We start from the raw sequence: 137439 nt of genomic DNA, 5'->3' as shown, positions 1-137439 counted from the left end.
GCGTGGTGTTTTATTGAGAAAACAAAAATAATATAAAACCCGAAGAGGAGGGAGAAAGGGAAGGAAAAAAATAAAAACAGACAAAAAAAGTCTTAATTGCCCGCCTCCCCTACGATCTGCAGAGCCGGAGCCCACCAGCCCGGGGGGGTGAATTAGCAGGAATTACTCACTGATGCAGCAGCACTGTCCCGGGCGGCGTGGGATCCGGGGAGAGCCATCGCGCTGGGCGCCTTCCCCCTGCCTGACGGGGTGCGGAGGAGCAAAGCCGGAGGTGGGGGGCTGCGTGGGGGAGGCCAGCCCTCGGGGGGAGGGGAAATTGGGGGCGCGGTGTTGGCGGCAGCGTTGGCTCCGGCCCCGCAGCGGGCGGCGGCACTGGCGCGGCGCGGCGTGCGAGAGCCTTTTAAGCTCCGACGGCGCGGGCTGACTTCCGCCCGGCTGCGGGGGGCGACTGGGGGGCGGTGGCGGCGGGCAGGAAACATTCGCCCTCCACCCGCCCGACCTGCCTCCATCCGCCCGCATCCAGCCCCACCGATCCCCGGCCCCTACTACCCCCCACCCCCCCCCCCGCGATATTTTAATACCGGTTTTCGTTAGCGGGACCCCCCACCACTCTCTCCCTTGGGTTTGACGCGCTACCTCCCCGCGCGCCCTACTTTTTCGGTTTGAAATGCGAGCGGGGTTCCGGGGGCCGTTCTTTGAAAGCATCAGGGCGTTAATGCAGCTTTAAACATTAAGTCGCTCGATTAATTATTTTCTTACGGCCAGTCTACGGGCGACCGGCTTCTTCCCGCTCCGTCGCGGTCGCTGCCGGGGCAGCCGTGCCCGGGAGGGAGAGCCCCAGGTTTATTGCTCGCCGGGCCAGGCAGAGGTTTCCTCTCTTTCAAACTGCCGCGATGAAGTTAGCAAAAATTACCGGTGATGCCGTTTGCACTGCTCGCTGCGAGACCAAACCAAAATAAACCTGCAACAATTACGGTTTTTTAATGAACCCCTCGCAACCAGCGGCTGCTGGAAGGAAAGTTGCAGCTGCAGCACAAGTGAGTGGCCACCCTCGTTTTGGTGACGCTTGTGCGAGCAAGGGAGGACACATGGTATCTTACCCTCAACAAGAGAACTGGGGATGCTGAAACATTTTCAGAAGTGGACCTGGCTTAGGGATTGTAAAGCCAGGAAAAAATAGGAAAAGGAATAGAAGTATTAAAAGATATAGACAGTTTTGTGAATGAAACAATCTGTAAATAAGCAAAATAAACTCGAAAAAAATATAATATTAGGTAATGATAATAAATTTAAAGGAAACCCACAGAAAACAAAAAACAGGCTATTAAAAGACGTTGAATTATGTTCCTCCTCTGTTTAGGCCTTAGATATATAAATAACTAACCCTGTTTAGGCCTTACACACACAAATAACACTAATTTAAATCGTCTACTTAAAAAGGTCTTTTTTTTCATTTGCTGACAGGTACTAAAGGCAGCTATGAGCCATGCCTGTGAGGACTGCTCACCAAAAGCCCTTCAGAGAACTGAGAATCTCGGGAATGCTAATGCCCTTATGGGAGGCCAAGTGATGGGAAAATCGCTAATGGAGTCTGTGGGCAACAAACGTATGTTAAGTTGTAAACAATAATGAATATTTATTATGCATTTATATTATTTATATGATATTTATATTGTTTCTACTTATTTATTAAGCATTTATATTTGTTATGCCCGTCTAGTATATTCAGCTGAGAACTTGCCTTATGTATCGCTGAAGGATTGGGGTCTGTGTTCTTTATATGTTCACATTTGAGCATGCAGGTAAAACCCACCACAGCTTTGGCTAGCAGAGGTTAAAAAATCACTGAGCCTTGCCTGTGTTTGTCCTATGGTTGCCACAGATGATTATGATGCTGCAGAGCTTGTCCTTTTCCAGATGAAGCCTGTTAGTTAAGTAGTAACTTCCCGAACAACAAACGTGCAGTGGATCCATGTGGGTTTCCCAGATAACCCTTTCCACTAGCTCCCTACAGTAGGAACCATCATCTTGTGTGTTCAGAAATATTTTAATTGGGCAGAAATTCCCAGATGCACGTCTCCAGGCATCTGACACCCCTTGCCTTTCTCAGTGACAGCTGCTTGCTTTCCAGCTTCCTGGCTGAAGAGGGGAATTCTGCCCATCCATGCTTCAAATGGTTCTAAAGGGTTCACGAGACTACCTAGATGCTGTGGAAGGTCCATTTCGCTGACAGGATCCACTGTATTTGTGCCAAAGCTCCTGAAGCTTGTTTGCAGCTTCGATGCTCTGAGCTTGTAGAAGGGCATAAGCAATTCCCTGTCTCTGAACAGTGGGTCCTTATTCTTCAGTTGTCATCCTCGTACTTGAGTACTCTGTCTCTCTAAATCAAAGTCCTTTTCTTGTCCCTCCACCACTGTCAAAAGAACAAAATATTTTGAGGCTTCCTCTGATTATGGATGGCTTTTTGTCCTCATAAAAAATGCTGAAATAAAGCTAAAAGGAATACGCCAATATTATACTCCATTCTGAAATGTTAGCTGCTGGAGCGCTTGTGCACTCAACTACACAGCAGATAGCACTTTTGTGTGCATTTTTCTGCTTACTGCATTGACTGGATTTTTTTTATCCTATTAACTTGTTCTGCTATAAAAAAAGCCCTCAGCACTCCTCAGATAGAGCAAGGCATCAATATATTTCATTTGTTTTCTAAGCCAAAACACAGAGGGGTGAACAACAGTGCAAGTGCGACAGGTGAAGTACAAGAGGCTTCTGGTTCTGGTAGACAGCAGGATGAGAACTTATTTTTATGATTTTTCCCTGGGAAGCTGGTGCTTCATATTTACCCTTTTTGTTTCTTAAAAACAAAAGAACAATAGCTATCCTGGTTAGCGGGGCTATTGTCCCTCTGTGCCAAATACATGAAATCTTATTGCTTACGTGAGCGTCTGAGGTATTTCTCTGCATTCTGCTCATGCTCCTTTGTGTCGCTCTGCTGAGATTTCTTGCATTTATTCCCTTCTTTCCAGTATTTTTCACACCTGTTTCTCTCATCTTTCTTTTGCCCTCCATTCATATGTGGTTGATGGTCTGTTTTTGAAAGAGTGTAGTTTGTGCTAAAGGCAAACACATCATTTAAGCTGTGTTGAAAACATAACTGTGTCAAGATCACATTTGAACTGTGTTAAAACTTTAACCATTAAAACATTCTAACAGTGATAAAATCTTGGCATGATTGGCCAGATTTTCAGGAGACCTGAAGGAGCATCAAAATATCTCCGAAGGTATTTCCACCTAGGGAAAAACCTCTGTTTAGCAACACTTACCTGTCCTTGACTAACTGCCCAGCCACTGCAGCCAAAGTGTGCATTAAAAACGTGTTGTTGGGTTTTTTTTTGTCCCTTTCACCTTATAAGTGGAAAATAGGACACAGATTGGGGCAGAAGACTGCACCTGAGTCATTCTGTAGTATCTGCTTCCAGTGCCGGGATGTGCTTTCCACTGGCTGTACTTGGAAGCTTCTTTTGCTTGAAGGAAGGCATCTGCTTTCTGCCAGCAGCACTACAGGACAAACAGAATGGTGTTCCTGCCAAAAGCAATACAGCTGGAAAAGCCAGGGGTCTGGAGGTTAAAAGCTTTGTTAAATAGAACCAGGTACAGTAATTGTGGGTTTGGGGATATTTTGCTGTAATTTTAGAGGCAAACATTCACATAAAGAGCTCTCTCCTATACCACCTGTGTGAAATGGTCCAGCAGCCAGATACTGTTTGCCCTCCTGTGTTGAGCAGTAAGGCAGTGTGCAAGCTCAAAGCTCAGCAGGGCTTGTGAGCAGGAGATGCTGACTACCTGGTGCAAGTCCCTGAATGTGCACAGGTAATAATAAACATGTAGGACCATAGTTCTGTTGTCATTGTTGCTGTTTTGCACCTAAGGACCCAGAAAACATTTCAATCTCCAGTACTGCTACACCAAAGAGTGGACATAAAAAGTGAAGACTTTCTTCAAGTTCATTGCTTCAAGTTCTGCATAGTATTTTCCAGGGATTATAAAGACCTAAAACTCTCCTTGTCCTGATTCACCCAAGAATCCCTTTCCTTCTTTATTTGTTAACTGAGACAAGTGACACAGTGTTGCATCAAACTTGGATCTTTGCCTCGCCCGCTGAAGAATTGGCTAGTAAATCAATGAATGAAGGGAGCACTTCCAACAGGTCTATCCTAAGGGAAAAGCTTCAGCAAGACCTTGATGCTGGTGAAATCTTTGGGGATTTCACATTTGTCGGTGCCACATAAATGAAAGAGGAGCATTTTGCTGTTGTTGATTTTTAGCTCAGTTAGCAACTTTTTCATTGTACTGAGAGGAATAACCATCTTGTATTTTGGCTTTTATCATGCCTGTACTCCGTGGATAACTGTGCCACTTAAATCCAGTCACTTTGGCCCTGATTTGTGCTTTTTTTTTCCCCTTTCTTCATTTTTTCCTCTTGTGTGCACAAACTTCTAAATTTGCATCAGATTCCACATTTGCCATGCCTGCTATTGCATACTGACTCTTGCTCTACTGTATATCTGTCATTGGATCCATTAGTAAGTACAGTAGTAAGCTCAACTTTCTGCATGTGTTGCTCAGTTTCCTGTTTGGTATGCTGGGTCTTGAGCAGAGTGGAGGGCTGGGGAGCAAAGAAGTGTTGTCCCTATGGTATAAATCATTGGGAAGTGGCTTGCTCAGCATATTCATTCAAGCTCCTGACACCCCTTTCTCCAACAAACCATCTCCCCTATAGTAAGGTCACCTTGAGTTTAAAGATGTCCTTGTTAGGATGGGATGGGATCCAGAGGGGAACAGAGATAGCCTCCCCTGTACACATGTGCAAGTGAAATCTGTAGATCTTGTTGGTATGCATCTCTGCATCTCTATACCCTTCAAGCTTTGAGAAGCGAAGGTCTTGCACTCAAACAGCTGAGAAAACTTTTAACCGCAGAGACATGGCCTGATTTAGGGTTTAACCCTCTACTCTCCATTCCCAGATGATTCCCTACTGTTCTGCCTTACAGCACTGAACTTTGTGGGTAGCTGGTGCAAAGTGTCATTTTGGATGTGCTAAAGAAAGTTTTTTTCGCTTTTATTGATAGAGTGTCACAGAGCATGTTTATGGTTAAGCCTCATTCTAGCTCTCCTAATACTTGGTATACACCTGAGAGGAAACTGTATTACCTTTCCCCCATCCGCATTCTGATTCATTTCTTCTTCTTTTCAGAAATTCTGGCAGAAAATCCTGCAGTTCTAACAATGTGCTGGTATTTAGCATCACAAAGACTTTCAGCACCTTTACCTCCCAAGGACTGCATCTCTAAAACCATTTTCCTTTTCCAGACTTCTCAAATCTCTCTCTATTCACCATCTGTTCAATCTGATTTCTTGTTAGACTAAATACCTGTGTTTGCTTTAATCTTTGATGATGACAGCCCCCAGGATGGGCTCAGGGCCAGAAGATGCCAGTGCCTGTTCTTCTCACCGATGCTGTTCTAATGCTGTCAAAGCTTTCAAATGTGATGCCTGCCTTTAAGAATGATCTAAATGCAGGCTTTAGCCCACATTTCATTGACTGAATGTTGGACTTATGCAAAAAGTAATGCTGGAGTAGTATTAAAGACTCTCAAACTCACCTTCATTGAAGTGTTGCATCAGGTCTCTTTTCCCTTCAGGAAAAGCAGAACAGACATGTCCTGTAGACATGCTCTGCAGGTCAAGAAGTGCAGACTCTGAGCAGCTGGCGATAGAAAGCAGATGCCAACATTATGGGCTAATAATTACAAATGTTTTGCTATTAGCCTTCCATTTCCTGACACTGCTGCTGCTGCCCCGATACCCCACTTCACATTCATCCTCTCTACACAGTTAACTCGGCTTTAACACAGGAGTCCACCCTACCTTCCTTCTTGTTCACTTCCTAAAGATCCTTTTACTCAGCTGGGGGAGTGCTGTTAAGTGCAAGAGGTGGAATAGGCTAGCGCTTGAGGGAGAACAGCTTGTCAGCTGCTAACGCTTCCCCACAGCTGTGTAAACTCCGGTCACAGGCAGCTGTTCCCCTCCAAATCTGGCTGCAGGAGGGGGAAGCCTGGCACCCACAGCTATTCATTACCAGCCCCTGCACGGGGACGTGTGAGTGTCCCCTAACACGACCTTGTAGCCTGTTCAGAGGGACACTGGAATCTTCCATCTCCTCAGATGGTTGCAAAGAGACATCATCTACATCTTAAGGCTATCTGTGTCCAAGTGCTATCCATCCTCATCTCATCATTCCTGGGGACTTGGAGAGACCACTTTTCACTCAGGGCCAGGCAGTGTAATTCTGTGAGCATCAGTGAAGGGTGACCCTCAGAAAGCAGCATGTGCCCTCAGATGATTTTGTGTTGTGTGCAGCACTTATCCTGACCCACATTCATTTGTTGCTCTCTCCCACAGCTGCTCTAACCAAGGCAGGTTCAGAAGTATAAATTGAATGCTGAGAGAGAAGAGTGGAGGTATTTCTGCATTGTCCTTAGCAGGAAACAGGGTTTGAGCTACTCTGGACCTGCAATGTTTAGGGGTTTATGTGTTGAAACCAACACTGGTCAGAGATGCAAAGGTAATACGCTCCTTTACAAGAGCAAATGAACAAGCAAGCAGCCATACAGGGTGATAATCACAGTTTCTGGTTCATGTGGGTATTTATTGTGGCTCTAATTGTGTTCCCTGTAGGGGAAGCTGTAAGATGGACTCAGAGGAAGCTTTTGCTGCCTTGCATTATGCGATTCCTCCAGTCTCAGGTTACAGGATGATTGTTGTATGCTCGTGGGACATGCAAGAGGTTGGAGTCTTGGATCCCATCTCCTCTGCAAAGTCTCTGGTGACATAAACTAACCCATGAAAGGGCCTCTCACCTCCTTGATGCTCCTCTAGGGAACCGAGAAGGGAGAAGCTCTTGCCTGAGCAGCTGTCCCTGGCAGTGGGAGCAGGCGGCTGTCTCCTCTCCTATGTGGGACATTGATGGCATCCCTATGGTCCTTCATAAAACTGGGCTTACAAAAGCACCCAGTCACTCCCATCACAACCCAGAACCCCTCTAGCGTGACATTGGGAAAAAGGCAGCTGAGACCCTTTGGGTGAGAGCCTCTTCCCAGAGAATAAGCTCCAAGGAGCCACATGTTTCTTGGAGGTTACTAAATGTCCCTTTGCAGTGTGCCTTCTCTCTGTGTGCAAAAGGTCCTTGTGCCTGCTGGTGTAAATCCTTCCCAGGATACCTCCACCACGGGAGCTATAAATAGACTGGGGGATAAGAAAAAGGGAAGCTTTCTTAAAATGGAGGATACCACAGGTCCTGTTTGCAGGAGTGGAACTTTAAAGGGAAGGCAAGGATTTGGGAAACTTTTAAAGCTGTTGATCTGACTGAAGCTATAATTTTCAGAAAGGGCAATGCTATCACTCTGAAGATCTTTCCCCTTTTTTGCTTTACTAAAGCAGGGTGTTGTCTCTCAAATAAAACCCATGTACATTTATGATGACGGATGCCTGCTGGGAAGAGAAGTTTGTGTATCTTCTGTTTGCTAGCCGCAGAGCGGTGGAGTTGCGTTGAGCCTGACAGCCCCTTTTGCAAACTGCTGCCTGGCAGTACAGATGCTCATTTGTTTAAGTAAAAGCAGCCAAGGGGCTTGTGTGGTCTCTGCAGTGCAGACCCTACCCTTCCTCCGTGTTTCACAGCTACCGGCCTTTGGATGCTACTGCAAGCCAGAGAAGTAAAAATACGGAAGGAGGGAGTGAGCCTCAGGAAGCCAAATCAAATGGCGGTAGCAGCATCTCAGGAAACTCGCCCAAGGTGGTGGGGTGCAGGGCAGGTGAAGAAGATCAGAAGTGTAGGAAATCAGGGAAACAGATGTGGCCATGCCAGGCTTTGGAGAAGGAGCTCCCTAGATGCGGGGCCGGCATTCCCATGCATTCCCATCTGGCAGTGAAGGAAATTATGTAAAGTGGAGGGGCCAGGAGGCCCATTTCTTCTTTTTTTTTTTTTCTTCCAATTCTTTTCTCCTCTTACTTCCCATGATGCAATTAAACAGCCATTGCTGACATCATCATGTATGCATGCTGAATGCAGCCATTGTGTCTCGGCCGTGGTGCTGTACTATATATAGATTAGTTGCCAATCTCTGCTATGTATCAGCAGGGAAGACACCCAAGGAATTAAGTGAGCAGTTGCACTGTAGGACTCCTGGCTTTTGTCCTGTGGCCTAAAGACACTATGGACCACTAGAAATAATCAAAGATAAGTGATTTGGAGGCCGAGGTTGTGATGCATAGAACAGAAAGACAATTTGACCCACAAATGTTCCTTTTATGTAAAAATAAACGGTTAATTGGTAATCTTCCCTTGCCAATGTATACCAGGCAGCATTAGGTAGCTGCAGATACTGCTTCCTTAGCTTTAGGTAGATGGAGGAATAACCTCCATCTGGGAATTGTTGTGGTTTTGGCCTTCTGGGCATTTGAGTATAGAGTGAGTGATTTCCCCTCTGCCAGGGGGTCAATATACCATGCAATCAATTGTGCAAGACCAGCAGAGAAGCCTGTGCATGTCTTCGCATTGCTGATGGCATAAGAGGGTAAGTGCTCAGGAAGGCCTGGTGCTACCTCTGCAGCCAACATGTACCAGGGAACATCTCTTCCACACTGAGCCTGTCCAAGTGATCTTCCCAGCACTTCCCTAACTTCCCAGGTTAGGGAAATTTGGTCTTTTGCTTTTCCAGCGGCAGGGTATTCCTTTGCAGCAAGACAGCTCCATTTGCCCCTTCTCCCTCTCTCCCACCCAGCTGTTTGGCAGGAGGTGACAGGAGGTGACTGAGCCAGTCTAACAGCTCAACACTTCAGAAAGGGGCAAGTTCTGCTCCTTCCTTCTAGCTCCTGTGCTTTGCCACTCATCTCTGGACACCCGGGGCAGCTGACAGCAGGGGCTGCTGCATGTTCAAGTAGAGGAGGTGGTGGGACCACCGAGCTGGATGAGCTGGAGAGGCTTGGTGTCTGAGGACGTAAAGGAAGCTCTCCCTGTTCAGCAGCAAGCTGTTAGATTGACTCAGACAACAAACAATGTGACAGTGTAAATTGATCCTGAAAGGAAAGCTTTGATGTTAGAGGCTTTTTTTCTTTTTTGTTGACTTCACTCCAGGCCAAATTCCAACTAAACTGTGGCCACTAGCAGCTTTTTCAATCATTTCATGAAGTCCCATACCAAGGTGGTGAGACCAAGTGTTGCTGCAGCCCCAGGCGTGCACCTTCCTGCCCTTGGGCCAGTCACAACCTCTCTGTTTCTAAGAGATGTTTACGTCTTCACCCAGAAAATGGCACTTTTTGTTGCTCTGGCACCTACTAAACATTTAAGAACAAGCTGGGTAAAAACATTTGTTTCTTCTTGTCCCTGCAAGGGTGGCTGTTACATTGGTAGCAGGCAGACAAAATGGCTTTGAAAATCTTCAAGGATGGAGGTTCCCCAGCCTCTCTGTGGCCCTGCTCCCATGTCTGCCCCACCTCTCACAACAAAGAAGGGTTTTCCTTATGTCCAGGTAGGATTTTCCTTGCTACAATTAATGAGTGCTGCCTCTTGTGCTTCCGGTCTTCTCAGGCTAGATAAACCCTGTTCCCTTAGCTTTTCTTCACACATCATGCTCTAGCCCCCTAACCATCTTAGTGACACTCTGCTGTACTTGCTTCAGTATATTCATATCTTTCTGGCACTAGTAAGCCCAAACTGGACACAGTACCCCAGGTACAGTCTTGCTACTGCTGAAAATGGGAAAGATGATTTCCCTTGACCTGCTGGTTACGCACCTGCTGATCCAACCCAGTCTGGAGTTAGCCTTCATCCCTGTGGGAGCACACAGGCTTCTGTAAAAAAGTTCCTTGTAAAGGACTTGTAAAAAGTCCCTCTCCAGATTCCCTGTAGGCTCCCTTTAGGCACTGGGAGCTGCTCTGAGGTCTCCCTGGAGCCTTCTCTTGTCCTGTCTGAACAAGCCCAGCTCTCTCTTATACTTGTTAGTCCTTTTAATTACATGTATATTGGAGAGTGAGGCACAATTCTGGATGTGAAAACCTAGTACAGTTTAAGCCCTTCTGATGTGGCAATTTTCACCAGTGAAAACAAGGGCAGCATCAGAGCAGACAGAAAATATCATGGTATTTCCTGGATGCAAACAGTATTTCTACTTGGTAATAGCTATGCTGGAACTGATTGTCTTTCAGTCATTGTCTTTTTAAATCCCAGATACAGAAACTGTATATTTTTTAAGTTGATTTTGTATATTTTCTTGATATAGCACCCTAAAAACGTTCACCTAACTTGGTTATTATATTTGGGTTTTAAGAATAAAATGTTTTAAACTTCCCATAATGTTTAACAGCTCCCAAAGATTCTTCCGACATTGGCCCAAAGAATGGGTGAGGGTGGCTGACTATATGACTATCAAAACAAAACTCCCAGAGCACTGACCACCCCTATGAAACCAGGCATCCTGGGAGCAACAGCAGGAGCTGAGCATTGAGGCAGCATCTTCCCTGCCTTGATGTGGCACCTTGCCACGCTGGCCTTATCAGGTAGCTGCTCTGAACTGAATTCATGTATTTGTCTTTTAAGATGAAGCTTGTTAGACTCCTATTCTCTGACTGCACAGAGCTTGGAAAAAAAAACTGGTAACATATGTAGTTCCTCAGCAGCAAAACAGTGTGACCTCTTCAGAGCCTAAGTGATGATTCTGTCTGACATGGGTAGACCGATGGTGCCTCCAAAAATCCATAAATGGCTATCTGATCCCAGCAGTAGTGATTTGCAAAGCTATGAAGACATCTCTGCTTTTCAGGTTTCTTATGCAAGTGCTTTGTGTAATACCTCAGGCTTCCAGGTATAGGAACCGTAGACAGCCCATAAGGCTGAATGCATATCTTACCCACCTTGAGGCCAAAATAGCCTGACCTTTAGATGATCTTCAGAAGATGATGAATAATGTATTGCATCTCCCAGAAGGCTGATTTCTGCCCATGCAGTGACTGACAGTTTTCCTGACATCAACCAACTGCGTCAGCTTCTATCCTTTCAAAAAAGGTTCTGCGATATTGAAGGGAAAAGGCTGTAAGTTGGAGGAAGGGCTGCTTCAAAAAGAAGTAAAAAATATTGTAGCCATCAAATGGGAGTGACTCTTGGGACAGCCCTGTGCCAACAGTGCCTGCAATGTTGGGATTCTCCTGAGCACAATGAAATCTATCAAAGAAGAAATATCAGCAGGGCTGGAGAAAGACAGCAGGAAGCAGGCTAGGAGAGCACTTCTGAGAATTAATTAGTATTACATTGGTGTTTGTGGCTAAGCGGACCTGTGAGCAAGGGTATATATATTAATGAGATCATTTAGAAATTCCCAAAGAAGCTCTCTTCATTGGCAAACCACAGCACTGAGCCAGAGCTCACACACACACTAGCTGCTCTGAAAGACAATTTAGATGCCACTTGTTACAGAAGAGCCATTACAGGATGAAGTCCAAGTCCTTTGGTTCATAGAAACCTCCAGGACTGCGTCAGCCTGGCTGCCTGCCATCTCCAGCCATTTCCCACTGCGCTGGGGCTGTCCCCAGGAGCCCAGGGGTCCCCAGGACCAGTCTTGGCAAAAGCATCTCCATGGACCAGCACAATCCCATGCAAGGAAAGGCTTGTCTCCCTCTGCTCTCCCTTTTCACAGGATCGCCGTTATAAAGGCCCAGAAAGAGCAGATTGCTGTTGTGAGTCACCAAAATGACTTTTAAGCCCAAAGGGAATTTTTGAAGTGATGTAATGCTTAGAAGTTTACATCTGTTTGAGTCAGGTAAAGTTCCTAAGTGTGGCTTTGGCACTTTTAAAAATGCTGTGCCATGCCAATTATCTGCAGATGTATTTGCAGGGTAAGAATGGTGCTGCTTGAGTTTCCCCTGCTTTTCTGGGCTAGACTGTTTCTTGGGACCAAGCCTTGCAAAACCTTCCCTTATAGCATAGGAGGGACATTGTGGTGGAAGGAATAGGCTGCGCTTCTTTCTGGTGTGAGTTTTGGGCAGTGCAGTGCAGCCCTTTGACGCTCTGTTCTGCTCCCCTTGCCATCCTTTTTGGTGCTCTGCAGTGCTCCACTGGGCTGTCTGCCTGTTTGCACTAGTTGGATGCTTGCAGCAAGGTTGGGGTCATCTTAAATGCTTTTAATAGCAGGTTGTCCAATGTTACATGAAAATACACAACTTAAATGAAAACACATATTTAGGCATGGCAAATGCTTTTGCTAAAGGGGCTTTTGAGGAACTGCTAAGTTTCAGAGTACCACATTTGATGCCAGCGTAACCTCACTGGAGTCAGAACAACACCTCCTAAAATGCCAGTGTGCAGGGGATCATATCTATCAACAGGATTGGAACTACTTGGATTAAGAGCAGAGACTTCTTTAAAAACATAATAAAAAGAGTGCTTCTTTATGACTGATTACATAGTCGTTATGCCTAAGCTGACACTGCTTGTGTTTCTTATCTGCTTTGCTCACAATCTTAAGCACTTGTATGACTGTAAGCACCTGGAGAGCTGGGCTGACTTCACTGTATATTGTTTGTGCTTCATGTGATGCCAGGGTTATGTTGTAGATACATGCTACAGTCCAACCAGCTAAAATTACTGTTTTTGACTCAGGCATGTTTGGTCTTTTATTTTTGTTGGCGTTTTATCTTCTAAACTGGTTTTATAAACTAAGCATTGCTCCAAGGTCTTCTCCATGCCTTTGGAAGATAACATCCATCTTGTCTCGGGACTTGCTGCTTAAACTGTGTGGGAATGAAGGGCCATTTGACTTGCCAGCCTGCCTTAGGCCCGCTGCTGTCCTTTAGCAGCTTGGGTGACAAAGAAAGAGCTGTGGCTTCCAGGGCCTTTGCTGCTCTGCAAGGAAGCGTAATTCTTAACCATAGGAAAGCAGGGACAGGGGAGGTGAGAATTCAGTTTCTTGTCACCGTGGGCTGTGGGTAGGAGAACAGCTCCAGAAATAGGGCTCTGAGGATACTCACCAATTACAGGAGAAGATTGCCGAATATAGGTCCCTCTGACCAGTGGGTCTCACTTGCCCTGCTTGAGGTGAGCTCCCATTGCTTCCCTGCAGGCTACATCCACCTGGCTGAGCTGAGGCTGGAGCACAGGCTGGGGTGAGGTGGACATGAAACCTTTCTCAGCTGCTCTTCAGCCAGCATCTTTTACCACCAGGGAAGATGACAAATTGTTTGTTAAATTATTTAAGATATTACTGACTGGTTATTAATTATTAAAGTGTTTATTACTTACAAATGGTAAGTAATAAATGGATGGCAACTTGGCACAGAAAATCACAAGTCTTTCAAGAAACCTGAGGCTGTCCATGACTCGCCAGACATGCTGGGGACTTGGGGTAAGCCAAGGCAGTGGTTGCAGCAGCATCTGGTGTGAGAAAAGGCACAGCTGGAGCCTGGAGCATGTTGCAGCCTGTGCTGCTGCAGACGGCTTTGCCACTAGTGATGCAGCTTCACAGCCTCCTGCCACTCCTCCCGATGCTATTTCTGTTTAAAGTTTGTATGATGGCAGTACAAGACCCCTTTGTACCATGTGCCGTGTGAACTACCACAGAGACAATTTTTGTCCCAATGGGTTGTTCCATATTATTGTGATTTCCTTAGTAATTAAACTGTCTTCAGGTAGGAGAGGATACCCCTAAAGCAAGAATATGTTAATTCTTATCAGCAAACAAATTTGTTTTGTGGTTTTCCTCTGTTGAAGATATTTGATTTTTTTATCCTGGCCCTTTTTCTCTCCTTTCCAGTCTCCCCCATATTTGAGGTTTTTGTTTTCTGTTTTGGTTTTTCCATTCCTTGAAACTAGGACCATGTGCTGATCATTAGGACTTCTGTTCCAAGCATACTTATCCCTCATGGTCAACATTCAAGAGTCAGGGATTAGTGATCAAAGAAAGAGTGTACCTTATCTTTCAATGTTATTTTGAGAAAGACAAAGCAAGGAGATAAAAGTAGCCCATTTGAACAAGAAGCTCTGCTTAACAATAACTTTACATCAGTGTTGAGACAGTTAGGATTGGGTGTGTGGTTAAAATACAACTCGTTGGAGCGAAAAGTGAGCTAGTAAGCTCTGACTACATACCATGGCTGCTAAAAAAATGAGAAGAGGTTCACAATTACACTTCAGTCTGAGTGAGATGAGTCTGATTTGCAGGCCTTACACACATACACCACAGCATCCAGCGTCTGCAGGTTAGTCAGTGATCACTGGAAATCTCTGAAAGTGTTTGTGAGTGCAGCCAGCTGAATATATTTGTCCTTGAAATGCACTGTTTCTTATTTAGTATCATGTGTTCATTTTTCCTGCCTTGCAAACTTTTCAGTCATTCAGCCCAGGAACTGATTAAACCACCCAGTAAATACAGTACAGATGTCAAAGTGAAAAATTCACAAGCTATTCAAAATAAGCCATCTGCTGAAAAGAATTTTTTTAAAGTATTTGGGGGAAATTTATGAAGTAATTAAAATGCTCAGAGATATTTGGGAAGATTCTAATTACCAAAGTCCAGAGAAGGACTAATGATATGTTTTGGATACAACTGAAATCTTTACAGCTCGTTGCAGGATTTGGGGTAATAAATGCTCTTTGGCCTGCCATGCTAAGTTCTGAAGCATGAAAACCAGTTTCATGTTCATGATTCCCCTACAAGAAGGGGCAGCTTGGGGTTAGTCTGTAATTTTTCCATTCCCAGGGTGATAAATTGCCAGATTCCCACTCCAGCTATATCTGGACTACACTGAAAGTCAAACCTTCAGAAATTCAAACCACCCAAACAATAGCATGCAATTTTGTTCAAGAGAAGGCATATTTAGCCTTTAACAATTTTTTATTTGGGTAAATAATTGCTCCTGTGGCCATTCAAACTGTTTCTCTAGTGTTGTGTCCTGGTTTTCAGAGCTCCTGCTGAGTACCAGCCGTGGCTCCAGGAGCACATTTTTCCATTCTCTGTATCTCTTCCTCAGTTTACATGCTGGTGGTTTGACAGACACTTGAGCTGGCCAAAGTGTTTTCTTGTGTGTGAAATGCAGATTCTGGCCCCTGGGAGATGTATTTGCTGGTAGAGCTGAGATCTCACATTTAAACCACAGGCAATTTCCTGAAGAAGGCTTAAAGTGAAACAAGAAAGAAGAGAAAAAGATTAGCATCTTCAAGGGACATTTTCCAGCACATCACTTAAATCCTCCTCCCCAGCATACAGGCAAAGGTTAATCCTACAGCATATAAAACCCCATGCAATCCACACTCCCTTGATGTACACATTTCCAGGAGGAATTCCTCTGACTGAGCATGGTTGGCAGCCACACAGGAAGGTATCTCAGAGCTTAATGGCCGCAAATCAGTGGAGATCTAGATCCATCAGTCTCCAGTCGATATAAAAGTCACATAGGGACATTGCTGCTGTGTACATGAGGGATGGAAGCTTCCTTGGAGGGTGGAGGGCACCAAGAAGAAAGGCCTCTCTGAAAGTCCACATTGGGAGAGTTTTCGCTCTGGGATTAATGGGCCTGGGGTCAAACAAATAGGTAGGTATGTATGTAATGAATTTTTCAGAAGATGTTGCATCTGAAGTCTGTACTTACCAAGTCATTCCCATGTCCTGGTTTTTGTTTTCTTTGGGAACCATCAGTGTCAATATTCTAAATAGACTGAAATGTCCCTGATTGCTGAACTTCACCAGTGATGAGCACAGGAAAACTGTTTTGATGCTTGTGCTAATAACTTGCTTCCCAATTTTAAGTGACTTCTGATACTGAAGTCCTAATTACGTACTTTTAAATAGAGATGAGCCAATGCATTGTCCAGCTGCTCTTGCCACTGTCCTGTATTTGTTGACAGTTGCCCATCTGCGCTTTGCCAGCTTAAAAGCAAACATCCACAAATAATATGAAAAGATATTAATTTAGAGCATTATCCTGATGCTACACAATTCAGTGTTTCCATTCAATTAAAAAGAAGAAAACAACACAGTACCCACTGTTAGCAGAGGGGCAAAATGAACTCACTTTATGAAAACATGCTGTAAAATGTTGCTGCCAAATTAAGAGCTTCAAAACCTGTGTTATCCTACTTCTCTTGCTTTTTTGCCTTTTATTAGTGTAATCTAACACTCAGGTCCACAAAGTTCTTCGAGTATCAAACCCTCATTGAATCCAATGGGAGTAAAGCACCTAATGCTGTTATAAAAGCTTAGTCTGAGGGTCTTCAGCTTTGTATAGCGCACAACCGGCACACGTATTGTCTCCTCCTGGACAGCTTTGCCTAGTGCCACAGCCCATATTTCTGATGGGGAAGCTAAGGGACAACGGAGAGCACCGCCGGTCTTCGGGCAGAGCCGGCTGCGCCTTTCCCTGATGGCAATGGGGCTGAGACACCGCGGGCTCCATCCGCCTCGGCGCAGGTCAGCGGCTGCGGTACGCTCAGGCTTGTTCAGGAAGCAGCGATCGGACACGCGGACAGGAAACACAAATGCGGACCCCGCGATGCTCTCTCTAGCCGGACTCTTCGCTGTGTGTTGCGGGTGCGGCGGGTTCAGCCCCGCGGCAGCGGCTGCAGGTGGCCCCAGGCGCTTGGACCGGCCCCGGCGGAGTTCGGCAGGACAAGAGTGGCACCCAGTGGCTGGTGACTCCATCACAGGGATGCTCCCTGCCCTCTCCACGGCCAGGGGCTTCGCTGCCCCATCCCGGGAAGTGCTTGAAGCAGCCTGGTCTAGGGAAAGGTGTCCCTGCCCATGACAGGGGATTGGAACTAGATGATCACAACGGCCACAAAGGTGATCAAAGGTCTGGGAAGCCTGTCATATAAGGAAAGGTTGAGAGAGCTGCGTTTGTTCAGCCTAGAGAACAGAAGGTTCAGGGGAGACCTTATCATCATCATGTTTCACTATTTGGAAGGTGGCTACAAAGAAGATGGAGCCTCCCTTTTATAAGGAGGCACATGGAAAAGATATGGGGTCATGGACACAAGTTACTTCTGGGGACATTCTGACTGGACACAGGAAAAATTTTCACAATGACAACAACAAGCCACTGGAATAATCTCCCAAGGGAAGTGCTGGACTCCCCAACACTGGACACTGTTAAGATTTGGCTGGACAGGGTGATGGGACATCTGGTCTAGATCATACTTTGTCTAGAAAGGTTGGACTGGATGATCCTTGAGGTCCCTTCTAACTCAGTATTCTATGATTCTGTGACCTTTAAGGGGCCTTCCAATCCAGACCATTCTATGACTCTATGGGCTCCATGGCGAGCAGGACACCACCGGGGGTACCACCAGGCTGGAGATGTGGCTGTAGCCCAGGATCCCAGCCTTGGGAAGGGTTTGTAAACTGGTTTTGTTTGGGTTTTAAATAAAAAAACACACCCACAAAGGAGTGGGAGACTACTGAGGAAGCCAGAGATAAGATCTGGGCTTGATGCTGGGCTTGATGTGCCAGGGGCAGAGGAGAAAAGGGGATTACACGCTTTGAGACCTTTCTCTTGCTATTACAAGTATGAGAGTGGGGTTTCTGCATCCAGTTTTGATCTGAGATCATCCTTCCAAGAAGGCAACAGCAGTGCTCCAGGGCTGGTTTGCATGAGGCAAACCTCAACTCTTTCTGCCAACAAGAGAAATGGAAGAAAAGATGGAAATCTCTTAGCCTTTAATTCCAATCCCAGTCAGAAGCATTTAGGTGGAATTGCTGAGCTTGCCAGAGTGCCCAGGCTGGGAGTACGGTGATCGAGAACAGATTTTTGGCAAAAATAACTTAATCCACTACTTTAGAGTGACAAAGACCACATTAACCATGCCTAGCAAGTAAAGATATGTCTACATGCTTGTGTGAACCAGCCCATAGCAAGCACAGGTGTTGTCTGCTGCCAAGCAGCAATGGGAGCCATGGGCCACCAAGCCCATCCAGGAGAGAGCAAACCAGAGAGTTGGAGCCAGCCCCACCTGCCTCCTCTGGGTGTGTGCCAAAAAGCAGTTCCAACAGAGACAGTGCCAGGCTCTCCTGGTTTTATACTGACTGAACTAGGGCAAGCGGATCTTAACCCTACTCCAGTTTAGGGCAATGAAAATTACTGTCTTCGTAAGAAGAGACTGTTGATAAGGATGATCCAGCTGCGGTTTTGGAAATGTGATCAATAAATAGTGCTCTAATGGCTGTATTTCAATAGAAGTGGAGTTTAGTGGAAAAAAATATTTTAGAAAAAAAAAACTGTATTTGTTATTGGTTTTAATCTTTTTAGCATGATCACAGACCCAGCAGACAATCTACTTTTCTTGTGGTGTAAAAGAATCCTCCTAAATGAATAAAATATGGGATATGTTAGAGCTCAACTTAAAACCTAATAAAAAGAGAAAAGAAAAAAGCAGAGAGAACACAGGCAAGTCTCCATCTCAGCTCTCACTGCCATCTGAGAACTCGTGGTTGGGATCCTATGGAAGAATAATCCCTGGTGAGACAAGAATTAAAATTAGAAGAAGGAGGAAAAAAATAGTAAAAATACAAAGTGACCCATGAAACCTAGCCCAGAAAAAAGGAGGGTCACCAGAGGAAATGAAGTTAAGGATGTGTTTGGAGGGAGTTTGTTTTCTCAAAGCCTTCCGTTTCACTGCAGCTGATTTGAAACGAGGATTGTGTTTCAGCAGCTCAGTTGTAGGAGGGGAGCTGCTGCCTCACCCCCCGCTGGCAGGCTTCACATGGAGCTGTTTCTGGGACCAGACTCAAAAGAAAAGCTGCCCCTTTACTCCTGCAGCCCAAGTGATGCTGCACAGAGGCATGAAAGGCAGCCCTTAGCCTGGCTGCAGGGAAACATGCAGGTTTTTCCCTGCTTGCAGACATGGTCAGCAGTGGTACAGGCTGGTGCCTACCCACAACAGAGATTTGAGCAGTACAAGAGCTGAACCAGGGTTCATGTGCTGAGGAGCTAGTGATCTGCCATTAAACCCTTTCACATGCTTAACATGGAGTCTTCATTTTCTCATTAACAAAGCTTCTTCCCTCTTATATTAATGGCCTCATGAATATCATAGAATCATATAATGGTTTGGGTCAGAAAGGACATCTAGTTCCAACCCCCTTGCCATGCAAAAGGACATCATCCAGTGGACCATGTTACCCAAGACTCCTTCCAACCTGGGCTTGAACATCACTAGGGATGGAGCATTTACCACTTCTTTGGGCAACTGCCTTCATTAAAAAGACAGCAAATCACCAAACCTCCAATTTTTTTTCCAGGAGAATTTACCTACTCATCTCGCTTGAAAACATCTCTGGAGGACACCTGAGGAAGCCATCACAAAGATGAACCCTGAGACTTCATGCCCTAAAATTAACCCCAAGATGGTATTCCACACAGTGAATTCTCACAAGGAAATTAGGGATGGGTTGGGAGCACAGAAGGGGTTCACTCTGGAGGACATAGGTTACTGGGGCAGAAAGCCAAGCATGCTGTGCGGTGGTGGTGGTGGTGAGACAGCTCTACTACTGGTAGTAAATTCAGTGCAGTCAAGATTTCCATGTTATGGCTAAAGTAGTTTTTTTGTCATGGTCAGGTGTTTAAGCAATGTTCTGACTGCCTGTTGCCTGCCTCTGATAGACACACAGGGCAACAGGGAAGGACATCAAACCAGGCTCATAAATCACATTTCAGCAACTTTAGTCAAAGTTTCACTCCTTCTGCAAGTGTACCTGGTGAGGAGATGCACTCCATGCCCTCAGGCTGGCTGTTTTCTGGAACCTGGGAGTCACAGACTGATAACAGCAACACTCTTCATCTCAGAGTGCTTCTCCACATCTGGGCTGCCCTTCACCTCTGGGCATGATCTGGAAGACCGTGGAAGCTCCAGGAAGACCTGCTCTCCTCAGGGCAACCCCACTGCTCCTCCTTTTGTCTCTTTAAGCAGAAAACATTTACCTTCTCTCCCTCCATCAAGAAACTCAGTGAAGATGTGGCAAAAACAAATGACCCCCACAGATTTTGTAGCTCTTTGTTGGGTTAGGAGGCTTGGACTGAGAGATGTTCCTACAGCAGTGAGTAGAGGAAGGTGTGGTGGTACCTGCTGCTCTGTTCCCAGTTGATGGCAGGAGCAAACACCTTTGTTTCCTGATACCCCAGGCTCCAGACCTCCACAGGAATATGAAGGGGGTCCATGATTTCCAGTGATGTCCATGTGAGACTGGGGACACCATTAAGAAAACACATTTCAAAGGGTGGGTTGAATAATAGATAAATTATGAGGAAGTTTCTGCTTAGCAAGGGTCTTTACACTTGAAATACTGGTACTAACTGTGTCTGAAAATAGCAGTGTGGATGGGGAAAAATAAATTACACTGTCAAAAGCCAAGCTGAGTAAATGCTGCAGTGGAGATGTTTCAAGTTCATTAGCTCTTTACAAAGCCATACTTACACTGAATCAAATAGAAATATATTTCCATTGAAGGCATGCAATTCTGCCATGATGGTCCAGGCACCAAAAAGCCTGGTTGTCATTGCCATGGCACAGCCGCCTGGGTGCTGAGCCACACTTTGGAGCACAATGTCTGACTGCACATCATGGCTGAGAACACGGTATTGCTTTCTGTCAACACCATCACACTGAGCTAGGAAGTGAAATGTGCTTCTAGTGATGTGATCCCTCAGATGACATTTTAAATCAAGCTTCTGTCTGCGGGGAGGCACGAAAGATCCCATGACACCATTTTTATTTCAAGAAGAATAAAGACATAAATCTCTGCAACACTGGCTGGATCCACTGCCTTATCCCAATAGCGCATCTTCACATAAACTGCTGAATTAAACCGAACTCTGGAATACCAGTCAGGAGTAGAAAACTCAGGTCAGAAACTCAGGAACTAAATTTACTTATTCACTAAAACTATCTGTGTTTTATTGCTCTGAAGGAGAATAGCCACTGGTTTGTAGTATGGCTTCCAAATAATGGTACCTTTTTTCCCTGGACTCTAGAGTCGGTTTTATTTGAATGTGATGGCTGCTATTTATGTTTTCAAGCCCAGCTGTGGCCAGAAATGTGAGAAGAAATCAAAAGCAAGCTCCAACCCCTATTTGCAAGGAATCCAGCCAAGCTGTGGAGATCAAATTGCAGTTTGAAGCTTTAAAATGCAGTTTTAGATCTAAAAGAAGGAAGACCAAGACAGCCAAAAGACAAATAGTTATAACAGTTTTAATACTAGTGGGGACAGCTGATATGCATTAAGCCTTTTCTCTCAGGAGAGAGACAGCAGCCCGTATAAGTGCCACATCTCTGCCATGGTGGAGCTTGTCATGACCATTAATAGTCACCGCCCACCTGAGAGCCGTGTCAGCTTTGAAAATATTATCCCCATTTTACAGATGTGGGGTTCTGGTCCAGGACCTCCCTGAGGGCACTGAGCAATCCTGCAGCTGAGCCAGTTCTGAAACCTGTGGAAGTCACTCCCATTCCCTGCTCACCTTCCTTGACAGTGTCCTGCAAGGTGGATCTCAGCCCCTGCGCCTTGGGCTGAGAGCTCCTAGACAGATGTTCTTGCCCTGGTGAAGATTGGCCCAGATGCTTTGTGTGAGGGCAGTAGAACCAGAAAGCGTCTCTGGCTGGGTTTATTACACTCTCCAGGCAGCAGAAAATAAAGTTTAAAAAACCCCAAAACCAACAGTGTGAAGGGTAGAAAGCAAAGTCAATGAAGGATATAGGTATGTATACTCACTACTGTACTTAAGTAACATATTAAGGATTTTAGAAATACAATCTTGATCCTTTTATTTTAAAAGTGAGCATCACTTGTGAATATATATCTGGATGAGCTGCTAATTTGCTGTTATTTTTAATTCTTTGATTTGTTTAATTCTTTAATATCTTTGATTTGTTCATGCATTTTCAAAGTTTCTTCAGCATCAGTGGGTCTCACAACCCAAAAAGGAAGGGAAATGCAAAGCACTTGTATCTTTTCTTGTATCTTTTCTCCTTTTTAGGTTTTGCATCAGTCTGATGTTTTTTTCAGGACAGTTTATATTACTGCTACTTTGGATCTGGGTGTGTGTATCACCATGCTAGAAAGATCCAAAGCTGGAAAGCCACAATTCACAGATCATTGTTTTATAAGTCTACATTTTAAAACCACTTTGATTTTTTTTCATCTCACCTCTTCAGAGACTGAATGATCTCTCGTTGTTGGCAGCAACTGGGGATAAAATCTCTAGCTGAACTGCTTACAACATGATGCCTTATTCCTGCTATGGGATAAGACTTCCCTCCCTTCTCTCTGCCTGCCTTTTCAGTACAGTATCCATGTTTCTGCTGGCTTCAAGCAGATCAGACTACTGAGGTATAAGGGGAGAGCTCTGCTCCATGCAACCACTTCTCCCTCCTCCCAAGCAATGCTACTGGAGAGACACAGGGGTTTAGCATCTCCTAACTGGCACCAGAGATGTTTATGTGACACATCCCCTCTCCCTTTATCCATAAAGCTGTATCCCTCTCTCCCCAGGTCTGGGGTGACTCCTGAGGAGCAGAAATCCAACCCTGTATCATCCTGCAGACACGGTACCTTGCTGGAGACAAGCACAGCAGATGGCTGCAGTTGCTCAAGGCAACTGGGACGGCAGCTGCTGGCCCCCACGCACCAGCCCCATGGCTCAGGTGTCCTCAGGAAGGAGAGAATTAGTGAGGACTTTAATGCTGGATTATGCTGCACCAAGATTTCCCTTCTTCTCCTACTGCCAGCTCAGCCCATGGAAGCGGGTGGTCTCAGTGTGGGTTACAGCCTGGGACTGCCCCTTGTGGTGGCCATGTCCTCTCCTTGACCTGCTGCCTCTCTGAGCATCACAGGGTGGTCAATGACTTGGGGTGCACCCCAGGATTGATGCATGGGTAAAGACCCCTGCACAGACAAAATGTTCTCCCCTGTGTTTTTAGGCATTTTCTTACTTCACAAAAGCTTTGGGATATTCTACCAAGTTTCAGAGAAATCTGCAGCCATCCCAACAGACCTCAATGGCCCTTTAGCCCCAAGGGACTGCCCAACACAATGCTGTGGCCTTGCTTTCATACCTCAGAGGAGTACGCACCATTCCCCCTTTGGTCAGAGTCACAACTATTAATGTAACTACTAGGAAACTGGAGTTGAAGTGACTTGTTGAGTGGTATTTGGTAGGCTTCCTGGCTGGATTTAGACATCTTGGCAGGCTGCTGTTCCACAGTAGTCATGTGGAAAGCCACAAGGAATATCTGGCTATTGCGATAATGCCATCTTTCTGAAAAGCCTGTTCAGTAGCTGGATGAGCTCATGTGGGTGCAGGACAAAAATCCCATAGTCATGTATCACAGAAATAAGAATTAAAAGAGATCTCATATATGATTTTCCCCTGAGACTTACAGATCTGTTAACACCACTGCATACCAAAAGCCTGGAGGATGTATAAGGAGATCATTTTTGCATTTACCCTGTTTCTCGTCTTTCTTTAGACATCTGCTACTTGTTGCTAGGGGAGGTTTGAGATGAGGAGACACACCAGATCTGACCCACTGTCATAATTCTTTTACTTACTGCTATGTAATGTTCATTTTTTACCCCCAGTTGACTTTGAAGAGCTCAGCAACGCTCATCCACCACCCTCCTTGAGAGCCACTCAGCACCTTCTGCCAATATCCAGCTGAATTTTCCTCCTGATAATCCATCAGCATCTCCCAAAGGGAAATTAAAAGCTTTTGTTGAAATATATCAAGTCAGTCTTGTGGGTTGAACACTGCACAAGCACAACTGTGATGGTCTTTTGTTGAATGTGTTAGAGGCCCAAACACAGTTTTTATACTGCTGCGTTCCATGGGCATGTGCTTTGTGCACCAGAACTCACTACATGCTGCCATGTTTTGTTCCCCTGCCATGTACTCTGCAGCTCTGCTGCCTGTGGGTAAATACCTGAGGGTCTGGCCAAGGTCAGCCAAGGCTGTGGAAAAAGGCCTTGAGATAAACACCTGGAGCTTGGCTCACCAGCACGGCTCCCCATCTGCCTGGATAGGTCATACCACACATCACAGGGCTTGGGTCCAGCCTTCTTGGGTAGGTTTGGTGCCCCTGCTCAAGCTGCTCCAGGTGCTCAGCTAAGACAGACATAAAGACAAGTTTTCCTCACACCAGCAAGTCTTCTTATTATATTGATACATGACATTCTTCTGGGAAAAGTTTTTGTCAGCTTCCAGAAGGTGCAATCTTTTCCTCATACAAATTCATAGATTTTGTTTTGGGACCAGACGCAATGTTGATCTGTGGCTCCATCACTGGCACAAGCCTCACATACTTGAAGTCACAGGACTGACACGACACAGTTTAGTAGACGACCCCACTGACTCTGGCGGGAAAAGTGAGCCTGTAACACCCCCCCCAGCTTGGTAAGAGCAAGGTTTTGGCCCCCAAAATAGCATTCTTCACTCACCAGCAGTATGGGGCTGCTGTGCCAGGGGTGCACTAAGCCAGCACATGCAGTGCTTGAGAACATACAACCAATCATCAAAGTCTTCCAGGGGCTGCTCTCCCTTGGTGCCCAGGTTAGAAGATACCCATGGCCATGAACTTTCTCGTGCTCAGCCAGGAGCAGTAAGAGCTCATGTAACACCAGATGATGTCTCCAGGTACCACTTGGCACCACTGGCCAGGCTGAGACCATCTGCTACAGAAGGTTTGTCATCAGTTTGCCTGGCAAATCCCACCCAGAACAGGGAAAGTTCCTATTGTAAGGGCTCAGGTTTAATGCTTTTAAAGCAGCTCTTTGATTTCTTCACTGAGCTAATTTTTCTTTTTTTTTTTTTTTTTTTTTTTTTACTGATCCAGAAGCAAATCCTGCCTCAGATCCTGGAATTGCAAGTGGAGCAAATAACCAGTAAATAACACTCACCATGTTTTCCACACATTGTTACCAAGGGATCCACGTGCCCAGGATAAATTTAAAATGTACAGAAGCAGAGAAATGCACATTTTAAAGCAGAGAACATGCCTGTTTAGTAGATTTTTTTTCTTGTTTAAAGAAAAGGGGTATTATTCTGAATATGCCCTTTCAGAGTGATTTTCTAGCATTAACATTTTTGGATTTTAAAAAAAGAATCAGCTATATTGTTGATATATGACATATTTCTGTTGATATATTGATCTATTGTATCAATATGATAATAACATTTAATTGAAAAGCAGAACAAACCAATCCTGTGCTCATCAGCTGAAACTTCAGTTCTCACTTGTCAGTTTCTTCTCTGTTTTTAATAAGAATTAAAGAGAAGAATTAAAAATAATTAAAGTTTTCTACTGCCTCTTCTTGTATAAGTGTTTAATTTACTTATTTTCATTAGAAACTTATTCAGAACTTCATTCATTCAGCTTTAGCACAATGGTGGGAGAGGATGAGGGCAGCTGTGTAGGATGCAAGAGCAGAATCAAGGCTCTGGCAGAGGGAAAGGGGTTTGTGTGGGGCACAGTGCAGGAGCAGGAGCAGGAGCAAGCCAAAGGGGAAATTCAGTAATATGTTCGAACATCCTTCCAGGATATCAGCTGCTGGTAGGATGGCTTGTGCAAAGTGTGTGCACAGCTACTTGCTGCTCCTAGAAAAATCTTTATTTCTGTACACAGCCATCACCTCCCTCTGTGCCACAGTTATTTTGGGTAGGGTTGGGTGGACTGGTATGGAGATGACTGGCTTTGAAATCCTCTGCTGCACTTTAAAAGGAAGGATCCCAGGTATGCAGGAAGTGGGCTGAGGTGCAAGCAAGCGAGGGGGAAGCACTGGGAACACAGTGGCTGGAGCTTTTTAGGATAAAAGGAGGACAAGGACAAAGCAGTGAGACAGCAAAACACTAAAATGCTACAATGCTGAGTATTTCAAGTGGTTGGAGTTACCAGTCACACCTCAGGGACATCGAGGTTTATTTAATATGTCACTTTTTTTCCCTCTTGCCCATAGCTCTGGAGAGGAGGAAGCAGCAGTGCTTTGATGCCCAGCAGAGAGTGAGGGGCCTTCCTCCCATGCTGATGCTTCATGGCATCCCCAGAGACTCAGACCCCCCCTCCCCTCTGCAGAAGCGTGTTATCAGAGCTTTGCCTGCAGCAATCCTGCATTAGCAGCTCCTGCATCAGCAGGCAACAGCAGGATGTTGTGCAGATTTTGCCCCTGGGACACAGTGAGCTGAAACCACCCGAAGACTGGTTTTGCTGCTCAGCTACATTCTCTTGCTGCAAGAATAGTCAAAGCATTGAGTATAACGCTCCCAATAGAAAACACGAAGTTCTGCAGATGGAAAACACAGAAAAGGTTTTTGCTATCATGCCAGCCCTGCACACATTGCTAGATAGTGGAATATGGTGTCTTCAGCTCGACTTTCATAATTGCAGACTGCTGGGGCAGACTCGCTGATGGGTGAGACAGAAGACTGTCTAGATGTCTCTTTGGTTGGACCCAGATGGTGGGTTATGTGCTCCTCACTGCAACAAAAGGAAAGAGAAAGCAAAGCACAAATCCTGACTCACACTGCACAGAGCACATACCCACTAAAAACAATCATCCAACAGTTTCAGACGTTATTTGAGCAAGAAAAAAGCGAAGAAGGACAGCGGGATTTCTCACCAGCTGTGAGAAATGAGACTGTAGTTGCAAGGACACTATATCCTTTGCTTTCCCTGCGCTGGGTCTTGAGTTCCCAGCATGAAACACACCACATCATTACGAACAAAATCAGAGCAGCGTGGCCACATGGGCCAGCCATGGAAACCCAATGCTTGTAAGGCTTGAGAAGGGAAAACATTGGGTGTCTCCCAGATCCAACCTGGCACGGAGTGGGGCTCAGTGTGACTCCATGAGGAGCCCCATCTGAGTGGGTTATAGCCCCATGAGGCAACTGCAGCTAGGAGCTGGGAATGGAGTCTGGGTCTGGTGCTTTTCCCCAGGCAAAGAGGGAGCTGGTGACAGGCAGCAGGAGGGCAGACAGAGAGGAAGAACATCTCAACCAGAGGTCACAGCTGATGGCAGTGCCCACGGTGCGTGCCCCGGCTGCTCCTGGTCCGGAAACGCCAGCGGGAGGCCCAGGGAAGGAAAGCCATGGGGTAAGGAAAGCAGCCTCAGAGCATGTCTGAGGTCGTGACACTTGACCTGTTCATTTCTTTTCCTCTTTGAAACATGATTACATCTATTTTTAGGCCTATGCTTGGGGAAGAAGAGGGGGCAGGGGTGGCCTGACCCTGCCCAATAATGCTGCCCCCCCCCCCCCGCTGTTTGTGTGTCACAGCAATGGCCTCATGTGCCCATGCATGCTGTGTCACCAGGCAAGCCGCATTTGGTACTGGAGTGCTTTCACCATCCCAAATCCCCTGCAGACCAACATCCATCCACCTAGTGTGTGCGAGGAGAAGCAGCCCATGTTACCGCTAGCGTGGACAGGGATCAGTGCTTGGCCACGAGCAGCTTCAAAAGAGATCCACTTCGAGTGGTGGAGGGAAAGACAAGGTTTGGTGCAAAGGAGCATGGCAGTTGCCAGACGTTCTGTGTTGGGATAACCCTGCGTGCACAGGGACTGCCACAAAGGTGCCGGACTGGATGAGGAATTTGCCAGACTCTACTGGAGGCATAAACCAGAAATCATTGATTTAGAGACTGTTTATTGCAAACCAGCATGGGCCTTGGGGTTTTCCTCTTTCTGATGGGCAAATTCATGCTTAGAGAAGCAAGGGAAAGGCGGTGAAATAATCATGGGTTGTGATAGCAAAGCTGGCTTCCAGGACCCCCTTCACCAAGCATAATGCCTATTTTACCATTTTAACTTAGCTGAGCAGTAAGAAAATAACAACCTCTTCCCATAACCTTCTGTCAGATTGTTTTGCCAGGCTGACACTGTTTTTCTCCCACTCCAGCTACCTGACTACGAGGAGCACAAAGGGGGAAAGCTGGGACCTGAGCAGGACCTCTCAGCACGGGGGTGTCCCCAGGTGGGACTGGGCTCTCCCTTCCCTCCCAGCACTTGGTCAGTGGATGCTACTTCACTAGGCATGTGAAGGCACCCTGCATTTCCTACAGGAGCAGCACTGGTGGGAATGAGGGCTGGGGGCTCTCCTGTGCTTTGAGCTGGTTTGTGCGTTGGTGAAGGTTGGGAGAAGAGGAACTTGGATCCCCAGGAATTGGACCCCATGACCAAACATGCAACTTTTTAGGGAGGCGCAAGGCCATGCCCTAAAGGGACCATTTAAAGCCCAAGAAGGTGCTGCTTGGCCTTGCTGACATGGTACAGCCTCTCTCCCTTTCTACTTTATACCTCAAAGCCAAGGTTATCCTGTCTATTCAAGGCAGGACTTGTTTCACATCATCCAAATCATCTCCAAACAGTCTGAACAAAAATAACATTGGATCTCTGTATGCTAATATGCTATTTATACATTATTTCACATACCCCTAACACACACAGAGCTTGCTGCTCTGTTTTGTTTTTTCCTTAAAGGCCCAGGGTGTATGGTCAACCAACTCTCTTGGCTGCTTAGCAACAGGCAATTGTGCCTGCCTATCAATTCTCAGTTTATAATAACATGAGACAGATCTAGATTTTTGTTTTCCCTTGAGCTTTTGTCTTCCTTTCCCTCTATAATAAATACCAGAAACGTAGGGGCAGTGTGTGTCAGAAATTCCCCAGTGGAATATCTTTCATTGTGCTGGCAGGGCTGCTCCCCTGGCAGGACAGAGCTCCAGGTCTCTTCCCCTTTGTTAAAACATTTGAGAGATTCATTCTGCATTAGACCACCCCTTGCAATAAATTTACCTTTAAAAGAGACAAGCTAAAAATAGACATTTTCTATTTTGTATTAAAACCCAAAGAGTTCACCTGGATGGACAGAGAGAATGCAACCCTCAAGATGCACAAACACCCTCGATATTTCCGTCTTTGAATGTGCTATACAAAAAGATAGAATGTAATTCATTTTACCAGTTAATGGAGCCTGAAACAGTGCATCCTGAACTGCAGCTGGAGCAGAGGGGCCTGACCATGCTCCCCAGGGACGCAGCAGGGGCAGGGAGTGAATGTGTTGGCAGCACGGTGCATTGCAAGCATTAGGCAGCTGCTGCCCCATGTTTAAGGATGGCAGCACGTAGTGTTGATGGAGAGGCAGGGTATTTAGCCCACGCTGAAGGGTGCCTCACACAGTAAAGAAGTGTGGTGAGGTGTCTACAGCCAACAGTGCTGCTACAGCATGCATTTATCTTCCCTAGTGGCATCTTACAGATGCTCGTTGCTGACTATCACTGCCCTTACTCAGAGAGGAAAAGCAGCCTGTAAAAAGTGGAGCTAAGGCAAACCTATGGAGACAATGTGAGCAAACAGGGGGAGACTGCTCACCCTCCTCTGCTGCATGAGCAGCCCCATTTCCAGAGCTTGGGGCAGCCTCAGGCTGGTGAGGACTATGTGGTCTTTTCAGGTGTGGTCTCTCCATACCAGGGTTACAATTCTCACAGTCACCCCATACCAAAACTAAATATTTCCAGTATAAGAAGCATTTCCATGAGACTGACACTGCTTTCAGCTTCACCAGGACTGCAGCTCTCCCTCTATGCAGTCCTTGCCCCACTCCCCTGTAGCTTCCGGCTCTCCTGGCTGAAGTACCAAGAACAAGTTGTTTTCTCCCATGTGGGGAGCCTCGGCTCTGGGCAAGAGGTTTTGCACCAGCCAGCCCGTCACACCACCAGGATATACCTGCTCACTATAGGTCCCCATGTTGCCATGCTCCCCAGGCACTGCTGGCTCATCACCCTCAGCAACAGATATAACATCAGATGTAGCATCCCAATTGCAGACGTCTGATGTGACCAGCCTCACAGCCAGGTTGTCTGAAGTGGACCTGAAAACAAACCACTGCAGGGATGATTGTAACTCTCTCCTTTTGCTGAGGTCTCCAAAAGTCCTGCAGACAAACTCTGATCCTTACCTGTCTCCACTGTATGCACATCACAGAACCAAGTGCTATTTCTTCCCAGGGCTCATGACCTGAATGATGACCAGAAGCCATTGACAATGCCTTTGCTTTCTTGGTCTTTTTGTGCAGATTAAAAGGTCTTTCAGGTGCTGGTTCATGCTGTTCCCAGAGATGGCAATGATGATGGACACTGGTAAATCCAACATTATGCATCAATCTCCCCTCACAAGAACTAGATTGAAGGATCATCTAAACTTTCCCCTTGCAGTGAGAATGGAAGTGGTGCGAAGGAAGGAGGTCTGGAGGTCCACATAAGTCCCAGCACTGCCTGAGTACTCAACAGCCCCTTCCTCTGGCTTTGAACTGTTCTGAGATACTGTATCACTTAATACCATCACTCATTTTCTGTCTGCTGGAAACTCAGCAGAGGATCCAGCTATTTAAGAATCCAAAGGTCTGGAAACAAACTGTAGGCAGGGCAAATATGGGGACTGGCCTAGGTGTTCAATTAACCCAAGGATCCTGCTGTCCCACAGAGACTGATCAGCAGGTTTCTTCACCTTAAGTGATAGGAGCACACTGCATGCAGGCAGTGGCCCAGATACATAACTTTGTAAGGTGCGATTAGCAAATAAATACACACATACACATGCCTGGAGTATAAAGGCACATTTGAAATACATGTGTGACACAAAGCAGTACTTTGGATGCTCCACTTGGTCTAGAAAATGATGTTTTTATCTCAAAATGGGTTACTTGTGAATTAGTCACAGGTAAAGCAAGTATAGGAAGAATCATTAGGATGCTATGAAAGACAGCAAAAGCATGACTTCTACCATGCCAGGAGGTGGTAAGTGTACCTGTACAAAGTGCAGCAGCTTTTCTGAAGCTGGAAGAGACAGCATCTGGCCAGGAAGACTGAAAACTCTTTCCCAGTTTAAAAACATGCACATGGGAGGAGGTGGTGGTTGCCTTGCATCATACCAATGTAAAATATGAATCTAGCTTACCAAAGAAAAGAAGGGTACAGAAATCCAGAGAGCTTCTCCCAGCCAATCCACCTCAGCATGTTACCTAGGAACCACACGGGCATTACCAGTATGGCTCAAGGTCCCCCCTGGCTGCTGGGGGAGGCTGTACCCTGCCATTGACTCAATCCTCCTGCCTTGGCATCGATGAAGGATAGCAGGTGATCAGCTTGCCTCAAGCCTCCAATCAAGTGCAAACAGTGTCACCAGTCGCTCATACTCCAGCTCACACCCGTGCCACTGGGAAAGGAACAGGTGCTGGCATGTACCTGCAAGGCTGCAGCTTAGCTGGTTGTGGAGGTATCAGTAAGCAAATACCCAGAACAAACACAAAGAGCTGGGTTCAGTGTTTGGCTATGGCAAGCTCTTCTGTCAGAGAAGCAGCACACCCCTGGGAGTGTGGGAGGCCAGGACCTTTCTCCAAGACAAATCCTGTAGGAAAAGCAAATCTCTGCACAATGCAAATGCAGAGTGAAGTGGATGCCACAGTTTCCAAAAGCAGTGCCTACCTTTGCAGAGGGAGTTTGTGGTACAGTATTTTCTGAATCTCCTTACAGCAGGAGGGAGAAGACACATTGCTTTTTCCGACGTTGAGTTAGAATTGTGTTGAAAGTTGTATCAATCTACCTTCTTCCTCCACACCTCTCCCTGTGTTCTGCCTTCCTGATAGGGCAGTAAAACTATGGGAGAATGCAAGCTCTACCCTTCAAAATAAGGTATTAAGGAAAAAAATATTTTTCACAAAATCTGCATTTAACATGTTCATAGCAGGAATTAAAAAAACTACACAAAGAAATCCAGGGCACTTGGCACACTCTTACTTAAACAGCAATTTATGGATGCAAAGAATCCAACAGAGATTACAGAAACATCAAACTCCAACACAGTCCTTTAGGAATGGCGAAATATGTTAAAACACATCAGCTGATGTGTAAATTAGAAACAGCTTCACAGAGGCCATGCAAGAGCTTGTCATCATAAAAGCGATGGCATTATTAGTGCACATTCAACTTAAGAGTAACTCTGGTGTAGTTCTCTACTGGGAACTCTAACTTTTGGAAATGTTACCATACTTTTTAAAGTTTACTTAGTGTTAAGAATGTATGCTTAAAGAAATACAACAAAGCTGCAACACGTATCCACACAAGAGGCGACTCTATTTTAACCACCCTGAATTCAACTCTGGCTCTCAGACTGGTGATATTTTCCCACCCTTGTCATAGACCCCTGGACATTAGTGCAACTGTAAAGCTGGTGGACAGAGACCCTTTCCCACAGTGAGGATGCAGCTCCATAATTAAGCAGTTTCTTTCAGGAAAACAGGTTTGGTTTTGTAAAATAGAATTGGCAACAACTACGAAGTCCAAACCAGAATAACACTAAGGATAGAAGAAATGTAATCTGGAGTGCAAACTGCTGAGAGAACGGTTCTAGTATACAACCAAATTTGTCTCTTAAACTATTTACTATGCTCACACACATGGTGATATATTAAAATTCTTGTTGGCAAAATGCCCGTTACAAATTAAATGATGCTTCAGCCTCACCACCAGGATTTTTCTCATACCAAGTTATGTTTGTAATAAACTTTATTAAATGCAGTAAAATATAGCACAGTTCAAACAGAAAAACCCAGCAGGGAAATCATGTCCATTTCTGTTCAAGTAAGTAGCAGAGCTTTGTTGCTGGCATTAGAACAGCTTTGAGTTCCGCTAGAGATATGTTCTAGAAAATCCCAATAGTTCTTGATAAATAATTGAAGACAATGTATAATTGAGACGCTTGTTTGCTGCCTCCAGAGTTGGATCCTAGAGGACCATTAAATTAATTTTTAATAACGTATGCTATGGTTAAAGTTATGGGATCCAATTTCACTAAATATGCTCATTGTATAAAGAATAATCCCAAGCTTACAACGCAGGTAGTAGGAGGTTTACAGTGACTAATAAAACAGAAAGTGAAACACTAGGAGAGATTACAGCTACTTCAGTTTTGTTTTCATGTGTCATTTGTTTATGCCTCTTACCTAAAGACATATTCCATGTCTTAAAAAGTGCACCATGACAGTGATGATCAAATTCTCCTCACTTAAATGGTCACTTTTCCACCCCCTCCCAGAAGCTAGGAGCTGAGCAGGGCTTTCAAGTGTGCAGGGTGCATGCAAGACCCTATCCATTTTAGTTATTTATCCTATGCGGTCAGCGAAGAGGCAATTTCTGCTACTGCCTCAGGGTGATGCTGAAAACATTTTACAAATCCACTGTCCAAGAGAAATTCAATGTAATAAGTTGTCTGCAAAACAGATTTGTACAGAACAAAGCAATCCTTAGGAAATCCAGCCCATTTTAAGTAATTGCTAACTGCACCTAGTCTACCATTCATCACTGCATAATAGTGTTTCACTTAATACTAACTCTGTCCTCAAAAAAGGCTGGTTTATCTTTGGAATAAATGAACATAACAAAAGAGGGTAACAATGAAAGAATGACAAAACTAGCACAAACTTTAAACCAAAAAGGAACAGAAAGTTTACAAATTATCCCATGCCATGAATGACTTGGTATTTATATGCAATCTCTACAGCCCACTGCTGAGAAGAATAGCATACTAGAACGTATTTGAATGCAGGTGGAGTACATGTTCTAATGCTATGAAAGAGCATGAGGGTTTAAGAGACAGAGTGACGGCCTGCACCCAGCAAAGCTTTTATTTCATCAAAAGCAGAAAGTAGTTTTGGAAACTCTGGTTTGTAATTTCTTGACAAACTGTGTAACCATTGCAGCCAACTGGTCCATGTTTACTGAAGGTGGAGAAGCCTTTGCTCAAAAAATAGAGGAGAGGAATGAAGAAGACAGAGATGAACTCAACAACCAATTCCTTCGTGCTCTCTTTCTCACCCATTTTTTGAACACAGACATTTAGAAAAAAACAGTCTATCATTTGTACCTACCAAGAATAATCTGATGAAGGAGAAATTCAGGACACATACCTAGCCAGAATAGCAGTCCTTTTCTCTGACAGAAACTTCAAGTGCCAACCAGCTCTGCAGGCATACTACACTCAGTGCATAGCCTTGTACAGCTTTACTTGCATGAGAAAGTATCTTTTCACATCACAATTTATTTGAAAGCGCTTTTCAAATTAACATAGTGATGTTTCAAGGTTTCTAAGAAAGACCTTTGAGCTGAGCAGCTCTTTTAGGACTTGTTGAAGACATCTGAAGATACCTAAGAAGGCAGCAAGGTCTCCACGGCTTTCAAAGGGCTGCCACTTAGGAAGTAATATACTACTAAATTATACCTACAAATCTCAGCTGAAACCTGCTCTTAAGATTTGCCATTCAGTGCTGGCCATGACAAACTGCATTAGGAAGGGGGTGGGCAGATACTGTAGGTGCTAAGCTGCAGCAATCTTAAACCTTGTTGGTACTTCTCCCCATTTTTAGACCAGAGCATGAATTGTAGATGAAATGCAGTTCTTACCAGAAGATTACAGTTAATGGTTTTCATACCCAGAAAAGATGGAAAGAACCATACACTAGTGAGAAAGACATATACATACACACACACACATATATATATGTATATGTAATTTTTTTCCTTAGGTCCCGATCTCGGCCAGATGATGTTCAGACCTGCAGGGCCTTTTGTCCCACCCACTTTTCAGTGTCTCAAAATGAAGATAGGGGATATTGGAGCTCAGCACAGACTTCTGGCTAAAACCAGAACGCATATACATCCCCAGCTTACAGGATAGCTCGTTTTCCCTCCAAAGTTTGTCATATCAAGACAGCAAGGATCTGAGCAGTGAAAAAACATCTGCAACCATACAGGCTTTTAAATTCTGATTCATTAATTTGATTTTTTTTTTTTGGCTGGCTGGTAAAAGAATGCAAGAGACCCAGATATTCCAGACATCCTATACTGACAACATTCTCTGTTGTTAAAACCTTTGTGAACTGGTTAGTCACATTTAGATTAATGCTTTGTGACCTTTGGAGAAAGGTCTCACAAGCTCAAAGATTAAACAGAGAGGAATGCACATCTGATCATGCAATATACCAACAGCCCCCTGTTTAAATATCACCTGGCTAGAGGGATTGTCCATTTTGAAGGCAGCAGCATCATCCTCCAGGAACCTTTCCTTATTTGAAAAGTGCAAAACCGCACCAGAGAATTGGCTCATAACACCATGAACTATTACTTTCTCAACACTGCCACAAAAACAGGCAGCAGTTTCAGAAAAACCATTCCCCACTTTGGTTTTGGGTGTTTTATTTTGAGGTTGGTTGGTCTGGTTTTGGATGTATATGTTATTTTGTTTTTTTAAATGAGCAGGGTTCCTGAGGCCACGCCACCAGAGGCTGCAGTGACTGGATGACCCCCAGGGGCTGCGCAGGCAGTCCTGATGAAGACAGCATTGACTCACCCTTGGTAGCTCTCCCTCTCCAAGCCAACATCACCTTTGCAGGTACCTGGTAGGAGAGTGAGCCCCACATCATGCAGACTCTGTACAACACTGCCTTGGCTGCAACCTGGTGAGAGAAATCAAATTTAAGCTAGATGTAGTGTTCCTTAGTAACTACTTTCTACTAATTTTAATTAAATGTGAAACTGAGGGATTTGCATTGACTCTTGTTGTTTTTTTCTTTTTTTTTGAGTGTTGTCTGACTGTGTAGTACTAGCAGTTCTATCCTGATTGAGTGTCTGAAATCAACACAATCTGAAGACAGCTACCCATGCCCTTAGACTGTAACACAAGCAGAATTCAAAAACTCAGTCTACAGCTATGACTCAGTGAACTTGAAACACCCCATTAAAAAAAAACAACCCAGAACAACAGGTTTCCGGGAGCATGACAAAGTGATGGGTAAAACGTGTGGGCTGGACAAAGCACTATCAAGGAAACACCTTGATCTTGAACTGTGGCTGTGAGATCACAGAGCAGTCTTGAGGGAGGAGAACAGGTTCTCATCCTATTGCTGCTTTTAGTCAATGGTCCCAGAATATCCCATTACAAAGAGCAGGTGCATGCAGCTACCACAGGCATTAGCTGACTACTCAGCTATGCCCCTGCAACATCTAAAAATCAAATGACAAAGCAGATGATTAAAGAGGAACAATCACAAAGAGATTAAAGATGACTGGTACCTTAAGGTACATCAAATTGCCTCATGTTCTCCTAAGCAACTAGGTACAGATGCTGGAAATAAATCAAGAAGAAAATTATAACCCTGCTCTTTTATCTAACATTGCTGTTAAAGACCAGTTCATGTTGTCGCTGCACCTGATATATTTGGTAAGAATTTTGGCTCCTCTCACCCATCTGAAATCTTATTCCCTGTCAAAATCCAAGAGATTTGTACAAGAAGGTTAAGCAGCTCAGTTTAAGGCATGTTTGGTGGGGTGTGTAGTTAGCACAGTCCATAGCATAGATGGGGCTAACTTAAACCTCTATTCTTTCAACAAACATGTTAGGAAAAGCAAAAGAGTTTAAAAAACTTTTTAACTTACTAAAATATAGAGCCACACAATAGGCAAAAACTATGGAAATAGAAGAATACAGAAAAGACACTAGCAGAATATAAAAGCTGGCAACAAAATATTAAATTTCAACTCTACTAAATAAAATATCTTCAAAAGCTTTTTTGTTTTAAAGACATCACTGAGATCATCATCAATCAGTCTGTCTACTTGAACACACAGCCCCCCATTGGAGGATTCAGCAAAAAAGAAGCACTAAATTATCAACATTTAAGCAATTGTGTAAGGAATATGCAGCTGAAAAGGACAAACTGCAAACCAAGATTATTTTTCTGTTACTTCAGTATATGCTGTAGTTTTAATAGGGCCTAGCAGGGAGACAGCTGAACAATTTTTCAATTCACAGAATCAAGATTCCAGCTTTTAATCTCATATTTTTAAGTCAAATTATTCTAGTATTTACATGCAACAAAAAAAACCCATTATCTCCATCTCCGAACTTTTTAAATCAACTGTTTTACTGTATTTACAGCTATTCTCTTTCTCAGCTAGGCTCTTTTATTAATCTGTATAATTTTAAGCATATAAACAAATATTTATGTACTATACATACACAATACACACATGTTCAAGGAATCACAGGGATAACCCCATTCAGACAAATACTGTATACTCTCAGAAAGACAAGTTTAAATTAATAAGCTTTAAAATTTCAGTTTCCTCAGAAAGTTTGGGGATTTTTTTAGCTGTAATGTATGTGTGATGAGATTTCTCCAAGAAAGTTCTGGTGAATTTTGGATGTACTTTGATACATCAGCTCTAGCTTTACATAATATTTTCCCCTTTTAAGTCTTTCTCAAGATTTGTTATCAGCATTTTGAATGTCTTACAAAACATGAAGACAAGCCTATTAGTCCGAGACTATTATCACAGCAATTAATAGCCAAAAGAACAATGACAAAGGGCTTATTTCACATGAATTTATACAATTTTCATACACATATAAAAGTCACATATCGAGCTGTTCAAACACTGGCAGGAAGCCTGTAACACTAGAATTCATACAGAACTGATACTGTAAAACTTTACACTGGCACCTGACGAAATGGAAATTGTTCTTTGCCAGTGCATGCATCTCAAGGTCACAGCATTAAACAGTATCAAAATAACTTCAGGTGATAAATTTTGTCGGAAGTCCCCATCTCTTTTATTCTAGTATTGAATCTAGCATTGAATTTCCTTGTGACAGCTGCACTAAAATACTAAACCACTTTCAGAGGCTCAATGACACGATCTGGGCATCATGGACTATTAACTCATGACGGATGGCCAACATGGGTTTCAAGTCTTTGATCACTGACAAAGATTCATACTTATCTTTGCAATATTTGTGGCAAATTTCTACACAGGAGAAAACCTCAAATCTAAGCCAGACAACAGCATCCTAAGACATCAGCTCCACCTAATTTAATATTAGGATTTGGTTTTCATTTGGAAGACGATTTTGAAACTGCATAGCATGTTTCTGGTTGTTTGCTACAGAGCAAGCAGGAATTCTGTACTGAATAAAACTATAGTGGATGTCAATACTTACTCATACCTGTTTCCACAATGAGTGGATAGCACAGTCTTTAACAGAATTGGAGATATTCTGCATAGTTTAAAAATATTAAAACCAAATCATTGTCTGTTTCCACCCTGCTGCCATGACAAGAGGCTTTCAGGGTTCTAAACCTTTTATTTCATCTCATTAAAATGTCAGAAGCAAAATACAATTCTGACATTTAACCCATACACATCTACCTAAATGGGACAATCCTTTGTGGCTTTTGAGACCACCTTGAAAATAAGTAAAACTTGTCAAAGTAAGTACCTACAGCATCCACATTAAGTTTATCCTTTTGTTTTGGGGTTTCTTTTCACTGCTTTTCTAAGTATGTTAAAACGTGCTGGGAAGTCCATGTTTGTAAAGTTGACTAGACCAATCTGCAGTAAAATCAATTTAGAGGAAGGGAACCAGAAATGCTGAGATGCAGACTGTACCATGCTGAATTACTGACCTATACACAACCTTAATTTTGTGTGTTGCTCAACTTCTGAGCAGCTTTGGAAATTATGACATGCATCTCCTTCAGAACTCAGGAAAATAAAACCCCAAACCTAACAGAAAGGGGAAGGACTGCTCCAATGGCACCGGAGCTGATCCCCTCTCTGGTGAGACAGCAGCAGGACTGAACTACTCAGCTTAGTTCACAGACCCCTGGCTTGGAGGAAACCATCAGAAAAGCAGGCTGCCATGCCACCCTTGGAAAGCCAACACATTTTACCAGAGGATTTTGGCTACTTCCTCTTAGAACAAATGGTGAGAATCTTCAGATCTACCCCAGACTGATAATGCCTAACAGCAACAACTTTCACTGCTTCCACATTTAAACTCAGTCCCATTCCCTTTTGCCTGCTCTTGCTACTCTTGATGCCCATTCCAGGTCAGGATCTCCATCACCCCATTTTACTCACAGAAACATCCCATGCTCCACTTCAAAAAGGCTCTTTATGACTTATATCTCCTCCAGACAGTTCTAATCTTCTCTATGCTGCAAAGTGAAGGTTCCTAGGTGTAGGCACTGCTTTCTGTGACATTGGCATCAGTTCTCACAGAATCACATCAAGCTCTTGATCAAGTCTACTCACCTTCCCTCAGGCTTTTTGTGTTTTTAATCTCCTGCACAAACTGAACAGCTGCTTCTTGCCCGAAGATCTGCAAAGGGTCATTCGATTCAAGCAAGAAAACCATCACAACACAAAGCTGCCATGACAAAAGGTTTTCAGGGCTCTAAATCCTACTTTCAAAGGGCTGTAAGAGGGAATCTTGCCAGGCTACACCTGATGGGACTGGCTCACTTGCTTAGCACAACTGGGACATGAACAGTATCATGGATGCTAGATGGAGCAAGGGGAAGTAATGTGAAATGGAAGTTAACTACTTTGAAGAAACTATCAACTGATCTTCAGAACCTATACAGGAATTATTAGTGATTTGGCTGAATTTAAGACCCAAGGGAATCACAGCTTCTGTCTCAGTGTTTTAAAATTGACATGTTTGAGATCACAGGGGGGTGGGATGGGTTTTGTTTGAAGTCTGGCATCATAATAAGCAACTTGATGCTGAGCCTTTTAACAGGAAAACCACAACTTCCCTGCTCAATACAAATATAAATATAAGGCAATTAAGTCTTTAAGTTCAGAAATGTTAAACAGTTGGTTCTCCGCAAAGATATTTTACAAAGTAGTAACCCAAATACAAAATGCATCTTGGCATGTATTACAATGAAAAAGTGTTGACATACATTCACACTTTAGTTTTTTCAAGGAATAAAGTATTAGTGAAGAACCATGTGTTTGCCTTACTGCAGACTCCTTACTCTCACTGAGAGCTATTTACTCTTGCAGACAATCCCACACAAATCAATGCTTCCTTTCTTTAGATGTCACATTGAACTACCCAGGTTTTAAGTGTTGTGAATGAGATTTGCAATCTGTTCTAGTGTTAAGTAAAGAGAACTGTCTGTATTTATGAAGCAAATGCTGGAAAACAAGGGGAATGACATCTCCTATAAACTGCACACAGTTACAGGCAACAATATTAGACCAGCATATGAAACTAGAGACCAAGTTAACGTACAGCTTTCTTCTGCAAAGTAGATGTCTGTTCCCTTTCCTTTTTTAATTCAAGAATAGGTAGCAGTATGAAATGTCAACTTTTCCACCAGATAACTCACGTACCCAACTTCTGCATTCAATGAAACCTTAAGGTAACATGTAATGTCTGGTTTGAGATATCTTTATCTAAGATTACCTATCTGGGATATTGAAAAACACATACACATGTACATTTTGCAGACTTGCAATTTAATGTATTTTCATCATTCACTAGAAAACAGTTTCACAACTGCTACCATACACTGGGATTCCTACAGTAGTATGGAGAATGTACAACAAATGTCTTTCCAGAACTATCAATACTGAGCATTGTGCAAATTGTCCAGGACTCCAATTCTTTTTGAGCAGCAGTTCAAAGAAAATTTGTGGGTTGAATACTGATATCAAAATACATACTTAAATAATTTACTCTTAAAAACATTCATATTTATAGCCTCTTATGGAAAATAAGCAATTCCTCTGATTATCAGATATGTTCCTCAGTTTTTCCAGTTCCAAGGTATGCACAGGTCTCCATCCTGCAGCACAGAGTAGAAGTGAGAAATGCAAAGGTGCATGCCTTGTAGGTACGGCAGGGATTCTTCTAGCAACCGCTTACAGCAATCTATCATCTGTGCACTAGAAACACTGGGCTCCTTATACAGGCGATCCAGAGAAAATCTTTTAGTGGAAGTATCAATTAGCTCTCTCTCTGTAATCATCATCCTAGCAAACAAAGACAACATACAGTGACAAAATTAGAACTTAATCTCTTAAAAATACACCACCTGGAAATAAGTATATTTGTGGGTTATATGAATGTAAACAAAGGTGTCACTTCATGGACAGCTACATTACAGCTGAGATTTTTGTGCAGATTGATACCCATGTCTACCTCAAAAGCTTGACTGAACATGCTTCCACGACTATGGGCAACAGCATGCTCACAGAGTCACATCTGAAAGCCTGCAGCAAGACATTTCTTTGCTCCCCAGGAAAAATACTGAGATAAAAAAAACCTATGAGAATCTATTTTTAATGTAAGGGATGAAAGGACTTCAACAACCTTCAAAGTGTAAGCTTTAAGAATAAGATCACGTTAGTAACTGTCTTAACTCCAGTATTCTGCGTGTCATCAAAAGGAGATGACAGGTAAGGTCACCCGATGCATATTAAATGTGTTAGTAACTTACTAATTGCAGAAGTGTATGGATTCAATTGGACACAATGACCTTAAAGGTCTATTCCAACCTAAACAATTTTATGAATACTGAATTCATAACTTGCAGATGATTTTTTCCATTCACCCCAGACAAAGAGTGGTAAAACACCACATAGCAATCAGAGGCTACCTGAAAAAAAGTTAAAGTGCAGAATCAACACAGAGTCACTGTAACTAATCTAATGCAGAGACACTTCAGGTTGGTTAGCATATTCAGGTCAGTCTGCAAGCCTAGCTAGCTCAGGCACTGTGCCCCATTCACACAGCTGTAATTCCAGAGACAGCTTGGCTATAGAAACAGCACCATCACTGCCCTACAACGCAGACCCTGTGTGGAACAGGAGAAGCAGCATGTCTGTGGGGCCACTGGGATGTGAATCAGAACAAGCTAAGCACAGACACAGCTACCAAGACTGACTCGTGATAACATGACTGCAGGGGCTCAACACCACTCTTTCCAAAGCCTATGGATCTGATGTACTTGCATGGCACTGTACTCTGCTGAGGTTACAGTACAAGAGCCCAGTTCTGGCAGGCAGGGATGAACTGAGCCAGTGAGTTAATCTGAAGCAAGCCTGCCATCTGTACTGACTGTATCAGTGTCACCTTCCTGAACACTTTTCTAATATCTGAGCATGAAGCTTTCCTGTTCTGCGAAACCTAGGGCTCCCTTGAAGAATAAAGTTAGCTGCACATAGTGAGAACTGAGGGTTTATTTTCAATCTCCTCTACAAGGAGGCTTATACCTTTATCACAACATAAACCTGATGCTTCACAAAAGCAAGGGAAGGAGAAGCAAATTCATACTAAATCCTGCATTGTGAGAAGATTGACACTGTCCATACAAGATAATACCATTTTCTAGAGCAGCAGCATCTGAACTCCCCAGTGCATCAGGTCATACAGTAAACAGCACTGCACAGGTGGAATTCTGTACGTAAAACATTCATCTACGTGTGCAAATTAAACCCAGTACATCTTAAAATGTTTTATCTCAGGGCCCCTTGAACAATCACAGGAGGCTAAGGAAAATCAGAAGTACAGAATGGGGTCAGCTCAAGGAAGCATTAAGTGAAAAAGGAATTCAGCTTCAGAAAAAGACAACTAAGGGGAAAGATGAAATATCCACCAAAATAAAAAAGGAGAGGTGATACAGAATGACTGTTTTGTATTTCCTACAGCACAAGAACAAGATAATGAAAAATCAGGTTGTGGGTCTGTACAACCCAGAACACCTTTTACCTCCTTCATATATGTAAGCTATATGTAATTCAACTGTGCAATTGGTGCCACAGGTTATTTTGGAGCCACAAAGCATAAATATGCTCAAAAAATAGATAATTAAAGATGGAAGAAAAAGAAGACAGCTGATTAGTCTCTGAGAGGAGCCTCACATTTGTCCTGGATTAGTGTCTTTATAATGCGGGGTACTGTGAGATGTTCTGGTAAGTGAGTTACCCAGATGCAAATGTGTATGTTTGTTACAACATCCCTCCCAACCTCTAAAGACAATACTTTCCCAGCTGTCACATGTGTTCAGCTACATAGAGAGCTATTCAGAAGTTATATTGCAAAAATAATCTAACTTGATAGCTGGACTAGCATTATGGAAGAATTCTAACAAATCTCCATGTTTTACCAAAGTCCATCTCCAAAACATATCCTCCCAAGTAACAAGGTCTTAAAAGAGCTAGAACCATAAAGCCTTCAGTAAGACTCATGCCTAAAATAACCTTCACAGAAAAACATCTGGATCTATATACATCATGTATACACTCATGACAATGCGATATTTCAACAATTCAGTAAAAGATTTCCAAAGCAGAAAAGCCTGCAGTAACAATCTCTAAAACGTCAGTAACACCCAGTCACCTGTTACAGTATTTTACTAAAAATAAACACCGTATCTCTGCTTCATGCTTTTAGACATGCTATAAGACAACACCCACGATCAAGAACAAAATTTACAGTTCTGATGGATATTCCAAATCACAGAATCACAATCATTTAGATTACAAAAGACCTTTAAGATCATTGAGTACAACTGTAGTCTGTGGACTTTATTTATAGCACTTTGACTCAACTATTATCAACTGCCTCATCTCACTTCCATCTGTGAAAGAGCACCAAGGAGGTGTTCTCTCATCATTCTATCACAGATTTTTTTCTTTCCCTCATTAGGTGCTACCTGACCTTATTCCTTACCCAACTGACAAACAGCTAGGAATAATAATTCCCTAGTTAGTCTCAGTTATGTTTTTTTTTTTAATTTTACTGCTTTCTCATCACAATGTAAGTAGCATTAACAGAAGTTTGCTGCTTTCTGAGTCAATAAAAAACCCACCTCTCCTCTGGGGAGGTAACTGTAAACACATTCTGTAATTGTCTTCTAAGCAAAGATCTTGCATTTCTGAATAAAATCCAACTTTGCTACAAGGTGAAGGATGGGGATTTTCCAACAACTGTTTGTGTTCGCTGAACACTGAGATTTTTACTTAGTAAAGCTGCTGGGTAAAGCTCTATTTTTACAAACAGAAGGGTTTTTTCCTACCAGAGGAACATGAATACATTCTTCAAAGTTCTCCTCCTCCTCCAAATAAAATATATGATATGCAAAGATTTTAATGACCTAAATGTATTGAGTCATATGAACACTTACTCCTCCTTTCTTTTCAGATTCTCTCTTGCTTCCTGTGCTTTGGCAAAAATAAACCATTGAAGTGTTCCTGGATCACAGACCGTTGGGATCGTAAAGTGTCCAAATTCATGCAAGCTTGGTGCATATCTGTCACTAATGACACATGATGGAAATAAAAAAACAAGGTATAACTTTTAAAATGAAGTATTTACATTAATTACTTTCAGAATTAATTCTGAAGTTAAATATAAATCACAATAAGTGTTAAAGTAATCAAGTTTGGTTCATGAAAATACAGAAGCACTAAGCATAAAGCTTTTTTAAAATTACATTTCAAAAGCAGCTATCAACAATACTCCAAAAATATAAGCAGCAACACCATCACACAGAGCCAAGTGTTGACCTGATAGCACAAACCCTTCAATTTAACCTAGCACACTGTAAGATGAAGTGTTATTTGACTCTAACTTGTATGAAATTAGCAGGATTTTCTTCAGTCTGATTCCTTCTTAACCCATAAGAAGGCACTTAAAACCTTTAAAAACAAAGAAATGTTGACAAATTGAAAATCTGAGATTAGTTTTCTTCTTAGCAAGAGCAGTAATCAGTGTAAAAAAAACAAAAAAAGAGTAAAAGCTCTAAAAGGAAGAAACCTTCCCTGCAAATACCTACCTTTCCAGAATCATCTGCAAGCCTCGCAGACTGCGAGGATGAAAAGGTAGTCTACTGTCACGTAACTTATTATAGAAAGAGTCCAGAGTCTTGTAGTACTCTTCTAGAGTCAACAGGGGTTGCAATTCTTCAATATATATTACTTGTATGCCTCCCAGAAGCTGGCTTATCCGATCTTCCAACAACAGCAGCCTTTTTTGAAGTTTATAATAATTTGGCAATCTCTCAAAAATCTGTGCACACACACACAAACACACACTTCCTATGTTACAAAGTATAACACTTAAAATTAAGAAATGAAAATTTTAAAACAAGAAACTATAAAGAAAGAGACACTTAACAGTGTAAACAGGGAACCCAAGGGGAAGAAAAGAAATTAAAACAAAAAGATACAAAAAAAAAATCAAAAATATAAAGTACATACACTTTGAGGCAGGTATAGTGGAATAAGCTCCTAAGTATTTTTGCTATTTATACTGTAAAGGCACCAAAATGCCATAACAAGATTGATGGATGCACTCTTTTTCTATTAAAAAAAAAAAAAGGAAATGCAAGAAATAACAATTTGAGGCCTACATAAAATGTTTATCACCACGGTTACAATGGTACAGCTACTCCATATACAGTTAAAAGTGGTTTTGCCAGTCTAATTTATACAAATTCTCAAAAAAAGAGAAGTCTGTTGCTGCAACTAGTTCTTTCCAAGGGTCTAGATAACTTATCTTTGAGTCTGAAAGGAGAGGAGAAAGAAGGAAGGCACCAGATCTCTGATCTAAAAAAGCTATACCAGAAAAAGTTGAGAAGTGATCAGACTTCTGAGTCAAGACATGAGTGGTGTGATAGGGAGAGGGGCTGGAACAGTGAAAAGGGAAAGTGCAGTAGTAATCACTACTTACTATCTACCCAGTTGTTAGTATAACATAGTTTTCCATACAAAAAATTACTGCTGCTGGAACAAGTCAAGTGAATAATCTCTTTAGAAGCCCAAGGGAGTAGTATATTCAGGACAGCTTTTGGCACAATAAAATCCACTGGCTCAGCATTAGCATTTGTTACAGAGAAAAATCCCAAATTCTTCTAAATATTTTACTTCTGAATAAGCATTCTACATACTGACTTGGACATTATTCAACTGCTGCTTTTGCCTAATAATTAGTAACAACAGTAATAGCACTTAAGACTGCAGCCTAAAATGGTTTAGAATTAGACAAAAAATTCTTCTCTCTAAAAACCAAGCAGCTCACAAAGATTTTCACTGACTTTTACTATGTATCATATAACATGATAGTCAGTGCATTTTAAAATAAAAAGCCTTTGATTTCAGGTTGTCTTCTAAAGCAGATACCATCACCACAACTACACACATTGTCCCATCTGCAAAATACTTCGTTTGGAGATATGACCCCTTCAGAAAACCTGTGGGCAAAGGTTAGAAAGGGAAAGAATTTCTCTTTTCAAGGAAGACAGCATCCTGAATACAGAAACAGAATATTCTAACTGGGTGAAATTCCCAAATATGAGGTTCCAATTATGTCCCTTATAAAGAAATTTTTTTTATAGAACCATCAATATTTCAGCAACCAAGATTCAAGAAACTTTCCGTGATATGCTGATATCATATTTTATTTGTGCTCGTTCGCATACAATACTTTTATCATTTAGAATGCCTGAAAGCCTGTCAACATCCACATTATCTGCATAAAACAACAAAGTGGTTGACAGGGTTGGTTAGCAGCTACTGACTGAAATGATTACTTCACAAATCTGAATAAAATTCCTAAATTCTTCATAGGAATGAGCTCTTTATAAATCAGGAAATATTCTGCCAGTGCTCACCGCATAGATTGGAACACTAACAAATTAATTTTCTTTATATCTAATCAGGGTTACGACTGTTTTGTTAGTGAAAGCAGCAGTGAAGATATGATGAAGATTGTTGTTAGCATATCACAGGATTAAATTTAGAACACAATGTAGACAGTAATACTAAACACAGTAGCTATATGTTTGCTTTAGATTACTTACCTGTAGGATTTAATATTTTGGTTATAGTTTAAAAAGGGATGTCATAAAAAGAGGCATTATCATTTACTATAAAACCGCCTTACTTTGGTCCAGTGATGGTGAACATCCATGGTCCCCAGCATTATGTGGCCTGCTGCACTCATACCTGAACGATCTGTAAATACCACCGTGTGCCCTAAGGATTGAACAAACTTATTTACTAATCTGGCTATTGTAATTATTCCCACAATTATTTAAGGTTTAACTGTGCTACTAACATGTCACAAGCAACACATTTCTGCAGCCCAAACATGTACAAGTAGGTGTTTTCCTTATTCTCAAAATTTGACAGAATGATTCTTGAAAACTTTCTATTTTTTTCATACAAAACTTACCTAGCATTTGCCTTCTTCCTGCTTAAACTTGATACATTTTTAGTTAACTGGACCTTTCTTCTTATAAAGACTCTTTTTAAGATAAAATCTCAGCAGACAGAATATTCAAAGAATATGTACAAATCTTGTATACATGCCATATGCTTAAAGAATATGAAAGGTAAAAGTTGGTCAAAGCAGTATTAGTAGAGTCATTCAACACTACTTTCACAGAACAATCTGCAGTATGCAAGCTGTAAGAAACACTTGCACATTGGGTTTTTGCTCTTTTCTTAAAAAGAATAGAAGCAACTTAAAAGGATAATACTAGGTTGACTTTTGGGGTGATAAATCAGTTTTGAGTCTGAGTATGTATTTTTTAAGTGAAGTATACAGATCCTCAAGAATTTTTTAGGATAAAAGCACAGGCAACTATTTATCAAAATAAACATCCATAAAAGTCTTCAGTGTGATGTATTAATCTACAAGACAAGACTTAAACAGAAAGTCCTGCTCTCAGAAATCAGTTTTCAAAAATCCCCAAGAGCAACACTGACTTTAAGGAATCAAGTCCACACCTGAAGCCCAAGGCAAGATCAACTGTGCCTGTTTAATTACTGACAGGTATTTGTCCAGTGTGTTATTAAAGATCTTCAAAGATGGAGACTACAACAGCTTCACAAGATAGACTTCTTTACCTAAGCAAAGCTAGAGAAGTTGAAACCTGATACAATTTAGAACTACTATTTATTGTCACTCTATCTTTTGACAAAGCATTACGCGAACCCTCAGATGAAAGCCACTCAAAACTTACTATCTGCAGACAGGCATAAAACATGGAGTTATAATTACATGAAATAGCTACTGCCACAGGTCAAACAGCTGTACAAGAAGAATGGCACATCAGGTTTAGAGAATACATATATTACGTATTATATGTGTGTATATGTATCTTATATGTACGTAAAATACAGGTGATTTATTGAAAATGCATGGTAAGACAGTATGATTCTAAAGGTATTCTAGTAAGTCCTCCTTATACTGACTCTTTAGAGAGATACTCATGTTTTTGTCTTGAATACACCATCACTAATAATCTCTTGCTGCCTCCACCCTTTCAAGAGATTCAGTCTAGATTTTTTAATTTTTGTTTTTAGTACTAAGTCTAGTGCCTTCAACTCAGTTTGCATTTAAGCAGTAAAACAGAAGCTGAGTGTAGCAAAATACACTATAAGATGTTTTGGTTTAAACTGAGTCACTTGAAAAAATATCCAGCAGCTTAAAATGAAGCTCTCACCAGCTTTTCACTAAGACCGTCAGATTTGTTTTTACACTTATCAAAAGCATTTGTGAATAGAACTAGAGCTCCCTTGTCACAGAAGACTCATGAGCATCTTTGAGTCAACAGTATATTAGGATATATGAAACAAACAACAGAAAATACCTTTAACATTCTTTAACACTTCAGGTCTCTGCTGGACTAAGCGACCTAGACTATGTAGTTGGCTACAGCGATGAGCAACACCCCAGCTTCTCTGCCACCTGAATAAAAATATAATTGAAAGCATTTAATTTTCAATATTATTAAAATAAAACTCATATGTTGAGATACAGCTGAAAGCCTTCTAACACAAACAACTCAAAATAGCACTAATAGTAACAAAAGCAAGGGCAAAAAAAAGGGAAAAACCTTGTTTCATATACTATTTGAACAGATAAAAGCTAAATAACACTTCAGTCTTTCTTAAAGTGAGTAACAAAAAAAAAAACCAAACAAAAAAAAAACCCCCAAAATCCGCCCGTGGTAGACAGAACACAACTTGCAAATCTCTCCCCCAGTAAGAACTGGGTTAGTAAGTAAATAACTTACTGACAACCCAGTATTTGGTTCAGTCATGTGGCATGCAGTTTCTGTTTGTACACTGTGTAATGTTTACCTGGAAGAACAAGTACTTTACATAAGGATAGTTTCCTTTTAGCTCCTAGCACAAAACATTGTTAGGATTTCAGTGGTAAGTTGCTACATATATATATATATATTCATGTTTTACAACGGTGTAATAAAAAAAAAAAACCACAGGGGCCAGGTATTACATTGGCAACTTCAATACACGTAGCTTTAACATCTCATCCATCACACACAGATTAAATTCCTAACTTTCAAAAAGCATTTAAATCATAAAGTTGTCCCAGTTTATTGAAAAATTGCATCCTTTTACAAACTTCTAGTTCATACAAAACTCTAGATTGGCTAGAGTTAACTTTTTTTACAGCACCCCTGCATTTTGTATTTTTTACAAAACCAGTGTTGATAACGTACCACTGTTTTGGCTACTGTGCAGTTCTGGCACAGTGACCAGATTTTGCTTTTTCTTCCCACCCTGCCCACTCTCCATCAGCAAGTAAGCTGAGGTGAGTGAGAAGTTGGGAGGGAACACAGCCAGGACAAGTGACATTAACCGATCAGAGATACTCTGTATGTCGTGCTCAGTAATAAATGCTCAGAGAAAGAAGGAGGAAGGTGAGATCCTTGAGGTTATGGCATTCATCTTTCCAAGCAAGCATTACACATGCCAAGGCCTTGCTTTCCAGAAGGGGGTGAACATCTGCCTGCTGATTGGGAGTAGCAAATTCCTCCTTTTGCTTTGCTTGAATGTACAGCTTTGCTTCACTTCACCTAAACTTGTATCTTGATCCATGAGTTTTCTTGCTTTTGCTCTTCCTATTCTCTTCCTCCCATCCACAGCAAGCAGCTGTGTGGGTGCTTAGCTGCTGACTGGGGTCAACCCACATCATCTAATTTAGGAAAATCTAACAAATACTGCTTCGGATACAGAGAATAGTGCTATGCCAAAGGACTTCTGAGGCAATTTAATCTATTACAATAAAAGCCATTCTAGTAACTATTTACTGTTACCTAGCACTATTACTCTGCTTTCAGTAGCAACAAACACCAATGTGACCTGCAAGATCACAAGTAGTAGTTTCCTATTAAGATACTTGTTTGTCAAGTTTCTAACACTCACATTCTTTTCTGAATTACAACAATATAACTCTTGGAAAGTTAATAACTCTTCATGGAACAATAGTTTTATTGTAATTTAAGAACACAAACTACAAGAAAATTAAATATAAGCCACGAATAAACCCAAACCTACACATTTAATAAAGACTGTTTCAGAAACTTGAAAAACCTGATGATAACACAGTTACAGAGGATTAGAAATTATGATTAAAAAAAACAAACTGGCTTGAACTTAAAGGAAGCCACAGCCTTTTAGTGGGTAAAAGAACAAAAAGCATGATTTCGGAAGCACCAACTCTCCTGCTTAAAAGAACAACAGACTAGCCCTTGAAATAAACCCCCCAAGTTTATTTTTCCATTGTTAAATACCCTCATTGCCGTTTTCTCATCCTGAATACCTCACTTCAGAACATCCTTATTTGAAGGCACAAAATTAAAAAAAGGCATCAAACTGTTTTCTGAAACATATTCTAAAGAATTAAGATCACTACTACAACTTTCAACCCTTTCAAGCAAACAAATACACTCCTCCTCTAGAGCATGGGAAACAAGACACTAGAAAGAATGACATTTGTAATCAGCCTTCATAGCATGTCAGGATGTACCATCCAATCTCATTACTATTGCTAATCTAGGTACCTTTGTAGATACTGAAATCAGGAAAGGCAATTGTATCCAACAAAACACCCAGACTAATGCATATGCACAGGTCCTGTTTCAAGTGCTTCTGTGTTTGCTGCAATTAGAACCTGTGTTATTAGTTACAAATAATAGGTCTTTCTGAGCAGATTGTAATGGGAAACTTTTGTCCCAACAGAATTCTTCCAGAAGAACACTATTCAATGCAATAACACTTTTCCATATATGAAATGTATCTGTTTTGCAGAAATGAGCCTTTAAAGCTCATGGTGCATTATTACACACCACTTCCTTGCTCTGATCGTATTAATATAAGTCCAACTGATCTAATTTATTACCTGATATCTGAGAGCTGGAGTTGAAGAGAGAGTTCAAATTTTAAACGCTCTAGTTCTTTTCTAAGTGGCAAACTCTTTTTCAGCTTATTTACTGCACTTGCTTCGTTATCATCTAGCCAGGATCTGAAACAAGAGGAGGAAAAAGCCCCAGCGGTATGCTGTATTAGCCTTCTTGCAAACAGTACAACTAACCAAATTCTTACTGTTAATGTTTTATCTCAAGTCACTAGGTAAGAGGATTGCTCAAAAGTAGAGAACAGAACCTGAAACTGCTAAATGCTTAATTCTTAAGATACCTACAAACAAAAACCTAGTGCTTAATGTCTTTGGCAAGGGGATTAGAGAACCAAACTGAGCCAAGAGACACTGACAGCATTACAACTGTCTGTAAGACTTAAAGGTGTGAAGGGCGCAGAGCAGCGGATAAATGTGATTTAAGGTGGGGAGCTTCAGAGCTTAGTGCCTTAGTAACAGAAGTTCCCACACATGTGTTTTTTTAAAAAGAAAGCAACAAAACAAATCGATTAAATAGACTATTAAATAAGGGAGATAGTACTAAAGGGCTAAATTAGGTAACTCTCACATAGCTGGGATGAACAGAGATTAAACAGGTCAAAATTTTACAGTTTTTTTGTCAATAATCACAACCAGGCAAACATGACTCATGGAGTACATCTAACACTTTCAGTAAATAAATCATCCTATTTCTAGGAAAAAAGGTACTATTTTAAGAGATTCGTGCCTTTTTTTCCACAGCCTAAGCTTATTTTCATACTCTTTATTTTTACAAATACTTCCATTCTCGTACTATATTCTAAGCAAAAAGAAAAATCAAATCAAACTCAGAAGCAAACAGAGAAAGTCCAGTGCCAAACAGTTAGGTATTAAAATCAGACTGTAAATATGTAACTGCTCATTGAATTTCTTGTAAATGTGTAAAAGTAAGTAAAAATATTCTCTAGTACATTAAATCTCATAATCTGATAATGCAATACTAACAACAAAGTTAATAGCTATATAGTTCTGTGTTACAGGAGTCCTGTAAGAGGTAAGGAACTATCTGGAGCAAGTGGAACCTCTGCCTCCTTCTGAACTGCCACCAATATTCCACAAAACTGGAAAACTAGATCAACCAAAACTAGATTAACTGAACATGAATGTTGGGCAAAGAGACAAGAACGCCTCAGCTTTGCTGGCACTGTAGTTATCACAGCAGCTCACTTGAACTCTCTTTAATTCAAATTAAATTGTAAAAAGCATGACACAATTATATGTTAGACAAGGTTCTGTACTGTTCAGAATGTTTACTGACTGCCTCTCAAAAACTCAGCATTAGAGTAAGACCAATTTGGCTACAAATTATCAGTTAAATAAAAGTCTTACATACATTAAAGTTGTTTCCACTCTCTGGGCTTGTTCTAGTTCCTCCTCAGGATCCTTGAATCCAGTAAATGAATAGTAAGTCTTATCCCATTTGATAGGTCTGTTCACTGTGCTTTCTGCTTCCTTGTGGGGCTGAGAGTTCACACTCAAACTCTGAATATGCTCTGTAGATAAACTGCAGGAGTTGAGAATATCTAACACAGTGCTCAGGAGATCCCTGGTATGCAATGTGAAACTCACTGCTCGAAACCCTATAAAACACAAGTCCCACAAAATTAGTATTATTTAATTAAAATTATTAAAAATGCATACAAATTTCTCTCATCTTACAATAACCCAAACAAGGTGTGCACAGTTGGAAATTATTATAGTTATTTCAATACTCAGTGCAAAATTCATATGCAGTTTCATCTCTAAAACTGTTACAAGTCCAAAAACAGAGCTGTTGTGACTATCTGAACCATGACACACTGGAAACCTAGCTACAGATGTAGCATAACCCAAAAAATGATTCTTTTGCTTTAGCAATGGCAGTTTTGTCCAACAGCTCTACATAATTCATGTTATTATTGATAAACACTTTTGATATAATTTACTGTAGAAATGCAGCATTACAGCAGCTCTTCTCAGCCTATGAACAGGGGCTTCAGAACAAAACACTACACTTGCACACTAGCTTAAAACTAAATCACATCACTTAACTATCAGGCCTAACTGCCCCATTAGAATACAAGCAAGTATTAAGACTCCAAAGCAGAACACAGCTGCCAGTCTGTTACTTTAAGTAGACTGGATATAACACTACTATTTTCTTGAAAATACAGTATGATTTTGTTTTCTAGCACTAAGGTCCCTTCACAATTTGCTGAAGTGTTTTGACTAACAGGGTATTAAGGATAAAGCTCATCTATTATATAACGCATATTGGTACAACAGACACAAATACATAGAATGAAGTTAATCAAAACCAGTATTCCAAACTTTGCAATGCTTTCTGTAGTCTCAAAGCCAAGAGACTGTGGTAAATTGAAGCTTCAGATATTTATACAACCTCTGCTTATAAAATAAGCTCCTACTGATCCTACAAGCACCCTGACATTACATACTACAATTAAAACCAGGACTCAATTGTTAAACATGACAATGGTATTAAAAAGCAGAAAAATTATCATTTATATCAACCTACGTTTTTACATTCTCATACCGTAACATGAGATCAACTTTGTAATTTCTCATTCTGTCAATGCCTCTTAAAGCTTAAGATGTTTAACTACTTGGGACAGTCCTGCCTGTAAGACATTTTTATGGTTTGACAGGATTTTATTCACTTGAAAAGTGAAAAGACTGCACAAGGCTTAGCAATGGTCTGAAAGAATTCAAATACAGGAAGATATATTCTACACAATATAAAAGCACCTGAAGCACTGAAGGATTCTTGAACATTAGAAGAGTTTGGTTCTCTTTCTCTTACATAAAAAGTAAGTGGAGTTGGCTTAAAGGAGCAAAATCCTGGTTTCTGTAGGTTCTCCAAGTAACCATTTAACCTCTTCAGAGAGTTTTCATTTATTTCCTGCTTAAAAAAAAAAAAAGCCAAGGAAAAACAAATTACCGATTAAGAATTTGGCCATTTTTCATCTAAGCCTTTTTAATCTTATATGCAGATTTTTTATAAACTGACAGCTGCTCTTAACAAGTATTGATATTGTTCATTTTCTCAGCATGAGTAATTATCTTGCATGAATAAATTGTATGATGTATATATTCCCATTCTTGTACATTCCAAAACACCACTTCTAAGGCTTTCAAGCTTAAAGAAATTCAAGTATAATGCACAGCATTTTGAAGTCATAAAGCAAGTAATATGTATTAGAGATTCGTCAGGGAAGATTTGGTATTTTCTTTATAACAAGCAGAAAATATGACTAATAAAATAATGGATATTTAAAGGAGCTATTCTTGTTAAAAATAAAGAAAGTGCATCTTTTTATTCTCTGGTAACAACCATAATCCATTCTAATACTACTTTTGTTTGTCTGACAGCAGAAAAACTAGAAAATCTCCATCCTTGACACATGACACATTTACAAAGAAAGCATATTGAGAGATTTTTACCCTCTCTTTGGGATGCTGGCCAAAGAAATCTGGATGTACAGCAAAATAGAAAGGTCTGAGAGCATTGATGGCATCAGCTCCTGACAAACTTCTTGACTGAACGCCCTGTAGCAATATCTTCTCCAGACATAACCTAATAAAGTAATAAAATGTTTATGTATGATGCAAACAATCAAGTGACAAACTAACATAAATTATGTCAGAATGTGACAGAATAGAGCAAACATTCACAGTTGCAAGTATAATAATTTAAAACAGGTATCAGAAGCCTGTCTTCTGGATTTTTCCCCTTGGGGGTTTGAGGGATAGTGGATGCTAATGTCTGATTAAAGACAAGTAAATAAGTACACTAACCTTTCCCTCTACTTTCGCAAATCAGGCTCAAGTTAAAATTCCACAGTCATATAGTTCATATGATGAAGACTGGCTTTAGTGGTATTTTTTTGTAGATACTATTGAAGCTGCTCTTAAAAGCCAACCCTTACTTACTTTTGAACCTTCAAATTAAAAAGCCAAACCCAGTACTTTTCAAGCAGTGCCACAACAATAATAAGTTTTACCCAGGAATAATAATCACAATTCAATCAAAATGAGCTCTGCATTATACTGAGGTCTACATACTTGTGCTCATTTGAAAATAGTCTGCTTTCCCAAACATCCTCTTTTATAGAGGACATCAAATGAAAAAAAGACAGTGCTCTTTTTCCCTTTGATCTACACCGAAATAGAAAAAACCAAGAAATTTTAGGTGAAACGATATTCTTTTCCTACCACTAAGAGCAGAAGGCAAAGTTAAGCTGAAGAAGTTAGAGAAGTCTAGAAAGTAAAAAAGACTGAACACCTCCAATGATGCATAAATTAAACAAGAGTTCTGCAATCAACATGCTTGTGTAACAGAAGATTGAAATGGAGGGAAAACCAAGTTCAGAATCAAAGCAATAGCAACACAATGCTGTTTCACTCCCCGCATTATCATTCAAACTGCAAGCCTCAAACAACATATGGCAGATTGGAGGTAAAGCTGCTTCCAATTCACATAAAACTAGTAACTTCATTAATAATAGTAAACAAGATTGTTCAAAGAGTTATTTGTTCAGCATTCTAGACCTAATGATCATTGTGGATGCACAAACATGTGAGACAGCTTCTTGACAGCTTTTACTAATTCACAAAACCGAAACAACTAATCCAGAAAGTCTGAACATTTTTGCTGAGACAATCAGCAGTATTTTTCATGTTGGCAAATGGTAAATGATAACAGTTGAGTTGTCAAGCAGATGAAGTGACCCTTACTTTACCTTTTTTCTGTCAACCTTTCCAGCTCTTCAATTAAAAAACATGAAAGCAGTTAAAGCTAATGTTTTCTGCCTAAGAGGTGGGCAAATACTGAATCAGTAGGTCCTAAAAGTCAGCTTGCTGAAAACAGATGTTCCCATAGAAAAGTGGGATGGAAAACCTGTAATGCAGGATGACTGACGGAATTTCAAACCATTACGACTAAAACTGATTTTCATGCGTGTGAATTAAATGGAAGATTAAAATGATCAAGTACCACAGTAATATCAGGTTTTTATGGAGAACAAAAGCTCTTGGTGGCAAGAACGTGCCAGAGTTGCTCAGTGACACAGGAAAAGACCCGCTGATCTGACCTGGCAAGAAGGGAAGCACAGCACACTGGTCATATGCTTTACCATTTTGCATCCGGAAATACCAAAATAAATTGTCTTGCTGAGAAAGAAATAGCAGAAATTTTGTTAGTTTTGTGTGTGTGTGAACACGAAGTGGTAAAAGGGAAAAAAATTAACCTTTCCAACAAAGGGGAAAAAAAGTAAACCAACATGCTATCCCTCTGATAGCAGTTTTGACTAAGTTGCCATGCCCATGCAAGAAACCCCCACTTACCTAAGACTCAGCTGCTAGGAAGAAGTGAGGAGCTCAGCTCTCCCTTCACCTTATTTGTACACTATTTCCCACACCCACTCTCAAGCTACGCTGCGTGACATTGCCAGTAATCAGAAAAAATGTTCCACCATACCTGGAAACTATTAATCATACTTCCAAATTTATTAATCATAAAGTTCCATGTGGTATTCTACAAGGAAAATGGCCAAGTACAGTTAACTTTAGGTGCCGTGTTTTGTATCTAAACAACACTGTCATGCTAATAGGAAGGCTCAGGATTCCAGCCAGAAGTCTATTTTGAACTTGCTGAAAAGAGAAACTCTCAAAGGCCAAAATTAGTCTGTGTGACAGAAGGAAGAATCCATTCACTGAAGGTGAAAGACAGAACTCGGAGGCATCCTTCAAGTGAAGTGAAAAATAAGTGAATTAAAAGGAACTTAGAGAAAGAAAATGCAAGAAAGATGCTTATGGCTTAACTCACAAGGAACAAGGATTTTTCCAAGAGCCTCATTTAGATCTGAAGAGCAGAGAAAACATTTGTATTAAAATAAAGGTCATAACCACTTTGAGGATAGCTGTCCCCACTTCATGAAAGAAACAACCTCCACTAGAATACATTCTGCAATCATACTCTAGGACTGATTTAATTTACTGATTAAATAATTCCCTTCAGATTTCTTTCTGTTTTTCACATGTCTCTGAAGTTTAACTTTTTGGCTTATAGCTTTGGCACTGAAAAGCTTTGTTAGATTAAGCTCATTGTTACAGATACACATTCATTCATTTTTAAACACTGAGCTTTAATAACTCAATAATGCAGTAATATATTGGGTATTGTCATATTTAGACTACCACTTCCTCATAATTTAGCTATCTCAAATCCCTTTTTTTGAGAGCCTTTCTAATGTCTCACTCGAGGACAGGCATATGGCTTTTAGGGATTTTCAACTGTGTTGAAAGCTTCAAGCTGTAAAGACGAGAATGCCAATGAAAGCAATGAAAGCCAAATTTAACAAAAGTACCAAACCAGTTTTACATACATGCAAGTCATAAGCAAACACTTAAACATATGGTAAAGGTAAATTAGGTCAGCAACATCCCATACCTTCTCACGGCTCTCAAGCAGCAAAACATTGCAGCAACTCAATGGTGGAGCCAACTTTCAGCCATCCACTAACTCACTTGGAAAAAAAAAACAAACAAACAAAACCCCAACTGTTCAGTAATGGACATGAGTATTTCCCCCTGTTACTTATCAGTGCATTCTCTAAATCCTACCTGGTAATTTAAAAGTCACAGTGCAAATATTTTGTCTTGAAGTATAGAAACAAAAAAACCAGAAGCTTTCTTTAATCACTAACGCATTCAATGTACCTAAGTTCAAAATTTTCAAACAATTTACTTTAAAATTTATATACCATATATATATGATTTTATGGGGGCACAACAGAAAACCAATGGGAAATGCACTGTCATGAAACAGTGTCTGCAAATCTTTAATAGAAGTTTCCTGGCTTTCATAAATATGAATTAGCAATTTTTACTAGCAACTTCTGTAAATTCAACTGTAATTGAGAGCTTTCTAATAGGAGATAAACCACTTTGTGTATCAGTGTCAACACATACCTAATTATTAGGGATTATGAAGGCAGCTCCCTATTGCCAATGTTTTCTCATATATCTTCATGCACTTTTAATGTGTTCCCACTAACTGTGCCATTTAAAAGCACCTGGGACTAGTAGTAGTCAGAGAAATACCCTCCCTCTTCGATTCTACATGGTAGTTCTTATGACTATTTTGCAAAGCACTTGAAGTTTTGGAAGTGCATCTTACTAATACAAATATACTTAACTAATAGTATAAATTGTTTACCAAATATTTTACTAGAGGTGAGTAGGTGAGAAAAAGATATACTGAGTTAAAACATCCCCAAAATGCTTTATAATTGTTGTCTTCTGATTTTCAGCTAGGTGGGAGGACAGTAATAATTTCATATTTAGTGTCCTTAACAACAGTCCTAATCATAAACTAACTTTAATATATTAAGAAGCTCTCTGGTAATAAAACATATCTCTCTAATTTTAGCTTCAGGGATTTGCACAGAAGGTGGAAAAAATCCAACAATCTGACTAACCCGTGATGACACTTTGTATACCACACAAAAGTATCATTGCTTCTTATTTTAAATGCTCTATTAAGAGCTCAGAAATTGTTACATTCCTTAGTTAACAAATAGATCCTCCTAGTTTTGAGCCGGCTTCACCTGCACCTCACCTCATACGAAGCAAGACATTAATTATGCTGCACTAATTTTGCAAAAGCCTTTGAAAACACGACATTGCACGCTACTACCTCATTACTCCAACCGAGATTACCTAGTTCAGGTGTTTGCCTATGCCTGACCCTTAAAGGCAGCATGAAGAAAACAGTATGAAATACTAAAGGACAACAGCGTTCAGAAAACAAGCTCGGGTGAAACGGATACACTTGCCGCTAGAAGGGAAGCATACTGAAGTGACCCAAATCCCCCGTTTTAACTACTTAAACAGCACTCGCTTTAAAAAGAGCTGAAGGAGAGGGTTTTCTACAGCCGCTTAACTGCACACCAGTTAGCGACGTCTGTCGCGGCCCCCCCCCCCGCTATATTAAAAGGCTCGGAAGGAGCAGCCTCACCCGCTCGGAACAGCTCTCGGTCCGGGCCCGACGCCAAGTACATGGAGTCCCGGCAGGTGCCTCGGGACCTGACTACCTGACAACGACGCGCGGCCGCAGCGAGGCCCCGACACAGGAGCAGCCGCGCCAGGCCCTGGCCGACCACCTGCAGGGCTCGCACCGACAGCGGCCGGCCGTGCGTGCCGCCGCGCACGTACCGCTAAGCGCACTCCGACTGCGGACAGGCTCCGCCAGGGGGATAGCGGGCACAGTCCCTCGCCAGGCCCCCCGCACCCACCCCGCCGGAGGGGCTGGGGGAAGTGACAGAGCCCGGCCTGGTTTTAGCGCAGCCCCTGCGCCGCTCTCCACCCACCCCGGCTCGGCCTCCCATCGTCCTCCGGCCACCGAAGCTGGCGACGGACGAGACAGCCCCCCGAGTAAAAGAGCAGTGGGTCGCGTTGCTTCCCCTCTAGCCGGTGCCGCCCCTCAGGCAGAGCACCAAGGACCTCCAGCCTCTCTTACCGCCACGGCCGGACAGCACCCGCCAGCGCTCGACCCCCATCGCCTGGCACAGCCACCCCCACAGACACTAGGCGGTGGGAGGAGCCGGGCCGGTGGGGGAGCAATAACTCCCGCCAGAAGGCGACTCCTCCACCACTTCTCCCCCGCCTCCGGCGCTCACGTGGCCTCCGTGCGCCCCTCCCACCCCTCACCGCGCAGGCGCAGCCTCAGGGCCGCGGTGGTATGCTTATGGCTGCCGGAGTCCCTTCGGGCATGGGGTGGGATGATGGTGTTGTGGGTCGCGGTGGGTCTGGCCGCCAGTGCGAGTAGTGTTAGGTGTTGGGGGTTGCTTCTGGTAGTAGTCTGTCCACAGGGACTATGGAGGGGGAATCCCAGGCACAATAAATCGCCGCTCTTTTTTTTGTGTGGGTTCTCTGAATACTTAAGTGCGCTTTGCATTCTCTTTGTTCTGCAGAAGGAAAACACCAGAGGGGCTAAGAATCAATCGTGAGCAGCCCCTAGGGGAAAAACAAGAGCGATTGCTCTGTGATTAGTAACGCTCGATGCACAAATCTCTTTTTTCCCAAGGTAGGTGGTACCAAGAAGCAGCTAATGGGGACGTGCAGCCTCAGAATAAAAACGTCTACTGATCTGGCGAGTTTCCGAACAAACGGATTTTAACTCCAAGGGACTGGAGTTACTTGCATACAATCCATTGCACTTCCATGCAGAAAAGGTTAAAAAGCAAACTGACAAGGCTTAGGAACTACCTGTAGTTCAGTGAAACTTTAAATCAAGTTGATGGTTCACAACCCGTGGGGTATTTATGTGATTTCCATGATGTAAAGCATGGGGTTTGCTTTGATAAAAGCCATCAGATACGCAAGTACACTGGTTGCATAATTATAAAGATGGAAAAATAAATTTAATTGATTCAAAAGAAAGTATGATGCTCATTTCACCTGGGATTTAACTCTAAGGAGTAAATTGTGAGAGATCAGCGGTAGACACTATCACCAGAGCCGCTCCTGGCCCTCAGTTCAATGTGTTTTGAATACCTCATGTCCCCTAACAGAAGAATTTTAAGCATCACAAGTTGCTGCAAGTGGGCAACAGCCAATTCCTCTTTGCTCCTTTGTTACTGTTCTGCACTGTGGTCCGCAGATAAGCAGTTTCTCCAGTTCCATCACACAAAATAGCACAGAGACTCTGAGGCAAACAGTGTCAGCACTAATTTTTGGTACTACTCATCATACTAGTAATTTTAGAAAACGGTTTTGCAGAAGGGGTTAAGGCTGAAAAATGCAGACCTGGGATTTGCAAAAATAAAAACCCTGTGAAGATGTATCTGAAGACTGAGAAAGGACAAAAATGCGAACTACTAGTTGTTATTAATGTACCTGCACTTCACTGAGCTGAGAAGTATGGCATTAAGATTCTGGTAATTAGAAGTTTAATTACTGCACCAGGGACATACAAGTTTACTATTCTCCTCCTGTGAGACTCACTGACATCCATTAGAATTCTCCCATGAATGGAGCCCAGCCCACAGGCCTTGCTGTCACCTCGGCCTGAGTCTGTAGTTCAAACTGGAAGCTGGCCATGTCCACAGCTGGGAATTTCTGCCCAATTCATTCATCAGCATTTGCCAAATTATGTGCTATGATGTGGAGAAAAACTGCAGTCTGACTGATTTCACATGTTCTTAACCTCCTCATGCAGCATATCATAGCCTAGATTCCTGCAGGAGTTACACGATAATAAACTCTCCATGGCTGCTTTGCCATTTGCCTGTTCTCCTGTATACCCAAGCATATTAATTACAGGGATCTGAATGGAATTAAATAATTGAGTGACAATACTCACAGATATTGTGGATGCTTCACAGAATTAAAAAAATTTATTAACATCTTAACAACAACTGAAAAATTACCCCCACAATTGCTCTTTATAAAACACTGTGAAACTATCAAGCTGCTATTTCCAGCTTCTTACCTCTGTCCCTGATGAGGGTTAAGAAACACTCGAAACTATAAATGCTTTGAAATAAAACTGTGGTAAGTTTTCCAAACAAAATTACTCTGTTTTAGTTACAAGAATCTGTCCATTCCTAACAGAAGTTAATCTTTACAAGAGCATACCTTGTAATCAGTGAAAACTGAAGAAAGATTTTCACAAAGAGAACTTTCATGCATCTAACAACATACTTAAGGAGCACAGTGTTGTTTAGACCTAACTACTGAGAGCAGTACAGGAAAGTTTTCTGCACATTTTTCTCTCTCTCTACAGACAGGTAAATATTTTATCTCCTACATGAAAAACTAAACGTATCTTCTGAATGGCAGGGTCTGCAAAATTGCATTGTGTCTGTTGTACTTTACTTTTCAGAACGTATTTTTTCATCTTTCCAGGCTTATTTCCATTCCACATTGGAGTTTTGTCCTATTTATCACATGGAATTTCTGTCACCAAAACGGTACTGAGAAGGTTGCTTTGTGGCATTTTGATACAACATCAACATGACAAGATTTGTATGGTATTTCAAATGGACTCAGCACAAAAATGCAAAATATGGGACTTAACAGTACAGTTGTTTAAATTGCCTGCTGTTTTATCATGGTGATAGGGAGAACCACTATGTTGACAGAAACACCAGATGCATCAGTTGTAACAAAACATCTCAGCAACATTGTGGGGAGCTTGCTTTCCTTGTTAATATAACACAGACCTGAGACTGCATTCTATCAGCTGACGATGGTATGTGGGAGATGGAGTGAAAACATTGCACAAATTTTGGCAAGTCCAAGATAAGCTAGAAGATCAATGATTAACCCCTGTCTGAAAAATAAAGCAATACTTGTTTTTTTTGGTTTTTTTTTTTTTTTTTCTGGGGATGATATAAGTGAAAATTCAAGGTGGCTTATAATGGAGAAAATAAAGCTGTCTCTAGAACATCCCAGACTTTTAAGCCATACAGATGACTAAGAGAATTTTGCTTTTCTGAATTTCTCAAACACAGTGTTAGCCACATCTGATACTGAAGTGTGGGATTTAGCTGAAGTTTAGAAAGCTTCTGTCTAATTCCTTGGGAGATTAAGCTACAAAGGATTTTACAGAAATTAGCAAAAATGACAGTTTCTCACTGCTAGTTTTAGTTTGTCAAAATCTCTCAAAATCGCACTTGCCACTAATACTGGAGTGGCTGGAGGAACACTGGCTTAGATCCCTCCTCTGAAACCTCATCACTTCTTATCTAGTATTTCAGCTACTGGGAAACAAAAGCAGCAAAATACTGTTGAATTTGAGCAGGTGGCTAGCCTTGCAAATGGCAGAGTCATCCTGGCAAACACAAGTGGTTGAACCCAACATCTGCTTGAACTAGTGCCAACTGTTCTTCAAGAGAAATGCTGAGGTAAGGGGCTTTTAATAAATAAATGCTATCCCATTGTCAGAATTGAATCTTCCGTTTTTTTCAGAAGGAAAGCATGTGAGATCTCTACAGAGGAATGACAGCCTGTGAAAACACGAGAGCATTTTTCTGTACAGGTGGCACAGCAGGAAGGCAGTGATCATGGCAGCCATCATATTCAATCCTCTCTCTTCCAGTAGCGACTTCCAGACAGGATGAGCAGTGGTATCAAAAAGTGTCTGGATCTGACCATGAAGCCAACTGCTGATCAGGTTAATCAGATTAATGGCATGAACCTCAAGGCTAGAGTGGCAACCCCCCCAAACAAAAAAACCCCAAAACACTAACAACCCCATCCATGAAAACCCTCCATAAACATCCCAGTGCTAAGATCATAATGGCTTTCATGATTCAGAGGTGCGAAGGATGCTTGCAATAAATAATGCTGCTGGAACTGGGAAGAGACTCAGGCTGCCCCAAAAAAGCAAAAGATTTTTCACAGACTGTGAGCTTACACCACCATCTTGATCTCTCTTATGGATGGAACAGTTGTAAAAACCCCAAGAACTTCTATACCCAAGAGAGCAGAAATTTTTAGCACAAAAAGCTCCAAAGATGGAGGGCAGGACCAAAAGAGCTGTGTTATTGGCATGCTTGTGAAAGTTGGTACAGGAGATCTAAACCAACACTACAGAAGTGGGGAGCTCAGACAAGTATGAACATTGACAGAGGTCCCACTGATTTGCCACAAAAGTTTTCTGATGTGAAACATTTGCTTCTTTTTACACAGGCTGTAGATCAGTAGCTGAAGTGTGACTTAAGCAATTAATGCTCCAAATCTCATTCAGGATTTGCAGGTGGAAAAAAAAAATCCCTTAAAAACAACCTTGGTTGAAGCCTCCATCTCATCATGCAAATGTCAGAAACTCAACAAGTGGGCAAAAGCATGGCAAAAGCACTTCCCTCTAAGAGAACAATCAAAAGAGAAAGCAGGTTTTCCTTTTCAGTGGAAAAGGATGCATATATACAAATGGGAAGCCATATACTAGTTATTATCAAGATACGACTAAACCTTCAGGTGTGAGCAACTTATGTAGACTCTCAGTTCTGTGAAGGAAATATCCTAAATCAGGCATGTCTCAAGTGCTTTTGAGTTACTTTATTCTCAAGTGCTTTTTACTGGGTTTCTGGAGTAAGGAAAATAACCTCGAAAGGACACAGAGATGGGACAGTATACTGTGAAGAAGGCAAAAAAGAAACTCGGACAGCTTTTACAGAACATGAAGCAATGTGAAAAGAGTCTCAATCAAGAACAGTAGATACACTCAATCAATGCACTTACATACGCTATCACCTGATGGGAGAAGTGGATTCTCTGTAAAAGGATAGAGTGTAGGTTTTGAGGCTGCAGTTTCCTCATTATCTAATGATGCCATTACAAAACATCTATGTAGGTAAGTGTGACAATCTATATAGTCAGGGAAAAAAATACTGTTTCTGTGCTACTATCTGCATTATCATCAATGTAAGTATTTAAAAATACGACTTGGTTTCCAGCCTTGCTGTGAATCAGTAAGGCACAGTCTGAACACAGGGGAAACTGCCTTTATTAATTTGTGTTATTTGCAACAATGATCAATTTAACCATTAAAGCCCAAAAGTCTTGACTATTTAATAACTACTGAAACAGCCAGACCTTCCCAGCCCATTTCATATTCTCCTGAAGCCACTTTAGAGCAGATGTAAGCTCCAAGCTGTAAACTTCTTCCATATTAACATTCATTGTCATATGCTTAAGAAAAAGCTTTGGATCAGATAAACGAGCAGCCTGTATCAGTCTCTCCGCTGCTGCCTGGTAGTCACTGCTATTCTGAACTGTCTGATGTGCACATCTGTAAGTGAATTTTCACAAACACAAAGTTAGGTACCATACAGGACTTGTGTCACTTGCCTGATGCTTTATACTGGCAACAAGATTACAAAAACATTAAAATAATGTATAAGGTTCACTTCACTTAGAACAGACTATGTCTGTTTCTAGACAAATTTTAGCTGATTATTCTAAATAATTAAAAAGTTAGGAAAAGTGTATTTTAAACATATTCTACAATAATGAAAAGTAATGGGATTTAATGCTAGTGCAAAGTAGGTCTACAATAGCCACAGAATGTTTCATGAAGAAATGTTTGACTCTGGGCTGGAAAATTCAGTGAAGGAATGTGAACCATTTTATAAACTGGATATAGCAAGAATTCATGCACATGCTTGAATCCAAAAAGATTACTTATTTTTGGTGTGTAATCATGTTTGGAATAAGGATGTGCCCAAGTCACACGCCTACATTTTTGCAAAAGCAGAACTTACCGTTTAAACAAACAAGCAGAGGTACAATAGCATACACATGAACTTGAGGTAAAAAAAAATCTTGTTTATCAAAAGAAGAAAATAAAAAAAGAGATGTATTCTCTGGGAAGGAAGACAGGGTTCTCAAGTTTGAGATGCCCCTGCTCATTTCTTAACAAATGTAGCTTTTTTTATACAGTATCACATTTTGATGATGAGCCAGTCAATCTCAGAGAAAAAGGGCTCTTGAAAAAAAATAGTCTGGGTATAATCTAGTGACAATGGTTGGTGGTTTATGGACAAAAAGAAAAAGCAACATATTTTTATCTGAAGGTATGAAGTCTCACAGAAAGGGGAAAAAAACTAAAAAAATCAAGACATCCACTATAAAGAGAATCAAGTAAAATGGCTTCACCCACTTTCCAAAAAACAGCCAAGAAATTTCAAGAGTTGCTATCTGAAAGGAGTAATGTTTTGACAGTGCCCTTCTGCTGCACTGCTTAACCACAACACAACGATCTATATACCAAGATATCAAGCTATCCTGGTTTTGAAAATACAATATGCTCTTAGTGGGATAGACATACTCAGGGAACACAGGCCAGTATCACTCTGGAACAATTACTTTTCTGCTACACATATGTAAAAACTAATGACAATAATAACAACACCTCCCCATCCCCTTTACTGTTCTATAACTAGTTTAGAAACAAGGATTCAGACCAAGTTTAAACCCGAACATTGCCTTTCCCAGATAATGGAAAATAGCTCTCTCATTAATTACATGATCATATGGATAAATACCATCAAAATTACATATATCTGACAACAAACCTTTTCAGTATTATTTGAAGAGTCTGACTAGTAGCCATTGGACTTTGAATATCACTGGCATTTGAAACAAGAAATATTTCAATGGCCAACAGCATCTCCACCTCTGATAGGTAAGACGGAATCATCAGAAGTTTGTGATACAATTGTCCCTGCAGTGCTGCTGGGTAGCAACCCAATGATAAAGCACCTGAGAGTAAATGCAAAAATGCATGGAATTAGGATTACCAATACTGAATATAGATCTGTTTTCTTCAGTATGTGGCTAAGAATGTGGACACCCCCCCCCCCAACCTCATAATGGATTTTACTGTTTCACCTGTAAAACAGCCTGATTGAGAAGACAGCAAGTAGTATTCACTTATAATATTCACTGTGATAAAATGTTATTTTTATCAATTAATATTATCAGTGATGATTAAAAACCTCTGTCAGAAATATGGAGAGTCAAAGTGCATAATAATAATGCAAGTACAATTTAGGATAGGTCAGACAGAAGCTTTATTAACTATGATCACAGTGATAAAATGTTTGAACAGCATCTCCCCCTTTACTCCTGTCTTCTGCCAAGTGACTCCAGAGATGTAACCTATGCAGCGCTTCAGGAAAAAAAACAAACCCCAACCAACTGCCATCCCCAAAACCCCCAAAGAAAAGAAAAAGGAATAATTTCAATGTTAACAAAGCTAAGTATCCCAGGAGGGCTGGACTCCTTGAGCAGCCTTGCTAACCACCACAATTCCAAGGCAGAATGAAACAGTAAATAATGTGACAATATAGAGAGATGGCTCTTGGTGGACCCTATCAGAGTCGCACACCCAGTATAATCTTAGCACAGAAATGGAGAGTTGAAAACAATCACAGACTTTTACTGGAAAGGGATTTTCTTTTAGTTAGGATAATTTCTTTGCCAGACTTCCCAGATCATAAATAATTTTACCACCACAGCTCTAAAAAGAAGTATAAAGCAATCTGATTTGCCTAGATGACAAAGTGAAGATGATGCACTTTCTAACCATTTCAAGGTTCACTTTTTTATTTTTTAAATTCTGAAATGAAATGTAAAAAATTTAATTTTATCAGAATTACATTTATTTCATGCCAGGTAGTATACACTGATTTGTATTTTAACAGTTATTATTTCCCAATAAACATTTTAGTTACAAATAAATTCCTGATTGTAACACAGAAAGTACCTTTTTCGTATGAAGTATACTCTTGCCCATTTCCCCCCAACATACTGAGCAAAGGATATTGTTTAAGAAGCAACTTACTTTTGTAATAGGTCCTAGCTTTAGACCACAAAGAACTTCTTCCCAAAGCTGTAATTAATTGTCTAAGTAAAAAAAAATCAATAGCTATGTTTTTTGAAAGCATGAAGTCTACTGCAGAAGATGAGACCCCAAGGTTCTTGCTCTCAAAACAGGCACTTATAAGTTTGTTAAAAAGGCAGCTGTACTGAGAAACATCTACAGTATCTGAAATGAAATGGAGATTATGAATTATGTCAAATGCAAATCTAATTGAACATTTCTCATGAGTACCTAAATCAAGACTCTTGCTCCTATCTGTAAAATGGAACAACGTTGAGGTAACATATGATAATGCTTTACTCATCAAAAGTCTTTTCATAAAGTCCATTCACATTGTGGAAGAGAAGTGCTAAGGTCCAAGTAATAATTTTCTGCCAAAACGAACAGGATCAGATATATTCACTTGCCAATCCTATAAATACAATCTTCACCTGATCTTCTCAGACTTAAAATTTGCACCAACAGAAACAGCTTTGGTGCTTCAAGTTCTGCTTCTCTTCCTCTGAATTGTTCACTTCCCCTTATCTGGCCCATTCTTGGCAGGACTGAGGCGCCTTGCATCCACCTCATGCCTCAAACACCTAGATCCTTTTGGGATTCTCTGTGTAGATGGCCATACGACTAAGCTCTCCTACTATACCTAAAAGCACACACTGGCAATAGCACTGAGACCTGCTCACAGGAATCAGCTCAGGTTTCCTTAGTGGAGCCTTAAGTAACTACACATCTCACCTTGAAGTGCACATCAAAAACTTGTTAGATAAATTGAGCCCAGAATAGTTCTCAGTCCTTAACACGGTATGTAAAAGTTTAGGCTAGCTAGCTAAGCTAGCCTAGAAGAAACAATGCATTCATCGACTCAAAGATATCCCTATTTTATCTTATTGTATAGACTGTGTATGATCCTTAAAAATTTAGTGGGTCTTTCCTTTTACCTTGTGTAACTAAGGCAATTGGAAAAAGTGTTCAGGTGTATAAACTCTGTGTGTGTGCATGTACATGCACGTGTGCATGTGCAGCAAGAGGTGCAAAATACTGTACATATTTTAACTGACACTACACACTTTGGGAGGAGGCAGAAAGGGGGGGTCTTCATCTAAAACTATCTAAAACTTACTTCTCCAACAAATTTTAGCCTGAAAACAAACAAAAAGAACAGTACAGAATCATCTGTTGAACTTTTAGCTCTTAACACAATACCTTTTTCTTTACTTACCAGAATTATTCTGAAAACCTGGCAAGTTCTGCAGAACTTCCAATGCCTGCCTGTATAAACTCTTCTTCAAGTATTTGTGCACTAGTGTACATAACAGATTATGTCGACTGAGGATGTCCATTTTATCACAGGGCCACAACAGTGTACTTGTGATCCACTCTGACTCTGTGGCAAACAACGATGCAGTGTTAATTCTGTGAACTGAAACTTGGATGGTGAGACTTTTGGCCATTAAGAATATACTGTAAACTGCAGCAGAAAACAAGTTGCAGAATTTCACAGAAAACACAGTTCTAGTTATGAATAATGTGTTCCTTATCACTAGTACTTCTCAGATGGATTCTCTGAACCTTTACATTATATATAACCCCTTTTATTAAATATCACAAAATTGAAATTGACTGCCAGTGGCATATGTATGTGTGTATATAAGTATCTATGTATCTGTGTATGTATATAAAACTGAACAGCAAATTTAGATCATCAATATTACTTTACAGAACACCTTTTACTCATTTGTATCTCCTATTCTTGTTTATATTTTGTGTTTCATCCCTTTTCAGCAAATCAGAATTCCAAAAAGCCTGTAATTATGCATCATTTAATTGCAGAAATATTGCACTATTGTAAAGCTATTTTACTAAACGGGATACTGTAAGGTGTAAAGGAACACTGCACTGACCCAATCCTAAACATAATTTTCAGCTGAAATCTGTCCTAGGAGAGTGTTCGAATTTAAGTCAAAAGTCAGTTTAAGACAAACTTACCTCTCAATACCCATGTTGCTCCATCCAAACTTCCTGTTTTAAGATAAATTTCTGCAGCTTTATTAACAATTTGGCATCTTGATGCTAACTTCTCTGCACCTATGAGTCCTTTCAAGACTGTAAAATGTATCTGTAGCTCACGCAACTTATCCAAAACCTTCCTTCCCTAGCATAAGAGGGAGAAGGGAAAAGGGGAAGGTCAGAGGAAGCAATGATCAGTGGATGCAGAGTATATTTACATGAAATACAGCAGATTTAATTTGGTGATACAGATTTACAGGCATCAGTTTAGTTATCCAAATGAAAGTCAAAACCTGAACCTCAACAATCAATAGCTTCTAGGTTGCAAGACAAAGTTCTGATGGGCTCCATAGAAGGCTAATGCTCAGAAAGACACAATGAAATGCTTTGATCCAGCTGGACAATTAAGAAGTATTAAGATGGTGGGGAGGCAGGTAGAACATCCAACCATTCAACTAAAGAAATACAGTTTAACATATAGAAAGACTCGTGACTTTCTAGATGAAAATCTAGAAATGGCTCATTCTTTTTCTTCCAGTCAGGTTCCTATAGTCCAGTATACCTTTATCCACTGAAGTACTTTGTGATAAGAATATATTACACTTATCCCAATCCTTCCAGTGAAAATTCTGTCTGCTTCATTATGTTGTGAATTTTTTGCTACTAAAAAGAAAAACAACACGACATTAAAAAAATGGTACATGCCAATGCAGTTTTAAAGAGATTGCACACTTGAGAAACACTGTAATTGTGAAAATATTAAACATATTTGCCATTAAAAGTAGTAACTACCTAAGTCTCAACACAGAAAGTAGGGTAAATAATTACAGTTTACTCAGACACTATTTCACAGGAATTTATCCATGAGATGCTTGGACATGTAATGGCATAATTTAGTAATATCATTATCTGTGCAGTAAGCTTTGCATTTTCTGGGACCATGAAGAAATGATGGCAATTACAGAACTGACTAATTACAAGTTTTTCCAACCGTATTACACAACCACTTTGGAAGCACTGTTGGCATTCTAGAGCAGTGGTCTCCAAAGTAGGGCATGAGCACAACAATCCATCTGGGTGTGGGAAGAAAATATATTTTCGTACCACTAAAAAATAAAACAAAAATATTTTTAAAAGTACTGTTTATTTCATATTATCTCTTATTTCTAATTTCTATTTTTGTGTATATTTTACAATGTACTTAATACACTCTGTCACAACTGAAAGCTCTGATGGCCATTCTATAATACCGAAGTCTGTGGTCAGAAAGGTCATGTTACATATCTGGAATAAATATTCATCTTGTTTTAGTAGTTAATACAGATTGAAAAAGATCTGAGACATTAATTATAAAATGCTTTAATATCCTAATGACACTTTGCTGAGCCTCAGTTTTCTGGAAACTCCTTAGGAAGAAGGATACAGTTATGTAAATGAAGGCGCATACAGTGGAAAGGGGTGAGAAAACCTACAAGAACTCTAAAACTAGAAGGTGTTGTGTTCCCAGCCCTCACATAAATGCTTGTTTCTTTAGAGAATGAAATAATTCTGAAAATCCGTATTAAAAAAAAATAAAAAAAGAAAAAAGTACAAATTATATACTTGATGTAATCCTGTTCAATGCATTTTGAAATACACTAATACAGCTTTATTTACAGCTCTAAATTTCATTTATGCTATTAAGAGTGTGACACTTCACATGACAATACTTAAATACGTTTGCCTTTGCCCTCAGAAAACAACATGATTGAAAGACCACCAATTTTGGTCCTATTAAAAGACCACTAATACTGGTTTCTCTTCTTGATTTCACAAAGCTCAAATGCTTTTCATTCAAAACTTCCTTTAAGTGCAAGCACTGTGGATTTTACTTCTACCAGAAAATGGCTTCTGTTGAGCATTCTGGCTGGTTGTATTTGCTCCTCAAGAAATTCTTAATATTGTAAGATATAAAATTAACTAATAATCAGAAAACAGTTTATGAATTTGGTTCTTTTATCACTTTAAAAACTCTACAAAGAATAGGGATGAACAAAACACATTTCTTGCATCTTAATTTTACCTGCATCAGCAAAGTCACAAAAAGGAACTTCTAGTTGGTCTGTCTCAGAGTCTTTGGTTAGTATTTCAGCAATACATAAAGACAATTTCTGAAGATCATCAGAATGTTCACAGCCAGTTCTTGCATTAACAAACAAAGCTCCCAGCTTGACCCAATCTTTTTTTTCCTTGCAGTGCTGCAAAGGTGGTAAGGGTTAATATAAGCCAACCTGCTTCCAGAACACTGAACAGAGAACATACTGAAATATGAGAGACGCACCTGGGACAGACTTAAAGCAGAAAAAAGATGCTGATGAAATGCTACTGCCAAGAACCTCCATGTTCAGTATGGCACAGTTACATGTTTCCTATCTAGCATGGACTGCTAATCACGTTTGTCCCTCCGGAAATCAAAATTCTTTTTCCATTTATGTCACAACCCCAATTGGGGAAGCTCATAACTTATTCATCCATTTACAAACTGTCATTCATCCAGTATTTTACGGGGGTTTTTTTGTTTGTTTTTTTTTTTTTCACAAAGCATGCCAAGTTGACAGTTATTTTCTGTATGCATTAGTCTTTTGCTTGTCAGGTCACTTCATGATTATGGTTTTAAAGGAGTAAAGAAAATAAATCAGTCCTCGTTCTTCCCTTCTTAAATTTTCATCTCAGGATCTGTGTAGTAAGTGTGGTAATGTGTAAACTTGTAATATATAAAATATTATAATTGTGCAGTGTAAGTAATGTGCCCTTGAAATGTACCTAACCCTAATGCAAGCCTCCAGGAATTTTTAATGACACTGTCTTATTCTTTAAAATACCTGCTTAGTATTTCCAATTATAGCCTCTTACAGTTGTGCCTTTTTAAACTAGATATGAATTCTGTCTAGTAAATAATATATTCAGTATTTGTTTGGCGAGGAATGATGTACTACTTCCAATTACAAACACAATAAATGTAAGGCATAGGAAACATTGTTTAAAGTTATAAAATCTTTGAATTAGATACAAAACCAAGATAAAAACTGCAAGTATGTAAACCAGAATACTGGAATCACAAAAAAGCCATTTTTTCCCCTGCGTGTTAACCTTTCCCAAATATGGCTTTGCATAAAAATATTTTATTAAAATCTCAAAATAATTAATAATAAAGCCCACTCATATAAAATGATGTAGAAATTGCTATTTTTGTAGGTTTTAAAGAAGACACGGTTTAAGCATTCCAACAAGCTTGAAGAATGCACACACTGTACCTGAATTTCAGCCACTGCCAAGTTGAAGTCAAAAACCCAGTTCTTTTCAAAATGTTTTTCCTGAAATCTTCTGTAAGAAAAAAATATTAATACTTAATTTTAACACATCCTATTGAACAAACTATGCACTACCAGGAAGCTATCAGCAAATTATCATATATGAACTAAAAACTGATGTGAATTTTGATCCTATTTACCACACACTTTGCAAACTGAACACTGAAAACACACCTGCAATCATGCAAAGGAAGCCAGTCTCAGTAGAAAGGTTAACCGAGAAGGTATGAATAAGACTTTCACTCCACTAAGTAAATACGGAATTGGATTGTACGTATTTCTGATATAGAGGTAAAAAAATTAATTACATGAAAGAAAATGCTATTAATCTTGAAATACCAGGGAGCATGATACTTTATTCTGCTGCCACCACTGAATGAATACATCTACTTGGTGCAACGCTATCATGTAGAGATACATAACATACATATGAATGAGCTAACACACGCAGCTAAAGCAGCACAGCTGCTCAGTCTTCATAGATACAGACTGTTTCTCAGTTTGTCTCGAAAACACACACATACTGAGGCAACCTGGAAGGGGGACATTCCTCTGTGGATGAGATTCTTGATCCAAAAAGTGATTAAAATTACCTCCAACGTGTGTGGTTAAGTTGCATGGTGAGATCCATGTCTGAAACCATGGCAAAAGTATGAAAAGCAACAAATAATTTCTACAATGCTTTCAAATGAAACAGTGGTGGCTTGTTTTCACACAGTAAATGCTGCATATTTGGTTTCCTCTAAGAATCAGAGGTTGTTTTATGAATATCAAATTTAGTTTCTCAGCTTGTGTGTGAGTGTATGATGCAGCTAATGAGAAAAAGACAAACTTGTGCAGGTGATGGGGAGACATCAACAGTTCTGAAAGAGATTTGGGCTGTGATTTCACATTTTGCCCAGCATCATCTAGCAGTACTTAAAAAATAACCCTCCTCCTTAGGAATGCTGGCACAAGTGTTTATGTAGTTGCAGAGAAAATGAAAATAGAAAACTACTTCCGATTATAACTATTCCTCTTATTGCCTAAAAGGACTGTTTATTGTAGTAGTGCTTGCTTATGTAGGCCTAAATGATATATTAAACCATGATGTCTCTAATTTGACTGCAGTTATATAAACCTACAACACAGCTAGGAACAGATTATACAATGATATCAGTATAGAAAAAAACTAATCATAACTGGTCAGAATATAAGTTTTGACTTAATAACCCTTGATCTTTAAAGCACAGTAAACTGACAGCACTTTAAAAAACAATTACACATGATATGACAATATTTTCATCTGAAACACTCATTTGCATTTCCTTATTGCCTTTTAAAGGCATACATGTATTGATAAAAATAGAACCTAAAGAAGGAACTAGACAGATATAAAGTAGCTCCTTAAAGACATACCTGGATTTTATGTTCAAAACCGTATTTAGCTCCTGACTGGAAACTTTCAATTGGTGAAGGAACTTAATAATACAGTCAAAATGTGCAGACTCAAGGAACATACCAGCACCGATGAGCTGTAATAGCAAACAGGGGGAAGAAAAGTATGTATACAAAGAACTGTGACACATATTTCCAGAGGCAAGTGGCAAATAACAGTGGGAAAAACGTGATTGAATCTCAGTCAAAAAGTAAGGGAGAAATAGAAGCACGCATCACAAATTCAGCTAGTCATAATGTAACTTAAAAAGTACTGAAATAATATTGAAGTGATATAGCTGAATTTTAAATCAGGCAAAGTTACTTCAGAAATTTCAACAAGTAGCAGCAGTACAATCAAACTCATACCTTACAAAAGGTACTGATTAACGTAGGCACAGCGTCTCTTATATTCAAAGAAGCCACATGCTCAAAAACTTTCAGAAGAACATCTACAGCCGGCTAATTTAGACAGAAGAGCACAATCAGTTTTGCAACTCTGTTCAATTAGAAAGCTTAGACTTTTTATAATATAATTTTTTTAATTGCTCTTTTTACTCTCCCCAAGATTTGAGTATCAGAGTAAAATCCAACTTACTACTACAAGTGGTACAGTACTCAAAAAACTAAGAAACGATGGATGAGGGGTTTAAAAAATGTAATTTTTTTATATTACATATATATACAATACAAATATTTTTACATATTTGTGTAAGGTCACCTACCAGTGTACTGATTTTTACAGTTACATTCAATATCTGAAATACTTCATGCAACAAAGATTTCTTGAGTAGAGAAACCAGAAGATCATTCAGCACTTGAGAAGCAAAAAACACACCAGGAGTAACTTCTCTGTAATATTTCACAAATATCTGGACTGGAAAAGCAATTAAATTGATTTCATTTTGGGGTAAACTGATACTAACTATTCAAACAAGTTATTTCCTTAAATTCTAAATGCAGTGTAACAACCCTTTATTATACAGGATATTATGGGACAGTGATAGGGAGAAAAATGGGTAAAAGAATACAGTTTGAATATAGTGTTAACCTTGCTAGACCCAGACTGACTATTCTGAAACATCTCATGTCACTGAGTTGAACACCATAAACCCTTTAAGTTTCAAGAAAACCCAGCTAATTTGGTGCAGCACCAGAAAAATGCACAAGAACAGGTTAGGTTTGTTAAGTGTATCAAGGTAGTTAAGGTCTTTCCAGACATGAAGTTTTAGAAAATGCAGAGTGGATGGTCTTACAATCTGTTCCAGTCCTAGCCTTGGTAGAGATGTACCGTGTAGCCTGCTGGTACCCGGTGTTACTTGCATTTACAATGCTCAGTATTTCAGCATGGGAACATACTACACACGGTGCGACTGGATCCCATGTTCACATTGTGCTATGCTCTAATAAGCTTTCATAAACTTAAAACAGGTACAAAAGGAATGACAGACCAGACTGAAATTCAGTCCTTTGTGACTGAACTCAAAAGCTCAGATGGATCTGGATAAACTACAGTCTCTAAAATGTGTTAATCATAGTTGTTTGCATGTAAGGTAATGTGAAAGGACTAAACTAAAGCTGTTTGGGTGCACTTCGTTTCAAGAGCTTAATTCCAAAGTTTTTGGATTTGTAATGTTTTGCCAGGGTGTTCAAAGGCACCTTAACAAAACTTTGTTCTGTTAAACCTCCCCCCTTCCCCAGTTACTCATTTCTGCTCTCAAGTCTAGTTCCATTCAGGCTAAATTAATTTTCTGTGGATATAAGATTTATAATGACCTCACAAGATAACTATGTATTTAAATACCTAACTTCAGTGGGCAACTGGAATGACAGAACATGTGGATTAAATATATTCTTTCAAAATAAGCATTTATTACTCTCTGTTGACAGCCTATTTAATTCACTTTAAATAAGCAAAGTATTAAAGATACATCAAAAGCTACTACATCATACCTGCACGTTTCAGAAGGCCTGATTCTTTGATAGTAATGTATGTTCTAAGTATTGCCATGCAAACCTAGAAAAAGGGAGAAAAAAATCCATTGTAAAATGTTACTTCAATTTATGCCAAAGAACTACTAACAACCATGAGATCTATAAGGAAACAAACTTTACATTGCTTCTGTTTAACCCACACATGCTGACAAATGGTGTAAGAAAGTAATTGAGTCTGTGGGCAAAGGCACTGTTAAAAGGACATAAGGTAGATGAAATGTTTGAAAAAGGAGCTACTGAGACAAATGCTTGTGTATGTTTGTATATACTCACAGCAAACAAAAAAATGAATTAGAAAACAATTACTTTGGAATTAGCATAGATGTGGCATACTGTAAACAGTGAGAGAAAGGGAAGCAAAAAGGTGAAAATGGGATAAACAAAAATTACATTAATGTACCAACTAAGAAGTCAAAGAATCATCTAGAAGTGAAGCTGGTAACACTGATAGTCACAAAGAATTACTCAGAAGTACATAAAAAGAAAAAAATCAGAACTATGTTTCTTACATAGCAAATGAATTATCATCAAAGCAGAAGATACTGGCTTGTGGCCAAGACATCTTGCCTTTTTTAAAATCATTAACCTATTCAGATCGTCAAGTCAAAGAACACAAAGACCATATAAGTATGTTGAATATAACTAAAGCTTACTGTTTTCATTTTGAAACATCATGTTGTTAAACTATCATCTAAGATATACCTTTCAGAAAATCATCATTAATATATGTGAAGTGTCACTTGGCAGCAAGTTACCTCATTTAATCCAAACCTACAATCCCAGGTGGCTGAGGGCAATTCCAAAACAAGCTTGAGCACATGCTTACAGTATATAAGTTAGTTTGCTTTCTTTTGCAATGTGTTTTCTTCCTTCTTTGGACTGACTCCCAAAAAATAAGATTGCATCTGGAGCTCTGACTGTTCCAAGTATTAGTGAAATTGCTTAGAAAATCCAGTTGTAGTAATATTTAATCATGGGACATGTCACATTACATTTATAAAAGAAAGTAAATGTGTTATTCATTTACAGCTTCTCTAGAAGGCTTCAGTTAATTTAACTGTTTCAATTTTAAAAGGTGTAATGAACCTATAGACCGTTTAAAAATGTGAGAATCTCTAATCAATTTCAAATTAAAGTACATGAAAGAGACAATTCCTATTTTCAAAAGGTGGTATATATGATACTATTCCGTCACCTATCCATTGATTCCACAACTCATTTACATGACAATTTAATAAAAAGCATAATAAAGGGCCATTTATCTTATACAAGCAGCTGACTACGCAGTAAAACATGGTTCTACTGCAGTAACACAAAGGTGCTTAAATCAGAAAAACAAGCACCAGAATTTATGAAATCCTTCAGCATCCCCCAGTTTGCACTCTTAATGTTTAATAAAGGGTAAAAACCCCATGCTGCAGCCTTTTGCTTAGTGAGATCAAAACCAGGATTGTTTTTACAAGAGATTCTGTTTTAAGAACTCTGTGGCATCTTTGAGACACACACTCCATGTTAAATGTGGCTGAAACTAACCAACTGGTTAAAAAACTATTTAAAGGTGGTTAGAGACAGTAGTAACAGGATAGTGCAACTTTTAGGTCTCATTTCTTTAGGAAACCAGATTAAAAAAAATCACAACAAAACCAAATCACACAAACAAAAAATCCCCCAAAACAAAGCTCCCCACAACACCCAGAACCCAAACAAAAAAACCCCAAACCACAATAGAAGCATACACGCAAGGCCCTGAAGCTGCAAGATGACATTAATGAAGACACATATCTTCTTATTTTATATCCTGTTTCCAGTTAAGAGGTTCAAGAAGTCAGAAAAAGTAAACATTTCTTTTGTGGCTATGAGTCCAAAAAGGTTAATGAGCAAGGTACACAAAGCCAAAATAAAATCCAAGAAATACCAGTTTGCGCGAAGATGTGTTATGCAACTGCACAATTATCTATGTTACAGTCTGAAGTGCCATTCAAGCCAAACTGCATTGCCTATCTTTTCAATTTATGCCCACTGCCTCTTATGCTTTGACTGGGCCTCACTGACAAGAGTCTGTTTTCATCTTATTTATCTCCCTCGCCCCTATCTGATACTGATACACATCGTTAAGATCCTCCCCTTTAAATAATTTGTGGAGTACTTAAAACACAGCCTTACTAGTTTGGTTTACTTTGCCTAACACAAAAGAGATTGCACTGCTTGAAATTAAAGAAATCTTTAAAAAAAAAAAAAACAACCTGGGAACTTATAGAATTTGATGAGCTCAAGAGTGTGCTGACTTTCAAAACATACATTTTTATGGATGACATCACTGCTGTTGCGTGATAAGCCACAACTGTGAAGAGTGAAATTCTAGTAAGTTCTACCTTAAAACACCAAACAGTTACTTAATGAAAATGAAGGAGTATCCATTATGGGGAAAGGTACTTCTCTCTGAAAATTCCTGTAACAATCATCACTGAAAATGCTGTACTAAGGAAGTGGCTTGCATAACAGTTCCTAAAGAGATTTATTTCCCCTGCGTTTGATGAAGATGTTGCTGCTTTACCTGTCTTCCATTTATGCACTTTGGTGCCACCATGAGGTGCTTGGCCTACTATAGTTTTTAAATGGACAATTCTAAAAACAAACAAAATAAACCCACCCTGAAATAGACTTCGAGACTACCAGGAAAGTCAGGCTAGGTTTGGTGGGCAGAACAGTAAGTGTGCTGGAGTGCTGCACCACAAGTAAAATAAAATGGAAGAGATTTTTAATAGTTTTAGGCATATAAATCCTTAACGTGCCTGTATATAATGAATCATCATAATTCATACAAACTAGCTGAAAATTAATTATATTCTCTACAGCCTTCACAACTGAGTAAAAGGGAAAATGTCCCATACAGAATTACTGTTAAATGATCTTAGTATTTTTAACCCATCATACAAATTTTCAAAGGGGTTACAAAGCACTAGAAAAACATCTCCTGAGATTTAAAAAAGGAAAAAAAGAAAACACTCAGAAAAATAAAACCAAATTACAACAATGTATTCTAAAAATTGACAACAGTATATTTAAGATGGACATGGGTAAGCTTCATTAGATGCTAGTTTTTAAAAAGTATTTATGTCTAACAGGTTCATGACAACTTATTTTTTTACGTTTTGATTGTGTAATTTTTACTTACTGACACCAATGATAAAACTGTACTTGTAACAATAAGATGGTAGATGAGAAATAAATCTTGAAAGACCTGATCAGGACAAGTTTAGAGGCATTTGCTTTTGTTTAGTTGTTTTATTACTTCCGAGAGATTTAAAGAACCACCTAAGTCTTGGTTTCATACAGCCAAAATCTTACAAGACAGCACAATTAGCTTGTCTTACACAGTTCTAAGTATTAGAGAGTCATCATTTCTTTGTTAAATGGTTTGAAAACACACCTACATTGACCACCTCTGGAAAAATATTTTTGCCTGTAAATATAATGAGAATTATTGCTACATTTAAGGAGATTACAGCATATTTAAACAAACATGCTGCTGTTTATTTACTTGCAGAAAGTAATATACCATAGATGGTTTTTGACTTTAAGAATACATACAAAGTCTGGGTTTGCTTACAGGTGTCCAGTGCTTGGGACAGAAATGCAGAAATGTCTCAGAATCTCCCCATTCTACCGCTCTGTATTTGTACAGCCTAATACTTACTCTTTCATAATCTTCTTAAAAAGACTACAAGTTCAAAACTCTACCTTAAAAAAAAAAACCCACAAAAAAACCCAACCAAACAAAAACCCCACAAGACCAAAAACCAAAATGTCACAAGACTTGAGAGGAAGAAGTTCTGAATTTTTGGTACATTAATCTCTGAAATTTGTTCCCTTTTCGCATATAAATGAACAAAGGTGATGCTGTTTTGCATTTAAAAAAGTGTCCATGTTTACAATCTGTCTTTTCTTCTATGAAGGTCTTTACCTTTTCATCTCCTTGTTCAGGAACATGCCAAAACCAACATTTTGCTCTTTCACAGCCCCGCAAAGTCATGAAATAAAATCTGCAATATTTACGGGGCAATTCAATCATCTCGAGGATCTGCTGGACTGAATGAGAAGCCTAAAATAAAATGAAAATAAAAAAAGCAGAATAAAAGCCACAGACAATATTTTTTTTGGAAAGCAAACACGCAGATTTTCTTGAGAATTTCAAAATAGGTACGAATTACAAACAAAAGCAAAAAATGTGTGATCTACAACTAAACCTTTGAAACAACCCTCATCTGTATATTGTATTTACAGCATTTCAAAGCAGACCAAGATCAGTTTGTCACGTGTTAGTTAGTGTCTAACACAACAAGAATCTGTCTTGAACGCCACAGACAGAGAGAATGCAGGGACTGCCAAATGAGACAGAGAGAATGAAGAAACATGACAAACTCCTGCATGGCTCTGGATAAGAGGTCTGAGGATTCTGGGGCATCAACTTCCTTCACCATTTTTCAGTGCCCAATATAATGGATTATGTAGTCTGTCTGAAACATGATAAACCTTGTCTGCTTTTCAGTTCTACAAAAATGAGCCAAAAAAGCATTATCTGATTTTACTTAAGCTGGAAGTATAAATCTACAAAGCTCAACTGTGAATAGCTGTCCCCTCATCATTGATTTTGTTCTCAGAAATTGTACTTACTCAGTATTAACAACTTTAGAGAAGTAGAAACATAAACTTACATAGATTCCTAATTTCTGACTAGACACATGGAGAGTTGTCTGAATATCCATAACAAAGTTAGTGCCAGAGGATCAGAGATCATTAAAGATTTAACAACTCACAATTGCATTTTTTTCCACCTTCCATGTCTCAAAATCTCCAGAATTTTGCAATGGCAGTAAAAGACTTTCTCCTGAAAATCTGTAATCTAAAAATCAGAATGAGGTTAATAAATGGATCATGTAATAAAATAAATCATACTGAAACCACTCTCATTTATCTTTATTTCCCTTATATTTATAGTTCTTTCAAATCACAGCAATGATTAATGAAACTGTGATTAATACAATCTAAAGCCAGTCATTTGTTACAGTTTTCTTAATTATCCTAAAATCAAGACTTTACACAAACTTCAAGAGTAAACACATTTAAACTAAAACTCTGCATATTTATCCAGGGTTTTAATCTAATTTACAGAGAGAAGGAAATAAACTGAATTAAAACATCCAGAAGTTTTAATTTGAAAAGGAGAAAAAAACACAACCAAACCCACTTTAGCAGTCATCTTTGCATTCCCACATCACTAGCCATAAAGTTAAACTACTTTTCCAAAAATGAAACAAAATCTTTCATAATCTATGTTCGAAGCAGCACAGTATCAAGGTTAAGACCAATGTAAGTTACTGGTTTCTTAACTGTAAAACTTGTTTTTAGAACTATTATTGATAACAGATCTCTTTCTCTGAAAAATAAATAGTGTTAATAGAAGATAAAAGTTCGTATTTTCAGCCCCACATCTAAAGAGAAACAAGAGCTTCTGAATGCCTTGCTTTCTAGGGTTTCCATCTGGTCCCTTCAAAGAAGAGGCTATTCAAAAGGCAGGGTGTGCTTAGCCCTGTCTGACAAACTATAGTTACTAAAGAGCATCCAATGATGGTGCATGTTGTACTACAGACTTGCACTAGGTACATGGTTCTTAATCTGCATGTCTTTCTAGAGAGGGAGGCTATCACAGTACAGGAAGGAGAAATATAATGTAAAACAATTAAATATCTAAATGTCATGTACTGTCACAGCTGTGTAACTTTGTGCAGTGATGGTGGGCAACTTGCTAAATTCAGCATTGGATGAATTTAGTGACAGACAAAAGATCGGGGATAGAGTCAGTCACTAGCTACAGAACAAAGCCACTGGGAGCTTGGTCTTAGGTCTTTCCTTCAGGTTCTTGCCACCCCACGACACAGAGTTTACGACCAGGTCTTTTAAAGTTCGTACTCTCCCTGCCAACTGTACGTCAAATTTGTAGGGAAGCAGGCACTAAAGTGAACTAAGGCCAATCCTGCCTGCACAGTTCTAAGGGAAAAAAGGTTGTTTTACCCTTTCCTAGCACAGAAACTCTTGTTTTGGCAAGTTTAAAATGATTTTAAGAAGGAAGATTTAGAAGACATGAGCAATTTCAAATTACTGCAGTCTAGAGACATATTTCACAGTTGCTTTTCATAGCATCTATGTTTCCTGCACTTCCTGAAAATATTGTTAGATGTAGTGATAAAGTCATTCTACAAGCTCAGACTGGCAATATAATTTGAAACTAAGCAAGGGCCTCTGCCAGTGAGCTCAATTCTGGAAATCCATGTTTACAAACATTCATGTTAACGAGTAATTCTAAAAACATTCATTCCCAAAACAGCTGTTGCAAAGAAACAGAATGTAGTATCTATCCATAAGCAATCAATTCCTGTTTATCTTGTACACCAAATGAAACTATGCTTTTATGTAAGGCTTAATGTTAATTCTGTGCAGAGTTTTAGAGAAGGAAACTTTGACTACAGTTACCATTAAATGATTATTTATCTGGTGGCAGGCACACTTTTAAGAAGTACCTATCCCAGATGTGAAATATTCCAGGTCAAAATTAAATACTGCTTATTAAATCTAGGATTGTTTCCTTGATCCAGACTAGTGAATGTCTTGCAAACATTTGAATTGGCATAAACAGCAAAGTTCTGACCTCTGGCAAGCTGGGCAAATCCCTTAACCAAGTTTTGCCTACAGATAACAACCAATCAAGAAAATCTGCAGTCATGCTCCCTGTACCATTCAAGTATCAGAGAAACATAAATACCAACAGGGAATGACTGCTATTTGACCCTACCAAATAGGATCCTGCTAAAAATCCCAATCCAACCCAAAAAACCTGACTAACCTCTCATGTGAGAGCTTGCATTTCTGCTTCTATGTATGGAAACTAAAATAAACTCCAGCCAGTGCCTTCGGGAATTGAAGAAATTCCTTAAGATTTTATAGGTAAATAAAACACACATAAAAAAAAATTCTGGAAGGTTCACCAAAGCAGCATACGATACCATTTGTTTGGGCTTTCATTTCTGTAGTTTCACTGAGGACATTTATTTTCGGGGCAGGCAGTGGCAATCCTGATAGCAATCCACAGTTCACAAGGCCTTTGTATTTACAGTCATTGCTGAGTATTGAAAAACAAAAATCTGTTTAGCCAAATTAAACAGGCGCTTCTCCCATGTAATAAAAAACTAAAAAAAGGAGGAATAAGCACATAAAAATTGATAATTTCTTCAACAATTGACACAACACTTCAAAACTTGATGTAAATTTAAACAGTAGCAGTACCAACAACTTTTCTTTCATTACTCTCATTGCCTGGTCCAATCCGATTATGATCTTGGCTGAGATTATTATGTCTTCAAGTGGAACTATATGAAATTCAATACACAGGAGAAAAGACACCCGTGAACAACTTCTAATTTTTTTTTCACTGTGCTGACAGCAAGACTAAGATGATTTCTGTCATCTCTGAAGAAGCATCTACTTTTCAGCAGCCTGTTACGTAATACCTGTCAAAGTAATCCACAAAGCTTTTGAAATCACATTTGAAGAGCCAGCTGCTTTCTTTCCTAATAACTGGCTCTACTTGGCAGAAGACTTAGGTGATTTCAAAGGCAACTCTGTTCTGCCTTCAACTATTCCCACATATGTGCAGTTCAGATAATTAAACAACTAAAATGTGATGATTTCCAAAACAAGCTGAAAATACTGCTAGCTAAAAGCTTAGTGATCTCTTTCTTATTTGTAAATAAAGCTACAGAAAAAATAATCCCCTTTCATGAGATCCTCCTCCCCTTTCTCCTTTAATTAAGGTTCAGTACAAAGGACATTTCAGCCTGCTTACTGTTTGGAGACAGAAACTGCCTTGCTATCCCATTAGGGCTACCTATTTAGTATTTCCCAAAGCCAGGATAAGCAAAATCCTAAATTGCAGGTTGGTTTTAATAGAGTTTCAAATACAAATGCTACAGCAGAGAAGAATAAATTCGACCTAATAAACCAAAATTCTTTATTTTTAGTCTAGTTATTATACTGTACAAGTCTCCAGAGGAAGAAAAACAGAAAACTAGATCTGCGGATCTAGTTAATCAGAAATTTAAAGTCACCATGACATTTTTTTCTGCTTTCTTGTGATGCCAGCCTCAGATCTGACACAACAGGATTTTCATAGCAGCTTACCTTCAGGACAACAATCTCAGCTCTCTTTTTAATCTAGACAAGAAACTACACACAATTTTGTGAGGAACTGTAAACTATATAGCTTTACAATCAACTTCCCTTTTTTAAGGAACAGCATCATTAGAAGTAGAATTTGCTACATAAGAACAGTAACTATTTTCTTCTAGATGAAACTTTGCAATGGTAACATTTTTTGAATCAAACTAGAGAAAACAGTTTGACTCCAAATGAAAGAATAAATAAATTACTCTTCTCTAGATGCACTGCATTTTAACTAAGAAAGTAATGCAGTGTCACTTGCACATATTTTATCCAGCATAGTCTACTTTCCTGTAGTATAAAGAACTATTTATGCCACTATGGTAAATTTAAATGGATATTTTACCAGAAGGAGGAGCCTGGAGCTCTCTAGTGGATTAATGAAGAGATGCAATATTCTCTATTAACCAAATTCTGGTACACTTCAAGTCTGTCAGAGAAATGTAACTGGTGCTGGAAAAAAACAATACCCTCTTCTATACCAGCTGAGGTTTCACAATTATTGTGAAAATTACTCTGGAATACCTGTTTTTTTTCTCTTCTCATTACTCAAGAATTACATCACTTAAGTATACTTTTTCTACAAAGTCTTATTCTGCTTCATGTTTAGGCTGATGTTGAATGAAGTTTCTTGGCATGACACTTCAAGTTGTATGTACAACAAACACTGTAAGCACAACTTGAAGACAGCAGAACAGCAGAGCACATGCTCGATTGACTTCACATGCCACATTTTTAAGTGCCTTTTTCTACTGCTGTTCAGGTATCTGTCAGCCTGAATTTGAATGAGATCTTTCAATTCTTTCACCAGTTTAGGGAATCCCAAGAGGCAAAAAAAAAGCTGAATGTTTCAATTGATTTTTCTTTTTTTACTTCTGATAAGTGCTATTGCGGCTGGAGATGCATCTTATGATACACTCACATTGAGATGACAAAGCGAGACACTGGCATAAAGTGGATATATTTCATCACTAGCCAGAGGACAAAAGAACCTCTATTGTCCTGTCTGGCAATACTTGTCTTGTACTTTGCACAGTGAAATTGTATTATTTCAGATATGTATTTTCTTCATCACAGAGTCACAATAATACAGAAAACCTGAATTTAAATGCTGACGGTGTTTCAGGAAAAACATTACATTTCATTTGTACAGTAACTAGGGAGTATCATAGGTTACATGAAGAACACAGTATATGTACCTTTTTTCAGCTTCACCCTTTTTTTCTTCTTTAACATCAGGCACTCCATCTGCAAACCTGAACTATGAAGATATTTAAAATGTACTTTCAGATACAGCAAAGCACTACGAAGCCTCTTATACTTCACACTACAGATTTCAAACTATTAGTGATCACTGGAAAGTATGATAATAAGAATCTTGACTGTAAAAACTGTAATTTGGATGGCAGAGTTACTCTTACACCATCTTTTTAAAGGGTGTAAAACTGCCATTATATGTTGTAAATGGTGTGAAAACACTGCCATTATACCTTGTAATCTTTAAAATGGTGATTTTTAACTGGAAAAAAGGTGACACAATTGTCTTTTCTTTGTTCCCATCAGTAGTCCCAGCAATTTTAGGCCCACTGCCCAATTTTAACTGCACTGGACAGATGTGTAGAAACCCACAAAAATATTTCACCAAGTTTAGTGAAAATGTAAAGCTGTATTGAGGACAAATCTAAGGCTTTTTCTCAGCTATGTACCACAGCATATAGGAAAAAATCCTCAAGTATATGGAGAAGAAAGACGGAACCTGACATAGCTGGGTGTGAGAAACTGAAAGGACTGATACAGAACAAAATCACGGAATCCTGGCTTTGTTTTGTCTGTTATTCATGAAGTAACTTGAACTTCACAGATTTATGAGAGCCAAATAATTAGAGATGGACATGTTCTCAATCGATTTCCAAAATTTAGTTTACCAGTTCCCCACGTATTTTTAGGGTTTTCTCCATGGTTAAGTTTTTGTCCTTCTCACAGTATTGTTAGCTGGAAAAAAAACCATCACCTGCCCTATGAATCACCCCAAACAGTAGAATAATTGCAGCAAGTGTTCTGCCACCGCACTTCCTCCTCACATCTGCAAAGCTAGTTTTCTATCCACATACAGGAATAGATTTAGGGCTGTATTAATACTTCGTGGCTTAAGTTTGGTAAAGTTTGGCGTTTGGGTAATATTAGTTGTACTTACTTACCTTTGCCCAACACAGCACGGAAAAGAAAGCATTACGATACTGATTTTACAAAGCCACAACTCTATGAAGTAGCCCTAGCAACTGACCTGGCAGTCTTGCAATAGGTACTATACTTACTCCAGTAACTGGAGGTAGTTACTCCAGTAACCTATTCTGTTTGAGAGACCCTTTTACTCTCCCTAAGAGGTCAGGGAACAGCATTCCCTTTGTGAACGAGATGTCAGCAGCTCCAGTTCCCTTTGCTGAAGGAAATGTTTCTGTTCTGCTTTTAAGTAATGATTTTGCCAGGGAAACAGATTTCCTAATGTTTGATTACCTTATCAGTTACTTACCAGTTTTTAGCCATGTGGCTTTTACAGTTTAACTTATCCAGTTAAAACCATTATCCACTCTTGAAGTAGTGGAAAGCAGTAAAATGCTGTCAGCAGCTATGTCTGAGTAGCAGCAAGCTGTAAATTCCAATCCATTATAAAAGTAGTAAATAGCATAAAACTTCAAGTCTTAAAAGACCTAGACTTACCATCTACAGGAAGGAAGACAGAGAGAGTAGAAAGGTCAGATAAAGTCACTGAGCACGAGAATGGTTTAATGTTCCCTCTGAACTACTAGGTAGTCAATATGATAATGTAATGGCTTTTCTGCCCAAGTAATGAACCACAGAATGATCCTCCTCAGATATATGATGGCTGTGCAGCTCCCCAGCTTTCCAATAACATGCCATCCTTCTGAGACAGAGTGGTGAGAAGCATTTAACACCAACTTTTAAAACTAGTTATGTTATGTAAAAATGTCACATATGCACAGTAGTACTCTTAGGTGTTCTCTGGAACAGTAATTTTCATACAACTGGTAATACAGAGTTGCTGTAATAGCTGATATAACTATCTTGTGTTTCAAATTTGAAAATGGGTTATTAGTGACAATGTGGAAACACCCCAGTTCTGTCAAGCAAAACTTGTATTGTCAATAGCACAGTAACCTCTGAAACACTATATTCTTTTTTTACAGGAAATTAAAAATTTTGTTGCTAAACCAGCATCAGTTATTAAAATTATCCAACTACACGGACCATCATTTCCTAAACTACTTAGCAACAGAAAACAGGATTTCTCAGTACCTTTTCATCCACATCAAAACTCTTCAGAAGTTCATCTAATTCTCTTGATTGCCCATCTTCAAGAAAGCTTTCAGTAACACCTGTAACACTCCCAAAAGGACTGCTTCCTCTGGATGAGTTGTGGGGTTTAGTGTCTTTAGCTGAAAATGTATAAATGCATTTGTGTTTCCCAAGCTACAAGACAACAAAGCCTTAATACTAATGACATTTAAGAAATCCTAGTACTTCCTGAATGTGAGATTTATTTGTAAAATTATTTCACCCTTAAAGCACAAACTCTTTCAAATACATATGAAATTGAATCTGTAAATAAAATTCTATCCAAGCTGTAGAACAGGTTTATTTATATAATATTTATTTTGGTATTGTAGAAAAAAATTCAGTTAAGCTTTGTTATTAAAACACAGCCAAATATATATATGGTAATTTCCTAAGCAAAAGAGTTAGACTTTGATGCAGAAAGGTGCAAGTTTATTGCAATGACATGATGAAGCCCTGTGGCCAGCAGGTTGAGGGAAAGGATTCTCCCCCTCTGCTCTCATGAGACCCGACCTGGAGCATTGTGTGTAGTTCTGGGGCACCCAACACAAGAGGGACATGAAGCTGTGGGAGCAAACCCAGAAGAGGCCACAAAGATGATCAGAGGGCTGGAGCACCTCTGCCAAGAAGACAGGCTGAGAGAGATGGGCTTGTTGAGCCTGGAGATGAGAGGGCTCATATATCTCATATGAGACGTTGTATCAGTCTTTCAATACCTAAAGGGGGCCTACAAGAAATCATAGAATCATAGAATAGTTAGGGTTGGAAAGGACCTTAAGATCATCTAGTTCCAACCCCCCTGCCACGGGCAGGGACATCTCACACTAAACCAAGGCTTCATCCAACCTGGGCTTGAACACTGCCAGGGATGGAGCATTCACAACTTCCCTGGGCAACCCATTCCAGTACCTCACCACCCTAACAGTAAAGAATTTCTTCCTTATATCCAATCTAAACCTCTGCTGTTTAAGTTTCAACCCCTTACCCCTTGTCCTATCACTACAGTCCCTAATGGATAGTCCCTCCCCAGCATCCCTGTAGGCCCCCTTCAGATACTGGAAGGCTGCTATGAGGTCTCCAGGCAGCCTTCTCTTCTTCAGGCTGAACAGCACCAACTTTCTCAGCCTGTCTTCATATGGGAGGTGCTCCAGTGCCCTGATCATCCTTGTGGCCCTCCTCTGGACTTGTTCCAACAGTTCCATGTCCTTTTTATATTGAGGACACCAGAACTGCACACAATACTCCAAGTGAGGTCTCACAAGAGCAGAGTAGAGGGGCAGGATCACCTCCTTTGACCTGCTGGTCATGCTTCTTTTGATGCAGCCTGGAAAGGGACTTTTTACAGGGACATGTAGTGGCAGGACAAGGAGGAATAGCTTTAAACTGAAAGAGGAGAGATTTACATTAGTTATTAGAAAGAAATTCTTTACTGTGATGGTGGTGAAGCACTGGCATAGGTTGCCCAAAGAGGCCATAGATGCCTCATCCCTAGTAGTGTTCAAGGCCAGGTTGGACATGGCTTGGAGCAGTCTGGCCTAGTGGAAGGTGCCCCTGCCTGTGACAGGGAGTTGGAAATGGTTGATCCTGAAGGTCCCTCCCAACCCAACTTATTCTGTGATTCTATGAACTAAATTCAGAAACTCAAAATTCATGTAATATAGTAAACACAATGAGAATTCAGTGTCATGAAATTTCAGCACCTTTTGCAGACACCACAGGAAACTAATAGAAAGTAACTACAGCTTTCTGATGCAACTGTTTATGTGCAATGGAACAACTCTGCATAGAGAAAAAAAAATCACTATTTCATTGTATCACATGAATAAATTTCAACTGCACCACACTGTCCAGATACAGGAAGAATCAGATTATTATTGGAAGGGCTTTTATCTTAATAGTCACTGGTCTCTGTATAACCAGCAACACAATGCACATCTGCTTGAAGACAATGTAAGATTCCCACTTGACAGATGAAGAGTATTGATGTCATCCAGAATACCTTAACTGTAGTAATCGTTGCTTTTCTTAGACTGTGAATCCCCTGAGACAAGAAGCCATGGCCTCACTACATAACACAAGACATGAAAGCAGTAATACCTATACATTCCTATGTATTTACATATTTCTAAATAAATAGATAAATCGTGGGTAACTACCAAAACCAAGCACCTTTATTTTGTTCTGTGCAGGTCTTTTAAAAAAGTCATATATCAAACATAAGCTACTACAGGCACTGTTAATCTAAGAGTACGATGTGATCCTTAATTTCTCAGATCTGTGAAGGACATACTTAAATCTTTTTCTTTATTTTAAGCACCACAAAAAGACCCAAAGGCTTTTAGCCTCGAACTTCATTTAGAACATGAAGCAAAACAACAGTCCAAGAAAATGCAGAAGTTACTAAACAGTACAGGACTTGTTGCCAGGTCTGTTTTCAATCACCTCAGTACTGCAGACACCATGTCACAGGTCCCTCTGGCTCTTTATATGGCCAAAGGTGTAACTGTGTACTTCCTCCCTACTCATCCTCAGGGAACTTGAGTCTGTTTCTTGGTGTCTGAACAATTACACCCTCATTTTATTTTGCCTTCTTATCACTGAAGCCTGAAACTTTCTCTCCCCCAGATAGGTACTATTCACTCCTTTTTCTCCAGGAGGCTACATCTCCCCAAACCACTCACTTTTTCTACATGAAAAGTATTTCTTTCTACGTGAACACATTAATATAAAAACCAGCACGAGACATACCATCGCAGATACTTTTCAAGCCTGCAACAAAAACAATACATAATGGCTGAGTGTTAAACTAACAGCAAGCTGACAAACTGACACCAGAAAGGGGAACACCAAGAACCTTCAAAACCAGCATCAGTACACTGTGCCTTCTCCAATGTGTTAGTTTTATTCTCCTGTTCCGTCAACCTGTCGAAGGGAAACTGCATCATCAGACATAGTAGGCCTGTATGCAAGCCATAGAAAACAAAACAAATCACACTCAGATGCTGCCTGCTTGGACTGTTCTGCTTAAAATAGGATGAAAAAAAAACCAACTCAGAAGTATCCTTCTCTAAAAAAAACGCATCCTTAAAAAAATGGACACTGACAGAAGAATGGGCATAGCATCTGCAAAAAAACAAAAGTACAACCTGGAAAAAAAACCCTATTTTAAAATTCTGTCTGCTAATTAAGAGAAGAACAAAGTGAGATTGTGACTCACCCTCCAAAGCAGCATCACAGTACTCAGTGACTTACTATCAAAAAACAACCAAAACCCAGTACTATCAACACACGAGTACTAAAGAGAAGCACATGTTCCCTGTAAGACTCAGGTTTGCACCATTTCAAGACATCCACTTTATATGCATTAGGAAACAAAATGCTGTTACAATAAAAAGGTGTTACTGAAATGCCAAATTCTCATTTTATGTGGAAAGCAGAAAGCCCTGGTTTTGCTACTGAACACCTTTGTGGTTACTATCTTCTCTTGACTATACATTCAGAAATCTCCAAAGACTCTTACCTTTTAGCACCCCATCACAGGAAATTTCAGTATCATCTGACATTCCAGATTCCTGCATGGTAATGTGTCTGTTTGGGAAAAAAAGTGTACTTACGATTTCCATCTTGCACAAAGGCAATATTAATCTAACGAGTCACGTAAAATTAAAGTTCTCAGTAACACTTTTAGCTATGGACAAAATCCTTACATTAAGCACATTGTCATAAGACAGTTCTTCACACTCTCTTTTGGCTTTCTTATAACCATGCCTACAAATACACACCTAAATGAGTTAACTAATACCAAGCCACTTCAAATCTCAAAACTTGTTAGTAAAAGCCCATTACTGCATTTCACCTTTGTCTAAAATACTGAGAATGCAAATCTGTAGAGCAAATTACGGAAATACTGTGCTAATGAGCCAATTCATCAGTTTCTACAAAATGGGATTTATGTTAATATTATATTCAAGATAATTTGCATAACAATGAATCTTAAATAGAATAACAAACACATTTGTTCATAGAACTATACTTCACCTATTTTAAAGATAAGTTGGAAAAAAGGTAGTATTTCTCCACAAAAAAGTTCTAAAGATAAAAATACATAGTAAAATATTACATATAGGATATATAAAACACCATAATCACTACAGATCTTGGAAGCTTACCCCTGGTAAATGACAACAAGTGTAATGACAGCAAGCTGCCTAGTAAAATGGAACAATGCAAATTTGCAACAATTTAGTGGAAATGAGTAAGTTCCCCAGTATGTGTAACTTGGAACTACGCAAACATTCAGGCACGAATATGAGATGCATTATGAAGCAAAGTTGAGTTGAGCAGAGACAAAAAGGTTATTTACTACAGGCAAGCTCTCTGTAGGCTTTCTTCCCCTCTCCCCCACTCACTGTATGTGAAATGCAAAATTTGCGTGATTTTGCCTGTAACAATTTACTTTCTTTTTGTAAAACTGCAGTGCAGACAGTTCCAGAAAGCTGTCATCTTCATAAACACTGCTTAAAACTGGAAATATTAAACAGCATCAAGAAACTGAAATCTTTATATTCAGGTCAAAAGCTACTTCCAAATCTTTACCAGATTCTCCTAATTGTGTAGTGTGAAACAGAAGTTGTAAGAATTTTGGAGCTGAATCACTGTTGTGACCAGTATGTTCTCCTTTTGAAGAACACATGCTCTCATTATCTGAAATTTGGAAAAATTATTATCCTTAAATTTTCATAACTAAAAATACTCCTCCATCTTTTAAGGTCACAGACAGTCAAAGATGAAAGGCGTCATTAGCTAAACATGTCTTGGTGTTTAAATTCAAAACTCAAACACAATGGAGCCACACTAAAAGTTACACATCTCCAGTGGCTAATAATTGCCACCAAACACTTGTCAGTGACTGAATCAAGAAGGTACAATCTTCACACAGTTTCAATGCTTTGGTTTCTCAATGAAACTTGAACAAAAAATATTACTTCATTATAGGAACTGTCATTTTGACAAGCTGCTAGATCTCAGATTTTTGTAGTGGGAAGAACACTACAGATTAAGGCACCAGTCATTTCCTTTGCAGTTACAACTTAAATGCTATTAAATTCAACAGCAACACTCAACACATCCTAAAAACCTTTTTAAGAATCCAGCTATATTGTCAGAATAACTTGCTAGCAGAACTACAGTTCTTACTGCTCTGTACCAATGCCAGATCAAAGTATCAGTACACAAGACGTACTGAAGTCCATCCTCATGCATTTATGCACTAATACAGTTTTAACAAAGATCCAGCTTCTTCCTATCATCATCTGCCTGTTCTCATTAATCTGAAGGGAAACCATAACAAAAGCTATGTATTGACAGAGCTAAAGAAAACATTCAGCAACAGCTATCATGTGCAGCCAGTAAGGGTTTGTATTCCTCTTCTACCTAAGATCACCAAATTACATTCATCTAGAGTGTAATGGCTAACATTAACCAAATGTTAAACAAAACATGCATATAAACTAATATTTACACAAGTTAGACATGGTTTACTATAGCACAGTTCTGACTCACTGTTCTACATGGACAGATTGAAGTATCATTACAAGCTAATACTAAGCTAATGTTGCAACAAAGCAAAACCGAGTATGCGTAAAATAAGAAGTCAAACAAGAAAACATACACAATAGCCTAGAATACCTCTAAAGAAAAAAAAAAAAAAACGGATATTAACAGAAACAGTATTTTATTTTAAAATATGTAGTATGATGTCAGTGTAACTCTGCTAGCATAATCACTTTGGCAAAGACAGCTAAGTCCCAGTTGTATCTGGCGAATACTAACAAAAAAAAACATAGCAGTATGAACTGGGCATTATCTGGTATTATTAAGGAATATAAGCTACCTGATAAAACAGGTAAGGTTTATTGCCTTATTTTAATATTGTTATACTCAGTTCATTACTATGTTTCTGACTGTTACCAACTTTGATCAGTCACTGCCTAATGATCTTTGCATTAAATTATGGAATTTAAAAAGCAAAACCAGATCATTTTGCCTACTTGTTTAGCAAATTAAGGGGAAATTCTAAGAAATAAGAGGTCTGCATTTTTACTTTCCTTGGCTGGTGGCAAGCAAATTCAGCAGATCCAGGAAGAAAGCTGAAATTTGATTTCAGTTTTCATCTCTCTAAAGGCTGTGATAATGTTACTGTAACTCAGTGTCATTACTACTTAAAGGAAATATTTATCCTCCCTACAAAGTACTTACAAGACCCAATAAAATTTTCAGTTATACAAATACCAACCTTTACCACCATAACCAAAATGAGAGTACAAAGGGCTTAAAAGTTCTCATCTTCCATTCTGTGCAATGTCTATACAGCCAGTTGGAAACCATCTCAGAACAGCCCTGGGGTAATATACAGCAAATACTCATTCTGTTATGTAGTGTATATGATATAATATATACACTGTACACAAAATTAATAGTAATTCTAGTAAATTTATTATGCTAGAGCCTAGCTGCTTCTTGAGAAGTTTGATGCTCCTACTGAAGATTTGCCCTGTTCTTAAGAGGCTTGTTTTTGCATAAGCTTGATTCTGCAAAAATATTTTATTAACAACTGAAAGTTTTATATTCTCATGTTTAAAAATCTGTCCAGTACCTCAGAGAAGCTTTTCTTCTTCTTCTTTTCGCACGCGGGTTTAATAAAGGGGAAAGGATAAGGAGAGCAAAGAGGAAAATAAATTAATGCAGTGGCATAATGTTGAAAATAATTAAAACATTATTTAAAATAAGGATAAAGCCACCCAGAAAGTGCACAGGAAGAAAATTATAACATCCCTTCCAATAAAAAAACCCTAATCTTCAGAGGAAAATCTTGCATTATTTGTATCTAAGCTCTGTTTTCCTTTGTATGATGAAAAATGTGATCTTAAAACTCATTTATCAAACACAAGTATCAAAGTTTAGAGAGAATACTAGTCTAGACAATTGATGAGTTCCTCTGTCCCATGAAGGACTACTACCACTTCCACAAAAATTTTTCTACTTTAAACTTCTCTTCCCCCTTCAGTGACTTTTATGATCATCTCAACCCTCCAAAAACCTTATTACCTAGTCATTAACATCAGGATCACAAACATCTATAACATGTATGCCATATTACAGATTTGAAAAATACATCTGGGGGTAGAAGAAAAGCAGAGGAGAATGGCAGAATGGAATACTACTGTAGAGACAACCAGTTACTCATACATATCCAGCAAAAGACTAAGCTACACCTAGAAAGCATGCTAATATTCTGCCACCTCACAACTAAAAAATTCCCTCAAAGGGGTATCTGCTACCTCCAAATCGAGTCAGATTACTTAAAAACACTGAGTTATTAGTTAAGAATATTACTCTTCCTGTTTTGTTTATACATTTCACTTCACTTGGTCTAAACAAGTTCTTTAGGACTATTGTTTTCCTTCAATGCAGATATAATCCTAGTTCTTATGAAAAACAAATTATTTGCATTCAGAATATTGTCATACCTCAATCAAATTTTGACATTTAAATTCAACTATCAAATTTAAAAATTCTGTAAGGAAGCCTGGCCACTACAACCAAAGTATACTGATATGAGAACAAAATACTTAATCATAGTAAAGCAAAATTATATGCATACCTAAAATTATCATCTACTGAATCTTTATTTTCTGAGGTAACAGGACACACGGGCTTAAGATCCTGTTTTTCATCTTTAATGGAGATGCTATCGTAGGACTCCTTCTCAGAATAATTTTCACAGTCTACAAGTTCAACCTTCTCTTCATTATTGTATCCAAAAAGGTCAGGGTCATCATGAATCACATCAATAACAAGAATATCTTCCTCATAAGCGTGAAGAATATCTGGAATATTTCGACTTTGGTGTTCTGAAAGAGTTCCACTTGTTTTGCTACCATCATTTATTTCTAATGCAACAGGGTGGTTAACTGCATTCCACGAATGATCAGGAAAACTAGATTTTAGTACACATTCAGTACCATGGAAATCAGGCATAGGTGATTCTGGCTGTCTGTCAGGAAAAGGATGTGGATATAAAGAAGAATGTTCAGAGAGAGTAGACAAGGTTGAAAGGTTTTTAGGGACGTCATGGTGGAAGTCCTTACTGCTGATCTCATCTGCTTTTTCCTTTGTCGAAGCTGTAGACGTAGCATCACTTGCAATAGTAAGAGGCTGCTGCTCAGATTTTACCAAGAAAGTCTCTTCACCCATCTTCTGCTTTCTTGAAACACTACTGCTGTCAAAAAGCTCTAGTGGACTAAAGGTTTTTGTTTCCAATGAACAGACAGATTCCAATTTCCTGGATGCAGGTTTGTTTCTGCATAAAGGAATTTTGAATTTTTTCAGGTTTTCAGTGTTTAATACTTTCATTAGCTTTAAATCAGAAAACGTCTCTTTCACTACTGATGTCTTCCTGCTAAAGTTCTTTCTGTGTGTGTCACGTGTAGATGTACCTTTCCGGACTGCCACAGACAGGTTTCTTTTTGTTACAGTTCCTTTTTTTTTATTTTTTTGCGTTCTTGTAAAATTCAAGGTTGCTTTAACTTCTTGCACATCATCACGGCTAAAAGCCACAGCACTTCTATCTGCATCAATGGGGGATTCCACATTTTCACTGCTCATTCTCAAAGTTTCATCAATATCCATGGGAGACAAGCCTGATGTTTCAAGTGAAGTCAGACATTCAGTATCTGAATCTATTACTTTGCATGTAGATTCTTTGTTAATTTCTTCCAATGACATAGGCAAATCCAACTGTCTCAAATTCTCAGTCACAGCATTGCTTCCCACAGTTTCAACACTGCTTTGATCAGAGGATTCCTTGAAGGTGGCCCTTACAAGTCTTTTTCCTTCTGAGCTAGACCCAAGATTTTTATGAACCCATTCAGAAGTCCTGGCACAAGATTCAAAAGGCCAAACATTTTTACCAGTCATAGGTACTGCTCTTTGACAGGTAATCTGATGCAATTTCTTATTAACTTTGTTTAATTTTTTAACTGTCCTGCTTTTGTGACTGTTAGAAACACCGTGGACCTCATCAGCTAGCAATTTCAGGCTAGCTGAGGCAGCAGAATGATGTGCCACGCTGTTTGAATTTTCTTCTGCTGTTACTGAGAGCTCAGATCTCTTAAAGCCATCTTCAAATGCAAGTGATTTGGTACTGTTCTTTCTCCAGACTGATGTATTTTGTGCTTCCTGACTATTTCTTCCTACATAAAGATTTGACATATGATCACATGAAGGTGACAGAGTAATTTCTTCATGATTTAGTCCCAGGACTTCAAAGGAACCTGACCTGGCAAGTGCTGCTTCTGCTTGTAACTCATACTCACTGCCATTAGCTGTGTCTGTGAACATAATCTGCATTGCTGATTTCTCAGTCATTTTCTTTTTCCTAGGCTTTCTCCCAATATTCAACTTTTTACCCCTTAAAGACTTATTGTTTTCACTCTGACAGCATGAAAAACACTCTTCTCTGTTTTGAGTTTTTTGTTTATTGAATAATAAACCACCTTTTATGGGTGATCCATTTTGCATTCTAGTAGTGCTGCAATTCATATCACTCTGTTCTATAGTACCATCAAGAAAAACATGCTTTCCTTTATCCCGGTCTACATGGATGAATCTATTCAATTTGTAACTGCTGGTAGTTCCACTAGCTGAAGACTTCACAAATGTATTGATGTAACTACAGGCCTCTAATCTCACAAATGGATTCTTTTGTCTTGCACAGAACAAGCCATTGCAATAGTTTAGGGCTCTTCTGCAACATTCAGCATCACATTTTGCAGATACACTTCTCTCTCCTTCACCTGTAGTCACGCTAGAACTTTGCAAGTATTTGACTTGATCAGTTCTGGGTTTCCTTTTTTTATATTGCACACCAGACTGTTTTGTTATAGAATGGCACAGAAAGTTCTTGCTTTGGGTCCCACCTAAAGCAGCAACTGCAGGAGATTTACAGGGGTGAGGTTCCTTTTCCTTAGAATCTTCTGATGGGTTTTGATTTGTCTTAAGCTTCTTCACAGCCTGTGTACCAGAATCTTGATCACTTGCTTTCCATTCTTCCTTCACTGATTAAAAAACAAAGAAGTGTCATTAACGAGTATGCTAAGGGAAAAATACCCTATTGCAATACTTTTTTTATAGAGAACAAAAAACAGTCAAAGCTACTAATGAACACAATGCTGTAAAAAGCTAAAACACTTCCATAAAGTTTTACTAATTTATTTTAAATTAGCACTACTAGCAGACTTACAGTAACAAATTATATTTTGTCTTCAGAAACAAATGTAAGCAGGACCTTAAGGTGTCATAAAGACATTGGAAGTATTTAAAACACAGGTGGAAACCAAATTAGAGTAAGTCTGGCAAGAAAATTCAGATGCTGTTGGCACACTTGGCTGTACAACCTTTTGTTTACACAGCAGATTCTCTATATTAGGAAAGCTTGTTCCTAAGAATATAGTAACTTTAGATATATAGTCCAACCAAATGCATCAGTCTGTTCAAGAAGATTCAAGAAAACTGCGGGACTTGCATTTTTATGCAGTACTACTTTTTATTTAAAAATAAAGATGATGTAAAAAACTGTACATCCAAAAGTTTCACCTGGAGAATGGACTCAAGAATGTACCAGTAGAATGTTGAGGGTTTTTCTTATTTTTCAAAGTAAGAAAGATACAATTGTAATATGTCTTTTTTTTTTAGAATATGGTTTATAGATAAAATATTAATAACCTATAGCAAATATTTGTTTTTGAATGCACCCGCTTTGAAAGTAAAAAGAATGTCTTTCAGACAACTACCTGAAAAAAAATGAGACTTTTAGAAATTCTTTAAAAATTGTTCCAGTTTGATAAAACACTCTCTTAAAACACCAAAACACAATCTTTTTTTTTCTACATCTTTCAGGGTTTTGCAGAGAATAGCTACTAAAACCCAAGAAGTTCTGAAAACAAAACCTATAAAGGCAAGCACCAAAACAAGACAGCATGATGGATATTCAAAACTAATCAGATAATATACATATGAATGAAGAATTGACAATTTTTTTGTTTGGCTTTGCTGAGACTACTGCCTCCTTTCCTGCTTGTGCCTGACCTTCTATGTGTAAATGAACTGACGACTTCTGAGGGGAAAAAAGAATAACAATTTCTTTCTTAGGGCTTGTAGCTGCCTGCACCCAGAAAGAGTATCTGGCCTCTTCTCTTTTGTGCTAAAGAACTGCTTTTCTCCTTCAATAAAACCTTTCCTCTTCCTAAAATTCTGTTTTCTCCTAAGACTGGTATTCAGAGTACTGTCAAGCAGACCCTAGCTCATATCTCTGCTTTCTTGTGCTAAGTTAGTAGCCATCCACCAAGAGCTGTTTTTAACTAAGAGTTAAGAGTACATGCCACTCTTTCTTGTGCTCATGTCTTTGTCCCACACAGATACATCTGCAAAAGAAATATTATCTCCTGTTTTTTCACTTTTTAATGGGGTCTTACTGCAGCACCTTGTCCCAGGAACCCAAATTCTGCACCTGTACTTCTGCAACAGGGCACAAGTGCATATCACTTTCCCCCAGACTGTCTGCTCCTTCCTGAGGGTTTGAGCTCTGCTGCTCTTCTTTCATGCAACGCTTGGGCATCTTTCCGCTGGTTATTAGTTGTTCTTGGCCACTTGAACCCTGTAGCCACTGTGACACCAATGCATTTCTGTCCATCTTCCCCAGACTCATTGCTCCTATTCTGCACTCTGGATGCTGCATATGCAGTTCCAGCAAGGCACATCTACCCTTTTCTCTGGGCCCTTGTTGTTTTGGTTTCATTAAGAAGGCCCTGCCTTTCTTGCTCAAGCATCTCATTCCTTTCTCCTGCACCCATTTCTTGATCCAATTAAAGAATTTGGGGCCTACAAGAATGCTGGGGAGGGACTCTTCATTAGGGACTGTAATGATAGGACAAGGGGTAATGGGTTCAAACTTAAACAGAGAAAGTTTTGGATAGATATAACGTTCTCTACTGTAAGGGTGGTGAGGTGCTGGTACAAGTTGCCCAAGGAAGTTGTGAATGCTCCATCCCTGGCAGTGTTCAAGGTTAGGCTGGATGGAGTCTTGGGTAATATGGTTTAGTGTGAGGTGTCCCTGCCCATGCCAGGGGGGTTGGAACTAGATGATCTTAAGGTCCTTTCCAACCCCAACTATTCCATTATACCCATTTGACTTTTTGAGCCTATCTACCTCTTCCTGAACTGCTGGTTCAGATAAGGATTCCTGAGCCTTCTCAACATATGGGATTTATATCTTCAGTATCATTATGGAGTTAGTGCTTTTCATTTCAGTACTACATGTACTGTTTCTGGGTTGCAGCACCTCTGGTTCTGGCAAACAGGAAATTCTGTGTCTCTCTTATGCTCTTGATTTCCTCCTCTGAGGATGAGATTTATAATTTTATTTCCATAAAGGAATACTTGCCTTTTTCTCCCGAAATCCCTGAACTCTCCTGGAATGCTGACTGGTTTAGCTCTTCTGTGTTCTCTTCTTTCCTTTCAGTCACTGCCAAGAACTTATTTTGCAAAGTAGTTTCTGAGAAAAATCGCTGCTGACCTTGTTCTGTCCTTCTCCTTTCCCAGCATGTGACTGCAGCCACAGTTGCTACTTGCAAATCTTCACATATAGCAGTGTCTGAAATCGGCAGCTCTAGACCCTTGTTGATTCTGGAAATCCTCCTGCATTGTATCTGCTTGTTTTTTTTACCTGGGAGTCTCTGGCTACTCTCACCTTGCTCCTTCTGCATGGGTGCAGGAGAAGCAAACTGCTCGCACAGAATGTTGGAGAGCATGGCAGGTTGCATCCCTGCCTCACATCCTACCCCTGCACCCAGAGAGCTTGGGCTGGTGAGCATCTCATCAGCCAACTTCACATCACTGAGGGTTACCACCTTCCCTGACCTTAACTGTGGCATCTTACATGCCTAGAATTAGCAACAAAATCCACTCACCAGTGCACCTTTACCAGCAGCACCCCAGCTAACCCGGCACCTAAGGCAGAGGCCTAACTAGGAGGGGAGCACAACCTCGCTAAGGCCTCAGAGGCCTGATAGCAGACAAGCCCAGGCGTCCTGAGGAAAGCAAGCCCAGGCTCACCACCGAACGATAGCCCACCACCGCCCCGAAGCCCGGAGCAGCTCCTCACCGCGCAGAGCGGACTAGGAAGCAGCCCCACATCTTCCCCCCACCAAGGGCCGCACCGCGGACATCCGTGCCACGCAGCCGGCCGCCTCCCGCCGCAGAAGCCGCCTGAATCACCCCCGCTCCCCTCGCCCCGGCCCTGGTCCACCGATCCGTCCCTCGACGTGTCTCTCAGCGCCGCCTGCCCGCACGCGCCACTCGAAGGGAGAAGCGGGTACCCGCTGCAGGGGCTAATGGCGGTGCGGCCGGCGGGGGCGCGGAGCGAATGGTGACCGAAGGCGTCTGCGTGAGGGAGGCCTCGAGGGGGAGGTGCCGAGGTGAGGAGGACGGCTGACCCGGCGCGGAGAACAAGGATTATGTGCGGTCCAGTGTGCTAACACTTACAGTCAGGGGCTTTGCAGGTCCTCTTGCGGGTTTAAGGTCGCCGCCTTTACAGGGAAACCTCCTCTCCAGAGTGGGCCGCGTATGGGGTTGGCAGATGCTGTTCCTCTAGGCCACAGAGCTAGGCCGGGCGGTGGTTTCCGAGCTGCAGCTGGGGAGCCATCATGCTGCTCCCTTGGTACCCAAAGCCCTATGCCGCAGTGGCCACAGGGCGAGAGGCTACCAGGCCTGGCCACAGCCGCAGGCCCAGGGGATGGCCCGAGGTGCAAGAGGCCTGTGTGGAACTGCCAAAACCTGTGAAGTGCCAAATGGTGGCAACCGGTCAACTCAGAGCTGGAGTCGGGGAGACCACCCCCCACCCTCCCGGCTGCCGGTTTCTTCACGTGTTTCATTCACCTCAGGTAAGCAGTATCACCTCGTTTGTCCTGAACACTTAAGGGGCTCTCTGATACTTGTTTCATAGCTGTTGCCTATGTAAACTTCGTATTTCAAATAAGGCAGTTTCTGAGGACTGCAGTTAGGAAAAAAGTAGCTCAACTAGTTAGACTGTATAGTCATAAAACAACCAAAGTTGGTGTTTAGGCTTCAAATGTGGTGATAGTTTCAACACAAAGGTAGGGCACCAAAGTTTCAGGACCATCCCCCAAGTGATAACGTGAACACATACAAGTAAGCTTACAAAACCAATGTTGTACAAAGATCTAAATGGTAAGTGCTATGAAAATCATAAATAATTAAACTTCATAAGGTGGTATTTTAATGCCAGCAATGCAGTCAGCTGAATCACAGGTGGTTGGCAAATGACTATCCCTTTCTGTTCACAGATGATCCTTGAGGGAGTGAAGTGCCTTACTCAGATTCATGGCACCCTGACTTATTGCTTGGAGGTGTTCATATTTCATGCACCCTAGTTTGAGACCCATGCACAGAAATAAAGCTTTTTTGTCACTACTTTCTAGAAGTGCAGTATTGACGATGTAAAAGAGTAGCTGAAGAGTAAGGGCATATTCTACCAAATGACACTGGCTTATTACCTGACCAGCTCATGTTACTCGCTTCACCTGTTTCTCCACCTATAGGTAGAGCTAATACATCGCTGTCCAAATACAGAAAGCAGCGCTTTTTTGGCAGAAGCTGTCAGTAGATGAGGAACAACAGGCAGGCTGGGAAACCAGTAACTTCCTTTTGCTTATAATCTTCTTACATGCTTAAGTACAACAGAAAAGTCACCAAGTGGCTAACTAAAGCTAAACAGAGCAGAAAATACAGATTTCTTTGATAGTTTCTACCCTAGCTCAGTAATGTGCTTTAGGTCTTTCAGACAGAAAAGGCCAAATAAAAGGGAGTTAACTGCACAGCATGTATCATTGTCAGTGTTCTGCAAAGCTGTGTTTAACAGAAAACATTCAGCTCTGGCAAAATTTAACCTTCTCCAGTTCAAATATAATGTTCTCCAGTGTGTAACACGGTCTTTTGGTACCAAGACAGGAAATGAATGCTAATTAAAGACATTCATAAAAGTCCTCAGAAAGGATATTTTGAAGCACCTGTGGATTATGTTAAAAACATTGCAATACTGCTAAAAAGAGGTAGTATAAACATTGTCTTTTAAAGTGGATAAATTTAACTGTCATTTAAAAATACTTGAAAGAAGAGACATTTTTAAAAGAAATTCTGTTTCAAGTGTTTATTAAAACTGTAGGCTATTAAGGTGGAAAGAACTTTAAAAAATCATATAAACAGTTTAAGGGAAAAAAAGTTATTTTCACATTCCAACAAAATTTCAATTAGTAATACTACATGGAAATTTTTTAAACTTTTATTTTGAAATTGTTTGGAAATACAGATAAATGCTTGTTTCTCTTGAGTTTTGTAAGTCCTGTATTTCAATGCCATATCTAAACTTTATATTTAATTCATCTTTTGCTGATCTGTTGCTTTGTTCCACTAGTTTCTTGTTCATCCCAGACATTTAACACAGTAATAGAAAGATGAGGTAAGAAGTGTCTGAAATTAAAAAGGGATCCTGGTGCCTAAACCCTTTTTTTTTCCAGAATAACCAGTACACTCAGAGATGGCTGGCCATGAGTTTATTTCTTTCTTCTCTCAAAGGAGTATGTGTATAGTTAGGCCCCAACTAATGTAGTTTACATTACTAGTGTTGAGAAATTGTGGCTGCAGATCTAACAATGACACATTTAGGTAACCTTCCAAAAGTTTTTGAAGGATTGAAATTCAGAAACATATAAACCAGCTACATATGTGAGCAAAGTAAACAATTTTTTTTCTGGGGTGTATTTTAGACTTTGCTAGTACACTCACATAGGAATTAAGTGTTCTTTTAATAGCTAGGAAACTGAAAAGAATTAACTTGATTTGGGCTTTTTGTGAGGCAACGTGAAAAATGTCCCCCTGGACCACTTCTTTAGCTCTACTTACATCTTCATGCTTGGCTGAGGAATAGATTTGTTGTCTGACAAACTTTAGTGAAGTTTGGCTGTGCTGTAATAACTGAGACTGAGCTCTGAAGAATACACAGTCTGTTGTATTCTTAAAGCACACCAAACTAATCCCTTAGGTAATAAAACTGAAATAAATCAGGGAGAGTTTTAGTCCAGTATGTCTAAGAAATTATCTTTTTATAAATGCAAGGATTTATTTATTAACTGTTGTGAACTATTGGTTTTGCAAAGGTAGCACCTAAAGATAGTACACATAATGAATTTTAAGTAACTTCTTTACCCCCTGCCTTCCATTCAAATACACAGGTGTTTTGGAAATAGCTGTATTGCTAATCTGTTGAACTAAGGAGTTTTGTCTCAAGCCATTCATATATATCTCTCTAAAACTGCTTTTGCTTTCCATTCCCAGGCACTTAATGAGGGATCCACCTTTGAAATGGCATCTGATGAGAATCACACTGTCTGCACTTGTTAGGCTTGTTGTACAATGTACACATTCAGCTCATGTCTTTGGTAGCTGAACTGTATGGGTGTCGATCCAGTTTATGTGAAATGGCTATTTTGTCTGCTTGTCTACCTTGACACAATGAACTCTGTTAGCTAGAGCCAACCAATATGGTGTTGAGAACAGAAGTACCTCAGTGGAAATAAGCGATCTGTTTTGTGAAATAGCTGAGTGATTAGATGACATTTCATCATGATGGTAGAGTAGCTGAATCTAGTGAGTAGCTAGATATTTCAGTCTTTATTTTGATGTCTGTTTTTATTATAGAGCTGTACAGGGTATATTAAAGTAACTTCATTTTCCACCAGTTTAAAATGAGATGTTGGAGGAAAAAGGACAGCTGGTGTATTTCATAATGAACCATCTGGCATTTCTTGGGAGATCCTCAGATTCCTAATTTCCTACTGAATTGTGACATCATGAAAATCAAAATTATTGATTGCATGGAATCAGTGTTTCCCTCTGGCACATTTTGTGCTCCTTTATTTTTTTATTTTCTGTCAAAAAATAGGAGGGATAAGGACCTTTCACACTGAGCTTGAAAGCTTGAAAGTCATCTATACCATTGGCCTTTTTTTTGGTAATCAGTCTGCTTGAGAGTTATTCTGGAAGACCGGCTTGCCAGACGATCATGTCTGATCTGAACATTACAGAAAGTGGCACTAATCAGTTTTAAGGTTTCACAAAGAAAATCTTGTGTTCAGTTCTTTTCCTGTTTTAATTGTTTTCATTTATGGCTCTTTTTTAAACTTCGACTGCTAGGTGTTTAAGAAATAAACCAACTAGCTGAAATGTGAAATTCAAAAAAATACAGATGCAGTAGAAGATTAAGAAGTCAATTTGGAGACTACACATTCAGTCTCAATTTGTTTAAAAATTCTCTAAATAAAGCATATCTTTGCTTTAACTGGATAGTATTTAACCATGTATCTACCACTAAATCTGTCTGTAGAATCAACTTCTTTTAGTGGCTGAATGAAAAGGATGTTGGACTTGGGGGGAAAGCATCTGCACACCAGCAAGTACAAGACACCTCCATCTTGCTGGCAAAAAGGATTATGAAATATGATTTCTAGATGAGAAACTTAGAAAAGAAAGGGAAAGAGGAAATGGAAGTTGAGTAAGTCAGAGCTGGAAAAGGCACAGGATTAGAAACAGTTGTGGTGGGGTAAGGTATAGACAGAATGTAATAAAACAGGGAAAACATTGCTAAACAGAAATTAGAAAGAAAAAAATAATATTATTGCTTCAGAAAATTGCCCTTAAGAAAGAAAAGGAGAGGTGAAGACAAAATGCAGTAATGGGAAACTTTTCTGTGGTTCAGACTGGCGAAGATTGTCTTCAGCAGCGCTCCTAGGAAGAGTAAAGAGAGCCTTAGGCTTTGAATGGCGGCAGTGATCAATCGCAAACTGGAATCCCAGTCTGAATCCTTATGAATTGGTCATTGAACAGTGACTGCTCCTAGGTTTGAGTATTTGAGCTATGGTCATCCATTAAGGCATTACATTTCTGTCTGCTTAGTAGTGTCAAGGTGGCTGATATATGAAGTGTGGAGCCTCAGAATAACTTGTGGCTTTTCTTTTGGGTGATTCACTCTTAAACATCAGATCACTCCACATCCCCCAGTATATTGTATAATTTACACATATAGTTTCGAATGTAAGGAGTGTATTTGCAGTTACTGTATGTTCTCAAAACTTAAATGTGAGATTCTTAGAGCTTCATATCTGGGAAATGGCTGCTGCTTACAGAGTTGCATGCAGCATAAATGCTTCAGTTAATATAAACATCACTTGCATATCTTCATACTTTGATTGGCTGAGTGGCTGTGTCATAACCTCAGTGTTATCTCAGCTATTTTTATTCTGTGTATGAGAAAATAGGTTCATTTAAAATCTACATACCCCCTGCCTGTATGCTCTGCTTCTTAACCAGCATTTGAGGATGGATAATGTCTTTTTTGTTTCTTCACCTAGATAAATATCTAACCAGCAAGAGGATTGTTGATATGTTTGTAATGGCCCAGGTTCCATACTATATTAACTGCAAGTGTCCACTATTCTGCTTGGCTATCATCCAGTGGGTCAGACTGAGCACATAAGTAATTATGGAAAGTGTTATTTGTAGAGTCATTGTCCCACAGACAGCAACTTTGTGACTGCAGAGAGCTGATCAGAATGTCCTGTACCTGTCAGGTGTAGGCAAATACGTAATTACTGAAGAAATTGGATGTTTCACTGTTAAAGGAATCATTTGTTGGACTGCCCTTCAGCCTTGCCGCTTTCTAGAGCAATTCCTTTGAGTAAATAAAGAAAAACTCCTTTAATGATGTAATAGTTACAACAGCTCTAAACCCCTATTATGAGTCATAATTGCAGTGTAGGTTTTCTGCATAATATTACTATTACTACTACTATTACTTCTATATTGGTAGAATCCTAAAGTGAGTAATCATACTCCTTGGGACCAGGCCATTCAACTGAGAACAGTTGAATGAGTCATATCAAGTGCTAGTTTCATGAAGACTTTCTGAGCAGAGACTGTACATGGATGGTTTAAAGACTTTTATTCATTATGATAATTAAAACAGTAGTTTCACTGTGTATGTGGCATGTTGCTCTACATACGGATTGGAGTGCTTTGCATTAGTCATATTATGATGATCAGATGAGAAGAGAGGTTAGACATTTGCATGGCATGGAGTGCAAAAATCAGAAAGTGTAGGTCTTCTCTGATGTTATTGTATCTATGCAGAAGTACCTTCCTTGCCTCTCTTTCAAAGGCTTACTCACCTGTAATAAGGTTGGCAGTACTTGTCAGTTAATATCATTGTTGTTACTGTTCAACAGACAAGTCAGCAGACCAAGGCAGTCTATTTCCTTCTTGGCTACAATGATGGTGTTGCACTCACAGTGTGCCTGCTTGTGTCAGTCATTCTTTCCTGGCCTCTGAAGATAAGTATCAAATATTGGGCTATTTTGTCTTAAGTTTGACAGTGATGGGATAGCAGTCACAGAGCTGATAAGTGTCTGCATTTTTCATGAAGATGAACATCCACGTAGATGAGAAGTCTTCCATGGAAAGAAAGGTTAACCCTTTATTAAACACCAGAGAAGCCACAGGAAAGAGAAATGTCAGAAATGTCAGATACCAGGTCTTGTCCTGCTGCTTACAGAACTGCTGATTATAAGCTCTTGAACAGGGTTTCAGGCAGGACTTGATGTCAGGGGACATGTTGCTTCCAAGAAGACTTCCTGGAAGAGAGAGAGGTTCCATGGGAATTACATGTGCTGGCAGAGGTTCCTATTCTGTTTTGAACTTGAAAAGAGTCAGGTAATAATTTGTATTCATTTTGCATGCTCAACAGTCTGAAAAGAGACAAGCGAAATCAGTCACTTGCCTCATGTGGGCTAAGAATGATGCCTTCAGAGATCCAGGTGACTGGGGCTTTGCAAATGCTGAACTGAAACCTCTATCTATGGCACAGGATACACTTGGTACCTTGTCTTTTCCCCACCATCCCATAACATTTACATTTAATCTTCAGGTAGTGGTTTGTCGCATAAGCCTATACTGTGGCCTTCCTGGGGGGTGTTATTTTGTTGTTCCTGGCCATTGAGGACATTAAAAGATGTAACCAAAGACAAATAAGTATTTCTAATCAGGAATCGTCTTGGATGTTTTTAACTAACATCTTTCCTTTGATGTAGTTACAGACTTCTGTGAATACGGTATGTATTCACAGAAGTCTGTGAATACAGTATGTTCTGTGTTCTGTATTCTTCTGTGAATACAGTATGTTCCCTTACTTTATAGTCCGCAGTTATTAAAAGAGAAAGATGAGTTAACAAATCGCTGCCTCATTAAAAAAGTCAGACACTGCATACAACATTTATTTTTGATGCTGCTTTTTCAGAGACCTGTTTTCTGATGCCCTCATCCTCCTCTTCTCTTTGCCTAAATAATTGTTTTCTGTGAAGTGAGAAGGAAAGGAGGTTATTGTAAATAGTTCAGGGGCTGTGCCAAGTCCTTAGGTTCACTTTGGAATTTGTTGGTGCAGTGGGATGTACCACACTGCTGAGAGGCTGCACATGGGGTGACGTATAGCTCTGTGATGGGCTTTTTGGTATTGCTTCACTCCAGAGAAATGTCAATGAATAGCCTGATCTCTTAGTGTAAAACCCATGCCCTTTTGCTCCCAGCAGTCCTGAGCAGTGGATGCCAGGCAGAGACTGTAATTCCGCTTGGATTCAACTAGACATTATTATTAGAAGAAAAGCCAACACAAGTGTAGCTAAAATGTAAAAATGAGATAGGACCCTCCAAAACCAGTTTCTGGCAGGCACAGCCCTCTGCTGCTAGCCTGGGGGCTCCTGTGGTTTAATAGCCTGGGGCTTTGATGCCTTAGCTGATGGTTTAGCTGTCCCTTCATTTTGAATGATTACCCGTGTTCCTGACATTTGACTACATGTTCTCTCAGTAAAGTGATGTAAGGATTAAAAGATGGCCTGAAAGCTGTTTGAAATCAATGGCAAGCCAACAGTTCCCCTGCCACCTATGTCTTCCTCTTTTACGTGTGAGTAGATGTGAAGGTCATACCTCAGTGTGAATGAAAACTTTTATTCATACAACAAATCCTTCCATGTCAGAACTGTTACGTTTGAACCCTCACCTGGGTTTTGTGTCTGTTGATCTGTCTTCGACCAGCACATTCTGGCCCTATGAACTGGAGTTTGTGCTCCACCACCATGGCCAGACTTCATGAATGTAGAAACCTTTGTGTTTTGGGAGAAGAAGAAGTAGGAGAACCAGGAGACTTTGAAGAGAGAAATACTGGCATGCTCTGTGAAGAGACTGCCATTTCTTTTTCCTCCCCTGCTTGCTGCTCCACCAGGCATGAAGGCTTCAGGCTGTATAATATGAATTAGTATATAGCCTATGCGAAATAAAAGCGAAGTAAAACAGCATGCCTCATTAATCAGGTTGAGATTCAGAGATACTGTACTGAAAAGGAATTACATGCACTGGAGTAGCATTCACTACAGTGCACAATCTGTACATTTTTATTATCACCTCATACAACCCCTCATTGACGTCATGCTTTTGGGGAGGCTTGCCATTTAAACTGCAGGCTTTTGGATGAGGGACAGTTATTCTGGGTGTCTTTGCCTTGCAGAGTGAGGCACCAGCTTGTGGAGCCTGCAGGTTGCTGCAATGCCCTGTACATGTGAGATAACAGCAGTAACCTTTGCAGGGGCAATTGAACAAATAATTTTATCATATATGGCCTTTAAATATTGACTAATTGATTTAGCACTTGAAAAATATTTGGGGCTTGTGGATTTATCTAGTAAAACTGCAAATAGCTACTGCTAGCAGTCTCCAGCTGGATTTGGATTTGGAGAACACTGTTGGTCACAGTGACCTTCCCTCCTGTTCATTTTATGGTATTAAAAGTAGTTGGAAAAACAAATTAATCAGGAATGTCATTCAGATTATTCAGACTATAGCAATCTTTACGTTTAAATGTACCTTTTGTGAAATGAAGCCATTTTTATTAGGAGGAAACTAAACTGTTGAATTAAAGTGCCAGGGGTTGTTACAGTGAGGTACTTATATAGATTTATACACTCGGTTTTCATAAAATTCTCATGATAAAAATTGTTTTCCAGAATCATAAAATGCTTTAGGAGAAATGTAGGTAGTAGATTGATTTGTTCAGGAATGAATGGCTGCTGTCCTTGCAAATACCATCATGGGGCAAATGACAGCGATGCAGCGAATTTGCAAAGCTGTAGACAGTGGTGAAAACCTAGTAATATTCTTATGCATTAATAACTGTAAACAGGAAGCATTTATTTGAGAAAAAAAACATAATGGATGGCCCCTTCTTCACTGTAATTTATGATGCTATTCTCAGTGCATAAAAACTTAGTTCTCACTGAAAGTCTGAACATGGAAGTGGATTTACCTGTGCTTGTCCACCAAGATTACCAAAAGTAGTTTCTTTAACAAACTAGATGAATTTGCTCTCCTGAGTGCATCTGATCTCTAAATTTCTGATATATTTTTTCACTTTATGGCACGCACAACTGGTTAACTGATACTGAATAGTGTCAACAACTCAGTCAGGGTTTCCTAGGCATCTTCTCCATATCTTTTACTCAATGTGAAGTTTATACCTTAAGATACTATCATTTAGTTCAGCTCACTCTCACCTGCATCTTAATATGGGATCCCTAGCTCTTGGAGGTTTTGTTTTGCTTTTAAAGGAGATCCAAGAATTAAGGTTTTGCCAAAAAAGCACACCACGAAACCTCAGGAGTAGCACTGATTGATAGAATAATTCCTTCTGCAGTCAAAAAGTTTGGACATTTTTCAGTAATACCTCTGTGCCTGGCAAAATCTTGGAGCAGATTCTCCTGGAAGGCATGCTAAGGCACATGAAAAACAACAGAGTGGTTGGTGACAGCCAGCATGGCTTCACTAAGGGGAAATCCTGCCTGACCATTTTGGTGGCCCTCTATGATGGGGCTACGGAACTAATGGACGGGGTAGAGCAGGCGACATCATCTACCTGGACTTGTGCAAAGCATTCAACACTGTCCCACACAACATCCTTATCTCTAAATTGGAGAGACATCAATTTGATAGATGGACCACTCAGTGGATCAAGACCTGGCTGGATGACTGCATGCAAAGAGTTGTGCTCAACGGTTCAATGTCCAGCTGGAGACCAGTAATGAGTGGTGTCCCTCAGGGACTGGTGTTGGGACTGATCTTGTTTAACATCTTTGTTGGTGACATGGACAGTGGAACTGAACGCGCCCTCAGCAAGTTTGCCAATGACACCAAGCTGTGTGGTTCAGTTGATACGCTGAAGGGAAGGAATACCATCCAGAGGGACCTGGACACGCTTGTGAAGTGGCAGATGCCAACCTTATGAACTCTAACCATGCCAAGTGCAAGGTCCTACACCTGGTTTGGAGCAATTCCAGTCACAGCTGCAGGTTGGGCAAAAAGGAAATTCATGGTAGTCCTGTGGAGAAGGACTTGGGGGTGTTGGTCGATGAGAAGCTTAACATGAGCTGGCTTCAGTGTGCACTCGCAGCTCAGAAAACCAACCATATCCTGGACTGCATCAAAAGAAGTGTGACCAGCAGGTTGAAGGAGGTGATCCTGCCCCTCTACTTCGCTCTTGTGAGACCTCACTTGGAGTATTGTGTGCAGTTCTGGTGTCCTCAACATAAAAAGGACGTGGAACTGTTGGAAGAAGTCCAGAGGATGGCCATGAGGATGATCAGGGGGCTGGAGCATCTCCTGTATGAAGACAGGCTGAAAAAGTGGTGCTGTTCAGCCTGGAGAAGAGAAGGCTGCGTGGAGACCTCATAGCAGCCTTCCAGTATCTGAAGGGGACCTATAAGGATGCTGGGGATGGACTCTTCATTAGGGACTGTAGTGATAGAACAAAGAGTAACAGGTTAAAACTTAAACAGGGGAAGTTTAGATTGGATATAAGGAGGAAGTTCTTTACTGTGAGGGTGGTGAGGTACTGGAAAGGGTTGCCCAGGGAGGTTGTGAATGCTCCATCCCTGGCAGTATTCAAGGCCAGGTTGGACAGAGCCTTGAGTGACATGGTTTAGTGTGAGGTGTCCCTGCCCATGACAGGGAGGTTGGAATTAGATGATCTTAAGGTCCTTTCCAACCCTAACTATTCTATGATTCTGTCTTTCTGGCCCTGCCTGTGCCACACAATGCAGTGAGGTGAGGAAAGACCAGTTGAGGTATTTCCTGCAGCAGCAGTATGTCTGTTGCAGCATGTTGCCCATACCACTAACCAGAAATTCTGGAATGCCTTCTGAAAGTGAAATGCTTCCTGATTTCCATCAAAAGTTCAGAGAAATTTTTCTGAGCAGAATTTTTTTTGAGAGGAAAAAGAAAGCTTGCCAGAATTTTCCAGCTGGTTCTTGCTCTTAGGCTGGGGAGGATAGTTGGTATTTTTCATAGCTAATAAAGTTATTGATGTCCTGCTTTATAATGAAGCTTAGTTTTGACTGTGGAAATGTGACTAATTCTGCCACAGATTTAACGCTGGCAAAATAACAGTCAGTGGTATGTTCTCTAGCTTACATCTCTCACCTAGAAGCACCTTCTTCTGATTTAACCTTTGCCTTTTCGGTGTCGCTTTTGAATGTCCGAAATCAGTCTCCTCGTAAGAGTTGAACACCCAAAACCATCGCTCAGTCCAAGAGGTCCTGCCTCAGGTTCATGGCTTCATCTTGGCATCACTAGCCTTTACCAGTCCCTTGAAAATATCTGCCCATGAAGTTAGCTTGCAGAGATTAAAAGCTAACTATCAAAATTAACTCTTGGATAGAACCTTAAAATGCAGATTTTCTGCGGGCTGTTCCATGATTTTTGCAAAGTCCTTCAAGCTGCAGTTCCTCAAGTAACAATCTGATTAATTTGCAGTGATTAATCACTTCCTCTTTTCTGGAAAGACTGGTTAAGAACCAGAGAGGTGGAAATTTTCAGAGCATCTTCATGTTTAGGAAGATGAGTGATAACAGATGCTGATGCTGGAGAGATTTGTCCAAAGCGTGTGTGTTCCCAGCAGATGCTGCTATGCTTGTGCCCGCAAGATTGGGATGCACCTAGAACTGCTCCTTATCCTCTTACCAGCTCTTGTCCAGCACCTTCTGTTGTGCATCCTTCTGGGATGCAACGTTTATTGAGGGAAAGGGTTCCTGAAGACACTGCAGATTGCCATTATGCAATGTGAAAGTGGTCTGTTTACCCATATGCATCAGTGCTGCACAATCTGAATCTCTCCTTGCCATGTTTCGTTATGTTGTGTTAATCTTTAGTTCATTTGCACTATTGGGTTTGTATTGTTTTGCCTTAGCGTTTGCATAATTTGCATAAATATGCAGCATACTTCTGGGGTTAGAGATAATGTTCACACTCATTCTGTTAGTCCTCTTAGATAGCCAGGGCAATGCTCCTTCTCCATTCTCAGTTAAGGAATTACTGAGCCTTTTGGCTCTACTTTTATGGAGTGATTTGTAAATATGAAAAGCATTTAGCAGTTACGTAAGAAAACCTGCAAATTTTGTGTTTCTAAAATAACATTTTTTGCTATTGTATTTGCAAGCTCTGTACTCTGGAATTGACACTAAAAATGTGAGTTTCTCAAACAGAAAGACATTGGTAGCAGTCAGAAATGGACATGGAGAATCAGTTGCCAGTGGCCCATGGAGTGACTAATAAGGGATCAAGGTTCCTGAGCAATGGGGAGGGGACCCCATAAGTGATTTCATGGCCAATAAGGCCATCCTTAACAATAATAACTCCCTATAGAATTTGTCTAATCATCTGAGCAGACAAACTTTTTAGCGCAGCCTTTGTATCATTGGTATATTTTGCGCCTCATCTAAACACATTTCATAGTGCCTAAATTCTGTGTTTTAAGTATGTGGGAGGAATACAAAGTATATGCAAAATGCTATGAATTACCCTGTGCTTTGAAATACCACCTACATTTTAAAGACCATATTACAAAGGTCATAGCAACAATATATTAGAACCCTTAGCATTATTTATTAGGAAATTTTTAACACTGCAGTCAAAAGACCTGATTATCAATGTTGTGTGTAATAAGTAGAAAGTATATAAGAAATCTTCACAAGCAACAAAACAAAGCAGCTCAATCTTGTTTTCCCTTGCAAGGCCACAGTCTTTTCATGAGATTGACTGTGCAGATATACCAGGGCCTGCCTTATTTTCTTCCTTGCTTTTGTGATTATCACTAAGCAACTGGCCCCTCACCGTTTCTCTGCTCAGAACTGGTTTAGAGAGATTTGCATTGTTTTGAACTTTGTCTTTTTTAGAATAGTATCACAAATTAATGGACTAAAAGGAAGGTCCCTTGAATGAATGACATTTCTTTGTTGGAAGAATTGTGGATTACATTATCTTCTCCAGCCCTATATGGAGAGAATATAAAAAACATCTTTGCAGCCCCCATAGCATCCTGCTGCTGGTGAAATCTTACAGTTTTGGAAAGGGTGAATTTTGGAGGTGCCTACACAAAATATTTCGAGTGTGTGAGCTTGCATAAAATGTCCTAATAAAGCAGTTGAGTAAATCATACACTGTCAAAGCAATTCAGATAGTTTGCTACATTGCAGTATGAGACAGAAGTTATTTCTATACAGAGATCCGATTTCTATTATCTGTTTCCCCTCTGAAGATGAAATCTACTGCAAAAAGTCTTTCTCTACTGCTTCTTGTAGGTAATGTCCTCGGAGAGGGAAGATCTCTGTCATCACAGAGGTTGAACTGGGCTACTCCATAAGTGGAGCATTGGGCCACCCCCAACATGTGTTGCAGATTCTGGAATATCCCACATCAGCTACAGGAGAAATGATTTTTAGAGATATGTCTAGGTTTTCATTCTGAATGCTGGACATAAAAAGGAGTGTAACAAGAAGTATATGTCTGTACAGTAGCTCTATCCCATGCTCACTGAATCTGCTTAGAAAGAGTGGTGTTTTTTTCCAGAGATGTCAAATTCTTAGAAACTGCATCACAGATTGTATAGGTAGGATATCATCTGAGTAAAGCCTTTTGTTATCCTCAATTTAGTATCAACAAAGAAAGACAAGAGAAAAGGATGCCCTGGAGATTTTCCAGTGCAGTCTTCATCCCTTTTTATTCCACCATGAAATGAAGAGGCATCCCTGAAGGTACCACACATTTCTGATACAGAAAGCATTGAGATGTTTTGTAGTAAAGCAGCTGTCATGGGTTCAGCCGTAGCAGTCATTTTTCTCCTTCTTGTGGCTGGTGCAGTGCTGTGTTTTGTCTTCTGGGCTGGGAACAGTTGCTTGATAGCGAGCATGTTTTGAGGGTGTTTTTGTTCAAGGCCTTTTCTGAGCATGTGCTCTGCCGGGGAGGAGGGAAGGCCGGGAGGAAGGAGAGACAGGACACCTGACCCAGGCTAGCCAATGAGGTATTCCATACCATAGCACGTGATGCCCAGGAGGCAACTGGGAGAGAGAGACCTGGATGGGTGGAGCTCTAGAGGGAAATGGAGGAGGGAGCACGCGGTGCTCGGCCGGCCACAGTGGAGTGAGTTATGGGTCGGTGGCTGGTGCGGTGTTGTATTCTTTTCGCTTGTTATTGGCTGTATCATTATTATTTGTAGTAAGAACGGCAGTAGTGATTTGTGTTATGCCTTAGCAATTAAACCGTTCTTATCTCAATCCGTGGGGGCTATATTCTTTGGATTCTCCTTCCTAACTCTCCGGGAGTTGGGGGACTTGGTTTAAACCACGACAGCAGCAAGATGCAAAAAATTACGTGCAACCCTGTCATTAGAGAATGACATACACATGGTGTTTATAAAGTGCCCATTGCTGACATGAGTTACCTTGTTAGTTCCTGGATGAAGCTGACTGCCTTCAGTGTCAAGTATCTTTGGGGAACAAAGGAAAATCAAATGACTTCTGAATGTCATAGAAATACCAGTTGGTATTTCCATTATATTCACCAGTGTAGTGAAAGTCTGTATTTTTAATTCAGGCTTTAATTCCATTAATGATCAGGATTTTTGGCTCATCCTTATAGTGGATTTTCATAATAAGTAGTAGGAAATTATCTGAGGAACTCCATTGCTTGATACAGATGATTATGGCACGTTTCTTGATATTTCAAAATTCAACCCCTATGATTAAAGTTACAGAGAGCCTGATGACACAGTTATGCTTCTCTTCTAAATGACTTCTTCTAAATTATCTGTTTTTCATTAATGACTATTATTACAATTTCTGGTATTGGATGTTTCATTTGAAGAAACCTCATTTTTCCATGTAGGTAAGAGCCATTCTGCTCTCTCCATTGAGACTGTATGGAAGGGGGCAGACTGTCTTATGAAGATGATATGAAAAATCTCATTTCTGGACTACAGACATAATAAGAAATGCCATTCCACACTCTGCAGAAACACCAAGGAAAGTGTGCTCCTGCCCCAGACAACCAAACTTTTAATCATAAGGCCAATGATTTATCGCAGCCTATAATGTGATTTTTTTCCCCTTGGCACTTGCTCAGAATAGCCAGGTCTATCCCTTTTCCCTCCTGCTATTCCCTGTGCATGGCATATGCAGTGGACTAAGGTAGCTGCGCTCATGCTGGGAGTTGTTGAACTTCCCCTTACAGCAGCGCAGCAAGCTACCATTTATTTTTAATTGCTCCCCACCATGTAGGCCAATTAAGGATGAAGCCACCAGGGCAAGGATCACTGGCAAAGCTTTTGAAGGGAGCAGACCAAGCATTTGCTTCCCGGAAAGGCTGCCATTCACACATTTTTGCAAGAATGCAAACAATTGGGCTCACTCAGTGGAATCAAGTGCTGTCTAGTTCAGTGTGAACCACTTTCTAGTGCAGATGGCAGTGAGAGTGGCAGCACCATTGAATGTTATCCCTGGGGTTAGAAATTTTCCAAATGAGATTTACATTCGTGACCCTCCCTGTTTCAGCAGGAAACACCTGCTAAAGCAGCTTTAGGAAATGTCTCTCATTAGCAGCTTCTGTTTGAGCTCAGGTTTTCATAGCCATTGGAGTTCAGCAGGCTTAAGAACTTGATCTTTTGATAATATGAAAAGGAAAATGTTAGAGGACGGTAGATACAGGCTCAAATTTGGCTCATTTTTCTGCTACCTTAATTATTCCTTTAAAACCCTTGTTTGACACATTTATTTACCTATCTTTTGAACCTCCTGGAAAAGAGGGTGCCTGGGTTTCCTAAGTAGCTTGGTCATTTCCAGGAAATCCTGGATGGAGGGTTTGCTGGGTAGGTGGGAAGTAGCAATCAAATATTTTAGGTGCTTTGGGAAAGGAGTGAGTCTGCAGATTTGGTCAGGAATGTTGTGAGCAGTCTGTGCTTTCCTGCTTCTGTGGGAGAGAGCTGTTGTTATGTCCACTTGCACTCAGAAATGGAAAATATAAAGGTACATATGATCAAAAAGTACTGAGAAAAGTAGGAAACCAAAATGGAGGAAAACCGGTTTTATCCTGGGAAAAGTTTTGCACTTAGTCACTCCAGGATGGCTTGCTGTTCCTAGAATGGTCTTGTACAAACCTTGGCCATGGCTCACATTATCGGTTTCATGTCTGCTCAGTGTTAGGGACACATGAGCACTGGGCTCAGGAGAGGTTTGGTGTTTCCTGATGTCTGAACAGGCATCCTGAAGGTAAATTTTAGTCAAAATGAGTCCAGATTCTGGCTTTGTTTTTCTTCTGTGAACTTCAGGAGGAGCCTGCTGTTGTTTCCATGAGCTAGTCCCCCAGGAGAGCCTACAGTTACACGTTGGTGGGGATGGTGAAAGCAGCTGATGCAGCCAGTCTTTCTGGTTGATGACACTGTCCTTCCCTGCTGTTTACCTGCACATCTCCGTGATGCCAATTCCACAGTTTTTAACCTTTTTGTTTTAAATATTTGATTTATAAATCTCTCAGTTTTTTTTGGTTTGTTTTTTTTTTTTCAGTGGAGAGGACAACCCAAGATGAGAAATCTTAGCATTTTGTGAATCACTTAAAAATTCTGGCCACAGCTCATACCATACAGGGTCTTTTCCAGACAAAGATAGTTTCAAAAATATTCATTACACCTCTTACCTGGGCATTTGTTTATTCGTCTGTCTGGGGAAGCCCTTTGTCAGGGCTTAAATGCTTAAATGCTATTCTTAAATTCTTAAATGCTATTCTTTATGCAGCAGCAATGGACAATGGTGCAGCTGAATCAAGACTGCAATTCCATCACATGTAGGCAGGTTTAATTTCATATGTATGCCATGTAGCCTGATTTCACACATATAGAAAAAGGGTGCTCTCTAGCTCTAAATCAGATTTCCCCAGCAGAAGCTCCTCCAAACAACTGTGATGCAGAAGGCCAGTGTAGCTTGGGTTATTCCCAGGGGTTCCCCACCTCCCCAGGCCCCTGCAGTGCATCACTTCTCTCTGGGTGCAGTGACTGCAGCCCAGTGGGAAAGAGGAGGATTGTCCTGGGCCATGCAGAGCCCTAGGAATGCTTGCTCCCTGCACTTCTGAGCTCTCTCACTGATGCAGTCTGCAAAGAAACAGTGATGCTGCAGATGGCAGGAGGACTGGCATACCTCTAGGGCTAGGGAAAGAATGGAGCTTCTGGGGTTACTTTTGCTCTGATCCTGGTTTATCTCCTCCTGTGTGACTGCTTTTTAGCATTTCCCTGCATGTAGATTTCTGGGGATGCTGCAGCTTTCTGTGCCATATGAAGTCATTGTGAAGATCAGTTACTGATGGCTGTTAATGCAAGCTACTGTTAAAGTTACTAAGGGTTTTGTTTTTCTTGCATTAAATATATTCCAGCAGTAAGGCCAAATTTTAATTAAATTTAATAATTTATGACACCAAGAAAAGCACTGTTATTTTACAAGATGTTTGCATCTTTGTCGAGTGTAATTTTATACACATTTTTAAGAAGCTAATCATTCAATACAGAATATGTATAAAATGAATTGCTGCATTTTTGTTTTGATTTGCTTTTGGTTTTGTTTTTTCCTTTAGATACCTGTATCATTACTGTTATAGAAAGGGAAATTCTCAGTCTTTTTGGGAAAGAAATAAAGCTTCTTAAAACCATGTAAATAGTAACTGAAAAGAGATGTATTTGTGCTTTCCTGATAATGGAATAAGGTGGTGTCTGTGTATATTTTAATCTAGCTTTCAGTGATTGCAGAGCACAGTGATACAACAGTCTTCAGATTTCAGAGCCTGGATTCAGCAGTAGATGCAAAATTGTTTTCAATATGGTAGAGAATTGTAGTGAGGGAAGAGACAAAGCTGTTCAGTGTTAGACAAGGGTTTATCTCTCTGATTGCCAGTAGTGTATGTTTTGTAAGTTAGGATATGTATTTATATGGCTGTTACAGAAATATATGTGTGTGTTTGGAATGCAGCTTTCCAAAAGCAAGCCAGATATGCACTCCTGTGTGTAGTTAATAATTTTCCTCTGATGCTTGTGTCACAAAAGCTCAACAATTGTGTTACAGCCCCCCAATATTATGATTGTTTGTCTTGTTTTCCCTGTGATTGGTAAGTTCTTGGTGCATCAATACATTGAAAGCAAGTTTATACATGAAAACAGGAGCCTCTCATATCAGAGGAAAACAAAAACATTAGATAAAAAGAAACTGCTTATATTCATGGGCACCTATCAGCATTTAATAAGACAGCATCCAATTCAGACCAAAAGCCATATCCGGCCTTGTATCAGCTGTGTTATCTGGGGCTGGGGATTTCACTTGTTACATTTGCTTCCCATGTCAGAAACTCTTTGAAAGAAAACTTTTGTTCTGGTTTCTTACTGAGATGAGAATCACATTTCAGTCATCAGAGAGCGGCTGGATCTGCAGTTACTGCAGTAGTTTGAGTATATTTAGTAAGAGAAATAAAGCTTGTGCCTGCAGTCTAGAAAGTGCTCTGCTGCTTCTCCATAGTGTATGTCTTAGGGATGCTGCAGTGCGAAAACAGAGAGTCAGCCTACCATGACTATCCATGCTGCTAGAACAGCATGCAGAAAACACACCAGGCATTGGAGGCATTAGGTATTGTACCCACAGCGACTGAGACACTGCTGCCTGGGGAGCAAGGTGGTCACAGGAGTACAGGGGAGTCTGCAGGGAGAGAGGATGATCAAGCTGCAGGAAAGTAGCAATCAGACTTTGGAAACAAATGATGGGAAGAAAAGATAGCTTTATCTGGAATTGTGAGGTGAGACCCAAGGACCTGGATTCAGTATTCGCTTTGGCTTAGGCCCCCCCTTGTTGTAGTGGGTAAAACATCTTCAGCATTTCTGTCTTTCAGTCACCCACAGGTACCTGAGAGGTAGCAGTGTATCTGCATTCAATGCCAAATGGATGAAGAGTCATGTGTAGTTGCAAACACAAGACAAGGTGCCCCTCAGGACCGTCTCTCCTTAAGATGATCATAATGCAGAAAGATTTTGGGTCAACAAGCTCCAAATGCCTTACTGTAGTTCCTTATTTAGAGGTATTTCCCTGGGAATTTCCCTGGCATGGTTCTGTTCCATTCAAGCCTCTACCACCTTTCTCAGAAGCTGTCTGCTGTTTTCAAAAGAGAGGTTTGCCCTACCTGGGCACAAATATAAGTCTTTCAATTCTTATCTGATTTCAGTATATGGGCAACACCCACTATTCAAGAAATGTATGTTTTCTGTTGCTGGGGGGATTGCTTTTCTTTCCCCTGTTGACATCAATCACAGGAGAAAACACTTTCTTGACACCAGGCTTGGGCTGTGAAGCTGCAAAACCAGCATTGCAAAGGAGCTAGCACTAACCTAAAGTTACAAATGTGCTCTCAAAAATCAGCATGCCCCAACTGTTAGAAAAAATTACTTTTTTACCAAGATGATGATGCATTTTATTCTTCTCATGCAGCCTGCTGTCTATCTTATTAGCCCAAATTTGCATTGGATAGAACTGCATGCCACGGATTTTGTCACCAATTATCATGCTTTTAAGGGAGGATGTTTGTGATTTGGGCTGAAATATGCTAATTACTGAAAACCACTGACACATGAAGAACTCAGTATTTCAGCCTACTCCCCACACCACCAAGAGCAGTGAATGTGAAATACCACCTGTCAGGCACTGACAGCAGAAACACTACATATTCTGTGGTGTCCTATGGAGTAAGAGAGATGTGGAAGATAAACATGCTGGAGGGTGTGATGCTATTGCTTGCCTCTGTGATGTGAGCACGGAGCAGCCTGGCATCGCGGCGTGGCAGGAATTCCTCAGCTGAGTAAGAAAGGCAGCATCGCATGCCTTTCAGCATGAGCTTGGCAATGCTTCCCAAACCTAAAGGGAGAGAGGATTTCTTTGTTTCTTTAAAAACCCATACTTGCAAACCAGCAACTTACACACAAGGACAACACCAAGGATTATTCTGAAAGTGCTTTAGAAAGATTGCAGAAGGGGACTGCTGATTGTTCAGAGCAATGCAAAGCTGTTGCTACCCATTCATTTCCTTCATCCTAAACGCTTGGTCACAGCTTAATTCCTAGATGTACTGTATGCCCTTTTGTATATAATCAGCCTAATTTGTCTTCAGCTGCAGGCAAGTGAACCAAGATTCATTAAGTTAAGCAAGATAAACAAAAACATTATTTGATCACAGATGGGTAAGCCAGCCGATACCTTAAGATGAATGAATTTTGTTTTCTTCGCTACTGTAAGGAGTCCTGCAGACAGAAGAATGACAAAACAAACTTTCTCCCTGCATGTTTTTAATTAGTTAAACAGGAAAAGACTAATAGATCTCATCCTGGAATCTGGAATCCTAATTTGCAATATTGGATGTTGTTTTGACTTCAGCTGGCACTTCTAACACATACTTTTCACTAGAGAGTTTTCAGAAAGACCACATGTAATATTAGATGAGAGGTACTTAATTAATGTAGGAAAGTGCCAACAAACTATCAGCCAGCACTGACTTGTCTTGGATATGAAATAAAAGGTATTTGCTCTGTGCTGCCTGCCTAGCAATTACCATTAAATATGTGTGGATTTAAGCCAATTCTTAGTGAAAAAGGGGCCAGCTCACAACAAATGTTACCCGTGTTGTCTTGGGCTGCACTGATAGTGTGGTGAATGTATCAAACAAAATCAACGTTAAATCTGGCTGACCCCGGGGCATCTGCGGGGTGGCAGAGATCAGCTATGACTGCCTTCATCCTTGTGTTCTGTCTGGGGGCACAAGGCTATAGCTAAATCTCTCTGTCACACCTCTCTCTCAGATACCTAAAAGTTGCAAAACAGCTGCTATAGAACATCACCTTATCAAAAGAGAGCATACATAGATGAAAGTGATGAAAATTGAAAGCTTTTTAATCCCAGGGACCTTACTGAATAGTAGCAGAACTTGCTACTAAGAGAACTGTACAACAGCTTTTGAAACATATCCTTCCTTCTGACATCATGCAGGTGAAAGCAGGCAGGGATTGGAGAAAAGTACACTTTCCAGGCTCTGGCATTTTCTTGGTAGGGGAGCAAAGTTCAGGACAAGTTGCAAGTGTCTTAGCCCTGTATCTCAGTGCTGCATCCTCACAAGGTCAGAGAAAAAATGAGCACAAACAACTCTTGCTGCTTATCTCTGTCTCCCCAGGAGAAATGCAGGAAGGTGGAGGAACAAGGGAGGACATGTCCCGTTCTGCCCTCTGGCACTGTGAGTGTAGTGACCCCCACTAACTTGGGCTGTGGGAGAAAGCGGCACAGTTTGCTTGACAGCCAGTGGAGAAGGAAACTTTGCAGTGAGGAGGTTACTTTAGGGAAGAGGAGACTAGATCTCCCCAAGACTATATATGGAACCCAAAGACTGTAAAATCTGTGGAAATCCTGCTAGCCCTTCATGAAAGAATTTTGATCAATGGAAAACAGGGTGATTGCCTTGGGACTGGTTAGAAACCATGGATCTGGATGCCCCTTTTCTGTCTCCCACTCCCAATTGTCATGAATGGCCATTATGAAGGTCCACTCCCTGATTTCTCATTTGTGTGAGCCCAATGGGCAGCAAGGAGCAGGTTGGCAGCTCCCATGAGCTTCAACATACAGCAGAGGTAAAATATCTACTAATTCCCTGGCCTAAGGTTTCATGTCATCATTATCACCTTCCTCCTGTTTGAATAGTTTCTGCAGGACAGCTTAGGGTAAGGATTTTCTCTGCCGCTGTCCTACTGTATTTCCCCTCTCCTTTCCCAGTCTCCACCTGCCTTGGCCAATCTCTAGGAGAGACAATTTGTTCATATGTATTTTTCTGACAACAGCACTGTGCAGAATGGATTTTAACCCTCCCTGGGGCCAGGTGTCTGCATCCCCTGCTGACAGATAAATCTTCTTCCCCTGCAGCAATTCATGCAATGGTTTTGGTCTGGCTGTTCTGAGGCACCACTGCCTCTTTTTTATGCTTTTGTCTGAGTCTGTTTCTGTGATAACCATTGAAATTTTCTGGTGAGTCACATCAGTGGCCCAAAAAAAGAGCAAACTGAGTTTCTCTTTTGGGGTTCAAAAGTGGTCTCCTAGCTCCTTGCAAGTAGTTCATACTGCTCTTGTGTGGGTACCCTCTGAAATCCAGAGGTCTTGTCAGCAGAAAGTGTCCCAGGAAGAACAGTGGGTGCTTAGAACTTCACTTCTCCCATCTCTTTCTTTTGGGAATGTCAGGTTGCTCTGAGGTGGCTGAACTCATGGAGAAAATGGTGACAAGAGTCCACCTTGTATGCAGTCCATGGGAATTGTCTGGGCTGATCCAGAGAGCATGAGCAGGTCAAAGTATCTGCTTGGAAAATAAATTGTGTTTAGAGGACTTGTTATTTCTTTTGGTTAGCCAGGCATAGTAGTCAAATGAATGTTTTCCTCATACTCTTGAGAGCAGAAGTGAGGAATAAGGGATGATCATATTTTGCGCTAGCTGCTCATTGGACACCTTCAGTCTCACAGCCCTCAGCTTTTCTGTGGTAGTGGTGCTCAGCAAGCCTTTCTCTTCTCAACCAATTTCAGATGCACTGAGGGAGCAATCTTTGGTGCCCACTTGCAGCACTGGTTGCCTCCCATTACCCTCCTCTATCTCCCCGCCATTTGGATGGGCAAACTGCTGTTCCTGCTGTTATTAACTTTTGGGTTTTTTTTTCTAAAAAGCAATCAAACTTGTAATATACTGAATGAATTTTTCAGCTACCTGGTTGTGTGTGTAATTGAAGGAAGTGGTTCATTTTTGAGCACAGTGGGCTATTCACAGCACTAAAATTAGTTTTGCTTTTGTTAGACCAGAGATCCATTTGCCACTAACACAGTCAAGGCACAAATCAGTGTTTATATGAGAGATCAAAAATGCATTGATTGACCAAAACCTTCTGTGCCACTGAACACTGGGCAGTGATCTAATTAGTGGTGAAACAAATAACTTATCACAGCATTGGAATTACATGCATGTAGTGGGAAATTCTCTTATTTTTTTTTGTTCACAAAAGGACTTGATCACATGCCATTATTCAAGGAGTAGCTGAAATGTCTGCAGACCTTTGCTCTGTAATCTGAAAAGCCCTTTGCTTTTTACTATCATAGGCTTTGGCAGCTACAAGAAAACGCAAAATGATGGCTGTGCTTGTATTGATTATCATCCTAATTCTGCTTCCAGTGAAGTCCATCACAAACCTGCCACAGCCTCTGGTGGGAGTGAGTGCAGGCTCTGTATAACTGCAGTTACTTTAATACAAATATGCTTACTTGGCACTTGAAATTCTGCATTCTTGCTGCAGTTATGCTGTGAGCAGCATTCAACTAACTGACTCCAGGAAAAGGCTGAGACTGCTCATGCTTACCTATACTCCTATTTTTCTCTGGAGGAGTTACAGACCCCAGCCTGGAGTGGGTCCTGCAGCAATTAAGAGCTTTTTTCTGCTTCCCCTGGTCACCTCTGAGACTCCTCCGATGTACTCTGTGATGGATGTGCTGCCCACAGGCACTTGCTCATTTTGATGCTCTGCGTGACGTCCCTGCTTCATGTCTGGCTCCTTATCTCATTATTTATTTCATGACCTCTCTACCTGTTCTGATCTTCAGTCACTCAAAATTCTCTTTGCTGCCTACTTCTCCTGCTCAGTTTGCTCAGTTAGAGGCCTTGCATCTGGTTTTATGGGTCACAGGGAATGAACAGGCTCTGGTGGAATGCCTTCTTCTTCAGGTGAAGAAGGTGATATCTTCTAATAGTTATAAAGCTGTTCAGTGCCTTTTGTCTTTGCATTGTCCAAACACAGTATGTATAGACATTTAGCTTTGCCAATAGGCACCTTCAGCCATAGCTTTAACTCAGTATGCACAAGAGGAGTCACAAGGCCATATGGCTCTATCCAGTCTGTATTCTAGGTTTGTAGGCTTGGTGAAGAAACAGAAATTGAGCAGTTTCTGTGATTTCTTCAAGAGAAGCCGTGTACACCTGGACAACCCTGATGCTGTGTTACAAAGAGGAGCCAGCACCGGGGAAGATTAACCCCTTCCCAGATGGGACTAAGTGTGTGCCCAGAGCAAAGCCTTTTGGCAAAAATCTTGAATTACCTGCTTCCACTGTGAGCCTGAGCAAGGTTAGGACCCCAGTTTAACCTCATATTATATCCCACATGCCTCCATGCATCCAGTTTTGCATATGTGAATCAGCAGCCTATGTTACTTAAAAACTGGCTGCGGTTCACCAGCTGCCTGTCATTGCAACATCCAGGTTCTGCAGACTGCTGCTAAGGGAAGAGGCAGAGCAATATAGCATAGCTGATTCGGTTTTCCTTTCAGAGAAATCTCTCTGCCCTAAAAAAGCTGGAATGTTTAAAAGCATCATTTGCAAATGTTAATATGGAGAATGCTGAGTACAATGTGGGTGCAGGCATCCAGATAAGTCTTTAGAAAATGTCTGTCCTAAAAGTGGAGAAGTCTTAAGTTTGTGTTTTAGAACCTACCTGCCCTATTTCACTTCTGACCTATTACAGCCTGGGCTGGTCCTGCCGTGTGTTACACCAGTGCACACTGACATGCACTTCATGGTAGTCTGTGACACCTAACCTAGAAGTACCTTTTTCTTCCTATCCTCTTATTCTCCCCTTTCAGGTGATTAAATGTGTCCCGGCCCATGGCAGGGGGATTGGAACTAGGTGACCTTTAAGATCCCTTGTAAACCATTCCGTTCTATTAAGCATATTCATGTGATGAGGTGCTGCTTAAATCTGACTGGAGAAAAGAGTTTGAGAGTAGGTACCAGGTTTACTGGGACAAGTTACAGACAGTTCCTGATTGGTAGCTGATGATGGAGGAGGGTTGTTACAATGTTATGATGACACTGGGTAGTGCTCTTTCCGTGCAGACAACCAAGAAAAGAGGAGAGATATGCACATGGATGTATGAAACTTGGTGCCTCCATGATCAGGCTGAAGAATTTCTCATGTGTGGCTAAGAATTTGTACTGAATCCATCCATGCTTAGATCTATGGCAGATGTGATGTACAAAACACTCAGTGAAATATAAGCCATGAAATAAAATTAAGGAAGTGCCAAAAAATCTGCTGAAATACTATGGGAAGGACCTGGCCACTGGCTGCCTGCACAAAGGAACAAGGTGAGGGCCTATGGGCTTACATGAGCACTGGTCCCTGGTTCCTGCTCAGATGTCTACATGCTTGCACTTGAGCTCTGTAGAAACTACAGATGCTTCTGTGATGTTTCAAGAGGAAGTACATTTTATTCCTCTTTTAAAATTATAGAATCACAGAATGGTTTGGGTTAGGAAGGACTTTAAAGATCACTCAGTTCCAAGGCCCTGCCATGGGAAGGGATACCTTCCACTAGACAAGGTTGCTCCAAGCCCCATCCATCATGGTCTTGAACGCTTACAGGGATGGGGCATCCACAACTTCTCTGGGCAAAAATGGGCTACACAATTCATTTAACCTGGCAATTGCATGTAGATGGGGAATTTAATTTGGGAGAACAAACTCCTGCTCACAGTTTTTACCCCCTCCCAAAGCAGTGTGCTTGAGGACCAGTGTCCCAGCCCTCTTTTCCCCAAAGCTCAGGCACCAAGTTGTCTGCAGAGGCTGAGGCTGGAAGCACAGGTGATCATCTTGAGTCTGGAGCAACTTTTCTGGTTGAGACTTTTTGTGTTATGTTCAGCTGCCAAACAGGAGTTACTGGAAACTCACTTGCATTGCAAGTGTGCATTAAAATACATGAGGTGTGTAAGGCTGGGGCTAGTGAAAGAGAAATGCATGCAATCTGTGGAAATGTTATGACTCCTGAATTGGCATATTTTTATGCTTCATTGTTGTTAGATTTGAGATTTTGTTTGTCAAATCTTGCGTGTGTGACATACATACCATGACAGACTTTTCTTCCCTTTTCTTTCACTGAAGTTCTTTCAGTGCAACCAATGTCATAGCACAGCCATGACGACTAGGTGATAAGCTAGATGAGCCAAGAGTGATCCCATCCAGCCTGAATCATACTTTTCCAGGAATACACTTGCTAAGATATTTCTTAAGAATTCATAATGCTACAAATCACAGTTGGGGAAAGAATACAAATCCTGTGCGATGTCTCCAACTGAGACAGTATTTTTAATCCTCCCTTCTCAGTTGTCTAAATGCAGTAAAGTTGAAGGCAAGATTAAGACATGTTATGCGAAGGATCAAAAAATGTTTCTTGACACATAACATTAAGAGGTGTTTTTTGATTTGGGGATGCCAAATGATTTCCAGCAGAGGTGTAGAACTCTTTGGAAATGTAATGCATGCAGACATGTACTGAAAACCAGACAAGCTTGTTTATCGTAGTCCTGTTTTGCAGGACACTTAGAGGAACTTCATAGATCCTACAAAAGTTTCAGAATCTTCAGATGGAAAAATCTCTGATATGAAGATTTTTAACCACCTTTCATATGCTGCTGTATGTGACCAAGAAGTCATAACATGTCATAGCATGTAAAATGTTATGTCACTGGTTATATAAATTGTATTTCTTTCAGTCTAAGAAATACGTAAGTGAAAGTGTATTTCAAGTGAAAGATTGTATCACATGTTCGATATTCCCACATAAATGTGATAGCTAATACTTTTCTATTAGATGTGTTCAGCATTCCTGTCAGGGTACAGATCTTCTAGGCAACCTCCTTTTGAACAAGGCAGAGCAGCGTCACCATTAACTCCAGAAGCTCTGCAGACCACCGCTGTTCAACAATGCCTCTTGCCAAGTCACCTGGGTCATTGGCAGGACTGAAACTAGCATGCCATGAGGTGGGTTACACGTCTCTGGTCCTGTAGGGAGAACAGGCTTGTTGGCAGCATGAGTGAACCATCAGTGAAAAAGAAGAAAGAAATTTCACATCTTGTAGTTTTTAAACTACAAGCAATGGGAAAAGCTGCCAAAAGAAGGATTGATTGACCACTGCTGGTACTGGACTTGGAATTCAGTAGCTGGGAATATGGTAGAAGTGTGGGATCTGTGAATGGATGGGAAAAGGGGGAGCCCAGGAAGTCCTTTTTGTCAGGGCTGCTCTGAATGAGAGGCCAGAAAACTGGCATCCTCTGGCATGACAGAGGTGGTGACAGAAAGGCCCTATTTCTCATGAGGGGTAATACAAAGTAAAGTTGTACAGCTTCAAGCAAGAACAAGCTAACCCTGAAAAACAAGTCAGGGAAAAAATATAGTGTATTTTTCATGTTTGTGTGGCACTTTTGAAGCTAGAAATTGTTATGAGTGCTAAATATTATGTTCCCCAATGTGTAAAATAGTGACTAATACTATTACATTCTGTCATACAGAAGCTCTTGGGATGAAATTTCAATGAGGCAAAATAAATAACTATAAAATAAAGGAAGGAGAAGAACAAAACCCTTTTTCCCATTTGAGTAAGAATGTGCTAATTGGCAGCCGAGTTGCAGAGACGTTTCTCCTCCCAGCTTGGGCTGCAGAGCCCAGAGCCAGCTCAGGGAGAAGAGGGATGTGAGGGTAAAAGGGTAGTGAGGAAATGGGTCCAGCTGTGGATGGGAACTGCTTGACAGCAGGTATTCTCAATCTGTGCAGAACTGATGGGTACACATCTGACTTTGTTCCACTCATCCCTTTCAAACCAGTGAACACAAGCCACATGCCTCTTAACACAAAGCTCTTGGTGGCTTTTTGGGACCCCATCAGCAGCTTTTCCTACAATAGGTCTACTTCAAGACTGCTGCTTGAGGAAAGTGGCATCTCGCTGTCACCACTCTCCCAACTCCTGCTGGACACTGCTGGTGCTCTGCAGGCAAAGACACGGCCCTCCTTCTGTGCTGTGCCTGCATTCATTCTTATCCTGAGTTTTTGCATCAAGCATGTGTGCGCTGTCAAATGAAGTTACTGATCTGTAATCAGTAAAGGAGGTGGGGGGCAGGATCTTGCCTGACCAGATTGCTTGCTGCAGTGAGATGACTGCATAGGTGGCTGTGGGAGTAGTGATGGATGCCATTTGTCCCTGTGTTAGCAGGTTTTTGCCACAATATCCCATAGCATCCTTGTAGCCAAACTGGTGAGTTGTGGCTTGGTTGTTAGGGGTCAGTTCTGTGGCTGGTACAGTTTAATGTTTTTACTAGTGAGCTGAGCAGGAGGACAACACACCCATGACACGTTCCCAATGGCACTCTGAAGCTGTCAATCTTTGCAGGTCCCAGCTCAGTCACTTCCAATGCCCTGCACTTGTGCTGAAGCCCCAAACAGGTCACAGCCGGGAATGTCCCTGCAGGTCCCATTGGTCACTGCTGCGGCTAAACAGAGGGGTTGGAGGGTGGGAAAACCCCACCCAGTATGAGAGGAAGAAAGCCGTGGGATTGTTTTCCTAAACCCAGCAATAATAAGCAGAACTGAATGCGATGTGCCAGGTGAATGTGTCTTGTGTGCAGCTGTTCCTAGGGGAGTGATTTTTTTCTTTTCACTTTTAATTAGACAGGCTTAAATTAGCAGCATTTACTGTTGATATTCCTCGGTGAACAGCTAAAACACTTTTAATCAGTGCCCTTATTAACATGCAAAAGAGTGGTATGTTTTGATTTCAATCTGGAAGGATTCCCCCCCCCCCAAGTTTCCATTTTGGTATCTTCTGCTATAAATTAAAGTGAAATTGTTGTGTTGTGGCCATATAAGAGAGCCCAGGTTATCTGGGGAAAGAGGGAAGACTTGATGGAGAGGTTCAGAAACTCCCATCTGGGCTGGTATTTGTTCTGCTGTATACAACACCCTGCTGTGGGACAGCAGGAGGCTCACTCGTGCTGTTGTGCTTCCTCACAGGGTAATTAAAATGAACACGATCTAACTCTTCTGCTTCACAAAGGCACTGGGATTTTTCTCAGCTAGTTCCTCCTTTTCCAACCTACAGTACTGGACAGGAGGTACAAAGTTTTTTATTCCTTAATTGCTGAATCACTTCACCAGTATATTTGCATTACTGTATTCATACTGCAGATGACTGGTGCTGGTCTACACATAGAAATATGTCCCCAAAGAGCCCCACGCATTGTGTAAGATTTTACTGGGTCTTGCTAAGAATGTCAGGTCCAAGATCTGTTTCCTTCCTGTGAAGGTTTTGTGCTGATGTGGCAGCAAGCTTACTTTGTTCATGTGTTTGAGCTGTTAGCTTTGAGAGGGACAGGCATCAAGATGGAAACTGGGCCAAAATGGCAAATTGGGTGGCTGAGGACTAGTTTTGGGCTGTAGAGTATTAGAGGTCTTGTCCCCACCTTGGTACAGCGGGAGGAGAGAGTCATGCCTGCCCACTTTGCACTCTTGCAGAGAAGACTCAGGCATCCAGCCCCTTCCCACACTTAATGCTGATTTTTTGTAGGAAAAAGTTTAATTACAAATTTGGATTTTTTTTCCCTCTAAGAAAAATCCCAGAGTTTGTCACTGTTACCCTGGGTTATGTTCAATAACAGTGTCTGACTTTTTAAATTAAACTGTTTCCAAATACAGATCTTTCCTTGTATGAACATGTGGGGAAAAGTAAATTTTTTTCCTGACCAGATCTAACTATGAGACTTGGTAGACTCCAGTCATGTGCTTAAATCAGAAGAGACTTGATGTAGGGATCAGATGTAGGTTAAACTGATTGTTGGGTCTGAACTGAGCAGATTGTGAAAAGCAGTGATTTACACAGCGTACATCGGCCAGTCTGGTACTATTTGCCTTAGGCCAGTTGCGTAGTAGCAAGCATTGAGTAACAGGATGTTCATATCACCTCCCCAGCCAGGTATACCTCCCAGGCAGAGACATGGGGATATAAACTCAAGAAAATAAAGGATGTTTTCTCATCATAGAATCAGAAGAGGACCTTAGTGGGGGGCAAAGTCCCCATGTGCCCCAAGCAAGGGGTGATGACTTCCAGAAAGGGAGCTGGTCTGTGATGCCACAAGCCAGGTAGAAAGTCAATCACTGAAGTTAGGTTTTGAATGACCCAGAGACAGGACTGATGGGGAGACAGATGGAACGATAGACAGATGGACAGATGCTCTGGGATTGACATGGGGTGCTACAGCCCTGGCTGTGGTCTGTGCTTAGGGACCACTTAATCTTCAAAAAGCCTTTGAAGAAAGGGACCTTGATTCCTCAATTACTGCCTTGAAGAGCAAGAGTCTTATGATTGAGAGGGGATAACTGCAATGCCTCTGAATGACATTTGCTTCATAGAGTTGGAAGGGCAGACTTTTGATTTGTTTTCAGCATGCCTTTCTTCAACTGCAGTTCCTCCTGTCTCCAGGGAATCGGAGACTTGTGTGTCCCCGGAAATTAAAATACAAACTGGCTTCAGTGGTATTTCCTGAAATGCGTTTTCATCTCATTGGATCTGTCCTAACAGCAGCCCTGAAGCATCCAAGATTTCATTTTCATCTAGTAGTGATCAAAAGCAACATCAGCAAGGAATAAATACACAAAGCCCTGCTGTGGGGATATTAGTTCACATGACATGGCAGTGTGGTTTGCTTTATTAAAAAAGAAAGCTCATGTGAGAGTCTTCTTGGTCACTGAGTGTTTCAGTCACTGTGAACATCTGTATTTTGCAGTCTGGTGTTTTTCAGGGTCTTGGCTTTGAGGCAATAGTCTTCAGCGCCTGTGAATGAAGCTGCAGCCCTGGTGAGGTTGCCTGAATTTGTGACGTGCCTGGGACATGGGCAGCCAAGGACAGGGGCTTAGTGGTGAGCTTAGCTGCACTATGCTGGAGGTATTCATGTTGATTGTGTTTGGCTATTGGAAATCTGCTCACTCATCCTGGCAAAGACAGGCAGCCTTTTTGGTGAATGCTTTCCTTTTTCCCCAGTACAAATACAAATTTTGCAAAGGTGAAAAAAAACAAACCCCAACTAGGTGGGCTGTCTTTCACAGGAGTTAAAACAAGCCAACTCCACCCAAAGCTGCCCAAAACCTGTTGCAAACCAGAGCAGGGAGAGCTCATTTTGCCTGCCTTGGCCCTGGATTATTCTCATTTCAGCACCAGGACATGCACCACCTCTCACTGCATACTCACTGCCTCATTGCAGGGCAGGCGCATTTCTAGGTTTCTTTTCCCTGATAGCAGACATTTTTCCCTCCATGACAGGGTGAGTGATGCTGTTCTCTTGACTGTTGGGAGCAGTCACCAGCTCCGCTTTCCTTCCCTTGACACTGAGCAGCAAAGGCATTGCCATTTTGAATTCAAGGCTTGAAGACAGCATGCTTTTAATTCAAGTAATAACACTAGAAGGGCTTTTTCAGCAAAGCAGCCACCAGAATGTTATTCACTACTTTTGGGTTTAGACTAGCTGAAAGTGGGAAGAAATTGAAAACCGCTCTTGCAGGAAAGAGCTGCTGCTTCGCACTAGAGAGTTATCACACACTTGTGGCTGATGTGGGAGATGCTGCCATTATGTGATAGGTCTCCCTGGAGGTCTCTATGGTAGAACAACAACAGAAGTTTATTTAGAACAATAAAATAATAAAGTAGGTATGTTGAAATCTAGTGAAGGGAAAGGTTATGGAGTGCAGCTCTACTTTCACTGAAAACACCCTGAGGATGTGTAGCAGTTCCTGGTGCCTGTGTGGATTTTTGTTCTCCAGGAGGCTTCTGCAACGCATCTCCAGAGTAAGTGCTGGCTGTTACTATGGAAAACAGTATTTTTACATCATAAGAAAATAGTCACATAAAACCACTATAGGTTGTCTATAAAACCTTTTGCCATTCACAAGCAATAGGGCTGTCAGGTGTATAGGGAGAACAGTGCCTTTTTCTGCTTTTTCAACTTTATTATCCTTTATCGCCTGAGGCTGGTGGGCACGTGCTCCTGTTTCAGCCCTCAGGGAAGGTTTGGGGGAGGGGAGCTGCAGAGTGGGTGCCCAACACTATCCCCCTCCCACAGACATTTGTCTCAGCAGGGTGATGTAAAACCAGCCCAAAGTGCTGCCTCCTCAGACCTCCACTAAATCTGGCATCTCTGTGGCAAGGAAATTCAGCCAGAGCTTTGGAAAAGAAATGCAGTTTGTAGTGTTAGCAGCTGGTTCAGTTCACAGCTGCTATTCATACGTAGGAGCTTCCAGCTCTCCTCAAGAGCCCAAAAAGGGACAGTGGATAAAGAACTGCCTGGATGGCCGCACACAAAGAGTTGTGGTCAATGGTTCAATGTCCGGCTGGAGATCAGTAACGAGTGGTGTCCCTCAGGGATCAGTGTTGGGACTGGTCTTGTTTAACATCTTTGTCGGTGACATGGACAGTGGGATTGAGTGTGCCCTCAGCAAGTTTGCTGATGACACCAAACTGTGTGGTTCGGTTAATACGCTAGAGGGAAGGAATGCCATTCAGAGGGACCTTGACACACTTGTGACGTGGGCTGATGCCAACCTTATGAAGTTTAACCATGACAAGTGCTAAGTCCTACACCTTGGTTGGAGCAATCCCAGGCACAGCTACAGGTTGGGCAAAAAGGAAATTCATGGCAGCCCTGCAGAGAAGGACTTGGGGGTGTTGGTCGATGAGAAAATGAACATGAGCACTCACAGCCCAGAAAACCAACCATATCCTGGGCTGCATCAAAAGGAGCGTGACCAGGAGGTCGAAGGAGGTGATCCTGCCCCTCTACTCTGCTCTCGTGAGACCTCACTTGGAGTATTGTGTGCAGTTCTGGTGTCCTCAACATAAAAAGGACATGGAACTGTTGGAAGAAGTCCAGAGGATGGCCATGAGGATGATCAGGGGGCTGGAGCACCTCCTGTATGAAGACAGGCTGAGAAAGTTGGTGCTGTTCAGCCTGGAGAAGAGAAGGCTGCGTGGAGACCTCATAGCAGCCTTCCAATATTTGAAGGGGGCCTACAGGGTTGCTGGTGAGGGACTATTCATCAGGGACTGTAGTGATAGGACAAGGGGTAAGGGGTTGAAAAACAGCAGAGGTTTAGATTGGATATAAGGAAGAAATACTGGAATGGGTTGCCCAGGGAGGTTGTGAATGCTCCATCCCTGGCAGTGTTCAAGGCCAGGTTGGATGAAGCCTTGGGTAACATGGTTTAGTGTGGGGTGTCCCTGCCCATGGCAAGGGGGTTGGAACTAGATGATCATAAGGTCCTTTCCAACCCTAACTATTCTATGATTCTATGAGCTACACATCCCAAACAGCAGGGAGACCACGGTGGAAACAGTTCAGGGTGTGAGACCCCTCTGCTAAGGAAGGAATTAAAACACACGTTTAGTAATCTTAGTACCCATTCTACTAAAAGCATATGGGGCACAATATATTTGGATATTGAGTTTTTGACATATGCCAAAGAGTTCTCCTCTAGAACTAGGATTTTCTTCCTAAACTGCAAGATTTTTAGGTGAATCATAGAGATGCCATGCACTCAAAATATTAATAAAAACCTCAGGTCTCTTCCCAGTTCTTTTTTGTGCTCTTTCCACCCAGGAATGAATCATCCTGAGCCCGTGTGCTAGACTCTTGTGGACAGAGCAGTGAGGGGCACACAGCCGCAGAGCAACGGGGTAGGCTCCTAGCCTTTCTCCCAGCACCCTCTCCCAGCACCCAGCATCTGTGTCCCTCTGGGAGCAGCGTTTTTCTGGCATGAAGCAGGCACTGGAGAGCAGCAGGCTAGGCTGTTCTGCTGGTCTCTGTGGCAGTGAGAGCTGCATGCAATAAGAATGTGTGGACAGCATTTTCCTGCTAATGAATGGCTGGAGGACCAGATCTAATAAAATGCAATGTAAAAGGTCAGTTGTCTCTGTTTACATGCACGTTTGAGGCCTGACTGTATACTGGGAGGACTCTGATATTTTCTAAAAAAATACATATCTAGTATATACACTTGCATTTGTGAACTGTAAAAATCACTGTCAGTCATTTACTACAGGGTGACAAAGCTGGGCATCACCAGGCATGCCATGCTGCAACTGCCCTGCTGCAATGCATACAGGGCTACAGGAGTCAAGTGCTGAGGGACCATGGTGTCTCTGCTGCTCAAGACCAACTGCTTCACCTACATTGAGATCATGTCTACTTGGTGCCATCAGCTGTGCAGTGCTGGCTCTCCAGCTCATGGCTTTGCTGTGTCCTCACTGGTGCTGCTGGTGAGATGGGTAGCTGTGATGAGGCAGACCAGCTTCACAGCCTTAATGCTGACTTCAAGGATGCAGTCTCCTTCATTCCCAACTCCTTTTTGTTTGTTCATTTTCCCTTTTTTTTTCTGCTTTCCTGCTTTCTTTGCCATTGGCCATCTTTTTGCCATGTACTGGATAAAGTTCAAGTCCCAGAGATACAATTTCAAAGTACCAAGCACAGAATAACAAGAGCTTCATAGCTTATTTAATCTGATCAGCCTTCCTATCCAAATCCTACGTTGTTTTTTAAAGCAGAGGCTGTGAACAAGCCCCTCTTCTTCTTCATCAGTGTCACCTCTTGCTCACTGTGCTGTGAAGCCTAAAGACTATTTCTGTATTTTCTCCCTTGTGTTGAGATGCTTTTATAGCACTGAAATAAAACCTGACTCAGGTTTGTGGGTACCAAAATTCAGTCCCACCTACTGTTCGCCTTGCAATGCTGCCTTAAATATCATTTTATTTCATATTAGTTGTTTGCCGAAGAGGAAGCCCAATCAAAGAGACAAAAAAGAAACCGGTTAATGGCCTGTTTCATGAGGAACACCACGATAACAAGCAGTGTGCGTGCAAACACAGAAAGTGAGAGATGCTGAGACCTGCTGTGCCTGTCAGCTTGGCTTCTGCATGCAGGGGAAAAGAGAGCAAAATTTACAAGGGTGCTACTCTCTGAAGTGCTGCATGCACTGCTGGTGAGCCTGGGAAGGAAACAAAGACAGCCATTTAAAGTCATTGAAGCGCAGCCGTATTACTGAGTATCTGCACTGAAAAAATAAACCCATCAGATTAAGATTTTAAAGGGTTCAAGGGTGAAGTGAAATATTTGCTTAAATACAGAAAGCACTTTCAGAATAACAACCCTTTAAACATTAAAAAAAAGTCTCAAAGGAGATCACAGCACAGCATTTCAGCTTTGACACACTTCGCTCTTTTTCTCCCCACTGCTGAGCAATGTTTTATTAAGATCATAAAATTAGGCCTTTCAGCAATTCTAATGGGGTATTTTTGGAAATAAAATACCATTTTTATAATAGTACACAAGTAAGAGAAAGGATCTGGGAAGCACTGGAAAGCTCTCCTAGTGTACCCGTAGACTGCAAGAGCACCCTATTTTAGCCAGAACTGGGGCTGACATGAGCAAGAACTGTAGGAGCTTATTTAAGAATAACACTCAGACATACTTAAAACCCATACTGAACTATTTATTTTGTGTATTCAGCTTTCACTGCACTGCATCCTAACATCAAGTACTTCTAACTGCTGAAAGGAACAAACAGAAATTGCTGCCATCACCTGAAAGTGAGAGTCAGCTGTTCAGCCTGTGATCCACCTCCTGAGATGACACCATCTGATTCCTTAATGACAAGTAGGGGTGCTTGATTTTCAGCTACATGCTACATCATTGCATGGAAAATAGCTTGGAAATTGCTTTAGAAGGGCATAAATTGGGATGCTCCATCCCTGAAAGCGTTCAAGGCCAGGTTGGACAGGGCTTTGAGCAACCTGGTCTCATGGCAGCGGTTTGGAACTAGATGAGCTTTAAGGTTCCTTCCAACCCAAACCACTCTATGGTTCTATGAGTCTATGATAAAGTGTGATGGGTCCAAGTTAGAAACAGGAAATACAATAAATGCCCCAACAGGTACCTCTGAAGT

At 40.7% G+C, this 137439-nt stretch overlaps 2 protein-coding genes across 2 annotated transcripts; both read right to left on the bottom strand.

The window, feature by feature from the left end:
- Nucleotides 1-40428: 40428 nt before the first annotated feature.
- TCAIM (T cell activation inhibitor, mitochondrial) lies at nt 40429-59876 on the bottom strand. The gene is made up of 11 exons (XM_005152853.3): nt 59724-59876; nt 57654-57729; nt 54647-54779; nt 53951-54104; nt 52539-52785; nt 51152-51274; nt 48594-48691; nt 46880-46971; nt 44772-45004; nt 44121-44252; nt 40429-40965 (listed from the first exon to the last, which is right to left on the bottom strand). Exons 2-11 carry the CDS (start codon nt 57680-57682, stop codon nt 40740-40742), a joined length of 1467 nt encoding a protein of 488 aa, XP_005152910.1. The 5' UTR covers nt 57683-57729; nt 59724-59876; the 3' UTR covers nt 40429-40739.
- A 4913-nt stretch (nt 59877-64789) lies between these two features.
- On the bottom strand, nt 64790-100983 carry TOPAZ1 (testis and ovary specific TOPAZ 1). Its single transcript, XM_034060603.1, is given in 23 exon segments — nt 64790-65003; nt 66289-66475; nt 67560-67763; nt 68815-68979; nt 69582-69747; nt 70165-70265; nt 71665-71839; nt 72896-72962; nt 74351-74466; nt 74738-74830; nt 75094-75245; nt 76322-76385; nt 80328-80465; nt 81181-81261; nt 83423-83540; nt 85837-85898; nt 87953-88092; nt 91512-91579; nt 95655-97241; nt 97284-98109; nt 99596-99782; nt 100320-100427; nt 100429-100983. Coding segments are annotated over 23 exon segments (5574 nt in total).
- Nucleotides 100984-137439: the final 36456 nt, after the last annotated feature.

Source organism: Melopsittacus undulatus, chromosome 1, assembly GCF_012275295.1.
Source record: "Melopsittacus undulatus isolate bMelUnd1 chromosome 1, bMelUnd1.mat.Z, whole genome shotgun sequence".
In the NCBI taxonomy this organism is placed as follows: Eukaryota; Metazoa; Chordata; class Aves; order Psittaciformes; family Psittaculidae; genus Melopsittacus; species Melopsittacus undulatus.
The sequence above is the reverse complement of the archived record's forward strand: the minus strand, read 5'-3'. Positions and strand labels throughout refer to the sequence as shown.

Coding starts and splice junctions, on each gene's coding strand:
- TCAIM (XM_005152853.3), bottom strand. CDS start 57,682: ATGTTTTGCTGCTTGAGAGCCGTGAGAAG. Junction 52,786..53,950: donor AGAATCCTTCAGTGCTTCAG/GTGCTTTTATAT, acceptor TGTGTTTTATAG/GGTTTCGAGCAGTGAGTTTC. Junction 40,966..44,120: donor AATCTGAAAAGAAAGGAGGA/GTAAGTGTTCAT, acceptor TTTGTTTGCTAG/GATGATGATTACAGAGAGAG.